The sequence below is a fragment of the Triturus cristatus genome, chromosome 11 (genome assembly GCF_964204655.1).
Source record: "Triturus cristatus chromosome 11, aTriCri1.1, whole genome shotgun sequence".
Lineage (NCBI taxonomy): Eukaryota > Metazoa > Chordata > Amphibia > Caudata > Salamandridae > Triturus > Triturus cristatus.
This window is the reverse complement of record NC_140594.1, coordinates 554,582,935-554,727,113: the sequence shown is the minus strand read 5'-3', so window position 1 is coordinate 554,727,113 and position 144,179 is coordinate 554,582,935. Positions and strand designations below refer to the sequence as shown.

Here is a 144,179-nt window from a genome sequence, read left to right as displayed (position 1 = left end):
TGTGTGTGGTTGTGTGTGGTTGTGTGTGTGGTTGTGGTTGTGTGTGTATGGTGTGTGTGTGGTTGTGTGTGTGGTTGTGTGTGTGGTTGTGTGTGGTTGGGTGTGTGTGGTTGTGTGTGTGTGCGTTTGTGTGTGTGTTGTGGTTGTGTGTGTGGTTGTGTGTGTGGTTGTGTGTGTGTGTGGTTGTGTGTGTGTGGTTGAGTGTGTGTGTGGTTGTATGTTTGGTTGTGTGTGTGGTTGTGGTTGTGTGTGTGGTTGTGTGTGTGGTTGTTTGTGTGGTTGTGTGTGTGGTTGTGGTGGTTATGTGTGTGGTTGTGGTGGTTGTGTGTGTGGTTGTGGTTGTGTGTGGTTGTGGTTGTATGTGTGGTTGTGGGTGTGTATGTGTTGTGTTTGTGGTTGTATGTGGGTGGTGTGTGTCGGTGGTTGTGTGTGTGGTTGTGCGTGTGTGTGGTTGTGTGTGTGGTTGTGTTTGTGTGTGTGGTTGTGTGGTTGGGTGTGGTTGTGTGATTACACATCACATAATTACACTGTATTCCATACAACATAAATACACTCCACATACCACTCAGTACTACATAATTGCACGTCACATGATTACTCTCTACTTAATGCAAGATAAATACACTCCACACAATACCACTCTGTGCCACATAATAACACAACACATAATTACACTGTACTCACTGTACTCAATGCAACATAAATACACACCTTTCACTCGTGCTATATAAAAAAAACAACAAAAAAAATGTGTGGTTGTGTGTGTGGTTGTGTGTGTGTGTGTGTGGTTGTGTGTGGTTGTGTGTGTGGTTGTGGTTGTGTGTGTATGGTGTGTGTGTGGTTGTGTGTGTGGTTGTGTGTGGTTGGGTGTGTGTGGTTGTGTGTGTGTGCGGTTGTGTGTGTGTTGTGGTTGTGTGTGTGGTTGTGTGTGTGGTTGTGTGTGTGTGTGGTTGTGTGTGTGTGGTTGAGTGTGTGTGTGGTTGTATGTTTGGTTGTGTGTGTGGTTGTGGTTGTGTGTGTGGTTGTGTGTGTGGTTGTTTGTGTGGTTGTGTGTGTGGTTGTGGTGGTTATGTGTGTGGTTGTGGTGGTTGTGTGTGTGGTTGTGGTTGTGTGTGGTTGTGGTTGTATGTGTGGTTGTGTGTGTGTTGTGTTTGTGGTTGTATGTGGGTGGTGTGTGTGGGTGGTTGTGTGTGTGGTTGTGCGTGTGTGTGGTTGTGTGTGTGGTTGTGTTTGTGTGTGTGGTTGTGTGGTTGGGTGTGGTTGTGTGATTACACATCACATAATTACACTGTATTCCATACAACATAAATACACTCCACATACCACTCAGTACTACATAATTGCACGTCACATGATTACTCTCTACTTAATGCAAGATAAATACACTCCACACAATACCACTCTGTGCCACATAATAACACAACACATAATTACACTGTACTCACTGTACTCAATGCAACATAAATACACACCTTTCACTCGTGCTATATAAAAAAAATAAAAAAAAACAATTGCAATGCAATAGGTCTCACATTACTGAATCTTTGAGCTGCCATTGGTGTTGAATTATTATTAGCAATGCCAACAGCTCAAACTTTAATAATGCGAGACCTATTGCATTAAAAATGCTTGTTTTTCAATGTGATGACCAAGATAAATTACCTCTTTTTTACAATACTGCATCTTTGTAGGTGACACCATGTGTTCTTTGTTAGCTAGATACTTCAAAAGTGGAATTGTATCTAGTTTGCAATCTTCTTTTGTCCTTGATATCACTAGGAGGGCATCAATGCATTGGACCAAGACTGAGTTACATGGAACTACACATTATCCAAATCTTCCTTTAGGATCTGAATAAAAATTGGGGGACTTTCACTACACCACTGTGGAATTCTACACCAAACAAGAACTTTATTTTGGAACCGAAATGTGAAAAGATATTGACTCTCCTCATGCATAAGAATTGAGAAGAACGCTTGGCATAAGTCAATACTTGTATGCCATCATGCATCTGCAGGTATCTGGGACAATATTACATTACAATCCAGTACCACCAGACAACATGGAATCACCATATGGTTTATTTTCCAAAGATCTTGAACTGTCCTCCACTTACCACCCAGTTTTTAATGCCTATCACAGAAGAGTTGCAAGGACTACCAAGCACTCCCGTAGAATACACTGTTCTATTATTTTGTCTATGACGGACTTCATTCCTTCTTCTGCTTCTTTTGAAAGTTTATATTGCCTAATTCTAGGATAAACAGCATTAGGCTTGACCTACATTTTAATTGGTTTTGTGATTGTTGGACTTGGCCCTTTTGGCGGGTTCACCCCTAAACTTTTTTGCAATTATCCTAGCCTTTTCCCCTATGTAGTGTTAGTGGTTATAGACCCCTAGGCACTTTAGCACTGTGTCCCAGTGTAAAGTGTGTGTGCTCTGTGTTACATTTAGTGAGACTAGCCTGCCCTCCTATAAGAATGCATGGGGGATATGTGTGTTCATGTTAATTCCTGGTGTGAGAGGAGTACAGGGTCAAGTTTAGTATGTGCGAACTCGTGAGAATAAATGCTGCGCAATGGTGTGCGCAGATTTATTGTGACTGGTGGAGAAGTGCCATTTTTAGAAGTTGGTATTTCTGTGTGCTGTGTGTCTGCCTGCCTGATGTGGATTGCATGTCTGGCTTGTGATTGACAGGCGCTGGATGGTGTGGGGAATTCCAGGAGCCAGGGTGAGTCAGCCCAATAGAGAGATCTTCATGTAGATGGGAGGGAGGAGTTGCACCTGGGACCTGAATAGGGCTGTGCCTTCCCTACACAATGCTGGCTCCACCCCATGTGGTGCGTCTGATGTCCCGAGCCTGTCCTGTGAATAGGGAGAGGGGCTGAGCAAAACAAAGTGCTTCAGAACCAGTTGCAACTGGTTCTCCCCTTGCCCTACAGTTTGTGACAAAGGAAATGTGTGTATAAGAAGGGGCTGTGACCCCATAAAAATGTTCTGCTGTGCTTGTTCTTACTTTGGGGGGGACACTCTGCCAGGAGGAACCACCGCGGGACCCAGCTGCTGTTTCCTGGGGGTCCCAGCGTGCTGGCCTGCCTGGTTGCGTGCTGCTGTGGTCCCCCCCACACCAAGGACTCCTTTTTCTGGCCATTTGGGGCGACTGCTGGAGCTTGTGCTGTTTCTAGCGCCTTGTGAGCGCTTCCTTGCAAATTGACCCAGAGGAACAGGAGCACGAGGGCTCCGCAGCGTGAAGCGGCAGGTTTCCCAGAGGAAATCCCAACGTGGGAATTCCCCCGAGGGAGGAGAGCGAAGCGGGTGCCCACCCCACAATTGTGGTAATTAGTGGGTGCCCACCCCGCGGTTTTTGAGAAATAGAGAGCGGATGCCCACCCCGCTCCCAGCCTACTCTCTGAAAAAGCGGGAGCCCACCCCACGTTATCGCCGCCTTTTGTGTTCTTCAAACTCGCGGGAGCCTACCCTGCGTCCTTGCTGCAATTTGAATTTAATTTGGCGGGAGCCCACCCCGCTACTGACTATTTGACTAACGGGAGCCTACCCCGTACTGGTGCCAGGAGAAGGAAGCACCGAAAGCCCTGAGGGCAGCCGCGCTGCCCGCGGCGACCCGGAAGTAGTCAGGGAAGCCCTGGTTGTGGGTGGGGCTTTGTAACATGACCCCGGAAGTAGCCGGGCCTCCCGTGAGCTGGGGGAGACCCGGGTCACTGCTAAAGACAGGCTGGAGCCCACCCCGCACTAGCGACCAAAGAAGAATCCAGGCGGGGCTCCTGTGAGGAAGTTGCAGCCTTTGGGTGGAGATAGCAACCAGTTTGTGCCCTCATCCTGTAGCTTCTCTACATAGTTTTTTGAAATCATGTTTCCCAAATTTGGACACCCAAAGGCTTTTATACATGTAATAATTGCAATATCTGTGCTCTTGGCCTTAATCAAACTAAATCATTCAAATATAATACAGATAAAACTTATAATATTAATGAATTTATGAATTGCAATAGCACAGGTGTTGTGTATGTGATCATTTGTAACTGCTCCAAGGTGTATTTTGGGAGTACTAAGAGGATGCTGAAACTACGAATACAAGAGCATAGACGGGCAATCATAAATGAGGATGTGAAGTCTCCCTTATACCAACATATTAAATCTGAGCACAGTGAAAATAAGTCATTTAAATTTCATGGTGTGCAGAAAATTGTATTAGGACCAAGAGGAGGAGACTTAGGGGCATATGTATGAAAGCAAAAATTAGTCGCAAACGCTGCGAATCGCAAAAAACAGCGTTTGCGACTGATTTTTCGCTATTTCATATGTATGACACACTTCCAAACTGAAAAATAAGAAATCGCTAAATTAGCGATTTCTTAGGCTGCGAAACAAGAAAACTGCGAATTTCCTAGCGAATACCTAATTTGCGATTCCTTAGCGTTGCGAATATCGCTAACAAGAAATCGCTAGCTAAGAAATCGCAAACACATGTATGAAAAAATCGCAAATTGCGATTTCACGAAATTCGCTAATTAAGAAATCGCTATTAACACCAATTGCTTGCAGGTGGTAAACTGGTGCAAGGTACAAAAACCAGCCCACAATGCAACAAACACACCCACAATGGCTGCAATGTACGTGATAGCCAGGAGGCTGCGTATTCGGGCCCTTGCACACAGGAGAATGAGACAGGAACGTATCTTCAGGCTGCGCATCACCCTGTTACAGAACACTGAAGAGGAGATCTATGACAAGTACAGACTGCACCCACAGACCATAATGGACCTGATTGAGGAGCTGAAACCCCACTTGGAGCACCCTACTCGCAGGACACAAACAATTCCCACACATGTGCAGGTCCTGTGCTCCCTGCACCTCCTCGCGTCAGGGAGTTTTCAACGGGTCATAGCGGAGGTTGGTGGTGTGTCACAGAGTGCACTTTCGCGCTTCTTCCATGCCTTCCTAGATGCAATGCTACTGAGGCTCCCACATCACATTTACTTCCCCACCACCCAACAGGCATTACAACAAACGATACTGGACTTCTACCAGATTGCACGTTTCCCCCACGTCATCGGCTGCATTGACGGGACCCATGTGGCCATCACACCCCCAGCAGAAACTGAATATGTCTACAGGAATCGGAAATGCTACCATTCCCTCAACATACAGATTGTGTGCAACGCTAAGTATCACATCACCGACATCGTAGCCAAATACCCCGGCAGTACACATGACTCCTTCATCTTCCGACACAGCGGAATACACAGACGTCTGAGTGCTGGAGAGTGTGGGGAGGGGTACCTGCTCGGTAAATACATTGCACACATCAATACATCCACTACATCAGTTGAGGGGGGGGACATTGACTCACCTATTGTGTTTTTTACCATGCAGGTGACAGTGCCTATGCAGTGCGCGACTTCATCCTGACCCCATACCTGGATCCTGCAAATGCAAATGAGAGGAGCTACAACAGGGCACACAGATCTACACGCTGTGTCATTGAGCGAACCTTCGGAATCCTGAAGAGCCGCTTCCGGTGCCTGCATAAGAGTGGAGGCGCACTGCAATACAGCCCTGAGACCTGCTGTAAAATCGTGGCAAGCTGTGCAATGCTACATAACATGGCAATGAGGAAAGGCACCACAATTGATGTGACCGATACAGACACATCGGATGACGAGCGCCCTGCTCCCCCTGCCAGACCAGCACCAGGAGTTGGGGCAGCTGCTGGACGCCAGAGACGGACTGAGATCACACAAAACTACTTTTAGGTGAGTATTGAGGAAATGAGACTACAAAGCCTGATGATGTGTCAAGTGTTTAATCACACTTAACATGAAAGAAATTGTAATTGTCCCCAGCACATGTTGTACACACAGTGCAGAGAAGGCACAAGAAATAGGGCAAACAGCCTTTTGCGGGTTAATGCACCCGTGTTGCAGTCAGTGTCCCCGCAGATGATCACCTCCATCGGTGCCGTCCAGGGTGGTTGACCCCCATGGTGCGCCCTTGGCCTGCTACCTGTCTGCCACTGCGGCGTCTTTCACCTGGCAAGGTTGGAGTGATGCTGCTGCGACTCGATGTGTCCTCACTCTCAGCAGAGGCCATTAGTGCGCTGCCACCTGCATTGGCTGTCTGCAGCTGTTCCACAGCAGTGGTCACCTGCGCCAGCCCTCGCGCTATGTCCTGGCAGCAATGTGCCATGTCCACCTGCATGGTTACGCTTCTGCGTGTGAGTGCGCTGGTGGTGGTGCAGAGGCGGTTGACTGCCTTGGTATAATTGTGTAGCCGTGCATTGGCACGTCGTCCAGCCCTGTCATTGGCAGCTTGGGTGTCCCTCAAAGTGGCACAGAGCTCTCGTATTGCCGCTACCATGTTGCGATTGTCCTGATGTAGGCGGCCTAGCTGGCGATTCATTGACCGCATTGCCTTGCTTTGCAGGCGCTGTTCCTGCAACATGCACTGTTCCAAGCCGGAGAACACGGTGCCTTCTCCTTCTGTTGCAGTGCTGCTCCTGGGCCTTGACCTGGAAATGGCCTGTTCCCTTTGCCTTGGTGTTGGTGCGTCATGACGGGGCATGTCTGTCACACCCTGACTCCCCTCTCTCCTGTCGGTGTCATCGCCTGTTGCTGGGACTTCATCCTCAAATGGAGGCAGTGGGGGCACATGTGCGCGCTTCCTGCGCTGAATTGGCTGCTGCTCTGTCTCATCGCTGGAGTCCGCAGGGTCTGCAGGCTCCTCTCCCTCAGCGCTGTCTTCTTGTGGCATGGCGTGTGCTGTGGATGTAAAGGGGACTATATGAGTTTGTGTTACTGTCTGCATGTGGCACTCAATAAAGTTACAAATCTTTGACGGCTAATCTCTGACACATTTCTATTCAATGATCCCCAAAACACATATGTTGCATTTACTTGTGATGGTGTCATGGACACACAGTCAGACACAGTACTACGAGTACCATGATGCATTGCTGGGTGTGCTGTAAGACCTGGGCTGGATTGGCATGTTGGGAGTTAACTATGCGCATTTGGGGGAGTGTGCAAGGGATGGGGAGGAGTGCAGGGTGATTTGGCATGCATCTTACCTTGTCTGCTGGATGAGGGGTCGGAGCTGTCGATTGCAGCCACACCACCAACGCTCTCAGGCAGGAGGGTTGACTCCACAAGCTCCTCATGGGGGGTTGGCTGCTCGGCAGTGGATGGTCCTCCTCCAGTCTGACTGGCATCCTTAAGTCTGGCTGCCACCCTCTCCTTGGACCTCTGGCGCATATCATACCACCGTTTGCGCAGCTCCTCGATGGTGCGTGTGGTGACTCCAACAGCATTCACCTTGCTCTGTATTTCCAGCCAGATTTTCCTCTTCCTGGCCTCTGGGACTTTGAGTGCCTTCTTCCCAAACAGGAGCTCATGGCTGCAGACCATCTCCTCAATGAGGACCTCCTGCTCCTTTTCTGAAAACTTGTGTTTTCTCTTTCTTTTTTCTGCATCTTTGCCCTGCTGGTTTTGTTTGGGATCCATTGCTGGTTGCTGTCTCCAGGAAAGCCTCCTCACACTCCACAAGCAGCCTCTGGGTGTGGCTCAGGTGAGCAGGTGCAGGCAATCACTACAGTTTCCTGTTTGTGATGTCATCAGCCTGCACCAGGCTTGCAGATTCCCGTTTTTGCGATTTCTTATTTAGCGAATTTCGCTATTAAGAAATCGCAATACGGGATTCTGCGAATTATTTGCGATATTTAAGGAATCGCAAATGATTAGCGATTTATTTTATACATCCCGTTTAGCGAATCTGATTTTGCGAATCGCAAATTCTCGCAATTTGAGATTCGCTAAAGGGGAGTTTGATACATATGCCCCCTTAGTGTTACGTCTGAGACAGCAAGAATCCAGATGGATTAGTAGATGTAGAGCAGTGCGTTTTGGTTTGAACATTGACTCTGAGTTGCACTATTTCCTCACATAGTTTTCACCTTTTAGAGTGTGTACAGAAAATGTGATGTTGTTGAACACTGGGACGAGTTCGGGCTTTATGTTACAGTGTCTTAGGCAACATTAATTAGACAAGATTTAAAGTCTGTATTCATATCGACTGGTATAATCTTGCCAGAGTAAAACATTGGGTCATCAGGGGTTTGTGTTTAACTTGAGATGCCAATAGTAATTATTTCCAGTGTGATATTTCAGTTGAAATATATATTTTATAAGTAATTCATGATAATAATGCAGTTAAGATATGTGTCAGATGTTATTTTTGAGAATTAGAAGCCTATGTGATATTAAAATCTGAATGGAATATTGTTGTCGGACATTTGTTATAATAGACTGTTTAGGAGCAGTCTTGGATCGTGTGGTGAGTGTTAGCTCCTTGAGATAATATGGTGTCAATACAAATTTGGGGGTCGCGAGTTCTAGACCGGCATAGTAATTGTGGCGCTACTGGGCAGTCGATATACAACACGAGATGCTAATAGTAATTATTTCTAGTGTGCTATTTCAGTTGCTATATATATTTTTTTTAAAGTAATTAATGATAAAAATGTAGTTAAGATATGTGTTAGATCTCATTCATGAGAATTAGAAGCCTATGTGATATCACATGCTGAATGGAATATTGTCATCAGGCATTTGTTATAATAGATTGTTTAAGAGCAGGCTTAGATCGTGTGGTGCGTGTTAGCGCCTTGAGATAATATGGTGTTAATACAAATTTGAAGGTCGTGAGTTCTAGACTGGTATAGTAATTAGGGCGCTACTGGGCAGTTGATATACATGTTTTAAATAATTGAGTACATAAGTTGAGTTTAGCTAATAGATTTAGCATGTTTTTGAGAATCAGATAAGTCGGACTAGTGGCGCAAATGGTAAGTGTGGAACACTTTGTTTTACACATTGTGAAAATTTGGAAATTCGTGAGTTCGAGACCGAGTTGGGGATAATTCCATCTTTGTGATTTTTGTTCAAGTAATGGAGATTTAACATTTTAGGTGTGTTTCAGTTTATATCATCATATATTAAAGGTTTTTTAATGTTGTAGATTGATATTAATGATGTAGTTTGTAAAAGGTATCTATTAGGCTGGTTCACGATGGCTGACCAGAATGGAAGCAGTAGTATGGTAATCAGTGGGATAGTATTTCTAGAGTGTGATTGGCTCAAATTTCATTGCTTTAATGTGATTGGTCAGTTAACAGGTTTAAATAGGGAGTAGCATCCAGAGACGATTACCGTTTGGGATTTATCGGGCCCGCGGCAGGAGAGAGGATCGCTGTGAAATAAGATAGATAGGTGAGTAAGATTATGGGAAGGTCGAATGCTAGTAGTTTTTTGAAATCATGTTCCCCAAATTTGGACACCCAAAGGCTTTTATACATGTAATAATTGCAATATCTGTGCTCTTGGCCTTAATCAAACTAAATCATTCAAATATAATACAGATAAAACTTATAATATTAATGAATTTATGAATTGCAATAGCACAGGTGTTGTGTATGTGATCATTTGTAACTGCTCCAAGGTGTATTTTGGGAGTACTAAGAGGATGCTGAAACTACGAATACAAGAGCATAGACGGGCAATCATAAATGAGGATGTGAAGTCTCCCTTATACCAACATATTAAATCTGAGCACAGTGAAAATAAGTCATTTAAATTTCATGGTGTGCAGAAAATTGTATTAGGACCAAGAGGAGGAGACTTAGGGGCATATGTATGAAAGCAAAAATTAGTCGCAAACGCTGCGAATCGCAAAAAACAGCGTTTGCGACTGATTTTTCGCTATTTCATATGTATGACACACTTCCAAACTGAAAAATAAGAAATCGCTAAATTAGCGATTTCTTAGGCTGCGAAACAAGAAAACTGCGAATTTCCTAGCGAATACCTAATTTGCGATTCCTTAGCGTTGCGAATATCGCTAACAAGAAATCGCTAGCTAAGAAATCGCAAACACATGTATGAAAAAATCGCAAATTGCGATTTCACGAAATTCGCTAATTAAGAAATCGCTATTAACACCAATTGCTTGCAGGTGGTAAACTGGTGCAAGGTACAAAAACCAGCCCACAATGCAACAAACACACCCACAATGGCTGCAATGTACGTGATAGCCAGGAGGCTGCGTATTCGGGCCCTTGCACACAGGAGAATGAGACAGGAACGTATCTTCAGGCTGCGCATCACCCTGTTACAGAACACTGAAGAGGAGATCTATGACAAGTACAGACTGCACCCACAGACCATAATGGACCTGATTGAGGAGCTGAAACCCCACTTGGAGCACCCTACTCGCAGGACACAAACAATTCCCACACATGTGCAGGTCCTGTGCTCCCTGCACCTCCTCGCGTCAGGGAGTTTTCAACGGGTCATAGCGGAGGTTGGTGGTGTGTCACAGAGTGCACTTTCGCGCTTCTTCCATGCCTTCCTAGATGCAATGCTACTGAGGCTCCCACATCACATTTACTTCCCCACCACCCAACAGGCATTACAACAAACAATACTGGACTTCTACCAGATTGCACGTTTCCCCCACGTCATCGGCTGCATTGACGGGACCCATGTGGCCATCACACCCCCAGCAGAAACTGAATATGTCTACAGGAATCGGAAATGCTACCATTCCCTCAACATACAGATTGTGTGCAACGCTAAGTATCACATCACCGACATCGTAGCCAAATACCCCGGCAGTACACATGACTCCTTCATCTTCCGACACAGCGGAATACACAGACGTCTGAGTGCTGGAGAGTGTGGGGAGGGGTACCTGCTCGGTAAATACATTGCACACATCAATACATCCACTACATCAGTTGAGGGGGGGGACATTGACTCACCTATTGTGTTTTTTACCATGCAGGTGACAGTGCCTATGCAGTGCGCGACTTCATCCTGACCCCATACCTGGATCCTGCAAATGCAAATGAGAGGAGCTACAACAGGGCACACAGATCTACACGCTGTGTCATTGAGCGAACCTTCGGAATCCTGAAGAGCCGCTTCCGGTGCCTGCATAAGAGTGGAGGCGCACTGCAATACAGCCCTGAGACCTGCTGTAAAATCGTGGCAAGCTGTGCAATGCTACATAACATGGCAATGAGGAAAGGCACCACAATTGATGTGACCGATACAGACACATCGGATGACGAGCGCCCTGCTCCCCCTGCCAGACCAGCACCAGGAGTTGGGGCAGCTGCTGGACGCCAGAGACGGACTGAGATCACACAAAACTACTTTTAGGTGAGTATTGAGGAAATGAGACTACAAAGCCTGATGATGTGTCAAGTGTTTAATCACACTTAACATGAAAGAAATTGTAATTGTCCCCAGCACATGTTGTACACACAGTGCAGAGAAGGCACAAGAAATAGGGCAAACAGCCTTTTGCGGGTTAATGCACCCGTGTTGCAGTCAGTGTCCCCGCAGATGATCACCTCCGTCGGTGCCGTCCAGGGTGGTTGACCCCCATGGTGCGCCCTTGGCCTGCTACCTGTCTGCCACTGCGGCGTCTTTCACCTGGCAAGGTTGGAGTGATGCTGCTGCGACTCGATGTGTCCTCACTCTCAGCAGAGGCCATTAGTGCGCTGCCACCTGCATTGGCTGTCTGCAGCTGTTCCACAGCAGTGGTCACCTGCGCCAGCCCTCGCGCTATGTCCTGGCAGCAATGTGCCATGTCCACCTGCATGGTTACGCTTCTGCGTGTGAGTGCGCTGGTGGTGGTGCAGAGGCGGTTGACTGCCTTGGTATAATTGTGTAGCCGTGCATTGGCACGTCGTCCAGCCCTGTCATTGGCAGCTTGGGTGTCCCTCAAAGTGGCACAGAGCTCTCGTATTGCCGCTACCATGTTGCGATTGTCCTGATGTAGGCGGCCTAGCTGGCGATTCATTGACCGCATTGCCTTGCTTTGCAGGCGCTGTTCCTGCATCATGCACTGTTCCAAGCCGGAGAACACGGTGCCTTCTCCTTCTGTTGCAGTGCTGCTCCTGGGCCTTGACCTGGAAATGGCCTGTTCCCTTTGCCTTGGTGTTGGTGCGTCATGACGGGGCATGTCTGTCACACCCTGACTCCCCTCTCTCCTGTCGGTGTCATCGCCTGTTGCTGGGACTTCATCCTCAAATGGAGGCAGTGGGGGCACATGTGCGCGCTTCCTGCGCTGAATTGGCTGCTGCTCTGTCTCATCGCTGGAGTCCGCAGGGTCTGCAGGCTCCTCTCCCTCAGCGCTGTCTTCTTGTGGCATGGCGTGTGCTGTGGATGTAAAGGGGACTATATGAGTTTGTGTTACTGTCTGCATGTGGCACTCAATAAAGTTACAAATCTTTGACGGCTAATCTCTGACACATTTCTATTCAATGATCCCCAAAACACATATGTTGCATTTACTTGTGATGGTGTCATGGACACACAGTCAGACACAGTACTACGAGTACCATGATGCATTGCTGGGTGTGCTGTAAGACCTGGGCTGGATTGGCATGTTGGGAGTTAACTATGCGCATTTGGGGGAGTGTGCAAGGGATGGGGAGGAGTGCAGGGTGATTTGGCATGCATCTTACCTTGTCTGCTGGATGAGGGGTCGGAGCTGTCGATTGCAGCCACACCACCAACGCTCTCAGGCAGGAGGGTTGACTCCACAAGCTCCTCATGGGGGGTTGGCTGCTCGGCAGTGGATGGTCCTCCTCCAGTCTGACTGGCATCCTTAAGTCTGGCTGCCACCCTCTCCTTGGACCTCTGGCGCATATCATACCACCGCTTGCGCAGCTCCTCGATGGTGCGTGTGGTGACTCCAACAGCATTCACCTTGCTCTGTATTTGCAGCCAGATTTTCCTCTTCCTGGCCTCTGGGACTTTGAGTGCCTTCTTCCCAAACAGGAGCTCATGGCTGCAGACCATCTCCTCAATGAGGACCTCCTGCTCCTTTTCTGAAAACTTGTGTTTTCTCTTTCTTTTTTCTGCATCTTTGCCCTGCTGGTTTTGTTTGGGATCCATTGCTGGTTGCTGTCTCCAGGAAAGCCTCCTCACACTCCACAAGCAGCCTCTGGGTGTGGCTCAGGTGAGCAGGTGCAGGCAATCACTACAGTTTCCTGTTTGTGATGTCATCAGCCTGCACCAGGCTTGCAGATTCCCGTTTTTGCGATTTCTTATTTAGCGAATTTCGCTATTAAGAAATCGCAATACGGGATTCTGCGAATTATTTGCGATATTTAAGGAATCGCAAATGATTAGCGATTTATTTTATACATCCCGTTTAGCGAATCTGATTTTGCGAATCGCAAATTCTCGCAATTTGAGATTCGCTAAAGGGGAGTTTGATACATATGCCCCCTTAGTGTTACGTCTGAGACAGCAAGAATCCAGATGGATTAGTAGATGTAGAGCAGTGCGTTTTGGTTTGAACATTGACTCTGAGTTGCACTATTTCCTCACATAGTTTTCACCTTTTAGAGTGTGTACAGAAAATGTGATGTTGTTGAACACTGGGACGAGTTCGGGCTTTATGTTACAGTGTCTTAGGCAACATTAATTAGACAAGATTTAAAGTCTGTATTCATATCGACTGGTATAATCTTGCCAGAGTAAAACATTGGGTCATCAGGGGTTTGTGTTTAACTTGAGATGCCAATAGTAATTATTTCCAGTGTGATATTTCAGTTGAAATATATATTTTATAAGTAATTCATGATAATAATGCAGTTAAGATATGTGTCAGATGTTATTTTTGAGAATTAGAAGCCTATGTGATATTAAAATCTGAATGGAATATTGTTGTCGGACATTTGTTATAATAGACTGTTTAGGAGCAGTCTTGGATCGTGTGGTGAGTGTTAGCTCCTTGAGATAATATGGTGTCAATACAAATTTGGGGGTCGCGAGTTCTAGACCGGCATAGTAATTGTGGCGCTACTGGGCAGTCGATATACAACGCGAGATGCTAATAGTAATTATTTCTAGTGTGCTATTTCAGTTGCTATATATATTTTTTTTAAAGTAATTAATGATAAAAATGTAGTTAAGATATGTGTTAGATCTCATTCATGAGAATTAGAAGCCTATGTGATATCACATGCTGAATGGAATATTGTCATCAGGCATTTGTTATAATAGATTGTTTAAGAGCAGGCTTAGATCGTGTGGTGCGTGTTAGCGCCTTGAGATAATATGGTGTTAATACAAATTTGGAGGTCGTGAGTTCTAGACTGGTATAGTAATTAGGGCGCTACTGGGCAGTTGATATACATGTTTTAAATAATTGAGTACATAAGTTGAGTTTAGCTAATAGATTTAGCATGTTTTTGAGAATCAGATAAGTCGGACTAGTGGCGCAAATGGTAAGTGTGGAACACTTTGTTTTACACATTGTGAAAATTTGGAAATTCGTGAGTTCGAGACCGAGTTGGGGATAATTCCATCTTTGTGATTTTTGTTCAAGTAATGGAGATTTAACATTTTAGGTGTGTTTCAGTTTATATCATCATATATTAAAGGTTTTTTAATGTTGTAGATTGATATTAATGATGTAGTTTGTAAAAGGTATCTATTAGGCTGGTTCACGATGGCTGACCAGAATGGAAGCAGTAGTATGGTAATCAGTGGGATAGTATTTCTAGAGTGTGATTGGCTCAAATTTCATTGCTTTAATGTGATTGGTCAGTTAACAGGTTTAAATAGGGAGTAGCATCCAGAGACGATTACCGTTTGGGATTTATCGGGCCCGCGGCAGGAGAGAGGATCGCTGTGAAATAAGATAGATAGGTGTGTAAGATTATGGGAAGGTCGAATGCTAGTAGTTTTTGTTAGGGGATATCTTGAACTCATAACAGTAAAATATAACATTATCTTTATTAAAAGTGGAGGGACTAATAGTCTTTCTTTGGTACTTTGTGCCTTTTTTTGTTGCAGAGTGAAAGATTTTGAAAGGAAGAGGATTGAAGGATTTCAGAAAAATAATAACTGATTACTTTCAAGGTATGTTTAGAACTCTTGACTGTCAGTTAACAGATTCAGTATGTTTTTGAGAATAAAATGTTGATGGGATATTTCAACCGTGAACTGACTAGTGGATAAGTCTGATCAGTGGCGTAATTGGTAGGTGTGGAAAAATGTTGTCTTACACCTTGTGAAAATTTGGAAGTTTGGGTGTTTGAGACCAAGTTGGGGATAATTCCATTCCAGAGAAATAATAATTGATTATTTTTAAGATATGTTTTGAAATCTCGAATGACAGTAGTTGAGGTAATGGATGACTTTAGCTAAAAACAGTCTAGTTAAATAATATTTTTGGGTGGCAGTATTGTGATTAATTATTTGGTTCTTGGATTTTGATTTTTTACACAGTGATTATCTTTTGAACATAGTGAATAGAGGAGTATTGAAGAAATTATGAGAAATAAGAATTGATGGAATTCAAGGTAGGTTTGAGCTTTCCCAGTGTTCCCCTCCCGATTTTAGTAAATACTGCTAGGTACTAATTCAATGGGGACCTTTTGTTTTCTTATTATTTTTTAGAGACTTAATAAGGAATTAGGTGTGAGACGTTTCTATATTAAAGATCAATTTAGGTTAGTGCGACCTTTGTTAATATAAAAGTAAGGAGTTCTTGAGTAGCCTTAATTGGAAACTATCTATGATATTAATGTTTAAGACAGGTATTATTCCTCATCCATCACAGAGATTTAGGGGCACGCTGTTAAATAGGGACCAGTAATATTTCATTTTCAGAGCAAGAAGAGGGATCTTTATTATAAGCAAAACCAAAGGAAATGATGGACGGAGTGTTGAACATTGCAAGCACTCACCCCCAGTCAACTGATCTGGGTTTAATCCATCACCGTTCTTTAGCCCACTCTGCCACCCCAGTTCAGACATGGCCATATGCAAATCAGTCTGACCCTGTGCCTCATGGGAACAGTCCAGCCCGAACTGCCAAGCCATGTCTTCCCTGGACCGGAAACAAGCTTCCTAGGAGCGGTTTCTGGCTTTTCAGCTGTCTTCAGCCAGGCTTGCTTGAATCCAGTGGCAAAGTGAGCAAGGGACTCACGTCTGAGCATACCCTAACAACTTGTGGCGAACAAAGAAAAACCAAAGGAAATGATGGACGGAGTGTTGAACATTGCAAGCACTCACCCCCAGTCAACTGATCTGGATTTAATCCATCACCGTTCTTTAGCCCACTCTGCCACCCCAGTTCAGACATGGCCATATGCAAATCAGTCTGACCCTGTGCCTCATGGGAACAGTCCAGCCTGAACTGCCAAGCCATGTCTTCCCTGGACCGGAAACAAGCTTCCTAGGACCGGTTTCTGGCATTTCAGCCGTCTTCAGCCAGGCTTGCTTGAATCCAGTGGCAAAGTGAGCAAGGGACTCATGTCTGAGCATACCCTGCCAACTTATGGCAAACAAAGCAAAACCAAAGGAAATGATGGACGGAGTGTTGAACATGCAAGCACTCACCCCCAGTCAACTGATCTGGGTTTAATCCATCACCGTTCTTTAGCCCACTCTGCCACCCCAGTTCAGACATGGCCATATGCAAATCAGTCTGACCCTGTCCCTCATGGGAACAGTCCAGCCCGAACTGCCAAGCCATGCCTTCCCTGGACCGGAAACAAGCTTCCTAGGACCGGTTTCCATCACCACCCCCTTTTGTACCACTTTGTTCACCATAAGTTGGCAGGGTATGCTCAGAAGTGAGTCCCTTGCTCACTTTGCCACTGGATTCAAGCAAGCCTGGTTGAAGACGGCTGACATGCCAGAAACCGGTCCTAGGAAGCTTGTTTCCGGTCCAGGGAAGGCATGGCTTGGCAGTTCCGGCAAGACTGTTCCCATGAGGCACAGGGTCAGACTGATTTGCATATGGCCATGTCTGAACTGGGGTGGCAGAGTGGGCTAAAGAACGGTGATGGATCAAACCCAGATCTGTTGACTGGGTGTGAGTGTTTGATTGGTTCTGATGCTCTGTCCATCACCACCCCCTTTTGTACCACTTTGTTCGCCATAAGTTGGCAGGGTATGCTCAGACGTGAGTCCCTTGCTCACTTTGCCACTGGATTCAAGCAAGCCTGGTTGAAGACAGCTGAAATGCCAGAAACCGGTCCTAGGAAGCTTGTTTCCGGTCCAGGGAAGGAATGGCTTGGCAGTTCGGGCTGGACTGTTCCCATGAGGCACAGGGTCAGACTGATTTGCATATGGCCATGTCTGAACTGGGGTGGCAGAGTGGGCTAAAGAACGGTGATGGATCAAACCCAGATCTGTTGACTGGGTGTGAGTGTTTGATTGGTTCTGATGCTCCGTACATCACCACCCCCTTTTGTACCGCTTTGTTCGCCATAAGTTGGCAGGGTATGCTCAGACATGAGTCCCTTGCTCACTTTGCCACTGGATTCAAGCAAGCCTGGTTGAAGACGGCTGAAATGCCAGAAACCGGTCCTAGGAAGCTTGTTTCCGGTCCAGGGAAGGCATGGCTTGGCAGTTCGGGCTGGACTGTTCCCATAAGGCACAGGGTCAGACTGATTTGCATATGGCCATGTCTGAACTGGGGTGGCAGAGTGGGCTAAAGAAGGGTGATGGATCAAACCCAGATCTGTTGCCTGGGTGTGAGTGTTTGATTGGTTCTGATGCTCCGTCCATCACCACCCCCTTTTGTACCGCTTTGTTCGCCATAAGTTGGCAGGGTATGCTCAGACGTGAGTCCCTTGCTCACTTTGCCACTGGATTCAAGCAAGCCTGGTTAAAGACGGCTGAAATGCCAGAAACCGGTCCTAGGAAGCTTGTTTCCGGTCCAGGGAAGGCATGGCTTGGCAGTTCTGGCCGGACTGTTCCCATGAGGCACAGGGTCAGACTGATTTGCATATGGCCATGTCTGAACTGGGGTGGCAGAGTGGGCTAAAGAACGGTGATGGATCAAACCCAGATCTGTTGACTGGGTGTGAGTGTTTGATTGGTTCTGATGCTCCGTCCTCACCACCCCCTTTTGTACATCTTTATTATAAGAACATAATAATTATGTATGTATTTATGTAGACATAAGTTCATATATCAGGTTACACTGGTTCAATTAGTAACGTTAGGGAATGTGATTTTCTAATATGTAAGAAAGGGAGATGGATGAATTCTTTTAAACTAAATGGAGAAGAGAATTTTCAATACATGTTTCATTTCCCATTTACTACAGATATCTGGTTGCGTGCCGCAAATTTATGACACAAAGTATTCGATGTTTAGAAAAAGAAGAGAATTCTTCTCTCTAAAATACAAGGTGTGTGAAGTTTAACAATCATTACTATAGTTTATTGGAAACTGTTAATTTATTACGTTTATAGAAGTCACTGTTGCCTTTTTCATTTGGTGAGGGGTGCTATATATCATTAGCATAGGAAGTGTCTGTATTACAATCAGGTCATTTAAACTCAGTGTTTTTTGTATCACATGGTTTTGGTATATTGTGAAAATTGGGTGTAAATTGTATGTTTATTTGTTTATTATTACAGCCCTGATGAAGTCCTAAGGGAAGGACGAAACACGTAGGCAGAAAGGCTGTTGATCTATAGAAAATGCAACTGTGATCTACATATCGATTTTGTATTGTTGATTGAAGCAACTCGTTGAAGAATCAGCAAATTTGAAAAAATAAAAAAATAAAAGGTTACTGAAACCTGAAGAAAAGATTTCATGGACTCTATTTTTTGATGTTCCTTCCTAACTGTACTCACAAACAGTAATCAAGTGACAACACTACAGATGGACACTACACAAGGTTTATAAAAAAAATAAGTATTCTTTATAAAAGACTTATCACAAGACCACAAACGACAAAAAATCCACAATACTGTTACTTTAAAATGGTAGAATTTAGCTTAGTTCTCTTTAGATGGTAAATGCGACACTCAGAGTTCAATGTACCTTAAGATGCGACCCGCAGGGCAACTAAAGTGTTGCAAGGACGGTGATGTGTTGAAGATCCGGTGCAAAGAGACAAAGATGGTGCTTTCTTCTTGATGTGACACGCTTCCCGGTGATGCAGCGGCGTCTGCTGCGACGCTGATCCTCATCTCTGGCAATGCGAGATGCTTTAACCGATGCGAGCCGCGACAGGCCTTGCGACAAGCTTCCCAGTGATGCTGCGGCATCTGCTGCGATGTCGATCCTCTCTCCTGGCGATGCGAGTTGCTTCCACAACGATGCGAGCCGTGACAAGCCCTGCAAACACTCTTCCTGATGATGTGGCGGCGTCTGCTGCGACGTCGATCCTTCTCTCCGGTGATGAGCCGCGACAGGCCCTGCGACACGCTTTTCGGAGATGCAACGGCATCTGATGCGACGTCGATCCTCTCTGCTGCGATGAGCCGCGACAGGCCCTGCGACATGCTTCCTAGGGATGCGGCGGCATCTGCTGCGACGTCGATCCTCTCTCCTGGCGATGCGAGGCGCTTCAGTGGACCTGCGATGACTCAACGATTCTTCTGCGACATGCTTCCCGGTGATGCGGCGGCACCTGCTGCAACGTCGATCCTCTTCTCCGGTGATGCGAGGCGCTTTGTGTTGAGAAGCGGCAGCGGAAGTTCAGCGACACGCTTCTTGCTCTTGAGTCGCGCTTCCAGCTCCCTGCGACGCGCAGTCCCTCAGAAGGCCGAATAAAGATGCAGGCACTTCCAAAAGAACTCTGGGGAGCTGGTGGTTGAACTCTGTTGTCCCTGAGACTTCAGCAGGAGGCAAGCTCTTTTCCAAGCCCTTGGAGATCCTTCCTAAGTTGATCAAAAGTACACACAAAGTTCCTTTCTCCTCTCTTTGGCAGTAAGGTAGCCACTGCAGGCCAATCCCCCAGTTTCAGGGATAGTTTCTCCTCAGCTTCTTCTGGTTCCTCTCCTCAGCAGAGGTTTCTTCTTGTTTCCCAAAGTGATCTAAAGTTCTTGGGTTTGGGTCCCAGTATTTATACTAAGTTTTCCTTTGTTCTCTGAAGGCAGAGAGGCCTTTGCCTAGTCCAAACCAGTTCTGGTCAGTCCTGGAGCACTTTGTTTACATGACTCCTTCTTTCCTTTCAGAGTGCAGGGCAGAGACATCACACGCACCACAGGAGGTGTAGCCAGCATTGTGGAGGGAAGGCACAGCCCTATTCAGGTCCCAGGTGCAACTCCTCCCTCCCATCTAGATGCAGATCTCTCTATTCACCACTGGGCTGCCTCACCCTGTCTCCTGGAATTCCCTAGCCCTGTCACTCAAACTCCAGACAAGGAATACACAGCCTAGTAGAGGCAGGTTTGAATGATTAGACAAGAAAATACCTACTTTCTAAAAGTGGTATTTTCAAACACAGAATGTTAAAACCAGCTTCATTAAAATATGTATTTTATCATTCTGAGTTCAGGCATACTAAATTAGAATTTCTACCATGTTCCCTGAGTCAGTTAGGATTATAAGATGCAATAATTAAACTGCCCATTCTGGCCTATGGAGAACAGGTAGCCTTGCAATAGTGAAAAACAAAAATGGCTGTAATTCACTATTAGAACATGCCACACACACCAGGGCATGTCCTACCTTATACTTACAATGCACCCTGCCCTTGGGCCTACCATAGGGGTGTCTGATATGAAGAAAAGGGAAGGTTTAGGGACTGGCAAGTGGGTGCAGGTGCCCAGTCAGCATGACAGTACCAGACTGCACGCAGGCTCTGCAATGGCAGGCCTTAGACACACTTTTACAGGCTGCTTCTGTGGGTGGCACAACCAGTGCTGCAAGCCAACCAGCAGTATTTGGATTACCAGCCCTGGAGACTCCTGGTGCACTGTACTAGGGTCTGACAGGTAAACCAAATCAGCCAATCATGGAATCACTAATTCATACATCAATTTACAGCAGGGACAGCATATGCACTTTAGCGCTGATCAGCAGTGGTAAAGTGCCCAGAGTCATAAAACAGCCAACAACAGGTCAGAAAAAATATAGGAGGAAGGCAAAAAGTTCAGGGATGACCCTGCAAAAAGGGCCAAGTCCAACACCCATGTACTGAGAAGCAAAGCGACAGCAACCTAAATTAGACACGCCAAACCGTGAAAAGGAAACTCGTTTATTCAGACAATTACATATCTGTGAAAACGGCACTGAATGTGGCATCTCACAAAACACACTGCCGTTTTGCAGACAAGTTCAACAACAATGTATTGAGATCTTGAATTACAACAAATCTTTTTACCTAATTAACCAAAAACAAACTGTCTTCAATGCAAATCACAAATATGACAAGTACATCAAAATCACAGTAATTAAACCATCAATTGAACCAAAAAATCAACATTACATAGCCAAAGACCTCAGACACAACATAATAATTTGTACAACACAAACTGCACTCTCAACCACTCAACTCACAATGCATTACTAGCACCAAACACTCAGTCTCAAGAATCACTCCACCCTATTAATACTTATAATCCTTTTTGCTCAGAAACAGCTACTGCAACCTCAGGAATATCCACAAGGAAAATACACTAGAAAATCCACCACTGAAGTTTTGTGAATGTAGACAGAAGCCAGACTAAGGAGAGGACAAAGGGAATCTCTAAAAGCAGACAGGATGTGCCTTATCTGACAACCATCCTCTGCTACCAAATCTTTGTGGGCACGGGGAACCCCTAAATTCCTATACCCCAAAAGGCACCTCAATGGCACGCTCACGGCTGGATGGATTGAGAGCACGTTAAACCTCACTTTTATAATGCAATGTGTCCCAAGATAAGTTGAAAAATAGTATATCAAAAATACAGTCCATTAAGTAAGGACAGATTCAATATGTGAGTTCTAGTGTGGAATGAGAAAATATATAAAGATTTATACAAAAATTCTAAAGGTTCAATACACAGATTTCATAATGCAGATGTATAAAATCATTGCCATAAAGGGTCTTGGCAATATGGCATTATACTCTTATAGTAAACTCAAGAATATTCTAAGTCCCAATGAGAAACAAAGTCAGTAAGAAATGGGACAGTATCCCTAACAGCATAGGAAAAGCATCTGGCTCACTCTCAAAATTGAGGGTTTATAGAGGAAATCTTCTCATAGCATACAATGAAAACTGCTAATTCATCATGATGTGAGCAACATAGTACAATTTCAGCAAATCAGAGAACAGAAGAAAAAAAGAGCGTCATACAACCTTACACTTAAGCACTAGTTAACTACATGAATACTGAGTCAGTCCCTTCTATGCTAATTTCATCGGGAGATGGCAGTACAGGCTAGTTACAAAACAACAGTAAACTATTGTGAATGAATACAATACAGCAAGCCAATCTAAGAAACAGTAAGAAAGATCCAATGCTCAGCTCATGTTATAAAAAATCTTTTCAAAGAACGACATCATTCAAAAATCAACAGTAATAATAAACAGTGATGGTCCAGAGTGAGACCTCATTTTGAACAAGATGACGTCAAGGCCTAGCTGAGGGCTTGTTAGCATAATCCAAGAACAGGCACTGTAACAGGTCACAGCAAAATTGTTTCAAAGGCATCAGATACATGTATACATGTACTTTCCTGTGTAGATCCATATTCTGCACGTTGTTAATGATGCACAATTTTATAAATGCACAAAAACTTCTAAGAAAATCCAAGAAATTGCACTTTAACAGGTCACAGTAAAATTGTTTCAAAGGCAATAACATCCGATACATGAATAAGTGTGAATTCCTGTGTAGATCTATATTCTCCACATTGTTAATAATGCACAATTTTATAAATGCCCAAAAACCTTTGCACCAGGAACTCACGCACCATGTGTCACCTGGAAGGGGAAGGAGAAACTGGCCCTTAAGACAAGAAGTGTGGTAAAAGGAGCTTATTAACTCTTGCGAGTGGGATGCTCTGCAGTAGCTACTGATGTCAAAGACTGCGTATGCCAGGAACTCACGCACCTTGTATCACTTGGAAAGAGAGAAGGAGGTGGGCCGTTCAGACAAAAAGTGCACTATAAGGCGCTTGGCTAACACCCGCTGAGTGGGATATGCTCAGGAAGTGCCCGAGCAAAGCTCAGGTCAATAGAGGGCCCATCTGTGCCAGTCAGCGACAGGAAATACAGGGCAGGGCCCTTCTCCATGGCCCTGTTTATCAACGTGTAACAAGAGGAACAGGTACATATTTAAAATGTATTTGTAAATGTATCTAACTATTTTTTAATACACAGGCTAGGTTGTCCCTTTGAGTTCCTGAGTAAAGTTTAGTGATTGAAATTAATTGTAATTTATTTTTTACATTACATAAAACAATGGTGGTGTGAATTTGTAAACACATTATTATTATTACATTAGTATGTGTTGTGTGTTTAGAGTCCTAAATTTAATTTGGTGTGTATTTTGAGATATATCTATGTATATGTATGATTTTCATGTGAAATGTAAAAATGTCACATCATGTGAAAATAGGAAACACATATCTTATTTACACCTGTATATATATATATATGTATATATATATATATATATTCACTTAAAAAAACATAGGTTTCACACATGTTATAGTTAGCTGGACATTTCACTCGTGAAAAACCATTGAAATTCCCCCGTTATAGTGAGTGCAGGCAACTATAACTCACGCGACCGCAATCCTCTGCTGATGACGTCAGATATTACATCACTGTATTTAGACACTTATTTACCCATGTCTTCTTCCATTAATTTTTAGCTATACATATATTACAAATATTTTTTTTTCAGAAAGACACATATGTCATCAGTGATGTAATATCTGACGTCATCAGCAGAGGATTGCGGTCGCGTGAGTTATGATTTTGATTGTTGAAGGTGGTGATAAATCTGATTTTATCAACTTCATTATCACTGTTCGTTTTGTCTAAGAGTAATAACTCTCTAGATCTTTTGGCCACTTCTACTTGAGCTGTATTAATCACGGAATTAGAGTATCCTCTTTCCTTGAATCTTTGGATCATTATTGATTCTTCTTTTTTGAAGCTTTCCGACGAGCTACAATACCCTAGGAATACAGGGATTTTTTACATGCAGGAAATCCTCGAACATTTACGCGCCATAAAAAACGGCGACAAACAGTACCCCATAGCACGTCACTTTACAAGTCATCATAATCAAAATAGTGACTTGCTTAGTTTTTGTGTTCTTGATTATGTAAAAACTAACGAAAGAGGAGGTAACAGAGTTCGGGAACTAAGACGCCTTGAATCGAAACTCATTATTCAGTACAGAACTCTTGCACCGATCGGACACAACTGTGATGAAGAATTAGCTGTCCATTTGGGATAATTACCAGATGTTAATAAGAATTTGAATGTTTTTGTAGTTCATGGAGTCCAACAGAGGACCAGCTGTTTCGTACATGTTTTAAACTTTGTAGCAAAAAAGTTTTTTTAAAGAATCATTTAAAGTGTACCCAGTCAGGTTTGTTCATATTTAGTGATTAAGTCTCAATGAATTTGGTACTAAAATTACTGTCTTTTTCTCAATTGTAGATGTGAAGAAATTATGATTATTCATGAAGAGAAGCAAAGAAACTAAAGTATTTAATTTAGCTCATTACGCAAATAGGTTGTTTTTGTAGTTTTTGGCCTTGATTTTTGACTCGTGCCCACTGGGGCAAGATGCTATCAGTGTTAATAAGAAATTTTTTACCTTTTGAGAAGGTCTTTTTTATCTACGGTGAATAGCGCCAACTGTCTATGTGAGTATTAGCTCATTCAGATATACTGTGTAAAATTGTCATTTTGGCCATTGCTTCATACTGTGTTTGATTTTCGCCCACTTGGGCGTTGAAACAGTCATGATATAAAATGGAACGGTTTGATTAATTATCATGAGCAAATTAAATCCTTCGAACAAAAAATAATTGTACATGTTAGGATACCATTGTCAGTAAGACGATTTAAAGTTTACATTGAAAGAAAAAAAGAGAAAAAAGAAAACAGACTGTGAGAAGGAATCATTGTAAAGTGTGTTTTCCCTTTCTATGATTGTTTGAAAACCATGTGATCTATTTATACTTCCTGGTTTTTTGTACACTTTACTCGTGAGCAAGGGATTGCTATCCCGAAACGCGTAGAGTCGGTCGTTTTGGCTTTTGTCCAAATAAAGAACTGGTTTTGAAAAGCTCAAGAGTTGTCCGTGGCTGTCTTGTTGTTCGAGTATCCAGGAATAACAGCGTCTGGTTTATATATATATATATATATATATATATATTCACTTAAAAAACCATAGGTTTCACACATGTTATAGTTAGGTGGATATTTCACTCGTAAAAAACCAATGATATTCCCCCGTTACAGTTAGTTCAGATAACTATAACTCGTGCGCCCGCAATCCTGCTCATGACGTCACATATTACATCACTCATGACATGGTCAGTGGCATCCCTCATGACATCACTGATGACATCATCCTTGTGATAGAGTGGTGGTCGCGCGAGTTATAGTTATCTGAACTAACTATAACGGGGGAATTTCATTATTTTTTTACGAGTGAAATATCCACCTAACTATAACATGTGTGAAACCTATGGTTTTTTAAGTGAATTTGTACGGTTTTTTAAATGCTACGTTATGTATGTATTATTATTTTTTTTATATATTTATTTTACAATAAACTACGTATTTAAAAAATTTTAATTTTTTTTATGGTTTTTTACCGTGCGCGCAGGACACCTCTCTGCCAAATTTCAATTCATTCTGTTCCTTCGACTAAAGGTCCTATGGGAAAATGCATGGGGAAAACGCGTTTTGGGACCCCCCTTTTTTCTCAGCCCCCGCTTGACGAATCCCCCCGAGATTTTCAGGGTAGGAGCTGAGCAGGGCGCCCCATTAGTTTTGAAAATTTCGTGAAGATTCGTCAACCGGCGCCAAAGTTATTCAAAATAGAATTTTGAGATTTCCTATGGAAACACGGTCCTAACTATAACTATCTACTGGCGACCGCCAGTAGATAATATATATATATGTATATATAAATAATTTTTTACATACCAAAATAAAATGATGTTTGCTATGTGTATAATTCCACATTTCAGTCAGCCTAGATCAAGTGTCTCCAAGCAGTCATTTGGGAACTACTATTAGCTCCCTGACACCTTCAGAGTAGCTCACTGTCTTGAGGTATTTTTCAAATAAGCACTAGTTGATATTTTTAAATCAAGGGTAAGGGGAGGCTGAGTTCAGATAACATCATGATCTTCAGGCTGCAGATACCAGGGCCTGACAATGAGCTGTGCTCAGTCAGGTTTGTGGGTCAGGGTGGGGCTGAGTCACAGAGGTGAACAATTGAAGAACTGAGGTACTGGACTCTTAGAAAAATATTCTTCTCAACCCAGATTGGAGTTGTGAACAGAATTATGCTTGTGAATGCTTTTCAATGGAAGAAAAATTAAATGGAGAGTTAGAACTTACACAAACAGTTAAAATTTCACAGGCTCTTAGTCACTCGTGCAAATATATTCCCTACATACGCATCCATGTTCATACATCCTTAAAGGGCAATCTCACTGACAGCCCTTTCATAGAGCCCTTAGTCATGGAATTTAGTTCAACCATAGTATCTGGCTCTCTGGAAATTAGGCTTCTATCAATCTAGCTGGCCATGGGGGTGTCTGGTTACAATGCGCAAGTGGTTTAGCCTTCAGTATTTCACAATGATATTCACTGATGAGGAGTAGCTCTCATTACAGAAAATGTTGGAGCCCCCTCACCTAGGGGATGTCACTGGCCTGGAATATTGAATTTAGGGAATGTTAAGGGATAAGGGCAGTCAATAGATTACTACAAAAAGTATTATTTATTGGCATATTTTGACAAAATGGCAGACAGAAATATATTGTGTAGTAACTCTTGAGGAATGCTTGTGATTGATGTGGTAAAATTGTGTTACATCAATACAGACAAACAACAAGTCACAAAACAAATCTTTTTCTTCCATTTTTTGTATTCATACAGGTCAACGCCCATCAGAAAAAGGAGCTATGGAAGGCCATCGCCAGAAGGTGTGTGCCCAGGGGATCTACAAGTGGTGCAACATTCACTGTCGGAAGAGGGGGACCTACAATGCTGGACCAAGAACTCATGAGAAGTCCAGCTCTGCAAGCCCTTCCAATGTGGGAAGTGCGTGCGCCACACCCTGACCCCTCTAATGGCCCACATACTTGCAGTGGCCTATCTGGACCTTGATGAGTAGTTGAGAGCTCAACAGAAGCATCAAGGGGGAAATTCTAGTGTGAGTTCTACATGTTAAATAACTAATCTTTGTTACAGCAACTAATTTTGCCATTAACATTAAGGTTGACACATGCCCAAAGCAGAAGAAGGGTTCTTAAAGGTGTATATTTTGCACAAGGTGTATGATGGTGTATTAAGATACCACCTGACTTCTGTTCACTAGCAGTACTGGTTTCAGCAGACACATGCCTGTCTAAACAACAAATATACATGAGTTTGTTTAATGTTATAAAGGACAGTTGTACCAAACAGGCCACTAGTCTTTATCGTGTCAGGTCTGAGGCTCCATCACTATTGGGTAGGATATAAGCTTAGCCCTATTACAGGTGACATAGCATAAAATGTGACATTCAGATAAAGATTTTGTCAGGACAAAAGCATAACAGTTACTCAAGATATTTAAAAAAGCAATTTAAATGGATAAAACATAGGGCAGGATATTACAGAGAAAAAGTGTTTGTTGTAATGCATTGACCTAAGGATAGAAAGTGCACCAGTTGAGCTTATGCTGCCAGTAAGCGTTAAAGCAAACAGAGTTCGCCAAAGGAGTGGGAACCATTACAAACTTATTGGCCATATCCTTGCTGTTTGACCAATTCAAGGCAACTAAGCAACTCCTGTATCTGTCCTTTATAGACTACAGGGCCGCTTGACTGAGTAGACAGAGGAAAGCTATGGAACAAACTGGCCATGTACAATATACCTGTTACATTGCTGAAAGCCTTGATTCTCCTTCATATGGGTACCTGGATGAAAATGAAGCTATGATGATGATGTTTTTGAGACGGTGGAATCTGTTGCAGTCCCCTCACTCTCTGTGCCACTGAGTCCCTCGGTCTTGGTGATCTAGGCACCTGAACCACAATGGACAGCTGCTTCCCTGCAATTGAGTCCACCAGCTCAACATCTTCTTCGGAGGGCTCCACAAGAGAACAACCTAATGGTGGTGGAACTTATAGGCACTCTAGCAACCTCATCCATGTCTGCCATCCAGAGAACCATCTCTACCCTCCCTCTTGCACCCCCAGTTGGTCAAAACCGCCCCTTTAAAAGGGGTGGCATCTCCTTCTCTGCATGCACCTTGCACCCTGCCACTGTGCCTTCCAGTTGAGCTGAGTGAGGAGGCTATTGGCATCCTATGAAACATCTCTGTCGGTCAGACTGCACTCCTGAATGCCATCCAGGGGCTTAGTTGCACATGCAACAAATGGTAGCATAGCTGGAAGGAATTCATAGTGCTAAGTCTGGACTGCAGAGCGCATTTACTGGTCTAGCCTCCTCACTGACCGCAGCCTTACAACTAGCTCAATCTTGTGCTACAACTCAGGCCCCTTCCCCAACTCAATTCCCAATTCCCAGCCCTGTCCCAAGCAGGCTCACTCCTTTCCACGCCGCCACTACAACAACCCCAAGCAGCACAGGCACACATAAACACAAACACACCAAGAAACACAAGCACACACCTAGACAACATACAGACACCATACTCAAACACACAACCACCACCACACCACAACCTACACCACACCCATCACTACCACACCCGCCATCACACACACAACCATCACCACCACAACAACCACCACCACACCCACACCCACAAGCAGCTCATCACCCACAACCACCACACCCACAACCACCATCAACACATCACCCACAGGCACCACACCCACAACCACCACCAGCAAACCGACAAGCACCACACCACCACCACCACCCCCACATTCACAAGCACACCCACAACTACTACACCCACAACCACCACACCCACAACCACCACCACACCCACAACCACACCTACCACCTCAACAGCATACTCATCCAAACACACACCTAAATGCACAAAAACACCCACCAAACACAAACTCACACAAGCCCCGGTCAACATACACCTGTCAAGAAACATACACCTTCATGTACAAAACATACACCAGACCCACATGCAACTGCACAGACAGACACATGCACAACACACTCCAGTTCAAGCTCCCTCTACCGCCAAACCCCAGTCCTTCCCCACCCCTTCTACCCTTTAACCTAGTCCTGCTTTTATGTCAGCTCTTACCTTCACTCCTTACAATCGCAAAACCACCCCTCACAAACACAAATCCACACCTCCAGAACTCAAAGGCACCCATCCGGAATCCAAACCTAGCTGCCCCACCCCTCCAAAACCACCCCTCCCAGGAAACATAATTGAGGTGCCTGCTCTGTGCCTGCTAAATGCACATTTCTGAGGTGGTTCTCCTTGGCAGATTCCTAGGTGGAAGGTGTGGTGCTACAGCACAACAGTGCAGCTGATTAACTTTTTTGCTCTCCTGATTTCTTATATTAAAGTTCTAGCATGAGAGAAGTGTCTCATTTCGGTGAATAAACCAATATTTTAATTTCACTGACATTAATTTTCATTTGCAATTGTTTGATTGCTAGAAATGTTGATTACTAAAACTTGAAGTACATATTTTTATTTACAATTGTGGCAAGAAATACAACAAATTATTTTAATGTTACTCTGTTAAGTGAATAGACTGGTTAAAATTGTATGTGATGGTGATTTCAATTTAGGTGTGAAGTTTCATCATGATAATGGACACTTGCACCAACAAATAGATGTTGTAATTGTTTTAAAGTGTTAATACAGGTGTGTTTATTTCAACTTGATAAGTGATAAGAATAAACAAATCTGCATTACACCTTAAAAAATGATGCAACAATTGAAATTGGATTAAATACAGTAATTGCACTAGACAAGGGGAAATGTTACATGGATTAATATGTTAACTGATTCAGGTTTGGGACTGACATTGATCTTACAGGTATTTAAAAAGTAAACGTTACACTTTGTCTAGTGCAATTTCAACATTATGTTACATTTCATTTATCCCAATGATATGTAATGCATATGTTTTGAATTTGGCAATTTACGGTATTTGTTTCAACCCACCTGTATGGCCCCTTTTAGATTTTTGGATTGATGTCCTTTATTGTGTAAGTGTCCATTTGTTTGAAGGCAGCTTGCATGAATTTTGGGAATACAATGTAATCATATAGGTGTGTTTCTTTAAATTTCTTAAACATCAACATTACACACATGTGCATTCACATTGGTATGCTATTACTTGTAAGAGAGATTTAAAAATGCGCGAGTCCAGTGCAAATGTTAACAGGCAAGCCAAAAGGTAAAAGTGACACTTACTGTCGATTCCGACCACGATGGAGCTGAATTTGTTCGTCATCAAGCAGCAGCAGTGTCAGTACTTAGAAGATCGGGACTATGGCTGAAAAGGAAGTGTGAAAGTGAGAAAATTTGAGTTTCTCCCTCATATTCCTTCCAAACCGCCAACTCAGGTGTGGAGGTTTTACCATCACAGTCATGTCGGTGGGAAGGCACATTGTAATTGGCCCGATGGACAAACTGCCTGTCCCTCCGACAGTTGCTTTTGCCAATGTCGCTGTCGACTGAGCTGCACATGCCTGGCGGAGTCAACGGCACTCTGATGGTCTTCCGTCTGTCGATACGTCAGCATCGAAATAGAGCGGGCAGCAGTGACTTAGCTGTATTTATGGCCTCCCGCGGCCGTGTGTAAGAGGGGGGTGCTGTCGATTTCCACATTGGCCGCCCCCGCAATGACTGCAGGTAAGAGCTGGGGTAAAGGAATGCGTGGTAAAGACGTATTTGTTGTAATGGCTGTGTTGTACCTGCAGCACATGGTATGGCCGTCCTGGTAAACAATGTTTCCCGCCTGAAACCATTGGTCAACTTCTTTAATATGTACGAGTGCTCTTGCAGATTGTTTGAATGCATGCTTGTATATCTCAATGTTAGCACCTTGAAATAGGTTGATGTAATTTAGTTATCAAGGGCCCCATGAATGTAGCTTTTTCTCAGTCTTATACACCCCGAATCACAGAATCAGGATGTTTGCAACCAGTAAAAAGCCTTCTTCTATGTACCAAACCCTATTTTGCGATTCGGTAAACTATTACCGAATCGCTAAATAGTTTAGCGATTCAGTATTAGGACTCTTCCTAAAACTGAATGGCTAACCTATTTTGCGATAGTCTTTATTACTAACATACTGAAACATATGGAGAACTGAAGGGAGGACATGAACTCACTTATCAATAAGGTGATCTACTGGATAAGGAACCAACAACATTGTTTTTCTCTTATCCGATCAGACATTCCCACACCTCCCAACTCTTTAAGTCCATTAAGTTGATTTTTTTCAATCCTAAACATGTTGCCGGTCTGGTGTTTCCAGATGCACACACAATCCCCCAAAATAGCTCTAGTATCCAATTTAGGCAAAATCCTAATATTCCCTATAATGTGTGGACTCTTTTTGATTACCCTGCTAGTCCCTACATAGTTTCTGGCTGTTATCTGGATTGGGAGTTGTACTCTGAACATGGCAGATACCCATCCCTGGCAAACGCTGGCAAAGCGTCATCCAATGTGGACCTGGGTGTAGGATTCTCAGTTGAGTCGTCTTGCTAATTATTTGCAGTGGATTCTGAACAGTTCCCGCTTGGTGGGGTATCCTTTGTGGCGGTTCGAAGTCTTTTGAAGTGCGAGATATTGCGGCTAATGGATTCTGAACCTTGACTTTCTGTGATCATGGCACCTTTAATATCTGTTACTACCCATGGTTCGGGTTTAAATGGGAGACAGAACTCTCCTACTGGATGAGGGTCCTTCACTAATACCTGTTCTCCACGTTGAATGTTATGATGTTTTGATCACCTCCGTAGTTTCGGGTGTCTGGGTGTTCCACCCACAACAGTTTGTGGGTAATCATGTCTGTTATGGCTCGTCTTAGGCATAACTGTATGGGGAGACCCCAGTATGTCTTATGAGGTGCGTCATTTTGGACTCTCTCTTACAAACGCATAGATAGCACCTTCTACTTTCGTTTTCTCCACTTCAGCAATGAGGATGACTTTGGTTATTGTCCGTATAAATCTCTCAACTGCCCTGTTCACTTAGGACCAGCACTGTGTGATGCGGCGATGCTTGCTGCTTCGGTTGTGAGAGGTACTCTTTTCACTGATGCCCACTGAACAGAAGCCCACTGTCTGCCTGTATCTCATTCATAAGGCCATGTGTGGTCATAATTTGTTTGAGCTTGGGTATGATCTGTGCAGCCAATGTGAGCACAACTATCTCAATCTCAGGCAATTTTGAGAAGTCATCAATGACTTTCACCATGTGCTTGCCATCAGGGAGACTACGAAAGTCGGCACTGGCCCGTTGCCATAAAGTGTTGGTCCTATTTTGGTGATGACGGGAGCTGGGGGATCACGGTCTCCAGTCACTTTGCATGCAATGCATTCATGCACAGTGGCGGTTTCTGTCCAAGGGCTTGGGGCTCCGCCCCCTTTACATTTACAGTGAAAACATCACAATTATAGCAATGCTAAAAATCTGTTTTATGCAGTCTAGTTAGAACTTGGGGCACTGTCTGCCCCTCTCACTGTGTTGTTGCATGGAACGTCATGGAAGTGGAGGAAGATGACTCACAGCGTTGGTCCCCCTGGGCAGGGCCAAGTCTTTTGCCAGGCTGACAAACTCACAGCCCTGAGGTCTCTGAGGTCATCAGCTCGGCAAAGGCTGAGCATCCAGGCCTAGTCTCCACCCCCTAATGACGTTCAGGTAAAGTTAGCCACGGGCGTTTCAGATTGAAGCCCGGTTTCGCCAAGCTTCCCCATCAATCATGGAGTGGAGAGCATTGTCACCCCACCCTTTTCCAACTCGTCACAGGGTGGGGTGGGATCCACCCTGTGACGGGTTGGAAAAGGGTGGGGTACTGGACTGGCTCCAGTCGTGTCTAAAAGAATCGAGTCTGCGCAGACTCGTGTTGACTGTGGTGTGACTGCGACACTCTGCGCGTGATTTGAAGCTCAACACAATTTTTAGCACCTTTGTGCTAAAGCGTCGTTCACGTCATCGTTGATTTGATTTCATTTATAGCAGCAGTAGTGCCGGCAGTGTCCTTGCACAGGCACAACACTGTAGGTTTGTGTGGTGACTTCACTCTGACTCGTCGACTTCGTGTCTGTAAGTGCGAAGGAGTCAACAGACCAGAATCAGAATCAGAATCAGAATAAATTTTTATTGTTTAGTTAATAAAAACCATAACAATATAACATTTATTAACAGTGCATAATACCAATAAAATCAGTTAAAAAGTATTATAAAACAAGTGCTTTATCATTAACTTTTAAGCCGTTTCCTTGTACGAATAGTCGATATATCAGTGAATTTAGGCTGTTACCTGAAATTAGTTCTGAAGTGCCATCGTGCTAATAACTTAATGTTAAAACATACACGTTTGCAATTTGATTATGAGTAATGTAAATTATGTGCAAAAAAAAATTTACGTTTAAAAGCATTTCTGAACAACAGCAGCAGGGTGAACGAACGCGTACATTGTTTGTTCAATGAGGCTTTCTTGTGGCTGAAAATAAGTCCTTAAGGTCTGATTAAGACGGATCAGTATCTCCTTCATGGTGTGGTGAAACGTTGATGCTTTTTTGGACAGTTACCAAGTTTTTTAGACGTTTATGTTCAGCAATCGTTAAAAATTTTGCTAGGCGGCAATTTAACTGAGTATTTTCTGAATTAAAACATGCTAGTACCGCTTGTCTCCTTGTTCGGATACCCATAGTGTTAAATACGTTTTTTAGGAGTTTCTGCCGGTCTTGGGCCATATTTTTGCATAGGCAGATTAAGTGTAAAATGTCACCTTGCTTGGCTTTGCACAGGCTACAGGAGTCTTGACCTATCCGCCGTTGCCATGGCGGAAGATGTTGGGCACAAGGCAGAACTCCCAGTCTGAACCTCATAAAGCTCAGTTTTGCTGCTTTAGAGTACCCCTGATTGAAATATGACTGTGGGGTCAGAGACTTATATGTGTTCAGAGTCATCCAGGCATGGGCTCTTTTAGAGAAGGTTGCCTTGTCTTCAATCAATGACGCTTGTTTAATGACCTTCCAGGCTAGTTTTTTAAAAGCGTAGTATCCAATTTGGGCGTCCCAGAGTTCCTGTAGTTTAGTGTATTCCAGGGCTGCCTGGAGATAAGCTCTTGCTTGGGACGTGTCTCTGTTTTGCAGTTCTTGCCACAGCAAATTGTTGAGCATGTGGGACCGAGAGCTTTTGATCTTAAACCAACAGATGATGTATGCTCCTTGTCTGGCAAGATCTTGTCGCAAAAGCCCGAACTCCAACCTAACCTGGGCTGGAGAGGTGTAGTTCGGAAGACAAAACATTTGTTTGTAGGCTTGAACCTGAAGGTTGTCTAATTGCTTAGCGTCTCTGCCCCGCATTGCTTCACTGCCATATGCAGTTGTGGGAAGAAGTTTCGCCTGGGCTACCCTTAGTAAGGGGGTCAGGAGCGGCCCCGTAAGTTTGTGCGCAAGATTTTTCAGAGTTATGGCCATTAGCAAGCCCTTTCTTTTTTCCTCCTTCATCTGGGATTTAAACAGGCCTCCTTTATCGATTATTACTCCTAAGTATCTATATTCGTCTGCCGCATCAATTTTTTTATTACCGAAGAACCAATTCCTCTGGCGTGTCATTTTGTTTTTTTGGATTGTCATCGTCCGTGTTTTTTGAAGTTTTATCTTTAGATTATTTTCTACAGCGTAGTTCTGCATTACCGTCAGGAGGTTCTGTAGACCGACGTGCGTGTGACTAAGCAAGACTACGTCGTCTGCGTACATAAGGTTGGACAGTACAGTCCCACCTAACCGCGGGGAATGAGAGTTACAGGCGTTAAGTACTTTTGGCAGATCAGCCAGATATAGATTAAACAGGGTTGGTGCTAGCACACAACCCTGTTTCAGGCCTTTTGAGGTGTAAATTTTCTTGGAGATGTGACTACCATCGCCTAGTTTCACCTGCACCCAGGTATTTGTATGTAAAAGTTTCAGCATGTTTACCGTAGGTGCTGGTGCACCCCATTGCTCCAGTTTCCTCCACAGTCTGACTCGGTCCACGCTGTCGAATGCAGCACTAAAATCAATGTAGCACAGGTGTAATGGTTGCTTGGAGGTTTTGGCTGCGTCGATTATTAGAGATATTGTAAGGATTTTGGTGGTGGTGCTTGTTGATTTACGGAACCCAGTCTGATTCCACGGTATAATAGAACTAGCCTCTGCCCAGTTTGTTAGTTCTTCAAGTATTGTGCCTGAAAAGTATTTTGCCTCATTGTCAATCAGAGCTATTAGACGATAATTATTGGGATCAGCCTTGTCCCCTTTTTTATGGATTGGTGCTATGATTGACCCTTTCCAAAGTTCTGGTATTTTTTCCAGTTTCCTGATGTCCGTGAATAAAGATTGAAAAATAACCACCCAGGCGTCAGGGTTGGCTTTGTAAAGTGCCGGAGGAATGCCATTCGGGCCTGGTGCTCCTTCTCTTCTTCCTTTTGCGATTTGTTTCCTTATTGTTTCCAGGGGATGATGGCTAGTGACACCTGATTGGCTGTTTTCGTTGTCTGCGAGATCTAGGTTACTTGGGTAGGTTGAGGTCTGGCTGATATGTGCTTGTGGCAAAAAAGAGCTTATTTGATAATTGCCAGGTGTTTCAGCAGGGATGTTAAAATGGCTTGACAGGTAGTTTGTCCATGTTGATTCTGTTATGTTTGACCAAATTCCGGTGTGATATGGACGGATGATTCCGTTAACTGTTTTCCAGAAGCGACTACTATTGTTGCATTTTAAATCATATAGTAATTTTGCCCAGTGGTCATTCTCAGAATCTCTTATGATGTGCCATTTGAGTTTCTTCAATTTTGCCCTTTGCTCTTTTAGGTTTGTTCGAAGAAAAGTGTTCCACGGTGAATATCTTAAATTGCGCAGGGCTGCATTAATTGTTTTTTTAAGAGACTTTATCTCTAGTCTGTTTTTTTTCGAAATGTTGAACTTATTACGTGTGGACTGTAGCTCCCGATTATTGTTGTTGTTTATTGCTAATTGACTTGTGAGTGAATCGGTGAATGTTTCCCAGGTTTCTATTTGATTGCCTTGACTTTCAGCTAGTTTATTAAAAAGTCAACAGACCAGGCGGGCACCTCGGCAGAGTAAGAGAAGGACTCTTCCGCCAGGGGGAAAGTTTTTCGGACTAATGTTGAGTTCCTGTTTGTTTCAAGTATACTGCGATCAAGCAAAGAAAGAGGACGTGGGTTCCTATGTTGAGTACTTATATGATGCACTCTATGGTTGTTTTTTGTGCACTTAGTATTCATGGGATTTGTAGTTTTTACGAATACAGTGTTTTGATTGCTGTGAATAAAAGCAAGGAACCTTTGTGAACTGACCTCGCCTGGTGGTTGTTTTTCCTGGACCCTTCTGCAGCTCTGCACGCCACGCCGCGCCTCGCCGGACCCGCTGCGCGGGTCCCGCTTCATTGGGGAGGCCTACAGGAGGGGGTCCCGGACTTTGTGCTGTCCTCTGGAGGTCTGCTGGGGCTTGCTGAGGGACAGTAGCAGGGCTGCGAGTGGAGCTGCAGGGACTCCGTTTCCCAGGAGTCCCTGCCTGGCCAACCTGCTACACCTGGCCCACTCTCCCTGCTTGCCACGCCCCCCGCGCACTCAGTGGGATTTAAGCTCCTCTTTTCCTCTGCCCGGCGGGAACCTTTGTGAACTGACCTCGCCTGGTGGTTGTTTTTCCTGGACCCTTCTGCAGCTCTGCATGCCACGCCACACCGCGCCGGACCCGCTGCGCGGGTCCCGCTTCGTTGGGGAGGCCTACAGGTGGGGGTCGCGGACTTTGTGCTGTCATCTGGAGGTCTGCTGGGGCTTGCTGAGGGACAGTAGCAGGGCTGCGAGCGGAGCTGCAGGGACTCCGTTTCCCAGGAGTCCCTGCCTGGCCAACCTGCTACACCTGGCCCACTCTCCCTACTTGCCACGCCCCCGCGCACTCAGTGGGATTTAAGCTCCTCTTTTCCTCTGCCCGGCGGGAACCTTTGTGAACTGACCTCGCCTGGTGGTTGTTTTTCCTGGACCCTTCTGCAGCTCTGCACGCCACGCCGCGCCTCGCCGGACCCACTGCGCGGGTCCCGCTTCGTTGTGGAGGCCTGCAGGTGGGGGTCCCGGACTTTGTGCTGTCATCTGGAGGTCTGCTGGGGATTGCTGAGGGACAGTAGCAGGGCTGCAAGAGGAGCTGCAGGGACTCCGTTTCCCAGGAGTCCCTGCCTGGCCAACCTGCTACACCTGGCCCACTCTCCCTGCTTGCCACGCCCCCCACGTGTGTTTAGCAGTACCAGTCAGCCGCTGCGCGGGAGCGCGCGGGAGCGTCCCGGGAGAAGCCCAGGACAAGGGCGGGACCGTCTGTGGCCGTCCGGGGCTGACCAAGGCTGGGCTGGGCCTCCCCCCTGACATCATTGTTTGCTTTCGTAGGTACAGAGGGGCATATTATTATTGTTAACATCTGGCCTCTTGTGTAGCTCGTGTTGATGTCTACCCGTTCAGGGAGGAGCCTGAGAGGGGGGGGGGGCGGGGGAACCAGTCGTATCATAGGCACTATGGACCAGTTCAGAACACGGGTAGCCACTGTCATAGAGAAGGATATTGAAATGACAGAGCGGCGCCTTTCCCATGAACACCCTCCGTCCATAAGATCCTCACTGGGCTCCTTGGTGCTTGTTCCCTCGCCTGTATGCAACCCCGGCCCCCTGTTAACTATCTCCCCCGCACTAGAGCATTCACGGGTTGCATCTCTGAGGGCTAGTGTAGATAGGCTGGAGAGCCTGGCTGCCATATCCATATCTACTCCTACTGATGGTATCAGTTCCGACTTACGGTCCTGCGAGTTTATTGTCCCTACACCCTGCCCTATTACTCCTATTTCTCGAAACAGTATCTCCGAGCCACCTGACTTGCCTCCGTCGGCCTCTAAGAGTTCAGCTCATACCAAAAGGAAAAGGATTGCTAGCCCGAGGAAAGGCAGCTTTCCAAAACTCTATAAGAGACCAAGGAAGCATGGTATCAGGGCAGGTGGAACTAAAGCGGTGCGGGTGAGGGGCTGGGCACGAAAAACCCCGGGAGGGGTAAGGGGGGAGAGCATTCTGGCAATATAGTGGAGAAAATATGTGTAGATCTAACATCAGACTGTCTTGTAGCTCCATCTAATGATCCTCTTACAATTGTACAAATAGAGGAACTAATGATACCACTGCTGTCCCCGGTTGTAGAGAGAGTTAAAGGGTTGGGAGAGAGGCTGGATAGGTTTGAGCAGGCAACTCTGGACAATTTTTTTTCTCTAAAATCCCTCATTAAATTGCATTCCAGAATCAGGGAGGATGGACAGGGAGGGGAAACTGGTGCTCGGGTGATTCCCGCATCCCCACAGGCCACTCCTACTGCTTCTAATACGGCACGTACTGCAAATGTGATGGCAGAGGCAAATGCCCCTGCTGTCCATGTTGCGGTTCCTTTAGGCAGTGCTAGTCAAGCAGGGCTGGCTGCTCCAGTTGCCTTAGCACAACTGAATGTACCCAAGCCTCGTACTGCCCCGGTCAAGAAGCCTACTCGGGCTGAGTTACCCGGTAGGAAGGGTCCTGTAAAACCGAAGGGAACTGCGAATGGCAATGGCGCTGAACAAGCCCATCAAAGTAGAAATAGTATTAATCTCCCAAAAGCGTCCCAGCTAGAAGCACCGCCCCCCAAAGCGGCCCTAAAAATTCCACCTGTGAATTTGCCCCCAGAGTGCCACCCGTCTGTCGTCATACTCACAAACGCACCCTGTCTGAAGGATGATCACTATGAATCCCATCAGGCACTAAAAAACAAAACCCTGCACTGGTTAAATATTAACAGACCTCTACCTAGGGATCTAGATGGGCTGATCCTAGGAGTGAGAAGGGTAGGGTGGGTAGGTTATGGACATAAGCACCTAGATGGAGACTGTGTGGTGGTAAATTTCAAAGACAGTAGGGTCGCCCAAACGATCTGCAACCAGAAGCATGGTACTGGGGGAGCTGGCATCGGTGTAATCGATTTAACCTATTTCTACCCAAGGCCTGTAGCAAACTATAATGGTACTCATTTAAGTGGGGGCTGGAGCAACAATTTTTCTTACTTTGAGAACCCTTTCTCCCCCCCATTCAACCAACCAGTAGCCTGGCCTGGATATCATGGGAGGTTGCTTGGATATTGAACGGATACCTGTCCTGGGGTGGCCACCGGGTTCCTAAGTCTAGGTTACGCCCCTGAGTCATACGAGTTGGGTAAAAGTAATACCATCCCTCCTTCACCACCAGATGAAGCCACCCACCTAGCGCAGGTTATTGACCTGCCTGTAGGGGGCCAATGTGGGGGCAGTGAACTAGGGCTAATAGATCAGACGGAGGGGACACCTAGCCCCGAGACCCGCAGGGAGCCGGCTGTGGCGGACCCAGACCTTAGGATTTTGAGCTGGAACGTTGCGGGCATCTCGAGGAAGCTGGGCCTACCTGATTGGAATGCCCTTGTGGAGGGTTACTCTATTTGCATTTTACAAGAAACATGGTGTAGGGAGCCCTGCCACAAGGTAGGTTATTCATCTTATTTTGTTCCCGCTGTAGCCCCCTCTTCAGGGAAGGGACGCCCCTCGGGAGGTCTTCTCATATGGGTTGCTGTCTCACTTGATTGTCGGGTGGTTCAGCATCGCATCAACTCACCCGATCTTCTTAACATCTCAATAAAGGGTGCACGGGGTGGCCTGATTTTGGACATCTTTAATATCTATGCTAGAGGCACGAAGGGAGGTTTACAATCTCCCATAATAGCTCTATTAGAAGGCTCGCTTAGGCAGCGTCCCAACAAATCTCGCGTCCTGGTGGCGGGAGACCTGAATTGTAGGTTTGAGCCCTTGGGCCTGGACGATATATTGGGTATTGATGAGGAGGACTCCAGGAGAGGGATTCCTGCCCTAGCCTTGCCCCCCATTAGGAGGTGGACCCAAGTGGCGGTACAGATTAATTCCCTAAACTTGGAACTTGACCTTAGGGCTGTCAATGGGAGGACAAAGTCTGACCCAGCAGGAGCCCATACCTATAACAGGCCGAACCACACGTCAAGAATAGATTATATTCTTCTTGACACCAGTTCATGGAGTATCCTGAGGGATATGGAGGTTGTACCGACAACTGAGAGTGATCACAATCTCCTCTCACTTGCCCTCTCTCCCCAGTGGCTTAATAATCAGGGGGGAACTCTATCCCGCATAGCACCAAACACCCACGAAGTTTACCCATCTAACTGAGGCAGACGATTGAAGTGGGCTAAGCTCACTACGGCAGAAGAGAAAGTGGCAGCTATAGGGGTGCTCTTAGCTGCAGCACAGTGTAAGCTGGACTCGCTGACCCATTTGCCTGAGGAAGTCACTATGACTTTTTGCAACTTAACCAGGGCCCTGAGCAATCTCTTCATTGTCCCAAGCATGGCTCCCCGCGCTGGTAATAGGAAGAAGCCGCCTAAAGTGCAGGGATGGTTTACCAAAAAATACAGGGAAAAGAAAAAAGTATTGGTAGGTGCTGTTAAAGCTAAATCTCAAGCTGCAATTAGGCTCGCAAGGAAAGACTACTCCCAGACTATAAAAGTAGCAAAAAGAGAGTGGGAGGAAAAGTTCTGGGCGGACCTTTTGGAGGCAAGTTTGGACAGGGATGCTAGGGGATTTTGGAGTTTGGTAAGATCTAGGGACAGGCCTGTCGGCACTTTGCTGACGTGCAACATCCCAGCCCAGAACTGGTTCAACCATTTCCTGTCCCTCTATACTCCTCCTGAGGGGATTCTTATTGACTCCTTTCGTCTGGCCGACTACACAAGGGTCAGTGAGGGTGATGCTTTTACCGCCAGAGAAGCGGAGGTCGTAATCAAGTCCCTGGTACCCCTAAAAGCTGCTGGCCCTGATGGGATACCCGGTGATTTGCTACGTGCCAAGCCTAAGGAATGGGGGAAGCTGGTTTCCACCCTACTTAACGCTATTTTGGGGGGGGGGCCCTGTACCTGAATCATGGAAGGAGGCGGAGGTTGTCCCTATATTTAAGAAGGGATGTCGAGACAACCCCGCCAACTATCGGCCCATAAGCCTTATTGACTCATCCCAAAAGGTGGTAGGGAAGTTGATTCTGGGGAGGGTGCTCCAATGTCTGGATGACAACAACATTCTGTCAGATCTCCAGGCTGGATTCCGCTCTGGAACTGGGACCACTGAGCAGGCCTTCAGATTGGCCCTCCTGTACTGGAAGGTGGTCGTGCTGGGCAAGGGCAGTCTTTACTTGGCCTTTATTGACCTTAAGACTGCCTTTGACCTGGTACCTAGGGAGGAACTGTGGATGGTCTTGCAGGGCCTGGGGTTGGCCCCTTATATCCTATCGCTCCTGGTGAAATTACATGCAGGCAACTATGCGCAGGTGCAATGGGGTATGAATGGGGAGAAAACTGACAGGATTCCAGTGAGGAGGGGTGTCCGCCAGGGATGTGTGCTAGCTCCCACCCTATTCTCCCTTTATGTGAATGGGGTGGTTGAGTATCTGCTAAAAGAACCCGCAGACGCACCTTCCCTGGCGGGCAAACGGATTCCAACACTGCTCTTTGCAGATGATACCCTCCTCATTTCAAAGACCCCCCAGGGCCTTCAAAAACTTTTAAACCGCTTCCAGGAGTTTTGTTCCCTTAGGGGGTTGGTGATCAATGTCGACAAGACCAAATTCTTGATCATGAATCCTCCTAAGAAACTAGGGCGTCCCCCGGCCTTGAACTCTGTTCCTTTAGAAAGGGTATCAGAGTTTGACTACCTGGGAATCCGCCTTAGCGATTCACTGAACTGGACCCCGCACATCCATAAGATGCTCCTCAACCACAAAAGGGTGGGTGGTGTTTTGCTTAGGAAACAACGTTCTTCCACAATTAAACCTATCGCCCCTGTTGTGGAGATTTATAAAGCCAGAGGGGCTAACGCTGCTTTGTACGGGGCGGAGTTGTGGGGTACATGTAACCTGGAAGTACTAGAAAAATCTGAGAGCAAATTTCTGAAAGACCTGATGGCTCTCCCTTTGAGCACGCCCACAGTTCCTGTGCTGTTGGATCTAGGCTGCAGATCGCTTGCAGACCAAGCACGACTTCGTCCCTTGCTCCTGTGGGCCCGGTTGTGGAGGGTGCCCGAATTATCCTCTTACTCTGAGGCACTGTCCGAGGTTATGGCAATGGGGGGCTGGCATAGGATCAAATGGTTAAGGGACGTAAAATGCCTCTTAGGGGAGCTGGGTCTTGGTGAAGCTTGGGTCACTCGATCTGCCCCACCTAAAGCCACGATAAAGAAATTGTATTGGGAATGGGTCTCCTATAAGCTCACTGTCGATCCACGTCATTGCAATTCCACCGCAGCCTTTTCGAGGATTAAAGACGTGGTGGCCTATGAACCATATCTCGACATGATTCGCATTCCCTTTGACCGGGCCTTGCACTTCAAGTTTAGAGTGGGGACTTTACCTGTAGGCGACCTAACAGCCCGGTGGAAATCATCCCTCCAGTCCTCCCCCTTCTGTGCCCTTTGTCCCACGCGGGTCGAGACTGTGGCACATATTCTTTTTGAATGCCCAGATTATTGTACACCTAGGAGGCGCTGGCTCAAACCACTGTGTAGACTTTTAGGTACTCGCCAGCACATCGTGGCCCTACGCATCTTATTGTCCGACACATCCACCTTGGTGGTTTGTGGGGTGTCAAAATTTCTAAAGTGGTCTTGGTTGATTCGTGTAAAAAGGCTGTCAGTCTCAATTTAATTCTATTTTTAACTGTATTTTATTGGATCATGTCACTGTTTTTATTTCTCTTTTGTATATATTGTAATAACTGTGACTCTTTTTACTTGTTGTAAAGCTTTTATGATATTCATATATCGAAATAAAGCCTATCAATCAATCAAAAGCAGGGAAATGAGAAGCATAATCCTCGCCTCCGTTGTCCTTAATAGAATTGAAAATTCTTGTCACGTATGTTCGCAACTTTTTAATTTTAAGATCTTTACAGTGGAACTTGCATTATGCTAAAACAACTGCAGATCACATTGGGTGCAGTTCCTACTAAAGACATAAACTGGAGAGCTTTTAACTTCAATTCTAGTGGTCGTCCAACAGAGCAGAATCGGAATTCATTACAGACGCACAAGAACCATCAAGAACAGATAACAGAACGGTATCTTGGCACCAGTTCCGCCCACCCTTATTAAAAACGAAATTATCGTCATAGTCTGTAGTGTCGCGGTCTAGTTGACGCACGCACTACGTAAGGACGGCGAAGCGCGTAGCGGCCATGTTGGACGCTACTGCGCATGCGCAAGCAGTAGCGGGTTGCGAGAGACGGCGATCGGAGCGTGTTGCCCGGCGCTCTCTCGGAGAAGAGATCTAAATGATAATAAAGGCATCTACTTACCTCACAGAGCCTCCTGCAAGTTATTGGGGAACAGCAGCTAGCAGACAGAGCACCTAGCATCATTACAGTGGCGACGAGACTGGGCTGGCGAGAACCCTGCGTGGAACAGAAGGAAGGTGCCCCCCAACTTGCTTCAGGAAGGAGGGTCCACAAGGAGGGACGTCACCCCACGCGGTAAGAGGACCGAGGGGCTCGAGGACAGACGCCTGCGCACTGGGAGAGCGCGGCAGAGGCAGATAGACGCCAGAGAGTGGCACGTGGGCAGTAAAGGAGCCGGCCACGAGGTAGAGGAACATTGCAGGCGGACCGCGGAACGGCAGAGGAGACCCTGGCGGAATCGGGCGACGACGGCGCAAGCAGCTCGAACGCAGTCCCAGGTACCCGAAGAAGGGGAGCGGGGACAGACGCGCCAGGTAGCCCAAGGAAACAGGCGGAAGCCAAAATGAGTGCACAGTCATCAACTTTAACGCCGATCCCGTTCCTTCCACGCCCGGGAGAACCCCTAATGAAGTGGGAAGATTGGAGGGAGTACTTCAAAAACTACCTAGAAGCGCTGGAAGATGAGAACGAGGAGGCGTTCTCCAGTGCCAGGAGGAAGAGGATACTCCTACACAACCTGGGACCAGAAGGAATACGGGTGTTTCAAAACCTCACACCGGGCGCCAGACAGGTAGGGGACACAGATGTGTTCTCACACGCCATAGAAGACTTGGACAACCACTATCGGCCTGCAGTGTGCACCTCTATTGACCGCTATAACTTCCAGCAGAGGAAGCAAGAAGCGGGGGAATCCATAGATGACTACGTGGCGGCGCTGCGTAAACTTGCGATGACGTGCAAGTATGGAGGGTTACAGGACGAATTCATCAAGGACCAGATCGTAATGCATACGACAAGCAAGACGGTGCAAGATAAACTGTGGGCGAGTGGGGATGCGACGCTGAAAGATGTGATCGCCATAGTGAAACGGGCGGAACTGACCAAGCGCTGCGCGGAGGCGGCAAAGAGAGACCCGGCCCCCAGACTCACGGTCAATAAGGTGGATGATGCGGACCAGCATGGACGGGGTAAAACAGCGACGGGGGAGTACAGAGGAGCGCCCAAAGGGAAGGCCAAACCTGGACAGACATGGAAGCAAGAAAAGAGTGAAGCGATGAGGTGCTACAGATGCGGAAGCTCGAGCCACGCAGCGCACGACAAACGGTGCCCCGCCTTCAGAGCCAAGTGTGCGTTCTGCGGCCTAGTAGGTCATTACGAGAAAGTATGCCGAAGGAAAGGGAGACAGCATGCGGTGAAATTTGTGGCGCAAGACGCAGGGGAAGAAGCAGAAGGCCTGGAAGAAGACGATGAAGTCCTGTGTGTAGAGGACCAGGTGCTGGGCATCGAGGGGAGAAGAACGCGCAAGCCCCAGTGCGATATGATCATTGGAGGAGTAAGCATCACCATCGTGGCGGATTCAGGGTCTCCCTACACGATTGTTCAAAGATCGGTATGGAACGAGAGGTTCAGACCCACATGGGGCGCACAGCTAGAACCCCCCGACATTCGACCGGTCACCTACACAGGGGATCCCATCCCAATGGTGGGGTTCAAGAAGCTGTTGTTCCAGTTCAAAGAGCGGAGCGCCCTCTGCAAACTGTACGTCGCGGAGAAGGGACCGTCAGTCCTGGGCTGGATGGACCAAGGAGAGTTGGGCGTACAGCTGAACCCAGGAGGGGACATGCAGGTGATGGTGACCCTGGACGGAGAGGAGTCGACGGCGGAGAAATGGCGGAGTGGACACCCGAAGGTTTTTGGCGGGAAGATCGGGAAACTAGAGAAGTTCTCCCACAAGATCGTCCTTAAAGAAAACGCCCGTCCGGTAGCGCACAAAGTAAGGAACATACCAATTGCGGTGAGAGAGGCGGTACAACAGGAACTCCACCAACTGGAAGACGGGGGAATCATCGAACCCATCGACAGCACGGAGTGGTTGGCGCCTCTGGTAGTGGCCATGAAACCGTCAGGCAAGGTGCGTCTATGTGTGGACCTCAGAGAGTTAAACAAGTGCATTGTGGTAGAAAAATTCCCCTTACCACGCATAGAGGAAATGTTGGCCCATACGAAAGGCGTGAAATGGTTCTCCACCATCGACCTGCAATCGGCATACCACCAGGTAGTGCTGCATTCGACAAGCAAAAAACTGACATCGTTCATCACGCCGTTTGGCTGCTACCAATTCTGCCGCATGCCCTTCGGTCTTGCCTCGGCAGCGGCGGTGTTCCAGAAGCCGATGGCCCGCCTATTCAAGGACATCGAGGGAGTGCAGTACTTCCAGGATGACATCCTAGTGATGGGGACCGAGCTGGAAGACCATGATAAGAAGCTGTCGGCGGTATTGAAGATCCTGGAGGAGAACGGCCTGACGGCAGAGTGGGAGAAATGTCACTTCGGGATGACATCAGTCACATACCTGGGGCATGAGATAGGAGCGCAGGGGATAACACCGAAGAAAGGGAACGTGAAGGCCATATGCGACGCACCTCCGCCCACCTCCAAGGAAGAAGTACGGTCATTTCTAGGGATGGCGGAGTACTATAGCAAGTTCGTCCACCACTTCGCCACAAAAACTCACCACATGAGGCAACTCACGAGGGACAAGACGGCGTTTGTATGGACTGAAGAGATGCAGGAGGAGTTTGACAAAGTGAAACAGGAAATCAGTGGAGCGATCCCGCTGCAGGGGTACGATCCCCAGGGGCGGTCCATATTGATGACGGACGCGAGTGACAAAGGGCTAGGAGCGGTGCTCATGCAAGAACGACCAGAAGGAGGGACGGAGACGATCAGCTTCGCGTCCAGGACGTTGACGGCGTCGGAACAAAAGTTCAGTGTGATCGAGAAAGAGATGCTGGCGGTGGTATGGGCCATGGCGAAGTACCGTCAGTTCCTGTGGGGCACTAGATTTCAAGTGAAGACGGATCACAAGCCCCTAGTGAAGGTTTTGACATCGGATGGTCATGCCAGCGCCACACCCCGGATTGCGAATTTTGACGCTGAAACTCCTGGAGTATCGGTACGACGTGGAGTACATCCCGGGCTCAAGAAATAGGATAACGGACTACCTCAGCAGGGCGTCCGCGATGGACAGTGCCTCCAATGGCATGGAAGACGAAGACGAGATGGTAGCCCTGACAGACGACCCGGAAAAATCCATCAGCAGGCAGGAGTGGAAAAACGCGTATGAGGCGGATGACGATATGGACGACATCAAGTTGTACATTGTACGAGGGTGGCCAGAACGGAGAAGACAAAGACCCAAAGTCCGGCAGTTCTACGAGGTCAGAGAAGAGCTGTCGGTGGGGAACGACGGGGTGTTCGTCTACAGGGGCAACAGAGTGGTACCACCGGAGAACATAGTACCGGCCCTGCTATCCATACTACATGAAGGTCACCTGGGAATCGTGAAGACAAAGGCCAGGACTAAACAAACGTACTGGTGGCCAGAAATGGACATGCATGTAGAGAGGCACGTGAGAGACTGCGTGCAGTGCCAAGGTGCGGACAAGATACTGAAGCCAATGAGACCACCCTTAGGGAAGTTCACGAACCCCAGTAACCCATGGGAAGAGGTCGCAGTGGACATATTAGAGCCTATACTAGACGATCAGGGGATCCCCAAATACCTCTGTGCGTTAGTAGACAAGTACTCGAAATGGCCAGAAGTGCACATCAACGAGATCATGGACACGGACGAGATTCTGCGCTTCCTCAAGGCGGTGTTCCTCAGGGAAGGCATACCCAGGATCATAATCAGCGACAATGGCCCCCAGTTCACCTCGGACAAGTGGGTCACGTTTGCAAACAGGAACGGCATACTACTTAGACACACCTCGATATATCACCCGGCCAGCAACGGACAAGTAGAAAGGTTCAACAGGGTGCTTATGGGCTCCATACAGGCGGCCATCACGAGGGGCAAAGACTGGGAGAAAGAAGTGCAAAGCACGATATGGGCGTACCGTATCACCCCCACCGGTACGGGGTACAGTCCCTTCCAGATCTTACGAGGACGACAACCCTTCACCAGAGACAATGTTGCGTGGCAGGAGAAGACCATCACCAGCAAATGGTCTCCGGCGGTGGTGCAACACAACCTGGAGAAGGCACAACGCATTTATACGGAACACTACAACCGCAACAAGAGGGTGAAGGAGACGGCGTTGGAAAAAGGGGAGTGGGTCAGAGTGAAGCTGGCAGTCCTGAAGCGGAAGGGAGAAAGCAAGTACTCCCCACCCCTCAGAGTAGAAGAGGTGTACGACCGGGCAGCGTTGCTCAGTGACGGAAACGTGTGGTCTCACGATCGCATGGCCAAGTGCAACAAAATCATACAATAGCCCCGAGAGGACGCGGAGGGGGAAACCCCGACGGAAGGGCCGACAAGGGACGCAGGTACGTCCGAAAGAGAGCGCGGAGAGAACATGAGCGAAGAGCTGGAGAGAGAGAGAGACACACCAGGCGGATGGTCCCTGGGGGAAACAACCCGGGAAGATGGTGAGAAAGAAGAGAGAGAGAGGGCACTCCGAAAGGAACCGACGGAGGCCCGGTCGCAGAGGGAGGCCGAGAAGGACATTCCACACCGGTAAGACACACCCGGGTGGGGAGAGCAGTGGTGAGACCATCCAGGTTTAGAGACTATGAAATGGACTGACCACATGGTCGGGGAAATTGTGTTGGGTGGTATGAAAAGGGGGAGATATGTAGTGTCGCGGTCTAGTTGACGCGCGCACTACGTAAGGACGGCAAAGCGCGTAGCGGCCATGTTGGACGCTACTGCGCATGCGCAAGCAGTAGCGGGTTGCGAGAGACGGCGATCGGAGCGTGTTGCCCGGCGCTCTCTCGGAGAAGAGATCTAAATGATAATAAAGGCATCTACTTACCTCACAGAGCCTCCTGCAAGTTATTGGGGAACAGCAGCTAGCAGACAGAGCACCTAGCATCATTACATAGTCAAATTAATCTTAAATGCATAAACAGTTTTATGAATAGTGCTATGTATTCTTTATAAAGGAAATATTATAAGTAAACCCCTTCAATTTGCCTGCTTTAAAAAGTTAAGATTTGTCTGTGTGCCTCTGGAGTTGTACTGAAGAAGTTCCCTTCGATTTTCAATCAACATTATTACACAACAGAAACGACGTTAAATAGTGATGCTGTCAGTGGCTCTTGTTCGTTTAGGGCTGCCATGGAAACAAGCAGCTGATCAACACAATGAAGGCTCCAGAAGTCCCTTCTTTCACAAAGTGATCATGTTGCAGTTGTTCAAGTGTTTCTGCATAGTACATCTTTCTATTTAGTATTCCGTACCCTATTTTGCAGGTGTTCACATAATAGTCTGCAGCTACCAAGCCCGCACTGTTTATTTTTCCTAAAAAACAGCGTGTACTGATCTCGGAGCCGATTAACATTAGAAGTCGCGTCAATACGCCTATCTACAATCAACAAATTGTTCCGAATAATCACGCCTATTTCCTGAATCCTCTCTCGTGGGAGGAGTCCCGGGCGATCCTTGCCGAAGCCATGCCGCGTCCATGTTGAGTAAGGATACCTCGCCTAGAGTTCTGTACAACAGAAAACAAGGTGCCCCTGGAAACAAAAGAAATCCTTGGAATGAGATCTTGAGACTGAAATGCACCCACACAGCTTACTATACAGGAAATGATACGATGATGGAATATGCATACGCATCTGAAAGGTGCCCCTTAAAGCATTGTTCTCTAATCTCACTGTTCTTATCTGATAGTCTATGCTAGGTTGCGGGTGGCATATTGATTGATTGAGGACAAGACATACTTCAATATGACCCCTTTTCTTATATTTAGAGAATGGTAGCAATGCTCAACGGAGGCGCCTGAAATTGAAGTGCTCTATTATTATTTACAGTGCCCTCGCCCTTTAAACCGGGCACTATTTTCAAGTCACTCCTCAGCGGTATTTCACCTGTAACATGATAACGAGTACTAACATTACTTAACGAAGTGTTATACTTGTAATAAGACAACCCCGGTGCATCTTGACACTGTGTTCTACTGTAAAGTCATTATTATGGCTCGCGCTGCAGCTTATGACCAGAATGTTGCGGTTTCTGTTTACCTTAGCCACGGGCTCTGAAGGCTATACAGGGCCTGCCCACAAAGAGCGACACCGAGGTCGTCCTTTAGAAGCGTGGGTTGGCTTTCTGTGAAAGGCCCGCCCCTCGATATTTCAAACACTAGAGAGCGCAGAAATATTTTTTCACGTCACGTGGCGTGTGGCCATTTTAAATGTACGAACGTCTACCAGTTGTCCAATGACACATAGCTGAGATCTGAAATGCGAGCCCGTCATCTTTATCCTATTGGCAGCTAAAGAGTTTGTGCACACGCCACAAAACGGGCTATTTTATACCAGTCTTCCCTGAGCAGTCTAGTGTTCAATAGCTTATTAGACCCGCCTCGCACTGGAGACGTTTAGAGAAGAGTTACATCCCACACGACCCTCCCACCATCTGCGTCTGTTTTACCACTGGTGGGAGGATCCGGGAGGGCCGCCCTCGGGCGCGCTCCCGTCGCCCCAGAGTGGAAGTTGGATTTCCTGGCAGCAGTGGTGCTGGTGCTCGGACAGTGAGAGAGGTGAGGCACCGAGGCTGCTGCACAGAGCCTCGGAGGGGAGGCTGGCCGCCCAGCGGGAGCCCGCAGCATGCTGCGGCCGCTCCCAGTGAAGCTGGGCCGGCTGTGCCGGCTACTGAAGCTGGCGCTGCTGGCGGCTGTGCTACTCGTCATGTTACTCAACACGCACTCGCTCCTAGCCTCTTTTCAGCGGAATGAGCTGACCGACCGTCGCTTCCTGGCGCTCAACAAGTGCCCTGCGTGCTTCGGCACCAGTTGGTGCCGTAAGTTCCTCAACGGACAGCTTACATTCGAGTCCTGGGGCCGGCTACGCGCCCTCGACCTCTTTAACGTCAAGAACGTGTACTTTGCGCGCTACGGCGAGCCACGAGAGGGCAGCCGGCGCGTGGTGCTCAAGCGACTGGGCTCTGCGCGCGAGCTGGCCGAACTGGATCGCGACATCTGCCGGCGCGCCACCGGCGGCCGAACGCGATGCGATCTGATCCAGGCCATGCCCCGGACCGAGTTCGCACGGCTTAACGGCGACGTGCGACTGTTGACCCCGCAGGCCGTGGAAGGTTGGTCTGACCTGGTGCATTGCCCCTCTCAGCGTCTGCTCGACCGCCTGGTGCGCAGGTACGCCGAAACCAAGGACTCGGGCAGCTTCTTGCTCCGCAACCTCAAGGACAGCGAGCGCATGCAGTTGCTCCTCACCCTGGCATTCAACCCCGAGCCGCTCGTTTTGCAGGTACGTGAGCAGTTTAAAGTGCGAGCCTACTCTACCTTTATCCAAATAACCAACCTTTTGTTTCAGCATTGGGTACGTGTCAGCCGGTGGGAGAATCCCGTAACTGCTGGCGTACTTTCAACCCAACCTCACTTGAACTTTCTGCCCATGGAATTTAATCTCTTTCAGCTAAGGTTATTTTTATACGTCTGATTTTCCAGCATCCATCTATATAGGTTTATCCGTACATTTTGGTGCAGCCACTTCTAATAAATGACTCTGTATATGGATGATCTCGTGGTTAGAAGCCACATTAGTCGCTATGCCCACGCCGTGCTAAAATTCGGGCCTCACACTTCACTTAAAATTGGATCACCTCACCCGCTCCTCTGATTTTAGTCTATCAACCATCATGCTTATCACTGTGTGACTAGTACTTTTAAATCCCAGAGCCTTTACTTTATGCCACGCACTAGCTGCAGCCCCTTATAACCTCAACTACCCTGTATGAAGGCACGTATCCAGCAGCTAGTAATCCCCAAGTCACAGTAGTCCCGGAAACCCCGCTTTGTCCTCACTTTGAACACACTAGCTTTTAACTTCGACCCCCACTGCTACTAAGAATCGCACCCCTACCATCACAACTCATTTCAGTCCATAGTTCCTCTTGTCTTTCATCCTTTGACTATCTATAGTTCCGTTATTCCAGGTAACTTGCCCAGCCTCGTTTTTTCGTTCTGATTACGCCTCCTTTATGGAATGCACTCGCGGCAGCCGCTTGTAATAACTACCCGGCAAGTAGAAACGTGTTCCGCGGTGTGAACCCGTAGGAGTTACAATCCACTGCTCAGTGTCAGTGTTCTGTCCATACTGACCGCAGCACTAGTTAATCACCGCTTCTAACGCTGTGCCCTTGCCGTGCTCACCGCAGGGACACCCACACGCATTCAGAACCTGCCCTCTTAAACCACAGTGACTTGGCGGACATTTTTGTACTGCAACTTATTTTCGTACTTCTGTCTGCCATTGCACCAGCAGAATGTAATTTAGCAGTGTTTATTCAGAGGTGTTTGTGTGCTTGTTACATTGCGCAGGTTATCGCATTTAAACATCTCATCATCAACTGTTTACAAACTCACTTACTGTTCGAGAGAGGCCCAGGAAACTAGCCATTGCAGATTGACTTTTTCAATGATTCTTGATACGAGTGCTTAACATTAGTGAGGTCTTTGGGCGTTTCTGTGGTGTTCTCGAGTTACCCAGGGGGGTCCTTCTGCAGATCTACGTTCGATTGTAATCTTGGATCATGAAGCACTCTTGTTATGCGTTAATGCATATACCGTGTCTCCGCACCTGTTGGCCTGCATGCAAGGCACCCTGGCATACCCCTTTAACCCATTAAACGTGAATCTTTTAAAGACGCAGTATTGTTATTCATGTGCCAAATTACCCTTCAAAGAATGGACTTGGGAGTTTTATGTGCTGTAGCCTAAAGTCTAGCGGGTAGCCACGAGTGTTTTAAAATAGCGAGAGACTCGTGAATCTAACATTTATATCGTGCAGTATCGGGATGCTGGTGGTCTTCACGTTCAGCGCGTGTTGTTTCCGTCTGTGTAATGTTTCAGCTCTCGGCAGAGTATAACGATGGGGCTATACAGGCATCTATATGCTACTGCACTTTTTACTCTTTGTATATCAAGCATACAGAAGAACTCAAACCTGCATTTGGCCCTGATGTATTTTTCCCAAGTCTATTTGATGTTAACATGTTTAGCAATGTGGATGTATAGAATACTAATATAGAGAAAGTTGCATTGATCAGTCACTGCAGATGCAACTTTTCGATGAAGCTCAACTGGTACACTTCAGGAAAATGGTGTTCCGTGTTGACGGAAGGGGTACGTGATAAACGGAAATAGAAAAAAAAGTGCCTGTTGAGAACACGGGAGGAAAAGCACTCCCCACTAGCAGCATGACGCGGGCACTTCCTGAAGTAATCCGAGCCAGACTTGGGAGGGAAATGCGGAGCATGGAGCACTCCAATTTTTTTCTTTTTTTGGGATTAGATCGCACCCCACAGAAGGCAAACATTCAGTGACGATTTAATGTTACACCCACAGCGACGGGAGAGATTCAGGATGAAAATAGTTTAAAGCCTGTCCGTGATGCTAGAAAAAGGCCTTTAACAGATACGATTACTTGGAACCACTTAACTTTGGCACAAGTAGGTTGTTTTTCCATCAATATTAAATGGCACGACCGACGCTAGCTATTACAATAGACTATAGATCTGAGGTCTCCACTATCCGTCTAAACTAATTCACTTATTATTTACTAGGGATTGGGAACACATCAATTGTAACTATTTTCTAACGGTGTGTGTGTTAACTTTTTACTCAAAGATAATTGTATACCTTTAGCCAGTTAACGTTTGAAATTCTATTATCTTTCACTCTTATTCTCGACATACAGTATTTGGGAACACATCAGCCTCAAAACCTTTGGCGTTCCTAATGTGTCGTTCAGCATAGGCTTAGTCTTGATTAGTCAAACGTCATCTCTTGTTAATTGTATAAGAAAAAGTCCTCACACTCGGGCAGATCATGCTGATCTTTTTCAGTTGTGTTAACTGAGAATTATTCTTTTGAGAATCGAACTACGTACATGCAGTGACGCTTATTATTCATAATGGTAAGCTTTGATGTCTCTCCATAGAAACCTAAAAAGGCAATATTTATTTTTAATCTTACAACTCCTCTTTTTCTCTCATGTCACGTAGCATGTTTACGCCTTACCTTGCAAGGAGGACCAGCTAGACAAGCTAGTAATGTAGAATCGGGGTGCTGGTATATGCCGCCCCACACTTTTTAGGGCAGAACCAAACAGATCAGTGCTATTACTGGGTGCCTTCAACCTTGGTTTAGTATTCTGCGGATAGAAGATAGATTAGCTACATTCCTCTTTATCCAGTCCTTGTTATCCTGTTGACATGGACAGACCTGTACAGAATTTTAGTCTTTTGGGATACTGTAATTCGGGAGGGTTTCTCTTATTTGTGAAACAGGGTAGTTGTTTGCTAGTGTACATTCTGTGGTTGAAGCCTGCATCTTGGTTCACCCAAGGTTTTATAGAGCCTAATTGTAATCCTTTGCCTAGGGTCACACTACAGGAAAGCAGTGATTGTAGCTCTGTACTTACTTGGCCAACAGCTTTCCCTTCATCACTAAAGTCCTTTCTATTCTGCAGAGACCTGTTTAAACTGTTAGACTGTAGGTAGGCATCAGAGATACTACCATACCTTCTAGCTAAAGCTAGCTTTTATCCTTGATTTCAGTCAAATTTGGGCACCCTCTGTCTGTGTTTACTGTTCGAACCGTGTGGTACACAAAGTTGATAAACACTGGCTTTACCGCTGCAATAAACTTAACTTTTTGGCATTTGATAGAACCTTTGTTAGTAGCAGAGCTCGGCAGTACCCAAGCATCTCGAAAATCGTGGCACGTATAATGCGCATTTTAATTACACGTGCTGTTGTACTACAGTACACTGACATGTAGACTGCCTTATTTGGTACCATTTTTTTCTTACAGTGGCATATCTCAATGTTTAAGTGAAACTATGTAGGCATATGTAATTAATATAACATCATTAATTCAGCCTTGGTATAACGGAGCTGTAAACGTTCTGAAATTAATTTCTTAACATTTTTCAGAATTTGAATTACCTGATGTTTTCAGTAGAAATTTGAGGGCACCTTGTAAGACTGTTAGCCTAAGCACTTTGGGTTCAGATTATTTCATTCTAACTGCTCTTGCGCCTCAGGTTTAACATATTGCTCAAATCCTGGTTGTTCTTACCCTCCCCTATTTTGAAATCTTCATTAGCTCGCATGAGTTTAAGGTTCACTTATTGCTCGATTTGAAGGTGTTGAAGTTAAGGGTAGTTGTCATAATCCTATTCGTTTTTCCTTACGTGACTGGTTATTTCACGAAGACGGATGTAAAAGTGTCTATCAGATAAATTTGTACAAGTGGAAATTTGTCCCTTTTCATACATTCTGCATAGCTATGGCTAAAATGGGTGCCCGATTCTGGCTTCCATTCACACTTTGGTCTAAACTGTAACGGACGTTACTACTGAGCAACCCTCCATCCACATAACTCAGTAATTCGGGAACTTTCTGCACCTGTCATCTTATCCCTTTTATCTCGTATTCATCATAATACACCATGTTCCTTCGGTCTATTAATTCCCAGCCAACTCTTCTCTTGGCGAGTGGTACCTTCTCACTTCTGTCCCTGAATACTTCAATTTGAAAGTTGACACCGCGGCATTTTATGGTCATACCAGTGTGCTCGATGGTAATTTTGTTTACCTGTAGTTAACTGTTACTTTTATCCCGAAGGTAAACATCAGTCTAAAGCAGTACTCCTGGTTTTGTATTTTTACAGTCTTAAGTATACATGAATGTTGAAGTCGCTTTGTGTTAAGCGGTGCCCGTGTTTTCAGCATTTGCAAAACTTCTTGCACGGTAATTTGACGTTCCTGAAATTATAGTATCTTGCTGTAAGCGGCAGGGTACAAAGCACTCCCACCGCTACTGATCGGTTAGAGTACTGTCACTCCACACAATGAATACCTAACTAAATGCAGACAGTAACCAGGTGCGTAATTGTGCAGAAAAATGTTTTGTCTGACGGGTGGCCTATTTATCAGACATGGATGCAAGTTAACCAACACAGGTATGCAATAGTGTTTGTTCAACTGTCGGATCGTAACAGTGAGTTTACTGTCATTTTTGTACTGCCGATTCGCAACAAGATGTACGAAGGAGTTGTCTTTAAGTTTTTTAACTTGTGCAACTTCAAATAATTGTGGTTGTTTTAAGAAATCAATTTATTTCAGATTAAAGCCACACTATAACGCAATTATAAAATATATATTTATACTAAAAATAGCATTTTCGGTTCAACAATGTTAGCACAAGGAACCTTACTGTTGTCAAGTTGGATACTTGAGGTTCATCTTGTCAACTTCTACGCATATGAAATATAGGAAGCAACAGGATGGTTGCTCTTTTAGTATGGGACTTTGACCTCTTAACATGTTCTTACATTGTAAGCCCTAAATATGGGACGGAGTAGTTGTTTCGTATGTATTTTCGTAATTGAGCATAGCAGCAAGAAGTGTGTTAAAGTTTCTCGCCTTTGAATGTGTACTTACAGAAGTCAGAGGTAGACTTGGAGGGAAACCACTTATCAGTAAAATTCAAAACCTTGGAGAATCCTTAATCTAAATTTTACTTGAACATTTCTCTTCAGGCCAGGTGTCACATGATCGAAGTACATTTCAAAAGTACTTGTATGTTTTCAGTTCAGTTAGATCTGTGATCACTTCCCTTTGCAAACTGAAGTGAGCTGGTTTTTACAAGTGACTGTACAACAGATTTTGTAGGTCTCACCTAGGCAGCCCTTGAGCTATCTCTGTAAGACATGCTGTCTTTCAGGATATGGGCTTTAAAAGCTCCGCCCATCCTCAAGGACTTCCCTGTTACATGTGTTACTCAGAGCTTGTGAGCACTTTCTTTAAGTTGGAGCACTGGAGACGAGTGCTTGTGGTTTACAGAGCTCTGTTCTAAACCGAGCTGTAAATCGTGCTCTTATCTTGCCACATTTGCTATGCATTCAAAGACAGTTTTGTTTTGGCTGCAGCAGGGGCAAGGCAGATTTGCATTTGGCTGGGTCCAAACTGAGGTGGCATGTTGAGCAAACGAACAATGGGTTGGAATGCTACCCTGAGCGATTGCTTGCAGTTGGACAAGTTACAGACATTGCTTCCATCACATTTTGTGTATCTTTGGATGTCATTATGACTTTGCTAAGTCACTTATAAATAGTGAGTGACCTTGTGCCCTATCAATCCCACCCCCCTCCCCAAACCCTTTTTATTTTCCCTTGCCCTGTCATTGTTTAATTTCTCTGTTCACATTAATTCCCAGTCCGTTCCAGTCCTACACAATTTACATGTTCCAGTTTAGAAACATTTTCTTTTCAAACATACAAATAGGGCTAGGATTTCTGTCGAAGCCAGTCACCATGCTCCTGAAAACTGCTTCGATAAACGTGTACTACATAAAAAATAATTACTGTGCATTCTGCGCAACAGTTTCGTACAGACCAAAAATAAGTTACACTACATCCCCTATTACATTGGCATTTGTCAAAATTACAAGAACCTAAAATATGATTCCACAGCAGGTTTCAGTGTAGCTAACTGTTTAAGAGGTGGCAAAAGTGTTAACCCTGATTAATGTGACGAAATTAAAAGTAACCATGAACACCAACCAATGTCTGTCAGATTTTCTTTGCTGATATTAATCCATTTAAACTCTTTTGCATGTTAAATTGACCTTAAGGATAGGTTTTAATTTCAAATATTAACATTACTGTAAGAACAGCTGTTGACCATTTGTCTCTTTGTTCTCACTAGAAATGTTTGGCTTGCTCGCATACGTTTTTTACCGCATTTTTTGTGGCATCAGTATTTGTATACACTAATTATTTGAATCCTATCAAGCACCAGTATTGTACTTTGCCTGCAACCTTTAGCAGTTTAACAATTTGGGAGGGACCATGGTTTGAGCGGGGCTTCGGGCAGGTGTCTTGATTACTTTTTGTCATGAATGATGGCATAAAGATGTCAATAATTGTTGCTCAGCTGGTCTGATCCACAAATCACGTCGGTGGGGCGAGCTGGATATTAGCAAATTGTGTGTTGCATTAACAGTGTTGAGGCATTAGCATTTCTAAGTGAGAAACTGCTCATACGCTTATAACAAATAGACTGTCATAAAAAAATACAAACTAATCGTTTATTGCAGTTTCGATTTAATTTGTTATAGTGGCACTCGTTTTGGGTGTAGTTCAGTTTGCTTTTGAAACAAACAGGTCAAATGAAACTCAGCCAGCTGACACATGTTTCATTCTGTCTGATAAGCTAATGAGCTTCATAAGTGCTTGATTCTTAATGTGCTTGCGTACTTGTAATTCACGTTTGACTTGTAATAGACATTGTCATCGGTCACCATTTCGGTCATTTATTTGTCACTTCGAGGGTTAAGAACGCACATAATGGAAGCATTTAGCTTCTGTTGAAGAGGCCTCTCGTTTTTCGCATGGCAACCTGTCATATAATCTTAACTATGCTTCACTGTGATACTCTGCTAGTGGCAAGATATCTGTGGGTGAAATGGCTTGTTCAAGTGGTGACCTCCTTAAAGAATGAATGCAAGTGGAACCACCCTATCTAAGTTTTTTATCGCACACCTCTGGTCTTATAGGTGGGGATGATATCTGTTACCTAGGGTGCTGTTGTCTAGAAGGATCGATCGACTAGTCCCCATGGCTCAGTGGCTTGCAGGACCACTCATACCACAAGGCAGAGACCAACTACATATGCAAGTGAAGGTTCCCTCTATGAGGACAGTCAGTTCCTCTATACGTAATGGCTTAATCTTTGATCCAGTCATTGGAAAATGTTGGATTTGAGTGCAGTGAGGTAGTCTACTTGTGTGCAGATTACTGCATTCCTAGGCTATTAGCACACAATGCGTTTAGCCAATCGAAAGGACAACCTAATTCACTTGTGTGCTGACTGAAGAGCATCTGTCCTGTGCCCAGTTTCCAAGCTCCCATAAGTTTCCCTAAAACGAAATAAATGGTCTTCTAACAATTGGGTGAAGAATCTCCATGTACACCCGTTCATGTCCTGATGGTTGCATACAAAGCCCAAGGGTGCAACAATCAATTGCGTTTGCTTCTAGAGAAGGTTGGCATCCGAAAGCAAGTCAGCTGCAACATACCTTTTTGTTCCTTTGACCGTGTATTCATTGGGTCATAGCATGCTTCAAGTGAAGGAGAAACCCGCAAGTAAACTTTCTGTTTTTTTGAAGTTGAGCTTTATTATCCTTTTCCTGTAACTGCATGCTGGGTACACCTCCTGCCATCCAGTCCTTTTGACTTCATTTGTATTGGTTCTGAAGAGATGGTGAGTGGTTTAGAAGAGGTGTATTATTGCACAGTGTACTTTATTTGCAAGAGGGTGACCCCTGTGACATATATCTGTTGATCTTGAAGTAAAAAGATTTGCTATGATACCAGCTATGGAAATCTAATAAACTGGAGTCCCTACATCTGATATTGCAACCCCCAAAAGCAACATAGTCTAGTGACCACATTATTAACTTGTAGCACCTACGCTATTGGCACCCACTATCCTCCTGCATATTTTTTTAATGCAGAAACGTCACATTTGTGTTCGTTTTTGCACATTTAGATTCTCCTTTGCTTATGTTACCCCTGGCCTAATTTACAAAGCGGATGATCTTTAAAGGAACAGTATGCCTTTTTTCTGAATGTGTATAAAACCTTACTGGTGTTGGGAGTACAATGGCCATCCCTGGACAAAGCAATCCTTAGTTCACTTGTCTCTTTGGGACGGAGACATTATAACAATAGAGGCCCCTCCAACAGTCTTGAGTGCTTTGGGTTGACGAATTGACCCTTGCCATTGATTTTTACTTTGCTAAATCATACATATAAGACTTTCATTTGCTCATGATTTCTGGTCCAGTGAAATAAAACACTCTTAAGGAAGTTGTACAACACCATATATTGTTGAATGGTACACAACTTGTGCAAAGCTTCCTTACATAGAATGAGGTCCAACGTTTTCTAAGGTTATTGCCACAAGGATCGCAATCTAGCACGGAAAAACTTATTTTCTCGCTGTATTAAATCGAAAATGAAAAGATACTTGTATCCTCCCACCCCAGCTGATTTAAAATGCCACTCCATTGCTACCCAATATGTCCAATCATATGGTTGAAAATACATTTAGTTCATACTATATAGTTTGGGAAAACAGTGTTGGGGAGTGAAAATGGGAATGGCAGATGGGTGGCAAAGGGTTGTATATGTGGTCTAAATGGAGACTAAGGCCAGCTTCCTCCTAGCTGTTAAAAGAAAAAGCATTTGGAGGGCGACAATAAGCAAGTAAGACAAAGGGTTTAGAGGTAAAGCAGTATTTGGAAATGGGGGGGATAGAGGGTATCCTCGTTTGCACCCCCCTCCCCCCACAACAAAATGGTCCAATATAGATCATATGCGAGCTCTTCCATAAAATGAACTGCTTCCTTGTTGGGTAAGATCTTTGATTGGTGGTGGGTTATATACACGTTAATGATTTAACCACAAAAAGAGCAAACATGTCAAGTTAGCGTTTTCTAAAGATGTCTTTAATAAAATCGTACAAACCATGAAGAGTCGAGAACAAACCCAACCTGTTGGTGTTCTCATGTTTCGTGCTCCACGTTCGAGCTCTCCAGTCTCCGTTTGAGTAATGTTTCTTATTAAAGTGTAAGTTTGTGTAGCCTACCTAGTTGTAGAGTGTTATAACTCGATACACTCCTTTCATTTAAACATTGTTTCTTTTTTTGCTGTGATTTTCATTCTCAAGTATTTGCTGAAATAGCATAGATTGTATCATTTATCGGCAACATAAAAACATTGACCTGTAGAATTAGCTTAAGTTGTTGAGTATTGTGATGTGAAGAGTCTGTGTAGGTGACATGAAGATGAGCTGGTTTCTAGTTTTTGGCGCGAATCTGTTAACGGAATGATGTACGGTTCCGTCTTCAGGTGGTGGTGTTGAGACACTTGGAGTTCTTGTAGGTACTTTTCACATGTTCCCATGGAGACTAAGTAGATCTTGGCAGACGTGTTTGGAGATACAGTCCTTTATTTTCAGTCAAGTGGCGGTAGTAGATGACTGTAAATCTGTGAAAGGATGATGCGGTTGGTAAAATTCTTTTGAAAATGTTGTATTTGTTTTCTCCTATTTTTATCTAAAATGGATGCATGACAATCAATGGCTTCAGCCTAATGGTAAGGTAGCTAACAGTAGCGCCCGCATTACTGAAATAAATACAAAGCAGGTCAGTTCCGCGTCGTTTCGCTTTCAACGTTGTATTGAGAACCTGTCAATCCGCCGCGGACGCTCTTAAATGTGGCACTTGAAACACCATGCTACATAATGCTAAGAAAACGTTTTCCGTGTTGCTGCACTTGCCCGCAAAACATTAACAATTGATGCCTTTGTTATCTAACGTCCAAGTAGCTGGTTGAATAGCAATTGTTTACCCCCACCCCCACTCCCTTAATGAAATGTAGCCCTGGCTCATCTCTGCCAGTTGGAAACGAGCCACATGCAGAGAGAAGTTGTTTGCACATGTGGATATTTTGGCTCGCCTCCAATTTCCCTTGCTACCAAGGAGCTTTTTATTGCCACAAAGACTTGCTTGTGTCGGAAGGCCTTACAATGGTTAGCGTGCGCATCATATCACAACAGTGTGTGTATTGGCTGTTTCCCTCTGATGTTGCTGCGAACGAGTTTCATGGCTTAACATGGTTGGACCAAGTGGTAGGTGCAGTTTTAAATCGCCTGTCTGCAGTGTAATAGTCTAAAGTGACTTGACATCCTGGAAGTTGCTTTCACGATGCTCTGTTTTTTCTTTTCCGGTATTCAGGTGATATGTGAATATTATATTGGGAATAAATGGAAATTGTGTTGACAGTTTAAAAACAATGTTTCAATACATAAATAAGACCTTGGTGGCTTTCAAGTTTAATTGTGAATTTTAGTGGCGGATGCCATCGAGTAGCACGGGTAGGGTTGGGGAAAATAAATAAATAAAATTACCTTGCTCCTGGACTGCCGCCTTGCCTAACTTCATCCGCTTCTGTTCATGCTTGAAGCAGGAAACACGCCCAGGCTCCCCAAAGCCAATTACAACGCTGCGTTTTGATTAGTCTGAGCGCCATGGTTCGGCACTCAGACAGGCAGTGGGAGCCTCACCAGGCTGTGCATTACAGCCTGGTGGCTAAACATTCATGCGCACTGAAGTGGCCACCACTCTTCACCCCCCCACCCCCTGCTGACTGTGACACAGCCAAGCCCCGCCCGGTAAACCTACCTGACAACAGAAAAATAAACATAGTTATCATTTTATTTTTCCTATTTCTGCTGCTCAAAATGCAGAGGAGTGCCACCCAACCGCCTTAGCCGAGGAGTCTCCGCTGCTTTTAGGATTTGCAGTGCACTCGCTAAAGTCTGTAGTGTTCTGTCCCCTTATTTCTGACCACAGGGGCTGTGCATGCAGTTTTCACTTATGCATATGAGATTATTTGCAATACCTATTTCTGTTCCATTTAATTAATGTTTGCTTATATAAGCGGTTTCCACAGTGATAGTCAATTACTTTGCATTAAACTCATTTAAAGAATATTTCCGGTATAAAACCAAGAAGAGCTGGTGGGCAACACATTCGTGTTTTATATTTATTGTATGTTGAGCAGCCTTTAATTTGGCCTTTTGGTGTCCTTTGGACTACCGTAGATCCATGAGTTTTCTACTTGCACCCAGGTATAATGTGCAGGTCAGCACTTGAGCAACTATTTTGTGTTTCCTTTCACAACTTTCCTCATAAATCCGTGGCCTTCAGGACGATCATCTTCAAAGCCTGGTTCCATTCAAAATAAACTTTGCATCAGTGTACGAGAGTAGGATCTGCACTTATGTTGCCCCCACTTTTTTCTGATGTATACACTGGTTTATGGCCATAGTCTGGCTGGGTCCCTGCTAATCAGGGCCCCAGCCTCTCTGTTCTCTCTAAACTACTTGGAGTGCATATTAGGTGCACTAGTGATTGGATACTGTGGTACCTTATGAGCCCCTAGTATATGGTACCTTGGGTACCTAGGGCATAGGTGCTTCACAGGCCTACCAGGGGCTGAAGCATGTATTATGCCACCCCTGGGAAGCAGACTAAATCTGACACCACAGGTCTGCTACTGCAGCCTGGGTGAGGTAGTGTTAGCACTCCTCACAGAGGTATAGGCTTCTATATCTCACCATACACACACATAGAAACCACCCCTATGGCAGGCCCTATCAATCCTGAGGGCAGGGTGCTTGGTTTTCATGTGAGGGGGTGCCTCTGCCTGAGCAGGGCCCCTCTGCAGCTACCAGAGTCTATTCTCTATGGCTGTTTGTGGATGCGGTTAAACCATATACTCTTAAGTGCATCATAATGCTAACTTTGGAATGACTACATCAAAACATGTTGTGTTTGGTGTCAAACAACTTGGAATCATACCCCACATCAGTCCAGGATGTGGGAGCATGATCTCCCCCCCCCCCCCCCCCCCCCCTCCCTGTCTAGAGGGGACGACATGTACCCACTGTAGTAAAACGACAGAAATCTGAAAGGGCCCTGGCATCACAAAATGGATGCCACCAGCACACACTGGGCTGCCCTCCTGCTGCTGACTGAAACTCGCAGTGGAGGAAGCCCAACAAAAGGCATCCTGTCACAGGGAGGTGTCACCACCTTCCAAACAGGATTTAGTGAATTGGAGCTGGGTGGGTGCACTCATCGAGTGCTTTGAAGTCCAGCACTGGGGGAGCAGTAGGCTCCTCTGTGCATATGCCAACTCAAACCGGTTCTGAGGATACCTGTCCCTGCTCTGGCGCGAGACTGGACAAAGGGAAGTGGGTGTATCCACCCCTAACCTCACCCTCCCAGAGGAGTGGTCACAGAGCTAGTCCCTCCCCTATCTTCAGTATAAGATAGCAAACCTTGCCATTGCAAAACAGATAACACTGGACGACGCTCTACAAAGAAGAATCCTGGCCCTTCGATGTTCCACTACCTTTGGAAGACTGAAGAATCTCCCTTGGAGTCAAGGAGTGGCTCCCCTGCTTGGCAGGCACCAGAAACTCTAATCAACGGTCGCAAACTTTCCCGCTCCCGCCGGAGTTCGAAGTCCCTACAGCCCCGGAAGTAGATTTCCTGACTTCTCGACGGCCATTGTGAGTCCCCAGCAGAGCTGAGGCGAGTGGACCCCACGAGTGACGAGGAACAGCAATACCTGGGTACCGTGCACTATTGTCGAGTGCAACCCCTTCACGACGTTCTAAGAGCTTGTGCTTTGGACCATTTGTGGCCCAAGCCTCCAGGTTTTGCAGCGAAAATCGGAGGCCTACCCAGTCCCGAGTGACCATGGACTCCTGTGAAGCATTTCCTCCAGAGGCGTCTTTGCGATCCCTTGCCCGTTGGCTTGTGGGTCCCCTGAAGACTTTATCGACTCAAAGGGCTCCCCTGGTTTCTCCAGGCCTGCCCTCACTCTCGCTGGGTGAGTCCATCAGACCTTGCTGGTCTGCACCATCGACTTTCTTCACTCTACACGAGACTTGCTGTTGCCAAGGCTTGTTGGCTCCAATCTGGTTGCCGACACCGCAGACCGCTGCAGACGTCGTGGGACACTCCGAATCCAGCTGCTGGTCATCGTCGATCCTTCCTGGACCTCGTGAGCGAAGAGTCAAAACACCCTTGATCACCTGAAATCACCTGACATCCGTGGGCAACCAGCTTCCTGGCCCCCGGTCACTGGCAAGTGACTGTGAACACTGTCCCTTCAATTTTCAGGTCATCTCCATCTCGAATCCACCCTTGGATTCCACCGGACACTTCCTCAGTCGACGCAAGCAGCAAATCTTCTTTGGTCTCCATAGAAAACAGCGACACGACCAGACACCAAAAGACACCTATGCACCCAGCTTCCCTGGGTGAGGTAACTCGTGCACTCAGGTGCCCTAGTGTGTGTTGGCCCTCGAATTACTTACCCTGTAAGTGGCTTGCTTGTAGACTTCTTCGAAGTACCCTAAAACTTTAAAAATCAAACCGCGACTTGCCGCATTATAATCAATAGGGAACCCGCGTTTGTGTTCACACACTGCATGCGTCTCCCGTGCGTCTGTTACTCACCTGCTTTCACTGCAGTAGTGAAGCCCCAGCAATTCTACAGGCCCTAGGCCTTGTCATTTTTCAAGTCGACTTTCCTAACCCATTTTTTTAGTATATGGTCTGGTACTCCCCTAGGGCCCCAGCCATATTTGTGCTTAACTTATTGTGAAACGTTGATATTCGAATGTGTTCCTGGCTTTTAATCTCAGAGATTAGTAGAGTGTGTCTAGAAATAAATACATATATATTTGATATATATACCTGTGTGGTGTCCTTTCATTTGGTAATTCAAGAGATTATAAGGTAAAACAAGCTGATTTACGTTCCTCTGAGACTTAGCCTGAAGGCTGCTCTCCACAGCTACCACTAGGATAGCTTTCTTTAAAAGGTTGTCTTAAACCTATCTACCATAAGAGTCGAATTGGACTGGTGCAGGGTGGCCACTATAACTAGTGACCAGCATATGCCAGGCCAACTTCTCACAAGAAGTGTCAATTAAATTGACATTGACATCCACTAGCAGCAGCGTCCAGCATGTCCTTGGTTTCTAACTTGGTGGCCTCGTTTTTGACTGGTGTGATTTTTGGTTTCTCACTTCTGTTAAGACCTGATAAAGCTTATTGCTGTAAATGGGTGGTAATCGTGACAGGGAGGATTGCTTTAGCTAAGAAATTGTTAAATAGGCTGTGGCTGTAAGTAGCTCAGATGTGTCCCCTGGCCTATTGTCCGTCTGTGACTAAATGTTTCACAGTGCCAGACGTGTGCTCCATTGCTTTCATTAGTCATGTACATCCTCTTTATCTTTACAAACTTAAAATAAAAAAAGCTGTCACCAGATACACTTAAGACCAATAGTTTTTTATTTATGTGAATTTCTGAAATACAAAATCCATTCTTTAACGTAATTGTGTGTGTCATGATCTTGTGTTAAAAAGATCAACACTAGCAGTGAATCTTGATCCCAGAGGGGAGGGCAGCATATTGAAGAGTACTCTGCCTTTTACCAGCCCTTCACTCTCTCATATTGCTTTGTTGCTACAATCCCATGTGTCCTGCACAGTACTATTTTGTTTCTCACTCACCAAGGATGCAATGTGGGATTCTGTATGTGAGCATATGCTGACAGTGTCATGCATGAGGGTGCTGTAAATGGGATCCAAGTAGGATAGCTGCATACCATGATCTTTTTCCATGTTCTCCCAACACATGCATTCATATTTCTGACATTTATTTTTAACAACTTCATTAATTTTCTGTGATTTACTAGGTTTTATGCTTTGCAGCCATGTGTAATTGTTGCCAGTCACCTCCCTTCTGACTTTAATTTACAGTCTCTTACCTTTTCTTCCTCACCTAATTGTCATCTTCACACCCCTTCTCACTGGGAAAGTATTTGAGGAACTTTAAATAGCAGTAGGCAGTGCTTTAAGTGGGGAAAAAAAACTGAGGGTGCTCTAAAAGGGGCGTGGTTAATGTCTTGAAGGGGCGTGGCCTATCCGAGTAGGGGCGTGTTCTAAATCAAAATAACTAGCACTGTGTGCTTAAGAAAATCATGAAGTCGCATCCAGCAAAGGATAATAAATTAGGCAAAAAGGTATATTAAGTATCACCCATAAAAATACCAAACACTTTAAAAAACATGTAAAGAATATTTATATTACTTAGAAATCTATTGCAAGATTCCCCAAAACCTTTGAAGATATTCAGTGTGTTTGTTTTGCTGGGGTTTCTCACAACAATTTTCTTCAGCAGACCTTCTACCTTTTGCAAGCCAACTCTTTACATACAGCTTTGGGTCAAATGTTTCAAATGGAGGACCATTGAGTTTTATCCATAGGCATGAAGAAATGGTCTCTACAAGAAGAGAGGCCCTTGTTGGACAAGCAATTAAGTTCATTGCGCTGAAACCTCTCTCGCAATCCGCATTACTTGCTGGCAGGGTTTCCATGCAAACTACTAACTTTTTTAATGCTTCAGGGGTTTTCTTTCCACCAAAATCTTTGAAAAGTCTAAAAGCTTGTATAGTATCTCTTGCTGGCAGCTGAAATTCTGAACACAGTTTCTGGATATCTGTTTCCCCATAAAGAATGCATTCATCACCAGAAGGCAAGTTGCCTGCATCTAGCACACTGAAGCTGGCTATAAGTTCTTTCTCAGAATCAGGGGCACATCGTTTATTGATATTTACTGAAAGACTTTGGTAAAACTGATTTTGATTAAGGGCAACAGAGTTACTTCTACCATGGGAAAGAGGAACATCCTTGAATTTGCTCTCGTCCACCGCTTTCTGAGCCGCAGAAGCAAACTCCCCTGGTGAGTTCTTCATTGCTAGAAATATGCGTACTTGACTAACCAAAAGTCTGTGGGCATTAACAATTGTAATATCCCTCCTCTGTAAGGACAGTGATAAGTCTTTGAGCTCTTGAAGTGCATCACACATTACCCCCAAATCTCTGATAAAAGAATAGGATATAAGCTTCTTCAAGAGACCTTCATACTTACTCCGGTCTCTTATGGGTCTGGATTGGTCTTTAGAAGCATTCTCAATGTTTGCACAAGGCAGGGAAGCAGTTCCAAACAGCTTTCACAGATCTGTAACTGGATGCTACCCATCTAGTATCAAGCATTTTCTCTATCTTCTGAAGCTGTACACATACCTCGCTGGCGGCCCGATTTAGCTCTCTCTGGTTTTTTGGTGACATGCTGTATGTGGCATACAATGAGTCCATGAAAATCTTAAAGTGATTGACCCCTGCAACCTCATCAACTGTATCTGCCACAGCAAGTTCTAGTCTGTGAGCCAAACAGTGCCATGTCAGTACAAGATTTGGAAATTCTGATTTCAACAATGCTACTACTCCTCCTTTTTTACCAAACATTACTGCTGCTCCATCAGTACATACCGCAATCAAGATATCATGAAGTAGATTTTTTGTGAGTCCAACTTTTTCAAAGTAGCTTAGGAGAGCTGTCTTTACGCCAATAGCATTAGTTTCTGCCAGCTCCAGAAGGCCGAAATAGATGGTCACTGGGGTACTTTCATTTCCAAAAATGCCACGGAGATAGATGATCAAGGTAGAAGCATTGCTAATAGAAGTGCTCTCATCAATTAATACTGTGATCTTTGGTTTGTGTTGTCTGATATAACAGACCAATCTTTGTTGCATTTCCAATGCAATGTGTTTTATTATTTCTGTTGCAGTCACATTGCTGTGCAAAACACGGCCCATTGCACTGCCACTCTTTGCCTGAAGGAGAATTAGATCAGGGTGGTCAGTGAAAGGGCGATCTTTTTTTGCCAAGTAGTAGGCAGTGTCAAATACCCTGCATGTGCTTTCCATATGTTTTGCATTACATTCGTGTGCTGTTACCACAAATGTATTTTTCTGCTGAGCTGTAAGAATGTCCTCAGCTGCCAAGTGACCAGCGCTCGCCTTATGCTTTTTGACTGTAAACACTGGTTAAAAAAATATCCATGTTAACCTTTGTTCCCTAATAGTATAGAAAGGCTGTATTATTTTGTTTTTTAGAGTTTTATATAGCGCGAACTTGAACCCAATAGGTTATCAAAGCGCTTTACATAGCACCAGTTACGTTACATAAGGACACACATTCATTTTTGTTAGGCACGGGGAGATTAAGTGATTTGCCCAGAATCACAGGATGTTTTAGCGACATTACCGAGACTCGAACCCAGTTCCCCAGGTCCGAGGTCGAGCGCCCTAGCCGTTAGGCCAACACCTCTCCCCTTAAATCCTCCATCTGCATATCTCACATCATCCAACTATTCCCATAGGCATATATGAGACTGTCACTCCGTGTGGCCTACAAAGAGGCCACGGATTGGATGTGCATGCAGTCTGCACGCCTCTATGACCTACTGAGAATCTCACACTGCATTCTGCCTCGGCTTCAACCATCTCAACCTTGCCACATCATAAACACAGATCCCTAATTTAAACTCCGACGCCCACAGATCACTCAGTTCAAAGTATGCAGTACACAACAGTTGTGGGTTGCACGAAACAAAAACTACTTCCTGGTGGGGGGGGGGGGGGGGGGCGACGACGACGACAATTCCTCTTAGGGAATGCAAGATGAAGTAACACGTGACTGCATGCATAAAGCACTCTCAACGGATACCATCTGTGGGTGTGGGTGATGAAGAGGGCTTGGAGTCAACAAATACTTGGACAGACTGTCAGAGGACTATAATTAGCATTTATATAGTGCACAACCTGCCATAAACTGCACTTACCGAGAAGGGATGGGGCTCCACAGGTGAAAATGCTGAAGGTCTGGTTTTCGTGCTGGAGCAGGCTGCCTGGGGTCCTCTGCCTCTTCAGTTTTTCAGCATCCCACGCTGCCACCACCTCGACGTTGCTCCTGGATTTGTCTCGCGCTGCCACCACCTCGACGTTGCTCCTGGATTTGTCCCGCGCTGGCACCACCACGACGTTGCTCCTGGTCCTGGATTTGTCCCGCGCTGGCACCACCACGACGTTGCTCTCCCGCCGGAAAAAGAGAAGAGAAGGGAAATCCCGAGAGAAAATGGCTCTCTTAAAGGATTTCCCTTCTTCCAACAAAGCTCACCTGGCATGACGTCGTGCCGTGGACGTCAGGCCGTGACCACTGAGCTGATAGGTTCCCAACAAGCTCAGCAAAGTGGAGGATGGCGAAGGGAGACTGGGTCAGGTTACCTAACAGTGCAGCAACAGTGGGCAGAGTCTGAGCACCGGCAGTTTTTTTTTGGGCCCTCAAAACTGGTCCGAAAAAAAAAAAAAAAAAAAAGAACGGACTACCTTTAGTAGCCACGAAAATAGAGCCCGATAGAGACCCGTTTCGAGGGCCCCAAAAAAAAACTGCCGGTGCTCAGACCCGGCCCACTTAAAGCCCTGGCAGTAGGTACCATTATGCTCACTAATTCATATAGGAAGCTTGAATTTTTGCCTTTTCCCCCAACCAATCCTTTTGCCCTCTTCCAAATTATTAAGCATTTTCCCCACTTATTCCATTCAGTTAGGAGATTTCGCAGCACCTCTCACCGGTTGTTCCTAGCGTGCCTTCAGTGAAACATGAGTGATCTCACTTTTCCTCTTCCAAATCCAGTATTTGCCCTTCCTGTTCCACTCCTATAGGAGGCGCTTAAGCCTTCATTGACACAGTAGGGATCTAGCTTTCCTCACAGAGCCTATGGCTTACCACGAGAGACGAATCTCCAACAGGTTCACATGCCCTCTTTCTTGGCACACTACAAACACTGGTCCACCCATCTCCATTTCTAAAACTATTTATCTCGGTACATTATGTAACTGATTCTTTCTTCCCGAGTCAATAATTAAAAGGCGCCTGAATGGTTTGGTGCCTACTTCAGAGGCTGGTCATCTACCCGTATTTTGTTTACTGATAAGTCATAGTCCTCTCAATCTCTGTGCCCTCCCCCACCCCACGTTTTTTTTATTTTTATCCCCCACGTTGAACCAAGTTTGTATAATTGAGGTAAAGGTGATTAATAAAAGCAAAAATAATAGTTGAGCAACAAGTTACCTAGCCTCTTCCAAATGATTGTATCATCCTTGTTGTGGAAGAGCCAGGTAAACTGGTTCCTCGGTTAGGGAAAATAATTGAATGAAAGCTCAGTGCAGTGGATGGCTTTAGAGAATCGGGGGTTGGGATGATTTGATCTAATGCTCAGAGGCTAAAGATCTTGTGTTTTTTTTTTTTTTCTTTTTAAGATATGGCTGAACCATAGCTAATTTGCCAATTTCTTCGACCATATGCAGCATCTTAATCAAATAAACGATTTGCCAAGATACTTCAAAAATAATTTAAGTTTGCCTGTTCAGATCAGGTGCTTCTTCACTGGAATCCTTTTTCAAGAAATTGTTAGTGAGTATGAAACGTAATTTTTTTAAGTGTCTACTCTACTCCAGTGCTCAAAGGACATTTTAAAATTCTATGCTATTATTTAAATCCAGAAATTATGTTCTTTAACAAGATGTGAATTTCAAGACCCAGACAGAATTGCCCCCCATTTGAATTACTGTAGGCATCCTATCTGGAAGGCATACCAGTGGAATTAGACTTGGGTTGCAAACGCTGTCTTTGGTGTAAACACTTTCCCCAGGAGGAAAATAATCTTAAGTTTGATGGCAGTTTGACTAACTAGTGCTGGGTGCTATCTGCCCCACTGTTGCTGGTGACCCCAATGGAAACAGATTGGATCATTGTGCAGCTCTTTAGCAGACTAACGTTCCTACTGATTTTCCTTTGAGACTAACCTATTGGAGAGGCTCATTGGCGTGGAAAATAAACATTATATTTTGATCTCCTCTTGCACGTTTGCTCTTTGCCCATTAACCTGGTGTTAAGGATAGTGTGACCACTGCACGTACTTCGCAGCACATGCAGAGCGGGGGAACAAATGCATCTTTGCCAAGAACTGATGTTCACTTTTAGGACCCTGGTTAGCATGACCACCGACGCTCCAATTGGGGCTAATGGAGCTTGTTTCAATAGCAACAATACCCAGAACCTGATGTACCCTGGCAGAGTAGAATTATTCCACCCAGTGTATTTTGACCAGGGCCTACAACATAATGCAACTCCTCAACTCTCCCATGAATGCACTTCCTGTGTTATTGTTAGATTCAGGCCCCCCCACTGTTTCCCTCAGACCGAGAGTTGGAGGGATTTGAAAGCATTAAGTTGTACACTGGCTTAATCTAATTAAGGATGCAAAGGCAATTCGTTTGTGGGAAGTATTTTCGGTGAGAGATCGGATAGGTAGGGTATGGCTAAAAACAGTCAAACAGGAATTGCATGATTACGTTTAGGAACCTCGTAATGGGGACCACATATCTGGAGATAATTTACGCAAAGCTGCTGGCTTATTTTAACCAACTCAACTTTTTTCCCCAGGCACTATTTCTACAGTGAACCAGAGCTTTTTTTACATATATGTTTAAAAACTGAATCTTTGTTCCGCTACAGATATCAATTGACTTGCTAATTGTTACACTGAGTGCTCAGTGTCTGATTCAACTGTTCAAAGGAATAATCAAATTCGCTCCCTCCCTTGTGAACCCTGTATCTTTTTCCTTCTCTTTAAGAGAGCAACCTGGAGTTCAAGCTAAGTTATGCAGCACTGATTGTTTGAATATAATTTGTGATTATTACTTAGTTTGCTGCCAGGAAATATGAATGTTTGAAGACTTTGTGGATGATAATGGTATTAAATCTTTTGTACTCCTGAAATTGTCCCAGGCAGGGCAAAGGAAAGGAGGTTTGCAGTTCTTATGTCGGTGAAAGTAATTCCCGTCAAGGTAGAAGTTATTGGTTTTGCTCGTTGGTATCAAATTTTGCACTTTGTGTTTTAGCAAACATGATTTTGTTTTAATTATCATAATTATGATAGAATTGCGCAAGGGTTTAAACAACTCAATGACTTTGACTAAGTACATGGATCACTCTAGGTCTCTACCGCATATTATTTGGGTAGATGACTTTAAAACGACATTATGTGCATTTAGAGATCAATGGTGATGTGGTTTGTTCAATTTGAGTCATGAGGACTTCCTACATTTTAACAATTCACCTTATGTGGATACTTTTAAATAAGCTAATTTTAAGAATTAACCTGGTATTTGTGCTGAATGTTTTCTCTTATACCCTGGAAATACCTGCATTTAATTATCACTGCTTGTCTAGAATAATTGATTTTTTTTTAAATATCTAGAGAATTGATTCCATTGTTTTGTTAAGTTCTTAGAAATTGCACACTGCATTTGTGACCACAATCGTTTAATTTTGTCCGTAAGGACCGCAAGTTAACAGGTGATAGTCCGATTCAGTTAAGCAAAAACAGTTGGGATCAATTGGATTGCAATATCTTCTTGCATGAAATGATTATAGCCAATGCATCCGCTATTAGAGCTGGTTTGTCTCTAGATTGGGATACACATGGCATCTTGGAGGGCTTTAGTTCATTGTATCGGAGAATTGCGGGTAAGCTAGTATTGAAGAAGCCAGGTGTATTTCACCAATGCAGATGGTTTGAGACCTGTTCAGTAGCACACAAAGCCTTGAAATTGGAATTTAAACAGCTCCCAGGTATAATGCTGAAGTAAAGAAAGTCCGATATCGCTATAAAATCATATTAGAATTCTGTAAAGAGGAAATCGGATGGAAAGCTTGGAAAGACCTGGAAGAGGCAAACAGCAAGAGATGATAGGGGTTTTGGGAAAGTTGTAAATAGGTTAATTTTCATAAATGAAGTGCCAGATCTTGTGTGCCATATTGGGACTGATTGCTGGGAGGAGCATTTTAGGAAGGTCTTCGAAGTAGGTAAGCAACATATTATGTAGCAGTTGAGGATGGGACATTATATGGATATCAAAGCAGCGACTGCCAGTCTATTAACCTCAAGGAGGGGATTTCAGCTATCCACAAATGCGCCATTTGGAAATTCCTGGGGCCTTATGGCACCCCAGTTGCAATTTTTTGAGTCATTGAGATTTTGGGGGCCTTATGTGACTACTGTACTTTGAGTGATTATTGTGGGCCCATTGCCCGAGCCTTGGAATGAGGCAATCGTGGTATAGTCCCATTTCCTCGCTCAGTTCTACTTCTAAAGTCCAGAGTCAAGTCTAGGTTGGAGAAATGGGCTGACGATGACCATATATCCGATATTCAGGTTGGTTTCCAGTGGGGTATGGGTACTGGACACCAGTGCCTTAGTTTTTCACTTATTTTGGGGAAGTACGTGAAGGCCGGTTGGGGGCAGGAGATTGGTGCTGTCATGCATATGGCTTTTATGGACCTCTTCTGTGCTGTAAACACTGTCGACCGTGCAAAATTCTAGGTTATGTTCAGGTCAATGGGGGTTGAGCAAGCACTGGTCGATCTTTGTTGTTTACATTGGAAGCGGGTTATCCTTGCAGATGAGTGAACAGCTTTTTATATAAGTTGTTATCGGTACTCAAGAGTACAGCAAGCATAATATGTCATGCTGAAACAGGGGTGACTGATTTAAAGGACATGATGGGTATGGCCCCTGTCTTCTTGTGGCACAAAATTTGGCATTTACCTGAATCTGGGTTCTCAAGATTACGCCTTACTGATTGTTTCGCGCTCAACAGCTTGCTTCAACTTCCCTGGTTTACCTGTTGAAATGTACTTTTACTGCAATGGGTGTTCCTGATTATTAGATGTTTTCTGATGTATTCGATTTAGTTTCCAAGGATGATATGAAAAGAATATACTTGTGTTATATAGACTGGCTGGGTAAATTAAAAGCATGTTCTATTCAAACGGTCTCCCTTTCAGCCCTCTGTACCACTTTGCGGAGAGAACCTTATTTAATTTTTATCCAAAATGCCCAGATTTTATCTTGCTCATCTTATATTAAACACTGTCCTTCCCCCACCACGTTAAAGTAGATGACCAGCCATCCAACAAGCCAGTTACTTTCGCAAGTCCGTTTTTTGTTGTGACTGAGCAAGTTGATGATCTTGTTGGAGAATTCTAGCCCGAGGTATCTAATGGGATGTGGTTGCCATGCAAGATCTGAGTCACCCCAACTCTTTGGAGTCCATAATAATAATATCTCAGACTTGTTTTTGTTGAGGGTGTATCCTGAGATTTTAGCAACTTCAGCGGTGGAAGATTTTATTTGTGGGATTGACTGGTCAGCTTCCTCAGTGACTATCAAAATATCCTCTGCATATGCAGCTACTTTAACTGTATTCCCCACCCCCAATCTGATTCCTGTAATATTTTCATTGTTTCTAATGTTGTGCAGAAGGGGTTTAAATACCAGGAGAAAGAGGGAAGGGTAAAGCGGGCATCCTTGATCAGTGCCTAGTCGTAGCGAAAAGGCTTGAGAGGAATCAGACTCTGGCACTGGGATTAGTTTGGAGCTATTGCCATTCGGATAAAAGAGGTGCCAATGTTAAATTTCATCAACACTGTGTTAAGGTATCTGCAGTCTACATTATCAATCTTTTTCAGTGTCTATAATGTGATTCCGACCATTGGCGTTCTTCTAGTTTGAGCTTTGTTGATCACATGGCAAAGTAGCCTAGTGTTGGCCGTAGAAGGATACATCTTTTTAAAAGCCCACTTGGGAAGAGTGTAGCAGTTTATGCATATATTATTGGATTCTGCTTACAAGGATTTTATTGTAGATTTTAGTCAATGTTGATCAGGGATCTGTAATTCTTAGTCAGTAGAGGGTCTTCTTCTTTGGGAATAAAAGCAATTATGACCACAGAAGGAGTACCAGAGATCGTTCCCGAGATAGCGAATTGGGTGTGTAGTTGGAGAAGGGGGCCACAGCCCTATTCTACAAGACATTTAGAGAATCACTTTGAGAAGCAGTCTGTGCCCGGGGCGTTACCAGTTTCTAATCACCTCTGCAATTGCTTGGGTAGAGATAGGGTAGTTCAGACCCTGCTCCTCTTTGAGGCAGGGGATAGGTTGTTGAAGTATTTTTAGCAGTCATACTCCTCCATTTCCTCATTTGGGGAATACAGGGTCTCGTAGTACTCTTTGGTGTCTGAAATAATTTCCATGTTTTTTTAGTATATTGTTAATTTTGCCTTTGAGAACTGTGATACAATTGTTCTGTTTATATTTTAGATAAGCTGCCAGCGTCTTCCCTGCCCTGTCTGCTTCACATAGTTTTATGCTCTTTTGATTGTTTATCCAAGTCCCAGCTCGCTTACTTAAGATTTGATTATATTCTTACTTTTTTGTAGTTAAGGATGCAAAATAGGACTAGTCTTTGGAGTGTTTGTGAAGATGTTCGAGTTTTTGATCTTTACTTATGGCTAGGCATTTTGATTAGCCTCTTTGTTTATTATAGGCCTTATTTGTATCATTGTACCACTTATCGTGGCTTTTAGAGCTTCCCATCTAGGTAGAGGGGAGCAGTCTAGTTTGTCAGTGATAATTTCTAATCGCAGCTCTTATTTCTTCGTATGGTCTAGGAACGTTAGGGTTTTGTCATTTAACCTCCAGAGGGAGTTTTTGTTTCTAGTTTCAAAACACGATAGCGTTTGGTTTATGCATGAGCAGTGGTGTGGAAATCTATAAAAAAAAAATCCACTTGTCCATGGGGCAGGTTGCTTCATAAATCTGCTTGTCCTGCAAACAAATCCACTTGTCCCTTTGGTGCCACCTAGTGCAGTGACAAATTATGGCAGCAATTTTATTGTATAAGAGCTTTGATAATATCCTTTCTGATTATGCCAGAACTCCTACTATAAAATGGTTTGAATACTAGCTGTTCACTTTTTTTGTCACCTTTTCACACACACCTACATACCGAGGCTGGAAGTAGCGGTAAGCAATAGTTTCAGTCTTGGAATGTCCATTTGAGTCTGTGCAAACCTACTAATTTGCATGTTTTAGGGTTTTTCACCAACTCTTCTCTAATCCTTTTTCCATACTGATGAAGGTTGGAAATTTACGCCTAACAAGGGCAGAAGTAAAACTTCTTACAGGGTTGAAAAGAAACGGATTAAAGGAAAACTTGTAAATACTCAGATTTTCGAATTAGCAAATCTACACGTGCATATTTGCTTGTTAAAATGCAGTTCACCAATATTTTTTAGGAGTAACATTTCCTTGCTTACTTTTGTAAATTCATGAAAGCCATAAGTATGTACTAATGCTAAGGTATTTACTATTGGATGTACTTTTGTGATTATCTTTCAGAATAGGACCTCTAATTAGGTCTGGGTTTTAACCAAGTGATGTTTCAAAGTGGTACCTAAAATTTCACGGTAGTTTAGCAAAAAGTTTTTCCTTAGTTGCTTATTTCTGTGAACATTTATTTTTTAAATTAAAGAATCGTCAATCTGTCTTTCACGCGTCTGCAAATATTTGCATCTAATCTGAGTATTCTGGGAGCATTATGCACAGCCTCAGTGTTACATTTTTCAAACGTGTACACATTTGTATACTAGAACCACTGTCGGTAGTGCAGTTCATGCTTACAACACTTCCATACAGCACTCACTCTGATAATAAAGGTTTTGCATGAAGGAACCATAAAAACTAGTTGGAACAGCATTAACATTTGGACACAAATATTACCTTTACTCCCTACATTGCCCTTCATTGATTCCTAATCTGCTACTGTGATCTGGTAGGTAAAGGTTTTGTGCTGCTGGGGGTAGGGCCTACGCACCCCTAGGACAAAATAAACATGAAAACTGGTTGTCCTTGAACCCAAACAATATGTCCTGTGTGTTGGACTATGGGAATTCCACACCCCTGCATGAGTGATCAGAGACCAGTCTGTATAATTGTTGCTTAGCCAATGTTGTGGGAGTGTGCTGAAGCCTCCAGGAATCTTACATTAAACTTGTTGCCGAGTTATTTTAGGAGTTTGTGTGATTTTGAGGTACAGTATCTGCGTGCTGAGTCCCTATCAATGATGGGCTCTAGAGGGGAGGTTAAAGTCCCCAGCAAATAGAATGAGTGACTCACTGGGAATGGCTAGAATGCTTTGTGAAATTGTGGCCCAGAATTCTTGTTCTTCTGCATTCACCGCATTTTGGATATGATCCATCTGTGTCCACAGTGGATGAGAGCGTATCTATATTAGATACGTGAGATCAAGGTTATCACCCTGTCCTCCTTTATTTTTATTTTTTTCTCTTTCTCTCTCTCTCCTTACAGCTGGTGTGCAAGCTACATCCACATATCTATTGTGTCTAAGCGAGAGCTCGTTTTTGATTAGGTTTGCATTCCTGTAGGATAATGATATCGCAGTTTAGTTTACAAGTACAGTCTAAAATTTTCTAGATCTTGATTGGGTGGTTTAGGCTCTTGGTGTTTAGTGAGATTACGTTTAGTGATGTGGGTTTATTTGCCATGGTTTAACATCGATATTCGTGCAGTGTCCTGAGATCTAAGTGTATTGAGTAGCATGGCTGTACATTTCGAATTGCAATCGGCACATTTTACCTTATCTGGTTTGAGAGCTGGAATAGGTGTCTTTTATTCTTTCTGTGTGTAAACACTTGTTTGTTGTGATGTCTTCTGATGCAAACTCCATCTGGTATGTTTAAAACTTCTGTAGATGCTGTCGCAAAATAATCAACAAAATAATTCTGAGACCGTAAAAGAATAAGCACTTAAATAACCAAAAAGTGAACACTGTCAAAATCCACTGTTTGATCTCACTCACCCCCACTTATTTGTCATTTGAGAATGTGGCGATCAGGGGAATTTGTAGCTCACGCAGAGAGTAATATCTGTGGAATAGACCGATTGTATAAGATGCTACATGTGAAGTAGCATTTATTGGTAAGGAGAGTTAGCCGTTAGTGAGGTATTGCAAAAAGAACAATTGATGGACAGAATGCAGAACAATGTCATACATTAACCCCAGTTCAGAGATCTGGGCCTAAATCCATTGTGTTTTTTTGGCTCACCATGCCATTCTAGTTTGGACCCAGCCATATGCAAACCAGTCTTGACCCTGTGCCCAATGGGAACAGTCCAGTCCGAACTGCCAGGCCAGGTCCTCCCTGGACTGGAAACAAGCATCTTAGGACCGGTTTTGGGCTTTCAGCCCTCATCAGCCAGGATAGCTTAACTCCAGAGGCATGGAGAGCATAGGACCCACATCTGGGCATACCCGTCCCACTCGGGGTGACCAATTCAAACAGAACAATTGATGGACAGAAGACATGGTGAGTAAAAGAACAATGGTTTTAACCCAGATCTCTTGACTGGGGGTGAATGTATGATTTATTCAGCATTCTGTCCATTTCTTTGCGTAGCACTTTTTACCCTAAGTCGGATGGGTATGTCCAGACTTGGGTCCCTTGCTCCCTGTGCCACTGGATTCATGCGGATTTGAGCGTTTGGAAGAAGCGTCGGAGTTATTGACGGGACACCGCAACTACAATTATTGGAAGACGTTGCTGAGATTTGAAGGATGAACATTAGGCGCCCCTTAACTTCAGCAAGTACACAGAGGGTGCCGATATGGAAGAATTGACTTAGAGCTGCTCTTAGAGCTGCTCTTGAAGAGGGACCTGCTCGGATTACTTACTGTAATCCCCGTCCTGAGAGAGCCAAATAATTGGAGGCTGAAACGCGAACGTGTCGACATACTGATCTATGAGGAGTCCACAGATTGGGTTGACTAAAAAAATTAGTTATCTGGCGCATATAATAAATCCAGATAGAGGATTAATACCTCTTGACGCCAAGAGGATTACCTCTGAATGTATTACTGTGAATAAGAAGTGTACATATTAGTATTAATAGTTAGGGGAATTTATATGTGATATATAGTGTTGTGTGTGTGTGTGTGTATATATAAGATGTATATATGTTGTATGAAGTTGTATATATGGGTCGTTGTGTAATGAATTTTTTTGTGATTGTTTTGGATATATTATCTGTAAAGTAATCTGATGTTCACCAAGAGATATACGCTTCTGAAAAATAATTATTGAAGTTTTGATAAAAGAAAAAAAAGATTGCCAAGATAATTTACTGTTTCTTGTGCTTAAACAAGAGATTGATCCCTCTATTCCGATTTTCTTTATATATATATATATATTAGCAAAGTGTCCTTGCGGGGGGGGGCGCTTGAAGCTGGTGCCGGCTGTGAGGTAGGACGGCCTCACAATTATTTCACGAAGCAAAGGAACGAAGCCGCACTCTTCCTGGATATGAAATTAGTAATTTTTTTTTTTTTTTTTGAAAAACCTTTATTTTAGATCAGTGACACAGCTATTCAGCCGACAACCCGGAGGTACGGCAGCTTTAGAGATTCAACACATGCTTGCGTCCACATATCACTGACAGGAGAGCCAAAGGTTCTATTTTGCATAAACATAAATGCAACCCTAAACACAAGCAAGGCGAAAGGTACTGTAAACACCAAGAGAGGTTCCCATCAGGGGGAAGAGCCCCATCACGTCCAACAGGCACAGATCTATAGTAAGGGAAAGGAGGGAAAGGCAGAGACTCTAGAAACAATCACATATCAGCGGGAAAGTCAAAGCCGGAAAAAGACTAAGGGGAAAGTTGCTCCTCAGGCGGATCCGGGTCGGGGGCAGGCATATGTCCCCTCTGTACTGGTTCCATGGCCCCCACACAGCATGCCATTTCCGAGGGCGCCCCCGAGCACAATACACTGTCTTCTCCCTAAACATACTCCAGTCCATGTTTTCCATCCACGCTGTCAATGTGGGCGGCCTATTGGAGCCCCACAGCCGAGCGATATCGCGCTTGGCTACCATGTTCCCCAGGGTCACCCACTGAGTCTGTGCCGCGTTGTGGTCAGTAGGACTCCAGACATTCAGGAGACAACATCGCGCCTCAGGCTGCATAACAATTCCTGTTACCTCCCCCATCACCTCGTGGACTCTCCTCCAGAACTCCATAATCGCACCGCATTCCCAAATAATATGGAGGAAGGTACCCACCATACCACAGCCTCTCTTACATAGGCCCTCCTCAGAGAAACCCATGTGGACCAACCTGGGCCCCGTCACGTAGACCCTATGGAGTATTTTAAGCTGCACCAGCCGCGCGGGGATAGCGACCTCTTTGGGAGAAGAAACTGCGGACTGCCAATCCTCCTCCTCTAGTTCAAGGCCGTCCCTTATCCATTGGGCGCGTAACCCTAGGAGAAGATCCGCCCGAACATTGATAAACTTCTTATAAATGAGCGAAATCGTGCTCTCTGGCATGTGACCATCCAGGATCCGATCCTCCAACGGAGAGGACTCTGGCACCTTCTCCCCCTCCACAAGGACTGACTGCAAGGCGTGGCGCACTTGTGCATATCGGAAGAACTCCGTGCTCCCCAGCTCGTATTCCTTCTGCAGCTCCTCGAACGACTTTATCCTACCCTTAACCAAAAGGTCTCCAACCCTGGATATGCCGATCAAATCCCATTTCTCGAACCCTTTTGTGCGCCAAAGCTTCCCCAGAATCTCGGAGTCAAACAGAGGGGTGGCAAGGGTAAGCTTACCCCTCCAGCCCAGCGAGTCCGTCGCCACCTTCCACACGTGGACGGCCACTCTGGTGGGCCCCGTGAGGGTGAGGTCCGACGATTTCGAATACAACGCTCTGTGGTAATTACCCCCACGGAGCAACCAGCGGTCCATGGCGAAGCCAGGGCTAAGCGCCGGACCATAGACACCATGGTTAATCGCGCTCAACTGGGTGGCCCAGTAATAACGTCGAATGTCTGGAAGCGCGATACCACCGTCGTACCACGGAAGCGTCAACTTAGCGACTGCGATACGCGGTAGCCCGTCCCATAAGAGCGCGCGCTGGTGGCTTTCGATCTCACGGAAATAGCTGGCCGGGACCAGGTCAAGAGTGTTCTGCAGGGCATAGAGGAAACGGGGAAGGGACATCATTTTAAACAGTGCAGCGCGGCCAAGGAGGGAGAGCGGCAATCGCCGCCAGCCCGCCACATCCCGCCGCAGGCGCGCCAAGGGAGGGAGCAAGTTCTTCTCATAGCGCAAGATGGGGTCGATGGAAATATAGATCCCCAAATACAAAAAGCCCTGCTGGGCTATCTGGATCGAACAGTTACGCGGAACAGGCGGGACATCCCCACACAGGACATACAAGTGTGACTTCCCCCAATTAATGACTAGGCCCGAGTTTCTACCGAAAGATGTCAAGACGTCACAAACCACTATCAGAGATTTCTTAGGCGAGGCAAGATATAACAGAATGTCGTCAGCGTAGAGTGAAATACGGTCTTCGTGGTCAGGCGACCAGCGAAGCCCACGTATATCCGGGTGCCACCGTATCCACGCCGCCAACGGCTCAAGAGCAAGGGCAAACGGCGACAGGGGGCAACCCTGCCGGGTGCCTCTCCCGAGCTCGAAAGGTGCCGACGCCCGCCCGTTCACCACGGCGCTTGCAAGAGGCCCCTCATAGAGCAGCCTCACCCACCCCACGAATCCAGGCCCGAAGCCGAATTTGGCCAGCACCGCCCACAAGTATGCCCACTCTACCGTGTCAAAGGCCATCGTGGCGTCGAGGGACGCCACAATAGCCGGCTCTCGTATCGTACCCGTCCTGGCAATCACTCCGTGGAGGCGTCTAAGGTTTAGTGCAGTGTTACGGTGCGGGATAAAGCCCGACTGATCCGGGTGGATCAAGTCGCCAAGTACCCGGACCAGGCGGTTCGCGAGAATCTTGGCAAGGATTTTCGGCTCGGCGTTAAGAAGCGAGATCGGCCGATAGGAACCACACCTATCCCGGGGCTTTCCGTCTTTATGTATTACCACGATCGTCGCCAGCCGTTGATCGAGCAGAAGAAACCCGTTCCTCCGCGCCTCCACGAACATGGCGGTCAAGTGAGGAGCAAACTTATCCGGACAAAGCTTGTATAGCTCTATCGGCAGACCATTTGGGCCCGAAGCCTTGCCGGAGCGCAACGCACGGATAGCACCTGCCACTTCGTCTACAGTGATATCACCATCGAGGTCCTCCCTATCCATGGCGGAAAGGCAGGGCAGAGCGATGTCACGCAGAAGATCACACGAGTCCTCAGTCTGTCTATCCGAGACAGAGGCGTATACCGTACGAAAATAGTCTGAGAAACACCGGACTATACCGTCGGGATCAGTGACAACCTCTCCCCCATCCGTCAACAACTCCGGCACCACACGATTAACACGCTCCTTTTTGTCCAGCCATGCCAGCAATTTCCCGGCCTTATCACCAACATCATACAACCGCCCCTGCTGCTCCCTGTGAAGGGTCTTGGCGGCATTTGTCACCAGATCCCTATACTCCAATTGCTTCAGGCTCAAATTGTGCAGCGTGGACGTCTCAACATCCCCCTCCAAGGCCAACTCTAAAGCCGCTATCTCGTCCTCCACTTGTATCACCTCGGCGTCTCTCCGCCGCTTGGCGGCCACTACCAGGGACAAGGCTTCTCCTCTCAGTACAGCCTTAGAAGCTTCCCACAAGGACACCGCGGAGTCAACTGAGCCCTGGTTTTCTCGAAAATAGTGGTCAACTGTCTTCAGCAACGCGCTGCGCATCTTGGGGTCCCGAAAGTACCAGGGGTTAATGGGAGCCACCCTGCCCCCCGCCACCCGGCCTATGTCCAGACGTGCCCACACCGGTGAATGATCTGATATGCCCCGTGCCATGTGCCTAACCTCAGTTACCAAAGAGGCATGTGCCGCCAGAGTGAGCAGATAATCAATCCGGGAGAGACTCCCGTGGGCCCCGGAGTGGAAGGTGTATTGTCGCTGAGTGGGGTGCCGCAGCCTCCAACAATCTACCAGGCCAAAAGTATCAGTCGGGAAGCCACTTCTGAGCCCCCCCCGGTGTCTCTGGGCGGGTACCTATCTAGCATTCCAGAACCAACCGCATTGAAGTCCCCTCCCACCACTAGCATCCCTTCGGGGAGTTCAACAAGGCCTTGCCCAGATCAGCAAACGTGGAGGCCTGCAAGGCAGGAGGGACATAAACACAAACCAAAACCAACGTTCTGCCCTCCCACCTCCCTGACACGGCCACAAAGCGCCCCTATCATCAGCAATGGTGGAGCCCACCTCAAATGGTAGGGAAGCTCTGACAAGTATGCCCGCACCCCTGGATCCCGAGGAAAACCCCGAGTGAGCAATGAATTTGTAGCCCTTTCTGTTAAGTGCATAACACATATTCCCTGTAAGGTAAGCTAATTTCAACCTTGTATCTTAAAAATTGCACTAATTGCTTCAAAAAAAAAAAAATTCAATATGCAGACAGAGCTGTTAGCAGACATCTTTCAATTTATTTTATTCATAGCTGGTTCCACTCCTCATACTTTCTAGATGTGTGGTAAATTAGAAAACGGGCACTCAGCCCGCACAAACACTTCACAAGTCCACACCATCATATAGGTTTAGACACATTAACGCCATAAGGAATTTGTATGGTTAGTAATGAGCAAACTAATTTGTATTCATGAATTCCTTGACAAACCTATTTCATACAGGGCACTTAGCCCCATTGAAACATGAGACAGGATTTGTTCGCCAAATAGCTTTGTGATCCTAATTACCACCCTTGGCACTTAGCCGCACACACGCATAATTGGCAGCGTGGATCAATAGACGTAATTTGTAGTCACGGAACACAGACTTTCTGTGTCCAGCTTACAATACATTCAAAGTTACAGACATAAAAGTATGACAAGTGGAATCAGTATGATACACATGATTAAGTGTTTCTTTGATTTAAACCACAACTCCCAAAATGCTTCATTGTGGGCAGGACGGATAAGTTGGTATAAAAATGTAAAAATAAATGATGGACTCTTGTAAATACCGTGATCAGGAACCAGTGGAGTTCGAAATGCGTTGGTAACAGAGAAGGTCATTAAAATTTACTAATTTCATATCCAGGAAGAGTGCGGCTTCGTGATATATATGTATGTATGTATGTATATGATGTGTCTATGCCCAGGTATGGGAGGGTCATTTGGGTATGCCCCATAGTGTTCTATTGACTGGATTCAAGCTAGCCTGGCTCATGAACTGTAATACCCAGAAACCGGTCCCAGGATGCTTGTTTCCAGTCCAGGGAGGACCTGGCTTGGCAGTTCGGTCTGGACTTTTCCCATGAGGCACAGGGTCAAAACTGATTTGCATATGGCTGGGTCGAAACTGGGGTGGCATGGTGAGCAAAAGAACAATGGATTTAACCCAGATCTCTTGACTTAGGGTGAATGTGATTTATTCAGCATTCTGTCCATTTGTTTGCATAGCGTTAGTGAGGTATTGGGCATGTCAGCCTCCAGTTTGAATGCTTCTTGTAAAATGTTGTCTAGTAGAATGTCATGTGAGACAGCAGCTCAGTCGGTCATATAATTTAGCTCATGATCCACATGTCTAGGAATCACTGCCTCTTAAGTCCGGTAGATGTTTAATAGATTATTGAAAGTATTTGATAGAGATCTTGATCTTGCCATTGATCTCAGTGTAAGTGGGTTGTGTGCCTGAGGTTGTCTTGCAGATCTCTCTGGTTGCGGTGAAGTGGTGATCTAGTGGAGTGTAATAAGGAATATTTCTCTATCGTGATGTATGGTTAGGCCAAGTATTTGCAGATTGGGTTTGTGCACTTTTAGACCATGCACATTGGTGGGGCCATAGTCTGTTGCTACCGATGAGAGAGCCTAAGAGGACACTACTTTAACCATACAACAATCGTAAGCTTTTTGAGAATATTAGCCTTCCGTTAAAACATTCAATAGGTTTAAAAGTGGGACTCCACTATCCCTACTGGTTGTTGTTTCATGGACTTAGTTCCTTGTATGTTACAACGTGAAATTAATTGTAGAGAAAAGAACATACGTAGGTTAAAATGTTTCATCCTTGTTAATGTCCATATCCCGAGGACTGTAAAAGTTATATTTTCAATTTCGGGCCAGTCGACCTACCAGCATTTAAAAGCTTTTTTTAAACCAACTAGATATTTTAACCTTCCATGAACTGTCAGAGTTTGGAAAAATCTAGGCACAAGTTTCATGGTTTAGGAAAAGTTAGAACATTGCCTTATTGGCTACGGCATTTTGTCATTACAGTTTTTATTCTTTAGGAATTAGTAGACTTTAATATCTTCTTCTCTAAATAGTCTTAAAACATCACATCGTTTGTGCTGTTGACATCTAGAAATACTACTTTCTAAGTGTACTTTCCAAACCTGTGCAGTTCAACAATTGGGTAATTTTCTGGTTAACTTATGGTTGTGTGGCGTCCATCTCCGCTTCTTTTTCGTGTAGGAATTTTAGCAAATCTCTATGGTTGTTGAAAATGTGTTGCGCTGTCTAGGTTGATCCCGAACTTCGCAGGGCCAGCGAAAGAACATATTTTTTTTGCACTGTATGGCAAGAAATCCCTTCCTAGTTTTAGCAGTAATCTTTGAGTAGTCCTGTGAGATGTAGATTCTTTTGTTGCCATTACAGTTGATGTATTTATTCTTCCTCATGTAGTCTACAATCCATTCTAAATGTTGATTTCTTAATGGTTTACCAACAACGAGTCTAGGTTTTTCAGCGCGTGAGTTTTTAAAAGTAGGAAATCTGTTCTTTCCATCTCCAGTTATTTCCTCATACGAATTCCTGTTGTTGTAGGGAGCTATGTTTCTGCGGTGTCTTCTGCCCCTTCTGGAGCGCTAAATATGTGGAGGTTCTCGCCCCTATTGCGATCTTCCAATTCAGACATTTGCCTTTGTAGGTTCTCTGAGTTAGACTAAAGCAGAGTTTATTTTTTTTTGCGTTAATTTGGAAGTCTTTGACATTACTGATCCTTTCTTCACCTCTGCGCCTCTAGTTATCGCTTTTATGTGCGATCTGACTGTTTCAATGTAATTTTGTATAGCATGAGTGTTCGTTTTTATTGACTTTGCTAAGTTATGTACTTCCAGTTTTTTTCAATATGTCCAATTTTGCATTAATATCGGTTTTCCATTTGACTGCGTATTCTAGATTAGGCGGATCTGCTTTGTGTTGGTTTGGGTTCTTTCAGTGTGTGACGACTTGTTCTGATCAGTGCAGGGATGCTGGGAAATGGCAGAGTGCTGCACCAAGTTCTGGTGTTCAAAGTGCGATTCTCCAATATTAATAATCGCTCTAATCCTGCTTGGTTGCTGTTTGGTTAGATGTTGGGCTGTAGGGGATAGAGCACCATCGCGAGAGATTGCTCGGGGTCAACTCTATTTGTCTGCTTTGCACTGTAATTTGCTGTTTTTATTGGTATGTACTACAATTAGAATGCGCTCTACTATTTTCTGGTGATTGCTGAATGGTTGTATTACTGGCATGTGCACTGTAGATTAGTGGTAAATGCTGGTATTTACTGCTGCAGTGCTTTTTAAAAAAAAAAAATTATTTAAGATTTCTTTATAGGCAACTTCGACTTCACTTTGACTGCATTATAGTGATTTAGTGTATGTTATTGCTGTTTCTGCTCTACGGTAAAGAATCGCACATGCGTCTCATGTGATTGCGTCTCGGTACGCAGTTAGGGTACTAGCGTTGCTTAGAGTATTAGCGGCATTCTATTCACACTGCAGCTGCTCTTGGTTGTCACTGCTTTTAGAGGTCTAATATCTAGTGCAGTTGTGCTTTCAAAGCATTGTTTGGGCTCGAGACATCTCACACGCTGGCTGTATCTCCCCATAACTTTGTCACCTCCAAGCAATTTAGTATCTGCACGCACCATGCCGCCAAATCCGTGGCTGGGAAAGCATTATATTGTCTTTGTGCCTGCTCTGTAGCATTTAATAGGCTCTGAGTGGTCTTTTTATGATTGTTGTTGCAGCCCTTACACCCTTTGTGCAGCTTGTGGCACCATTTTCACCGTGCAGTCCTCCTGCCCCTTTAATTGCTTTGCGGTGATTTAACGCATAGTTAAGGCAGGGACGATTGATGCGGGGTTCTACCCAGTGTGTCTGTGTCAGACTGGCACAGGCCGACCTGTGTATTGCTCTGAGCCTCTCCTCCAGAGATTGATGAAGTGCGGGCATTCTTTAAGTGCTCACTTAAATGCGCTCAGTATCCGCTTGCACTACATGAAATTAAAAAAACTTAAGCTCCTTTTGGAAAGACTGTCTGACTGTGGGCACTATATTGTTTGTGTATTGACAAATATAATTGTATCATGTAAGTTTTTGTTTTGTAGTATGGATTATGCACAGTCCTGGTCATGCCAGTTGTTTCTGTATATGTACAAATATGAGAAATGTATTTCACATGAACCATAATAAAATCCAGAATTAACACATTTTGTTCTCCAAATAAATGGTTATTACAGTGGTTCAGTATGTGATCACGGAGTTAAGTGATTTGATGAATGTGTCCATATTGGCAATTGTGGTGGTGCTTGAGACTTTTGGCATTTTTCTGCCCTAATCTTTCCAGGCAGCAGGACCTGTTAATTGCTCCACCATCAGGAATGTGCATCAGGCCCAGACAGTGAAAAATAGGGTATAGGTGTGGGCATGATGGGCCATTCTGCCCACACGTTGGTGGCAGAGCTGTTACCTTTTTTTTAATTTTCAAAGGATTTTCCTCCAAAGCTTACACAAACTTGACACCAGTCTATTGTCACCCTAAAACCCTTAGAGGCTGGGCAGGAGAAGAAAGGGGAAGGAAGTAAATTTCCAGAACCTGGTGGTGGGTGGACTAGAAGCTCCCCCACTTCAGTGCGTGGCTCCAGGTTAAAATATTTGACCTCCTTACTCACTCATCAGTTCACTATTGGACGTGTGGAGGACCCCCAGAAGGTCTGTCCTGTTCCTTGAATCCTGCCTTCTACCCTCAGATCCTGCCCTGCTGCTTGCGCTTTGCCTTGCTGATTCATCCGAGGACTTCCAAAGTGAATCAAAAGGTCAGTTGTCTGAGTTAGTGACACAGCAAGCTCCAGAGGACTCTCTGCAGCTGACCTGCCTGAGCTCTAGTGGCATCTGTTAGAATGTCTTCCTGAACCGCAAGAGATGCCTTCCCATGTCCTGGACCCATTTATGAGCTCCTCCTGTAAATTCCTGAAGTTTTGAAATTTGTGTGCCATTCTTTGAAAAGGTAACTTTCAGCAGAACAGCCTGTTCCTGTCTCTGGCTTGCGCTCCAGTCTACCTGAACTTGTGACTTTGTCCCGGTCCAGCGCGGCCAGATATTCAGTTAGTGCTTACTGCTTCTTGGCACTATTTTTACTTAAACCTTTATATTTGCATATCTCCTTTTCTACTAGTTATATTAACTTTTGGTCTCATTTTATTTATTAAATTGCTTTATTTTTCTAAATTGGTTTGGGGTTTTTATTGTGTTTATTCACTTTATTACCGGACCTGTGCTGCATAAATACTTAAAACCGTGCCACTAAGTTAAGCCAGACTGCTTTTATGTCAAGCTACCAGAGTTAAGCGCAGCTTAATTTAGTGACTTTTGTGGTTCGTCTGGACAAGGATTGTGGTTGTTCGTTTGGTACGGGTAACCATGCCCACCCACTTGTCAGTAACTCACATTTCTTACACCACTCAAGAAGGGCCGTCTATGTATGCAGAGTCTGTGAATATTCTAAGGTTTGATACAACTAGAGCACTGGTATGTAGCGAGTCCTGTTATAATCTGAAAGGTGGCATAATTCGAACCTTGCTAGCATCCAAGCCCACATTTGATAGTGCCTTTACACAATCTGTGAAGCTATTATCTCCACTCTTTTTTAATGAGTACGTAGTCAAACAAAATGTTTTGCCTCCGTGCATGGCACTAAAATTGGTAAGTGGATTCTTTTAACTGCACTATTCGATTCTGGACCATCTTGTTTCGACAAGTAGGCATTTTTCAAAAATACACGCCCTGTAGTTCCCATAAACATTTTTGGAATACATGCACCATGTGTGGGGGTTGGCATGGCATTTTGGAAAGTATTATTCTAGATGTTAGTAAGGATTTGAGGAATCTCCTAGAGCCTTATGTTTTTATGAAGGTTTTTATTTGTCAAGTGTGACAGTCTTGCATTGTTGAAACCTCAGGTGAAGGGGAGAATGACTTTGAAGGGGTGGAAGTCGAAATTGGAAGTCTAAACCTGACTGACTTCCATAAAGCTTTCACCATGAAAAGTTTTAGATTTTCAAATGAAGAGTAGAGCAAACTAATGTGTGGAAATGTGGAATTTGAGATTTTATAACATATTTTCCTGGGTATGTTGAAGGTCCTTATCCTGTTAACAAATCAGATAATTGGCTACCAGCTTGCTCACCTTTTGTATGCCGATTGAGTTTGTATTTCTTAATTATTTAAATGTAAGCTTTATTTAGAAGTTTGTGTGGAAGTAAGTTTGTTTAATGCGTTATGTATATGTTTACAGTTGTGAATGCTTCCTTTTGTGTTTCTCTTAATCTTCATATTTGAAAAATTGTTTGCTTTTCCATTTGTTCATGAGTTAACCATGTAAAGCCAAACTATAAACGTTTAAATTATGCCTTCCAATTTATCCCACTCTTAAAGGGCATGTTAAAGGAGAGTATTTGTCTAAAGTATGAATTGAAATAAATATTTGTCCTGTTGTGATGGGGAATGGACCTGTAATATCGGTTTAGTCTTGTGCATGTTTTGTTTTTTATATGACATTTATTTTTACTCTTCTGTTACAGAGTTTTCCATCAGATGAAGGATGGCCTTTTGCAAAGTACTTGGGTGCATGTGGAAGAATGGTTGCTGTAAACTACGTTGGAGAGGAGTTATGGAGTTTTTACAATGCACCATGGGAGAAAAGAGTGGACCTTGCCTGGCAACTAATGGAGATAGCTGAACAGCTAACAAACAATGACTTTGAATTTGCACTCTATCTCCTAGATGTCAGCTTTGACAACTTTGCAGTCGGTCCAAGAGATGGGAAAGTCATAATTGTAGATGCTGAAAATGTGTTGGTGGCAGATAAAAGGTTAATTAAGCAAAGTAAGTTGATTTTGCTACTTACGCTTTGTATTTTGTTGCGTGAGCGCCTAAACTAGCTCCAGTGGCTCTAATCCTGGCCCTCTGATATACCTCCGTTAAAAAAAAAAGTCCAGAGATTTTTATTTTTGATTTGTGTTTGGATCATTAGTGAAGCAGTTTAGCTTGAATAGACATTGCTGATCTGGGCCAAATTATTCTGGACGACATTTTTCAAAATGGCAGATGTGTTGTAGTGATGTAATATTTTAGGAACCATGAGACCTATATACTTCGATTTGGTGTCAAAACAGAGGTTTTGGGGGTCAAGTAGTATTATAGACACAGAAAATAACTCCTCGGAGCAACCCTTCCACAATTTTCCAAAATGTCCAGCTATAGTAGTTGAAGAAGAGGCATATGAAAAAAAGTTTATCACTCCTGTTTAAGATACATTTTCATAGTTCACTTTATTTCTTTCTCCCATCACTTGTGATACATTTGCAGAATGTTGAACATGTGAGGAGAGCATATTGACAGGGACATCTTTTTATACCACCGGTTTTGCATGCACATGTAAGTTCTGTGGGTAAAGGCTTTAGAAATGTCATGGGTTTTAGCACCCCGTCAAGATCTTCCCAACCAAATTCACACTACTCTACATGTGTATGATCCAAAACATTTACACATCTTCTGACTAAGTAGAACGCTCTTTTGTGTCACTGCTTCAAATGACTTCGGTGGAAGGTCACTCTTTTTCTATACACTCACAATATATTTTTCTACCTCTTTAAAGTCCAATTTTTCTTCTGTTTCAGCAAATCTTTTTAGAAACTTAACAGGTTCAACAGTAGCGCCAAGCTTTGTTCCAGTTTGCTCACTGTCATCACCCTTAAGAATATGCGCCTTGATAAGAACACTGGGCATCTGTGGGTCAAGTTTCTTGCACAGAATATGAAGAGGGATTAAGTGTCTTTTCTTGCATGTTCCAGAAGGTATCCATAACAATCCTGGACTCAAAAACATTGCAACAAATCTAAGTTAGCACAATAATACATCTGTCAATTGACAGTACAATGACTTGATTGGAACCATTTCAAACAGCCCACTCAACATGTGGCACAACACAAAGGTCCGCTTCCTCCAATTTGCTGTTAAGTTATTTTATAATATGGCTCGTACCTTTTGAATAAATCTCTGTAGGCAGCAGTCCCTAATTGACAATCCTTCCACTTGAAATAATTGGAAATTCAGTGTTCACAGAAGTATTAGCAATGTTTTGGCAAGTTAACATCTCCAAGTTAATCTTGTTCGATGTTGACCAGAATATATTAGGTTACACAGGTATAGGTTTTGAATTTTTGATGTAGGCAAGGTCAATCAATTCTTTATTTTGCATTTAAAGATAAAATGCATAAAAGTACATGGAATAAAATTCACTTCATACATAGCAATAAAAGTATTACAGTACAGGCCAGGCTAGTTTAATCGGACTAGAATGATTGAAATATTTAAAACAAGATCATTTGATTTAAATAAATGATGGGTTGTTTTTAGAGAACAATACCACTAATTTCATAACAGCGGATTGCCAATGCTGCCTTGTATCAACCACCTTAAATAAAAAGTTTGATTAAAAAATATCATAAAAACAGATTTTATCAAAGATCCCGTACTCTGCGATACACAAAATGCGACGTCCGGTGGAAAATTAGTCAGATTCACGCTCGTGATATTGGGACATATCGGGATCCCTGGATATAGAATAACGGTTGTTTGGGAAGTCGCGAGATACTGAAACCCTTTGTGGGTTGGAATTATCACCACAAATAAAAGGTTTCCATTAAGAAGACATAGCCTTGAAAAAGTCGCAGGACTATTTGCCCTTGTATTCGACGAAACACGTGTCTGCTGTCTGAAGACCAACAAAATTAATTTATGCTGATATTGTGCACTGTTGAAAAAAAAAATTGAGACACCTTCGGCGTGTGCTGGAAATTGTCATTTTATTCAGTTGGCCTAGGCCTCAATTTTGGGGAGGTTGGTGGTTCTCCTCACCTTGCAGCACCATCACTGAGATAAGGAAATTCTAAGATTGTGACATGTGCTATTCTCCTAAGTGGCGCCATTAAACCTAAATAGCATACCACTGTTCGGTTTTCTCGCATATAAAGATGAAATGCATAAAAGTATGTGGAATAAAATTCACTTCATACATAGCAATAAAAGTATTACAGTACAGTCCAGGCTAGTTTAATCTGAGTAGAATGATTGAAATATTTAAAACAAGATCATTTGTTTTAAATAAATGATGGGTTGTGTTTAGAGAACAATACCACTAATTTCATAACAGCGGATTGCCAATGCTGCCTTGTATCCACCACCTTAAATAAAAAGTTTCAGATTAAAAAAATATAAACAGATTTTATCAAAGATTCATTGTAAGGTTCAGCAGCACAATCATTCTACATAAGCCAGAATTCTAAAATAGCCGTCTTGTTTGGAATTGGTTAAGAATCTTGCATATACCATAGATATAGTGCATAAACTCTTTATGGTTAGACCATATACTACAGTCATCAAACTGATCCCCGTATTAAATTAATGTATTTGCTACCCCCACAAGTTATTGTAGCTACCAATAAATGAGAGGCAGTTACGAAGCATACATAAACGTGGTTTCAAGTTGTTGGAGGATAAATAATGCCTCCTAAGTGTGAGGCAGATTAAATTTTCGTACCAATGGGATAATGTACTTGTACCTTTCTGTGGCATAAAAGGAGCAGAAAAATATGTGCAGAGTAGATTGTTTTGATTTTTCATCACAGGAACAGAGGGAGAGATGACTCAATGAAAATACATTTCAAGGGTGTCCCACAGTGGTATGTAATTGAGACATTCTCGTCAGAATAAAACGATGCCTGGAGTACTCTACAAAGCATAGATGTGAGAGGGAGCCATGTTGTACTACCGGTAAATCCCGATATGTCAATACTGAGCTTTTTCCTTTATATCTTTCACATTTATCCTTATGCTTTTTGCCATGAAGATTTCTTTTTCAGCTTTTAGGGAAGCTTTCGCACAGTATTGTTGTAACCTACAGGTCCTCGAAACCCAATGAGATTAAAGATTCTCTGCTGTAAGATAACCAAGGAATTTTAAGGGCATGGTCTAATTTCATAAAATCTTTTAATCATTTGGTTTAGTGGTGCCGTTTTGCATTTCCAAATTGGTAACTACAATAAAAGCGGAGCCATTTTGATCGTATCACAAATAAAAGGGAAATCTAATTCGTTATGAGATATAAAATGTGAGCAAGCTCCTGGTACAGACAATCTTTTGACACATTTGTCTTCCAACACTTGAAGTCCCTCCACATCTACTGACCCCCAAATTCCTGTCCCGTCTGTAGCTGTCGCTCTTGCTTTTGCGCGGTAGATGTTAGCCATTTCTTGAATGGGTTTGCCTCCCAGTCTTTATGAAAATCTAAAATTTGCCTCTATACTCATGCTCAGGTGATTTATTCTATTTTAGATCATCTCTTTCCATTTTAGTTTAAAGTCAAACAATCCACCAACATAGGTAAATTGTTCTACTTCCTCGTTTTTTATTTCCATCTAACTAAAATCTTAAACTACTTTGAGTTTCCACCTATGGTCATATTAAAAGATTTCTTTTTATTTACCTTAAGGGCTAGGTCGGCCATGAAGGCCGCATATTCTATTAGTATTTGTAGGGCTGGGGAGTTTAAGCCAGTAGAACAGTGTCATTGACATATAACAGGATCAGAATCAGAATCGGGAATTAACTCTACACTTGGGGCGCCTTTATTTTTTTCAATCGGGGGCTCATTCAGTTTGTTCGTGTAGAGAGTAAATAAAAAGGGGGCAAGTACACCGCCCTGTATAACTCCCTTCTCTCCTTCGAAAGGTCTGGTGCACTCCTTTGAAAGGTCTGGTGCACTCCCCTTCGATCCCGTAGTGGACTGAGGCTGTTTCACCTGTATAAAGTTGTCTCATGAAATCAATTATTAGTTGGTCTACTTCCATGTCCTCAAAAATGACCCACAGTTTGCCATGTGCTACGCAAGCCAATGCCACAGACAGATCCATGAATTCCATATGAAGATGCCCTGTCTTTGCAATTGTATATTTTGCAGCCATTAAAGCCTGGTTCAGGTATTGATAGAGGGTACCCCTACCCTTCCTGAACCCATACTGCACTTAAGGCCAAGATCCTCTTCTCTTCAACCGAGTTCTCGAGCCTGTTAAGTAGAACCTGGGCCATGAGTTTTGCCGTGCAATCTATCAGTGATATGGGACGATAATCAACAGGATTAGTTGGTTCCCCTTTTTTAATAGACTGTTATTATTGATTGTTTCCATGAGGGTAGTGGCCCTTCTTTCGCTACCGAATTAAACAGTCAATAGGGGAGATCATAATGAAATATTACCAAGGAGAACATCCACTGGGATCCTATCTGGCCCTGCAGCTTTCAGAGGGAGAGGGAGAGGGGGGGGGGGGGGGAGAGATATCTGAGAGCAAGTTGAATTTCTTCTAGATTAAATGACATGTATATTTTCTCCTTAGAAGGGCAAATTGCCTTGTTTGCAAGGAGATTATCTGCCTTTTGGAATATAGCTTGAAATGGGTGACCCGATTTTCCTCACTTATATGTACATCTAGGGATGGGTCCTCCTTGTCCGACCATAAGGGGGAAATTAATCACAACCAAAAGTTTTTACTTTCATTGTGAAGCTTGCTTTAAGGTATTCCATACCTCAGCCTTTAATTGCTTCAGCTTGTTTGCTCTGGCCAATTTATAGTTTAGCCTTAAGGTTCAAATCAGATCTTTTTCCCTAGGTTGGCTTTTTAAGGCTTTACGTAGGTTTGCTGAGGCTTATGAGCAGGTTTTATCAAACTAACGGTGCCGAGGAACCATATGGGTGGGTCTAGGGCAGCTTAGTTGTAACTTTAATTCTGCTAGGATCTTTTCAAATGCTTCAGCCTCCTCCGTAACTTCCGCCATGGGGTCTAAGCAGTGCAGGACATCATTATAATTAGTTATGGTCTTGGTGATTAGAGTGACCTCATCAACTTTATCCCACTTTAGTGAAAACCCATTGTTTTTTAGGTCTCGGGACCATCCGGTCGGCAGACCGGAAGTCCGGAGATTTAATGACTTGGGAGAAGAGGGGCTTGAACCCGCCCCTCTTCTGCCCTGTTCTCCATTGGCTGGCCTCGTAAATGCTGGCCAGCCATTGGAGAAGAGGTCCCGTCACTCCAATCATGCCCCGTCCTTTTCGGATCGGGGGGCGTGTTTTTTGCGAAAAGTCTCAGGGAGGAGACAACAGCAAAACACGCCCCCGAATCCGAAAAGGAGGCTGCCTTTCTCCGAGGCATGCTCTGCCTCGGAGAAAGGCAGTGGCGTGCCTTTTGCTCTGCCCCAACAGAGCCGGTGTCCTGACCTTACGAAGGGACAGCTGCTTCGCCAGGGAGCAGGTCTGCGCTGCAATTCGGCCCATAGCGCCATGAAGCCCCGTGAGGTGTGTGCGCGTGGCAGAGATGGACACGTGCAGAGTTGGCCCTGTGGGAGCACTCATTTACAGTTACTGGCGGGTGGGCAAAAAGATGGATGGATGAATGAATAGACTATGTAGAGCAGATGATATCCCTTGTGTAAACTAGAAAACACAAGCATTGACAATCGACAACACATTTGTCTTTAGAGCGCGAGAGAACGCAAATTGCATTTAAGCATCAGTATTTCGGGTTTCACCACAGTCCTCGTGGAGCGCGGCAGGCTCCCGGGCACCCCCGGCTGGGCTGTGGGCTGTGCAGCCAGTGCGGGGGCGCCTCTGACCATAGCAGGGCACACTTGTAATTTGTACCTCATGTATCAGTACTGTTCCTATTGTGAAGCGCTCTGACACCTTCGGGTAAAGTCCGCGCTATACAAAAACGCATAAAATAATTTTTAAAAAAGATGAAAAAAAACCGCCCCAGAGTGCGGGAAGAGCACGCCCTGATGACGGGCAGTGTCCCTGGGGCAGCACCGAGCCAGCCCCCGGCCCAGTTCACACCGGGGTTTGTGCAACACGGTGCCGTGGTGAGTGAGCCACCTGGGAACACAACCCCCCTCCCCCCCACCCCCCGGGCACAGCTCACACCGGGGTTTCCTGAATTTAAACTCCATTTGTGCAATATTGTGCCATTGGCAGGTAGCCACACGGGGAACGCCCCGCCCCAGAGGCGGGCAGACCGGTTCCTGGGCCCTCGGCGTGACCCAGCTTCCTTCAGAATACCCATCATTACATCACCGGTGGAATAAACAACCCGGAAGGAGCTGCAGATTCATAGTGCCCTCAGTGAATGGGAGGGGCGGGGGCTTACCCTGACCCTGTGGGCACACACTGCCAGTCTGGCCTCGCCCCGCACCCATCCGTAGCAGGAAGTGCAAGGCTCACCCTGACCCTCTGGAGTCTGGGCACACTCTGCCAGCCAGGCCTCGCCCCTCACGGCCTCCCCTATCACTGGCAGGAGGGGCAGGGCTCCCCGTCCTGGACGGAGGGGCGTCGGGCTGAACCTGACCCTCTGGGCTCACTGCCAGTTAGGTCTCGCTACGCGCCCATCACTAGCAGGACGGGGACAGGAGGGGCAGAGCTTGCCCTGATCCTCTGGGTATTCACTGCCAGTCTGGCCTCGCCCCGCACCCATCACTAGCAGGAGGGGAAGGGCTCCCGGTCCTGGACTGAGGGACGCCGGGCTCACCCTGACCCTCTGAGCACACACTGCCAGTCTGGCCTCACCCCGCACCCATCCGTAGCAGGAGGGGCAAGGCTCACCCTGATCCTCTGGGCACACACTGCCAGCCTGGCCTCGCCCCGCACCCATCACCAGCCGAAACGGGGTAGGAGGGGCACTCTGCACTCCAGAGTTTCCCGGAAGTAGTGTGCAGCCGAAATCCAGCCGGAAGAATTTATACTCTGCTGAGCCCCAAGACTTGGAGAGTGCTGAGGAACCCTTCGAATATTTATTTATGTGTATATATGAGGCAGATCTTACCATACATGCCAGCATGTTGGAAGAGGAAAGGGGGATATTTAAAAAACATCATCCTGAGAATGTCTTTCTCCCATTGACTTCTATTGTGGCTGCACGGGGTCTATAGGCGTGTATGGGATTTGCAAGTCTGCTGCTGCGGGATGGAATAGCAGAGATTGAAACAGAAGTTTTTTCCACACCTGTCAAGAGCGCATAGAAATCGCTATGCCAGGCAGAGGGCGCGTGGCATAAGTGTTGTGCACTGGCCTGCAGGATCAGGTTCCTGGCAGTGCATACTCCGAGTAACACGAGGCCAGCCCCTCCCATCTGAAGCAACCCGAGCAGTCGGGTTTGGGCCTGTAGGAATCGGAGGCGGGAGGCTAGCCTTGACATCGGTACTTTTCCGCCGGAACCGGGAGGGTTCGATGTATGCATTACCCAAAGAGCTCTACAGTAGACATGTTTGTTACATGGAAGTTACAATATTACAAAGGAATCATTACAGAAAACAGTACAAGAGGTGTGTCCAGGAGTGACCAGGGTGAGCCGAGTATGTCTGCACCAGCATTTGGTAACAAATAATGTCTTAGCTAAAATCTTGTTGTAGTGGGCCTTCAAGTCCGTTTTGAAAGTCCAGACACCCAAGATGCAACGGGTCTGATGTGGCCAAACCCCTACAGGGTCATAAGAGTCCTCTGTATACTCTGGGAGTAAAGAAACCGACAAAACCTACACAAACTCTGCTTTAAGGCCGGAAAGCGCGGACCCGCCATGTGGTGGCATGCATCGTCATCGGGTTCCTCCGGGCATCACTCACGACGGGTTACAACTCTCTCAAAACTGCAGATGAGCGCTGCCAGTGTGCCCATGCGGCTGTGCCTACGCCAGCTGTGTGTGGGGGTGAAGGAGAGCAGGGAGTAATAATGAAAAGTAAAAGTGATTTAGACGTTGGCCACGTTCGTCACGCCACTATTATTGGGGCAGCGTTTGTACTCCGTTTTACATCTGTATTTAGCTTTCTTGCAAGGCTCAGTTAAGGTCCGGAGGACTGGCACACCTGTTAGTAGGGTTAGTAGGACTGGCATACACCTGTTAGTAGGGTTGGTTAGGACTGGCATACACCTCTTAGTGGGGTTAGGAATGGCATACACCTTTTTTGGTAGGGTTGGTAGGAATGGAATACAGCTGTTTGTACGAATGACATATTCCTTTTATTAGGGTTAGTAGGACTGGCATACAGCTGTTAGTAGGACTGGCATACAGCTGTTAGTAGGACTGGCATGGTATACAGCGGTTAGTAGGAATGGCATACATCTTTTCAGGGTCAGTAGGGCTGGCATACAGCTGTTTGTAGGACTGGCATACAGCTGTTTGTAGGACTGGCATACAGCTGTTTGTAGGACTGGCATACAGCTGTTTGTAGGACTGGCATACAGCTGTTTGTAGGACTGGCATACAGCTGTTTGTAGGACTGGCATACAGCTGTTTGTAGGACTGGCATACAGCTGTTTGTAGGACTGGCATACAGCTGTTTGTAGGACTGGCATACAGCTGTTTGTAGGACTGGCATACAGCTGTTTGTAGGACTGCCATAATACACCTAAGTAGGGTTAGTAGGAACGGCAGAATCATGTTGGCCCGTTATCACTGTGAGGATGAAGCTGTATTCTCTTTTCTTTTTAATGTGTGCCTTGCAGACATTCATTAAAGCTACGTTTTTTTTTCACCAAGAGGCATTTTTAAATCCCTTTTCTTACTTTACTGAGGAGAGCACTAACTTTCAGACAGATGTTCAATAAAGGGGCAAGTGTCAATTTACACGATAACCGAAGAAAAGAAGCTGAAAAGATACCCTGCACCACTTCGCTGCAGTGGTTTGGAAATGTCGCCACGTGTCTTTGGATTCGCACACCAAGGGAGGGGTAGTATGGACGTCATGATGTAAAGAGGAAGGACTGTACACACTCCTCCGTTCTTGTTGGTGCGTCTTCAAATGTTAAGGACGTGGAGGGGCAGTTGGGGTTTTGACCAGATGGAAGAGTTGCTTCGGTCGGTTCTTGGCTAAGTCCAGGTGGGATGTGAGGTGGTTGGATTCCTCCCAGAAGATGTGTCTTGTACAGGAGCCTGGTATTTCTGAGACGGGTGAGGTTATTGGTGGAGTCCAACCATCTCCATGTTTCTCAGAGTTTTAAGGCTTTCCTTGCACAGTGCTTTGTTGAACGTTGGTGCTGATGGTTTCGGTCGGTCCTTTTTGCCTTGGAGTGGACCTACTTTATCGAGCAGATCAGAAAGGCATTCAAAGCTGCGGGAAGTCGAGTCATTCCCGTCCGTGGTGGGGGCGATGGGGAGCAGTGTCTTCGGAGCAGTGTTGCTAAGTATACCGATGGCCATGTTTTTGGAGTTTCGAAACCAGGTAGCTACACTTTTCGGTTTGCCCGATATCTTTCACTCGGAGGGTGTTTTCTTTGGAGATTAGTAGGTCCAGTATGGAGCCTTTTGTGTGTGTAGGTCTTGGGTTGTGTTGGATTAGACCAGTTGACGAGAGTGGAGGCGAGGTTGTCCACTGCAGAGACTTCTGTGGTGCCCCCTTGTAGATTGAAGTCTCCCAGAAAGATCACTTTCTTGCTTTGTGTTGTCTAGTCAATTATGAGGTACATGTGCTCCTCGACAAAGGCTGTTACCACCTGGAGAGCGGTAACTTGCATTTATTCTAAAATGAGGATTGGTTTGAAAGTGTAAGGTATCGCAATGTGGAGAAGGGGCCATTTGGTATCTCCTTTCATTGCTGTGAACCTTCGTAAATGACCGCGATACCACCCGACGCTGCCTCCCTGGTACTTTCTGATGATGGAGAAATTAGATCAAAGTTCAAAAGTTCACGAGATCGCCCGCGAACAAGTGTCACCGTCGCCCCCATCCACCCGGCAGTCCCCACCCCTTCTTCCAAGCTGTGCCCCCCCCAGTCGTCCAAGCAACAAGCATTTACAATGCAATGGTCTCGTTCGAACTACGTTTGCACTTTATAGTCAACAACATTATCTTTACAATACATTCTGAGTATGAGTTACATTAAAAACAAGGATGAACAAGGATGAAGACCATGCTTTTCGAAAAACTGTGACCGGAGAAGTATGATTTTTCAGGTTTCAACCCTGCTTAATGATGACATAACAGGAAATAACGTAACATCACCTTTAGCCTGACCTTAAAATCGAAGGAAATGATATAACATGACACAAGAGAAGGCCATAAGGTCTAGATATAGATGACATCGTCACTGGGTGGTGGGCCAAATTAATTAGATGAGAGCCATGTTATTGTGCTGCCATGGAACAAAGAGGCAGATGAGGGCTGCTGGTCCTGTCCAGCCCAGCTATTCGCCACCCATCCCTTATTCACCGAAAACAAGTGACGGCCGGTTTCATCCTTGCCTTTGTTTCAGTCACAGTGCTCCTGTGTATCTTATGGCCAGTGAGTGTGAACCTTACGACGTGCATGGTTTCCAGCATCACCCTTCCTCACTGAAGTGCAGCAGCGCTCTCCTTGTTTGTTTGTGTAAGAGAAAGAAGGAACTGGAGAGAGGAGGCAGGAAGAGAAAGAGAGTGGAGGGAGACTTGGGGAGGAAAGTGAGAAAGAAGATCAAATGGAATGAGTGGGAAAAGGAGGGAGCAAAGATGAAAGAAAAAGAGAAGGGAGGACGGAGACAGGATAACATGAGAGAGGAAAGCGAAGGGGAGGGAGTAAGGAGGAAAAGAGGGAGACAGAAATAACAAGCATTTACAATGCAACGGTCTCTGCATTGTTAAAGCTAGAGCTATTGGCATTGCTCATGACAATGCCGTTTCTTTAAATGTTTTAAAACACAAACATAAACAAAAATAATGTCATGAGCAATGCCAATAGCTAACTTTACCAATGCCGAGACCATTGCATTGTAAATGCTTGTTAATTTCTTTGCAAGGATCCGTTTGGGGGCCGATTTTACTATTTTTACCACCAACCTCCAAACCATCGAGCAAGCGAGCATAGCATGGTCACTGAACTGTCATTCTAACCTTAACAATACTGTTACTGAACTTATCACAAGTAACTACATCATCAATCGTAGACCTATGATCCAATCTTTGATAGGTAGAAGCAAATTATAAAGTGGGGACCATTAAGGTGGTATCTAAAATTCTCATTCCTAGGTTCAAATAATCAATATAACGTTTAAGGCGTTTCACTATGGTGAGTGCATAAAATGGGTTATTTGGTCTCCATTTTGGTCCACTATTTCACAGAATCTTGGTTTGTCTCTTGGACACTTTATGTTAAAATAGCCAACCCAAATAAATTGCACTTGTTTTGGGTGACTACGAGTTAGATTGTTGATAGTCCTATCTAGGCACTCCATCACTGATTTGGGATTCTCAAAATTGTTGTAGTAATTTTAGCATTAGATCCCAATTTTTATACCCTTTTTATTATTAAAACATAAAAATACGGAGAATTAGTCCAAAAAGTCGGACAGGATTGTGTTTACTAGCATGGTAAGAAAGCCCCCCTTAGCTGTGCCCCCTTTTGGTGGAAGAGCTGGGGTGTGAAAAGACCAGAAGCCATTTAAATAAATGGCCAGGTTTCATGGACGCATACGATCTGGAAATTTGATAGCTCATTCAGCCACTCGTTATGCTTTTTTATTATAACCTGCAATATTCCATCAGAGGAAGGTATAATTCTGACCAATGTCCTCTGTTACAGCTATCTCTAGCCCATTTCTAAGTGCATCCATTGGTACGGATCTAAAGCTCACAGCCTCTGAATCCTTACTAGTTTTCCTGGTTTTGACACTCTCAAAGTCCCTCCTGGAACACCCCGTGAGGCTAGCTGGAGTGACTAACTGGGTGGCAGTTGGTAGTCAATCACAGGAGTCCAGGTTTTCTAGTGGAAGAAATCTATTTGAGATGGAAATTGGCGTATTTACTCTCGAGATATGACAATTCCTGACAGACACTGAGAGTCCATACATTTCCTATATAGCTGTGGTCTTCGGTTATAACTAGGTCGATAAAAATATTCAAGAGGCACCGGGTATATCGGAAACTCTGGTGAAGGAGCTGGGGGAAGTTGTGCTAATATATCTCCCACAATCGCAGGCTTATCGAAGTTAAGGACAATACAATCCCCATTACTAGTTTTAGGTGATTGGTCTACCCATGGTTTTCTCCTAGCCGTAATCTGATGGTGTTGGTGCCCTATCCTAGCGTGCTTGGTTAGCCAGTGCAGCGCTGTACTCATGAGTTGCGCAGTGGATTCCTGTTGAGTTTAGGGCTGGGGCATTTACCAATATTAAGACAAAAGGGCAAGCAGCTGGTGGAAGATGTAGAGCCTGATCAATAGCACCCCCCGTGCTGAGAAGTAGGGCTCGGGAATTGATCACTAACCAGGGAAGTCCTTTTCCTCTGGGCAGGTCTGGCATATGTCCCCCTCTGAGATTTTTTGACTGATAAGGAAATTAGCCTAAGATGATACTCGAGCCCCTTCACATTTGTTACTTTCAATTACAGCCCCAGCCGAGGCAACTGTGCTCTGTACTGTGGGCAATGCCACAAAGGTAGGATGACTCTTGGTGGTATTTGTCTTTTGTTTTCCCTGGTTACTCATATTTGGTTCAGACGCAGTCACTGGTACATTTGAGATGGAATTATGTTGTGGATACTTTAGTTTTGCTTTAACCTCTAAATTTCTCAAAACAAGTGAGCCATTTTTAATCATCTTTTGAATCTTTGACTCAATAGTCTAGCTGCCGCCTTATGGGTTTTACGATTAAAATAAGTTTGTCCAATATAATGTCTAAATTTGTGGCAGGGGGTGGGGGAGGGACTGGTCCCTGGGTTTCAATCTGCGGTTTTGGGGTGGTCTGAATGGACAAGATATTTCTTGGTCTCTTAGATTTCTTATGTAGGGGTTATTTTGGAGGGCCTCTTTTCCTTTTGCCAAGTGTATCTTGATGCGAGGGGTTTAAATCTCTACCTAAGGGGTGTATAGGGGGAGCTGAGTCTCCATGAGATACACTAGGACCTTCCCCAAGCCCTTTACTGCCTTGTCTTTCCTGCGGGATGCTGTCAAGAGTCACTCGATATATTGCCACTGGACAAAGTTCCTCTACCACGAAGGGATAGCAGTCTTTCAGTCACAGCAATCTCTTCGGAGATTGCAGTAGTAGTTTTGGCCAAAAAGAGTCAAGTGTAGTCATAGGTACCCCTTCAGAGTCCATCACGTTGACCTTTTTCCCCATTCAGGAGCCTTTCCCACAGCTAAACTCCCTTGAAAACCAAGCGTTAGAGTGGGGAAGCAGCCTCCTCCGGGCTCCAACTGGCGCGTTGTTCAATTTAAGCGCCTCTTGGCGTGAGGCTGGCGTCACTGGGGACCAGGGAGACTGGGAGATGTTCTCCCCAGGCTCGGTCCCGGTCTCTCGTGCTGCAAGGGCTGTCTGCGGTAGGTGCTGTGGCATCATTGGCCACAGCTCAGGTCAGTTGTTCCACTTGTAGACCGTAGTTTGATTCTTTGACAGATAGTTCAAGATAACTGTAAAAGAAAATGTGCAGTTCTTGCAAGGTGCACACTGTGGGCTGTCGAACAGTCTCTGAAGTTTTGCATGGATAACATCTTGACCATTCACAATTGTGACATAGTCCACAACAACAGTTTTCAATGAGGACACCTTTTTGAATTGAAATTCTACAGGTGTAAGTTTTTTTTTTTGTGGTTTTTTCTTCAAGCTCTTGTACATGTTTGTGCTCCAATCAATCTGGGGTTTGTAAAGTGCGGCTACTATGCCTTGAGGGTGTCAAGGTGCTGTTGGGTGTGGGGGAGGCGGTGTGCAGATCTGTCTGGGTGCTGGGTTAATTCGAAGAGCTAGGTCTTTAGGTCCTTCCTGAGTTGGAGGGGCATGGCGTCCCAGGTCTTGGTGGTGAGGTAGGAGAAGGATCTTCCTCTGGTTCTGCAGCTCCATGGGATGATGCCCAGGGACATTGTGCAGAGTGGAGGAGTCTGTTGGGTGCATGAAATGAGGCAGTGGTTCAGGTATGCTGGTCTGGTGTGATGGGCATTGTATGCGTGGGTGAGGAGTTTGAAGGTTATTCTTTTGTCGACTTGGGGCCAGTGGTGTTCACCCAGGTGTTGAGTGATGTGGCTGCGCGGGGGATGTTTAGGACCGGGCTGGCTGTAGCGTTTTAACGTTCTGGTGCTTCTGTAGGAGTTTCTGGGTGACACCGGTGTAGCGTGCGTTGCCGTAGTTTAGTCTGCTGCTGCTGAGGGCCTGCGTAACAGTCTTCCTGTATTCAGCAGGGATTCACCTGAAGGCTTTTTGGAGCAGGCATAGCGTGTTGAAATGTGACAAGGAGACCGCGTTGATCTGGCTGTTCATCAAGAGCGTGGAGGTTGTGTGCATGGTCTGTGGGTGGTGGTGGAGGGGGGGGGTGTTCCACGTGCAGTGGGCCACCAGGAGTTGTTCCAGGATGAGGAATGCTGTCTTGTCGGAGTTGAGCTTGATGAAGCGGTCTCTCATCCAGGTTGCGACTGGTTTTCTTCCTTTGTGGAAGTTGTGCTTCACTGGTTTGATTGCAGCATCTCCATCAAATAATGTATTTGTTGGCAGATCATCATGCAACAGAATGCCCTTGATAAATTCACCCCTTTATTTTGCTACATTCCTCTCTGTGCTTGCGAAAGTATTAATTTATTTTTTTAATAACCTGTTTTGTAGTGGCTGGTTGGACGAAACTCTTGCTATGGCAATTAAAGCATGAAGTTTAGCTTTAGTGATTGTCAAACAGCTTGTTCTTTCAATGCTAATCTCTTGCTTCAGTTCTGTATAAAGTTTTGATCTATGTTGCAGGACACCTAGTAGATGTGTCTTTAGATCTTTATCCACATTGTTTGGTCTTGAAGTTGTGTAGTCGCACATGCTTGGTCATTTCAAAGGGGGTTTCTTGCTGCTGTGTGAAATGAAGACTCAACATGTTTATTATAATCTTCCCCTCAAGATTGTGTTGAACAGTTTTACGACGGTCCATTAATTTTGAATTTGTCATCTCTCTGAAAACATTTAAAATAGAAAGGGCTTCATGGTAAACAAGCTGCAATTGAGTAACATATTCACTTTTACATGTCTGACCAACAGTTCCCTTAGAGTTTTTCTGTGATCTCTGGATCGTCTATTCCGGTTTCCTATCTGGAGCCATTACTTTGAACCTTCCCTCCCTCTCTGTCTTTACCAACAAAATGTCTTTGCATTAATTTTCTGTAGAGTGATGGTTTTTCCACCTCTAACTTCATTCTTTCCAAATACCAGGACCCATATCTCGGGTAGTTTATGCAGTCGAATTTGCAAAACCCCGTAATCTGTGGCTCCACAGTCTTCACGTTCAGCCCGCAATCAGCATGTAGCAAGTTCTTTTTTTTCACTAGAGCGATCTTGTGTAAAACATTTTCCCAATACTTTCAAAGCTCTAACTTTTCTTCTCATTGTTTTACAAACTCCACAAACTTTGTTTTCAGGCTTTCTGGTTTTGAACGGAGTATATTGAATATTGCCTGGCTTTGCATCATGTCTTTTGAATGAAGTGCACCCTGTGCCTTGCTCACTTTTCAGATGAGATATGCGAAACCTAATTTGTCATTCTTGTTCCAGAAAGCATTCCAACTACAATGTTTGTATAGCCTTAGATATGGGCATCCCTTGTAAAAAACTAACATAACGAGTTCTGCTCTATACTGACCGGACAGGTTTTCTTCCAGAGATTTCAGCCTCAATATGTTGATCATCTATGCCACATCCAGTGAACTTCCGGCACACCGCAACACAATATTTTCATGTGAAAAATGCTCAACATTGGATAAAGATCATCAAATTCTCCTAGATTTTTCATAATGTCAACTACAATACATTAATCATCTTCATTGCAGAAAATTGGCAGGATAGGCTGGTCTTCAAGCTGATAACGCATATTTTGAAAATTCTTTACAATTGTGTATACTGTTTGGTAGTTAGACTGTAGATGGTATTACTGATAAAAACCCAACCTCCTTCTGTGGGCCTGTATTCTGGGAGATCAGAGCATGAATTCCAGCCCACGGAGGAACTGTTTTTACTTTATCCTATCTGATAAATTCAGTTAAATCAGCTTTGCGGGCTGCAGCATCTGGTAGAAGATCCATGTCCTCAGTCGCTTTGAAACTTACTGGTTGTCTGGGATGTGTTGATGGCTTGTAGTGATTTTGCATGCATTGGCAAGGCAGTCTGGTTATAAATTTGCAGCTTCCTTTGTTTATGCCTACAGCTGACACAGCTTGTTTCCCGGTAGCTACTTCATTAGTACAGTCTTGAAAAAACACCATGGCAGTATTGTGAGTCCTGGAGGACCAGACAAAGGCGCGGTCTTCAAAATCAAAATTAAAAAGAGCAGCAATTGTAAATACTTTCCTGGTAAAGTGAATTGGAAGTGGTGTGCTGTCGGATTAACAAGATTTTAATGCATGAGCTGCTAACAAGATCCTGCTCAATACTATGTCATAACTTGTTAATACACCAGTCCTATTCATTGAAGTGATTAGTGCTCTACGTTTTGCATTTGTTATAGATTGCGTGGGCAGTCTTGTAGCTGCGTTTTATTTTTGCTGTGATGTAATTCATAAAACATGATTTGGAAAAGACAGTACATTTGCACAGCCTCAGTTCATGGGATGGTCTTTCACTTCTTCGCTTATATCTTCAAAGCCATAATCGATGTCCGCTTCTGTTCCGAACTCAGGAACTTTAGTTTGTCATAGTTGCTTTGCTGATATTAAACCATTATCTAAAACTTTAAGACCACATCAGGCATTCTTGTCGATTCCCATGATTTGGGGAGCTCTGAGGCATCACAACATTTGTCATTCAGTCCAAAATCTAAATCTTTCAGGATGTTTCTTAAAATGGTTCCTGCTGAACTGACTAAATCCTCTGATCTTATTTTGCCAGCAAGAACTTCGGAAAATAATTCTGTATTGTACATTCTCACTAGAAAAATCTTGGTTTCATTATTACGGATCAATACAGTTTCATCGATGTTGACCATTATTTCTCTGATTTCACTGTGTGAACCTGTAGCCAGCAGTTTTCAAAGACTGCAAACTTCACTGAAGGCTGTTACCTTGCTGCTGGGAGCTCACTGTATTTTCATGTTTTTGAATGTATGCACGCATGCAGTTTGAGTGGGCATACAAATACGCTGCAGATTAATTTGCCTTGCTGTTTAGATCAAATGCTCGGCTGAAAATGTCATCTTGGAAGAAACTAGCTGCCGATACAAACATGTTTGCCCTTTGAGACTCTCATGCTCAGTACTTTGTTCTTTCATCAATCCCTTTGGCCCTTGTTCTGGATTAACCACAGATAACACATTGAAGAGCCTTTGCTGTTTGATCAGAGGTGGACAAGGGGAAGCCATTGATCTAATTAGATGGAAATTGGGTTTGGTTGTCGTCAATTTCTCAGAAGGCTCGGATTCTTGTGATTCACTGGTTTTTGCTATTTTTTGTTGAATTTTTCCCAGGCTTTTTACCATTATATTGGACTTGTTTCGCTTGTTGTTACAATGATAAAATATTTGATCTTCTTCACACACATCAGTTTAAGTCTTTTGTGATTTTTTTTTGTTTTGTTCTATTTCTGCAGAATCTTAAACTTCTGTCCAGCTGCAGTTGATGTTTGCCTTGCTTTTGGATTAGATTGCCGTATTAAAGATTTTTCTTTGTTGAGGACTCCTTCAGCTTATGTAGTTAGCCACCATGTCAGGAGGTAAACACATTATAAAGCCTCCTTTTTGGAAAATGGCTAAGGGATACCCAGAAGATTTATTTTCTCTCTCGAAGACTACTTGACCCCCAAAACCTATATTTTGACACCACATTGAAGTATATAGGTATCCTGTTTCCTGAAATATTACATAATCACTGCAACACATCCACCATTTAAAAAATGTTGTCCATAAAAAATTCGGCAGGATTAGCAATGGTTACCCAAGCGAAATTACTTCTCGAACGATACAAAAACACAAATTAAAATCTCTTTGACAACATTTGTATTTTTACACAGTATATCAAGGGACCAGGACTACTCCCAGAAAGTATAATTATGAATGGATCAGACTAGCTGTTTAGTAAATTTTTGAGTCCTAAATTCACATTTTTCCATTAAAGGTGTGCGATTCGGCTATGAGCTGTGGAGTGTACTGTGGCTGGACCTAAATAGTGAAATAAAGTGAAAAGGCATTCTTTTGCTGGCACTGATTTAACCTCCAAATTGCAATACTTAATTCTGTCTTTTTACCCTCTTAGCATATTGACCCTTTTTTCTGCTTCCTTTACAGATAAGCCTGAAAATTGGGATGTCTGGTATGAAAGCAAGTTTGATGACTGTGATAAAGAAGCTTGCCTGTCATTCTCAAAAGAAATTCTCTGTTCTCGTACTAATGTGGACCACAATTACTATGCTATCTGTCAGAACCTTTTGTCCAGACATGCAACTTGGCGTGGCACGTCTGGAGGACTTCTTCATGATCCTCCGGCAGAAATCACCAAAGATGGTCGTCTTGAGGCCTTACTGGATGAGTGTGCCAATCCAAAGAAGCGATATGGTCGATTTCAAGCGGCAAAAGAGTTGCGTGAATACCTTTCACAGTTCACCAATAATGTGAGATAGTCGAGAGGCACCATAGTGAAACTGTCAGGATTCACTTTAAAGATGGGAACTGTGAAAATACTGCTTATTATAAGTCACTAACTTCGATATTTGGAGAGAATATGTTCTTTACTAAAAAGATGTGCATTTCTCACCTGATCTGTTCACTGTGCTCCTCGATCGAACAGATGTGCGAGCCTGTTCGACTTCAGCATCCTGGAGTCTTTACTTCTTGCTTGGACTTCTGTATCACATGATACTTGACGTAACACTGCATTGGTATCCATTTTGTGAAGCTGATGCCTTTACTTGGATTGTCAAGTTAGACAAATGGCCTGTTTTAAAGGCCCTTATTTTCTTTTCAGTTTTTTTTAAACACCATTTGCGTCCATGAAAAGTAGCTTGTGTTCTCCTCAAATGTTAACTGTTTTTCTTTTTGCTAAACCTAAGAGCATGACTTTTTTTTACGGTAATTGTAAGGGTGAAATGCTGCAACACCAGAATGTCTGTGTAAACTGGATACAGCCAGTTGCAGAAAAGAAAACTCTGTTCATTTGTCCAAACAAATCTGGCTGAAAAGTGGCTCCTAATTTTTCAAGTCTAACGCTATGCTTATCTGAACAGAAGTATATAGTTCTCTCAAATGCCTTTGGCTATCATCTTTCTTGAGGAAGTCGCTTTCAAAACTAAGTTCTTTAAACTTTAAGCTTTGACTATTAGACAGTTTTTCTGTGCTACAGTCTGAATTTTATGAAAGTTGTCTACAGTCCCACTCAAGCAGAGCACGTTTTGTAAGAGTAATGACTATTCAGCACAAGATTGTAATCTTGGTAATTTGCCCTCCTTAAAATGCACTGTTAGTGTATTTTATACTTGTGTAGATTAATATTACCAATTTACATGCAGAACAGTTTATAAAACGTAATGTTTTACTAAAAGATGCATTTACATGCAATTCTCCTTGGTGGTTCACTTTAGCACCTACACAAGTATTCTTTTTTTGAATGGAAGACAGTGAGCATGTGAAGCTTTTGGGAGGGGGGGGGGGGGGATCCAACCTAAGCCAGAGAGAGCAAGCTGTGCAGCCTGAGTCTTGTAGTCCAATGATCTGCTTAGGACACTACAGTAGTTGGTCTTAAAGATTACTCCAATATGTTCTGGAAGAAAGGAAGAATAAGTGGTGGGTTTTAAATCTAGCCGTGCTTCATACCTTTCCCTGCCTCTCATGAGGTATGGTCCAAAACTTTAAAATTAGAAACAGATTTTAGTCTGCTGTCTCACTTGTTACAGGGTAGTTGCTGCTCCAGTATCTTTTGGTAAAATGTTAATCCCACCTAAATCGTTTAAGTAGGAAAAGCATGGCAGGTATTCAGGTTTTTTGTTTTTTTTATGTGCTCGATAAACTAGATGGCTGCTTTGCTATCGTGACTTCAGCCCAAGGAAACATCCCAATAAGGGACTCTGAAATTTGGTGATCTTGTGTGCACCAACTGTGTGCAGTCCCTCCATTGTAATTCATCATTTCTGGCAGCGTTGAGATGGAACCTAAATAAAAAAATATACCTGTGACATATGTTTTAATGCTGTTGTCTGCACTATTTGCTTTAATTGGCAAAACCCATATTCTTTGACCACAAATCACCAGATTAAATCTCACCTCTAGGAAAACAGTGCTTATGCACCTTTGGCAATAACCAAAGGATAGGCAGAAGCCACACCACAGAAGTCTAAGACATTGAAAGTCATGCTAGGTCGCTCCAGTCAGCTTTTGTTTAAGCCTTCCTGCCAGGTTGTCCTTCAATATTGAACTAGCTGTTCAGATAGTGCTTGCACAAACATGCATGTGCATCATAGGACAGATTAATGGCTACATTCACACATTTTATAATTGTATTTACTTGCATCTGTCAGACGTCAATGGTAGACTTTCAACATTGTGTAAGAGCAGTAAAGCAAAGCCTTCTGCACTGAAGGGGGCACAGCCAGATAAAATTAATTTAAAACGACTAGACCTAATTTTGAAGGTTTTTCCAATCTGTTTCCCTTTTTCTTCAGGTGACAGTTGCGAGTCAGTTGCGCAGTATGTCGGAATCTAATTGGGCAGGTTGTAAAGGTGCATGTGGTCCCCACAATTTTTTTAATCTGCAAATTATGCCGAGGATGATGAATTATGTAGCAGACTATGTGGTTACAGAACTGCAATTTCAATGGCTCTGCTAATACTGCTGTTACCCACTATTAAGCGGTTGTGTTTCCCTGTGTTTCAATAAGTTCTGGCATCAGAATGAGGCAAATACCATGCAGACTTGTGGGGGCAATTAAACTGGAAACATTTCAGTACTGAGAGCTCAAACCATTTGAATTCCACTCAAAAATAGAGGAAAGCAGCCCTAAACTCGTACAATAATTATTTGCTGGGATAGGTATGGGAAGAAATTAACTTAAAAAAACACGTGTATAGTGTGTAATTAAAGGTTTGTGGTAATGTGGCTGTGAAAACCTTGCACAAGAGGTTTTTTTATTTATTTAAACTCATTTTTGTTTTTTGATTCCCCAGAAACTACTTCGATGCAAAAAATTGAGTTAATCAGATTTCCATCATTCAATAATACTTTTTAAATGGAGTTGAAAACAGACTTCCAAAACAGAGTAAAATTGTTAATGGAATTTGAGTTTTGCTAACATTAATTATACTGTGCTCACTTGCTCCTCTATAGTTAATAAGAGCCAGATTTAGTGTGTATAAGTTTATGGCAGGAATTTATTTAGCTATTGAGTCCATAGGTAAAGACTGGTTAAAGAGGGAAGTGAAGATCTGGAATAAAAATCGTGATAAAAAATGCATCAGAATTCCTTTACTAATCATCTCTGCAGATAAGTGTATTTCATTGCAAATTTCTTGAGGCTTGGATAATTGACCTAGGAGGAAAAAGTCAAAGCACAACTCTCCCCAATTTAGATAACTGGCTTATAGCCAGTCTGAATCTGCTCGGATGCATAATTACTTGAGAATTAAACAAGTGCCAGACTTGACAGACAAGTTCCTCTCTATCTGTTGGATTGAACAGTGTTAAGTTTGGGGCAACATTTTTTATGGTTACATTTGTTTTATTATTATTAGTACTTTGCGTTCTTATCTCTGTAATTCTAAGCATCAACATGATGTGCAAATTTGGCATCAACATTTGGCCATAGATACTACGCAGTGTGTAAAACAAAGAAAAACCCAACTCCTCCATCCCCCGCCATCTCACCTCCCCCAGGTACCTAACCCAGGTACCTAACCAGAATGTGTTTCTAATCTTCGGGCTCCTGAAATCTGTGTCGTTTACTAGATAATTCTATTGGGCCGTAAGGTCGGTTAATCTCAATATTCGTAAATACCTGGGGCAAGTCAATTCGGTGAACTCCTGGGATAGTATGCCTATAGATGGACTTGCAGCCGCCCTGAACATGTCTACTTGCTGTTTTAGCGTGGCTGAGAGCCTCTCTATACCTAGAATGTGCCATAGCCGATGGATCCACTGCCTATGCTTCTGAACCTTGTCCGTTCCCCCAGAGTGCCGAGAACATTTGTTTGACTACCTTTACATCTTAAAATCTTTAATAGAAAAGTTCAGTAATGCCCTTCGACAAGAGTGGTCTAGATGGATTTAGGAGGTGGATTGTCATCCTTCATGTCTATTAACCCACCATGAATGCCATGCTACATGTCTCGTGTGTGTACACAGCCATACATCCACCTAGCTAATGCATTGCAAGTCACTGAAAACAAGGACTCTATAAAAGACAAAATAGAACTAACATTGGTAAATCTAATGTCACACTTTGTTATAGGTAATGCTGGTATCTGCACCTTTACAAATAAAACTCATTCCCCTACCAAAAAGAGTGGTTCTAGGACCTTTCCAGAGCATCTACAGCCATTCTGACCTTTTGTGGAAACCCCTAAAAATGTCCTTGATTAAATAGAAACTCCTGTGTAATCCTATCTGATCCACGGAAGAACTTTGGCCTAAGAGGTTGTAAAACCAGGTGATGCCACCAAATACAGGTAGACTGTTCCTTATTACACCTCATTGGACATTTCAAATGTCTCATTGAATATTGACATCCTATTCAGGTCATAACCCCACCATTGCAGATTTTCTAACCCTATAATCTAATGTGAGCAAAGACATTTGTGCATTGCTGAAGTTTCCTTCCCAGATTTCAATCACAGTTAGTACTGAACTGAGGATGATTCTGCTTCCTTTGATATAGTGCTACTCCAATTTGCCACTATAGGGCACCTAAACACCTCACAAGATTTAAAATTTGTTGAAGCGCTGTGAGCTTCTGGCCTATTATTGATACTATTTATTTGACAGAACACCTTTAATCATCAAATATTCCAAACGTGGACAGCGGTGTTCTTTCCTCATTGCCAATTTCCCAGCTTTATCAGATAGGTGGTAATTTAAGTGCCCTATCCATTTGGCTATCCGAATGAACTACATCTAGACGACACCTATAAAGATATGACTATTTTCTTTAAAATGTTTTCACCACTTCTCCCTCAAAGAGCTAGACTAGTGTAACTTGAAGGCCAAATTCACATTAGAGGGTCTGAGAAAGTTGCGTTTGGGATTTAAATGCAAAGTTCTCTTCTTGTAATCAGTTGCTTCTTTGCTCTAGTTTACTAAGCTTAACAAATAGTATTTTTGTGATCGGTTCAGTGGTGGTTGTCAGTAAAAAGTTTGAACTACAGTGACTGCCAATTTTGTAAAAAAATCGCCAAACTGAAGCTGCATCAATCAGTAGCAGTCAAATGGCCTTCTGTCTTGAGCGACCATTAGGCCAGCTTTTTTTCTTTCTGAAGCCAACAGCACCAAGCATACTTTAGCTCAAATTACAGTGCGGAGTTGTATGACATTTGACAAAGCTCAGCAACTGAGCTTGTTGGCTGGAAAGTGAGTGAGCAGTCCCATATTTACTAGGCAATGATTCATTTTTACTCTGCTGTGATGATGCTCTTTCTCCCACTGGCGAACTTTAGGCAGGCATAAATCATGAAAACACCCTTGCACCTTAGTGCTTCGGTGTGTGCTTGAAGTCTAATATAAGTTTTGTAATGGAAGGGTATCCTTCAGTGCGAAATACTATTGTTATACAGTTTAAACCATGTGCAAATTTTTATATGTTCTATGCATTAGATCACACTTGAGTGAATTTGGTAAAGTTTAGAGAAGAGAAATCTTTCGGCAATGTTACTCGTGCCTCAAAGAGGCTTATGTTTTTTTAGTGCAATGCTGTGGCGTTTTCTTAAATTAAACAGGGCTGTTCTAAATGTGATATAAGGGAGTTCCCATGAAAACACCCACTCTTCAAATTATTTTAGTGCTATTTTTCAGTGCAAAAGTTTTTTTGCGGGATTGCAAACCCCAAAACAACACTGTGCCATTTTGTGATTCACTTTTGGGATGCAACCTGGTACAAACGGTTAGTAAATCTGGACCTATTAGTCGTGATGGTGATGGCTAAAAAATTGGGAGTGGTTGAATGTCACTTAGGAGGTTACATTGCTCTAGGATTCAATCATACTGTGACCATAGTTGCTGTCTGGTAACCTTTTCATCAAGAAATTGGTTTGCATGACTCTGAACTTGTTCTGCAGTACTTGGGTTATGGGTGCTTTGCTAGGCTATCTAACCAGAAAGGTGATCACTGCCTTTCATTCTTGAAAGACTGACTTTGTGTAGCATTAGTAGTAAGCGTCATTTCAGTCCTGCAAAGATTTGTCCATAATCCTTTTTGCCTTCAAATCCCCCATAGTTTTGGGCCTATGCGAAGGATGTCAGCAAACCGTTGCCATGGATATATATATATTTTTTGTGTTCTGCATGCATCACATCGGTTTCTGACTCATTCAGAGTATGGCTTGTCTTGTATACATTTTTTCCATACATTCCATCCAAGGAGAGCATTACATAGCTGTCTTCAAAATGTCCTTTAATTTGAAAAGGGATCACCGTCGCATTCGTTTTATGCATTGTGACTTGCAAATATTGTATTTACTGCGTGTGCACAATTAGATTAGCATGTTGCGAGTGAAGTAAATTGCCAGCTGGTTCACTAATCTGTTCAAGATGCAGCAGTGTTTTATTGCATAGGCTAAAGAATGCATAACCAATATGCTGATTTTAGTTTCTCAAAAGAAAGTTTGCTTGAATATTTTTGTACTTCAAGAATTGTAAAGCACTTAAGTCAATTTGCATTCCCACTACATAAATGTCTGGAGTTTTTAGTTATTTACAGGTAAACAGCAGCTTGTTTTTACAATCCGTTGCATATTTTTTAAATTTGTATAGTGTATAATTTGTTATTTCTTTCCTTGCTCTTAAGTTTTGAACACAGCCATTGTTCTGAACGTGTTTGGTAACTCTTGCCAGCCGTGAGAGGCCTGTCTTCATCAATGAACTTCATACAATTGTAGTTTGGATAATGTCTGATTCTTAAGGGGTAAATTTAAAAAGAAATGACTACTGGCAAAGGTTCCATTCCTAAATGCTGATGTTTTGTTCCTTTTACGAATGCAATCAAAACAGAGTTTATGTACAGAGCAATAAATCTAGTTTGATTTGCACCAATCATGGCTTAGTCAATAGTGATTATATTTTGTTGTGAACCTGCCAGTATGTTGAGAATGGTTTGACTATTGGAGGTTTTTATGTGCATTATATGTCTTAAAAGTTATTTAATTTCAGAATCTCAGACAGTCTTCTGTGCCTTTATATTAAAAGAAAGTTGATTGTTCAGCTTTTAATGACATTGATTAATAAACAATACTTAAACTAGTCTCATATTTCTTAATTGTCTATTAATGTTCTTTTTGGCATTGTAAATGTGTTTATAAAGTTTGATTAAGGACTTTTTTTTTTTTGCCTAGATGTGATGTTATGGACTGCTCATGAGGACAAACACTCATTCATAAATGCCTCAGTGTAAAGAGAGGCCATTTCACACGATCCATCTTGCAAATTAATGCATAGTATCAGGTGAATGCAAGGAATTTGCAGCATAGAATATGATCAATAATTGAAAAGTTTACCCATACCAGCAAACTTGGTGAAAATCCTATCCGACTGCAGGTATGCAACTTAAAGCATATCCTCTTGAAACAGGAAACATCCTAGACAAAGTGAGAGACTAACTTCTACGGGTATGCTCCTACCAACTGGAAAAAGAACAAAGCACATGTTTTGGTTGCAATTTAGAATTCAACTTTACCTTTAATAAAATGGTAAACACTACTATATTTCTTTATAGCTGTGTTTAGTGTTGCCAAAATCATGATTAGGTTTTATCTTGATAGCAAGATTTGTTTCACGTGTTTTATTTCACACTTGACCCTTTATCACAGCTTGAATACCTTTTCAACTTTCCTTGTTTTGTAGTACTTCTCTTGTGACTTAGTGTTATAAATGGTATCAAAGGAAAGATCTATTTAACAGTGTTAGTCCTTATAGTCCTCATTGGATTTAAAAATCTTAATATGACCTGTTGCAATGCCGAACATTTGTGCTGGTGGGGCTCTGTGGGAGGATCTTGGAGAGCAAAAAATTGCATAAAGGCAAGGTATGCCTATAAAACAAAATTGTGAAACTGACCGTTTGGATAGGAGTTCCAGCTCAGTTCACAGAGCATCAAAACAGTCAGGTTCTTATTCATTAATTTAGTTTCGGTGAAAAATTCCCCTGCTTAACCTTCGTAGCTTGTCGAAAGTTGCAAGACCTTCCTCAAAGAAAATTGTTCTTTATCAGCAAGAGCAATACATTACAATTGAACTTTAAAAACTTTTATGAATCCATTTAGTTAAGACCCAATTTAAATTAAACTAGTACAAACAAAATAAGTGTAATCTATGAATAGGCAGTTATTTTAAGTTAACAATTTTGGGTGTTTTTTTTATATCGGGCTTCATAGCACAGCTGTCAACTGAATTAATGTGATCCGCCTCAAAGAGCGAGGAATGCTACAGATGGATATTGGGTCAGCCCACATGTTGGTAACCAGGAGCATGTTTCTAATGTGTGCTACCCACGTGCAGCTGTCATTTTTTTTTCTTGTTTTTTTATTTATTTCTTAATGCAGCTGCATTAGGAGCATGATATGGCTTCCTGGACGTAAACGTTCATGAGCATAAATTCAAAGTAATACTTTAGTTGAAGTGCTGTTGGAGGGCTGTCATGAGGAATGTACTGCAGTACCAGCATCCTCCTCATCTGTCATTAACTTTAGTTTAGACTTTGGAGTGCAGACTTGTGTTTCAGGGTGATGTGGGATGTCCAGAGCAATACTTGCATGGATTTGTTTGGTCTGGCGTGACCTTGTGTGATGATCCAAAAAGAACTTGGGGCCGATTATGATGCAGTCTGTAAAGGCTCCTGCCTTTAGGGCCGCATCATAATGGCCCGCTCCGTTTCCATTCCGACTGCCTCATTATGATTAGGGCTTCCAGTTTAATGGTATTTATTTTTTCAACATTTATTTATCCATATTTATTTTTGTGCCATTTTGTATGAATTTATCCATATTTATTTTGTTTTGCGGATAGATGAAGTTGAAAAACTGTACATTTCCATATTTATATAACTGATGCGCACACAATTTGATGTCTGTGTTATTTTAACTATTTGAGCTGTCAATTATTACATACCAATACATCCACTGGTAAATACTAGCATTATACCATAAATGTATGTTGACATATCCCACTATTTATAGAAATGTCATCATGTTTTTTTAATTTCCCATGCTAGCCATATTCTCAGCTGCTGGCCTGTAATTCATCAAAGTCAGCACGGAGAGTCACTTGAAAAGAGCACAATTTTCTGTATCCACTTTTGAAAATAAATGCAGACAGAAAACACATTGTTTTCTATCTGTATTTATCTGTAAGACTCAGTAAAAACAGAAAACATGGAGCCTTAATTATGATGGAGGCGGTCAGAAAGAAAACCGGCCTGTCATTCCGGCTGGCTTCTGCCAGTCGGAAGCCGGCTAGTAATCTCAGGGCGGGGCCTTTCTGCCCTTGAGATTACAATGCACTGTTTCCGACATGGTTTCCATGCCTGCCTGTCACGGAAACTATGCTGGAAAGCGTGTTTGGGGGGCAACCAGCAGGGCCCCTATGGTGCCCGGCCTCCGGTTGATTACTGCACCATGTGACAGGCACTTTGAGGTGCCTGTCATAGGGTGCAGGTATGAACCATACTTCCCATTTCACTATGGGAGCATGCTGTTTGTCCGTAGTGCATGTTCCCATGGTGAAATCTAGGAATGTGACCAAACTGTTTTCAGTTGCATCGTAATGTGGAAGTCTGGACTGCCAACCGGGTGGCGGTCGGTCCCAGGACGGAGTGTGTTGGGCGGATGGAATTCTGCATGACACCGAAATCACGCCCTTGGAGTACTAATGAGAGAGGGGCTTTGGTACCTCCCACATATTGGTTACCCTGAATATAGTATTTCTGAATGTGTGCTTCCACTAAAGACTGCTTTTATCACACCTTTTGGATGTGACTTGATACAGTAGGACTTAGTTAGTCATGGTGGCAAGCCATTGGTTATGGCTATAGGCCTGATCTGTTTATTATGAAATGTTACGATACAGACAGTAGACCAGGCTTATTTATTGTGAAAAGCAACGTTTTTGGTGTTGGTGACCCCCCCCCCCCCAAACTAACCATGGGAATAGACTGTTCGAGGCATATGAGCTGCAGATTACACAATTTGCATAGATCGCCATCTGGTGTTGGGCCCGGATGTTTGCAGTTTGTTTTTCCTCTTGGAAAGTCTTTGGAAGTCACGAGGTTGGTGCCTCCTCCTTTGGATCGTATTGCGCATGGGCTTCGGCTCCATCCTCAGATTGTTTTTTTTTCCGCCATCGGGCTCTGATGTAATCTTCGCGCTCCGGTTCCGAACAGCTTCCAGTTCGACTATCGACGCGCAATCCTCGGTATTGTTTCCATCGCGATCTCTTCAATCAACGCGCCTTCTCATCGGCACAAACCTTCGGTTCCAGTCGCCGACGGCAGCCTTCGGGCCTACCCAAGCTCCGGTCCCGGCTCATGGAAAGAACTCCATTTAAAAAGTGCCCTCGATGTGGGTCCAAATTTCCCCACACCGATCTTCATGTGGTATGCAACCTCTGCCTCTCCCCTGAACACGAGGTTCGAGACTGTCCGGCCTGTAAGTCTTTGCAATCCAAAAAGACTATCCGGGACTGAAGTGCCAGAAGGAACATGGCACACTCCTCGACGTCCATTCCAGTCGACATCTTCGGAGACGACATCGATCCGGAACAGCATCGCACCGAAGAGGACCTCGTCCGCGCTTCCGAGGCAGACGAGTCAGATGTGGAAGACATCACTCCGGCACAGAGGGTCGTGAGTACCAACCTACCCCGCCCCCACACCCGTGCCGACACCCAAAAAGGCTTTGGTCACGCCTTCGCCTCCGGGCCTAAGCCAGACCAGAGACACTGCTTCACACACCCCACCTTCGGGCCCGGTGAAGAAGCCAAGTAAGCCTTCCGGCGGCTCGGGCTCGAGCCAGCCTACCAGCGGTGCCGAGAAACACACTTCGGCACCGAAAAAAAAACCGGCCTCTACCTAGACACCGAGCTCCACACCCAAGCCTCGGGGTCGAAACCCAGCTCTTCGGTACCGACGCCATCTTCGGTACCGACCAAACCACACAAGGCCACCGACACCTCCAAGCCGAAGCCCATCTCGGCGCCGACCAAGAGACCGGAGGTTTCCAAGCTGGGTTCTAAGCAACAAACCGGCACAGATAAACCAAAAGACATCGCTCAGACGCCTTCGGCGCCGAAGGAACAAATAACCTCACCAGAACTATTTACACCGGATCCCTTGCAAAAAACTCACCAAGGATTCAAAAACTGGACATTTGACACACACACTACCAAAAAGAGACATTTGGAGAAGCCTGCTCCGCCTCCACCTCCAAAGAGGAAGGACTCTGCTATCTCTTCGTTCAGAATACCTTCCCCTCCACCTACTCCTGCTTCCCCACCTCCACCCCCTCCGCCCTCTCCACCCCCACCTCATTGTTCTCCGACCCCCGTCTCCAGACGATGATGATCAGGGGGACCCATTTCATGATATAGGGGATGTGCCACAGGACCCCACCCCTACAGGATCCCCAGACCCATGGGACAATTACAATACTCCAGATATCCCCAACGTCCCACAAGACGATCTTTACCCTTCTAGGCTATCTCCCACAGAAGATTCATTAGGGTTCAACCATCTTCTGCAAAGGGCGGCACATTATCACGGGGTGGACTTGCATACCGACCCTGTGGAGGAAGATTTCCTCCTAGACACATTTGATACCGCACATAGGTCCACCTCCATACTGCCCATGCTCAAAGGAGTGGTAAAGCATGCACTAGAGGTTTTTAAGGACCCAGTTAGAGCCAGGGTCATTAACCCATGTATTGAAAAAAAAAATACAAACCTGCTCCCTCAGATCCCTCCTACATCAGAGGACCAGCGCCACTAGATTCTTTAGTAGTATCTACTGCACGTAAAAGGGCAAATTCACAAACGTCAGGTCATGCACCACCACCTGACAAAGAATCCAAACTACTAGATGCATCAGGCAAACTCACAGCATCCCAGGCGGCCAACATATAGCGTAAAGCATACACTCAGGCACTACTGGCCAGATATGACAGGGCTCATTATGACGAGTTAGAAAGCATAATGCACCATCTCCCTGAAATATAAAGCTAGGGCCAACGAGTTATTTCAAGAGGGTAAAATAATCACAAATACCTCCATACGTTGTGCCCTAGATGCAGCAGACGCAGCCTCCAGGGCCATCAACACCAGCGTCCTTCTCCGTCGCCATGCTTAGCTGAGGGTATCTGGTTTTCAACCAGAAGTACAAGCCTCCATCCTTAACCATCCCTTTGACCAGGAACATCTATTTGGGCCAAAAGTGGATGAGGCCTCAGAAAAAATAAAATAAAGATACGGACACTGCAAAATCCATGGGGGCCTTACAGTCACACCCGCCCAGACGCTCCTTTTGCCGTTCCTCCTTTCGGAGTACATCCAGAGGCTACTCCTCAGACACAGCGTCCACATCATATAAATCCCCTACTCAGACCACCTTTACGAAAGGTTACCAAAGAGGCGGCTACAGGGGTAACAACAACAAGGGCAGAGGCAAAACAAACCACGCCCTGTTCTGCCACACTTCCTACCCAACGACTTCCCCCCCCCCCCCGCTCCCCCCAGACCATTCCACCCCGGTCGGGGCAGACTCCAAAATTTCCTTCATGTCTGGGAGACCATCACCTCAGACAAATGGGTGACCCAAATAATTTGGTCAGGCTACTGCCTAGAACTAACGTCTACCCCCCCCCCCCCCTCCCAAACATTCCACCCAGGCAACGCCCAATGTCACAAGAACATTCAAAATTACTAAAGCAGGAGGTAATCTCCCTCTTACAAAAACAGGCAATAGAACACGTTCCTGTCAATCAACAAAATATGGGGGTCTACTCCCTATATTTTCTCATACCAAAATGGGACGAGACTCGACGACCTATTCTAGATCTCCGGCCCCTAAACACATACATACACTCAGACCATTTTCATATGGTAACTCTTCAGCAGGTACTTCCGCTCCTCTCCCAAAACGACTTCCTCACCACTCTGGACTTGAAAGACGCATACTTCCACATTCCAGTGCACCATGCTCACAGAAAGTACCTCAGATTTGTAGTGGACGGACAACACTACCAATTCAAAGTGCTCCCGTTCGGAGTCACAACAGCACCACGGGTATTCATCAAGTGCCTGGCAGTGGTGGCGGCACACTTGAAGACAGCACATTCACGTCTTCCCATACCTAGACGATTGGCTGATAAAAGCCACTTCATACAATCGGTGTGTACAACACACCGCCACCACAATCGAACTACTTCACCTAGGCTTCACGGTGAACCACCAAAAGTCCCAGCTACAACCATCCCACATAAAACAATACCTCGGTGCCACCATAGACACCTCAAAAGCGATTGCTTGCAATCCTGGCCGGATTGGGGTAGGCTTTCAGGCTTTACGACAAATTCATACATCAACACTCCCTTCCAGCACGAGTGTTCATGCAACTAATAGGGATGATGGCCTCTTGCATTTTCATAGTGCCCCACGCAAGACTCCAGATGCGTCCCCTCCAAGAGTGCTTAGCGCACCAGTGCAACCAGGCCCAAGGTCAACTGACAGATATGGTGTTGGTAGACGGTCACACCCATCGCTCTCTGCAGTGGTGGAACACCACAAACCTTTCCAAAGGTCAACCGTTCCTAGACCCGGTTCCCCAGATAATACGAACCACAGACGCATCGCTCTCCGGCTGGGGAGCTCACCTATTACATCTCAACGTGCAGGGCACATGGACGCCTCAACAAAAGTTACTCCATATCAACCATCTGGAGTTACTAGCAATCTTTTTAGCCCTAAAATCTTTTCAAACAGATTTCAGGCAAGGCAGTCCTCATTCGCACAGACAACATGACGGCCATGTATTCTATACAAAAACAAGGCGGCACACTCTCCACAGCTCTCTCAATTAGCACATAGCATATGGAGATGGGCAATTCCCCACAAAATCTTTCTCCTAGCTCAACATGTCCCAGGAGTCCAAAACACCGTGGCAGATCTGCTCAGCAGACAGACACAACAAATCCATGAGTATGAACTTCACCCACAGGTTCTTCATCCGTTCTTTCAAATGTGGGGGCATCCACAGATAGACCTCTTTGCCACCCACGAAAACACAAAATGCCCAAGCTTCGCCGCCAGATACCCACACCCATTGTCCAAAGGAAATGCGATATGGATGAACTGGTCAGGCAAATTTGCGTACACTTTTCCGCCTCTCCCACTCATTCCATTAGTGGTGCGCAAACCACAACAGCACTCCCTCACACTAATCCTAGTAGCTCCAACGTAGGCCAGACAACCGTGGTACACCACGCTGCTGGAAATCTCTGTAGTACCACACAAACTACACCTCTCACCATGCCTCCTAACCCAGAACCATGGAGAGATCAGACACCCGGACCCAGCTCAGCTCAACCTTGCGATCTGGTTCCTGAAATCCTAGAATTTGGGTACCTAAATCTTCCCCCTGACTGTATAAACGTCATCGGAGAACTTAGACGACCTACCATTCGAGCGTGCTACGCTGCCAAGTGGAAACTATTTGTTGTTTATTGCCATAACAACACCATCAACCCCTGGACGTGTCAATTCAACACATCATAGGCTACTTACTCCACCTACAAAGGTGTAATCTAGCCTATGCGTCCATTCGACTACACCTTGCAGCTTACTTACAAAACAGGCAACGTCTATCACTCTTTAGAGTACCTGCCATTAAAGCCTTCATGGAAGGCCTGAAAAGAATAATTCCCCCCAGAGTACCACCCTCAACTGTGTGGAACTTAAATATCGTTCTCACAAGGCTAATGGGGCCTCCATTCGAACCTTTGCACAAATGCGAACTACAATTCCTAACCTGGAAAACAGCTTTCCTTGTAGCCATCACTTCCCTTAGAAGGGTCAGTGAGATACAAGCACTTACCATACAAGAACCTTTTCTTCAAATGCACCATAACAAGGTTGTTCTCCGTACCAACCCAAAATTCCTACCTAAAGTCATTTCCCCTTTTCACCTAAACCAATCTGTAGAACTACAAGTATTTTTCTCGCAACCACAGACCGTTGCAGAAAGGGCTCTGCACACACTAGATGTCAAACGAGCCTTACTCTACTACTTCGAGAGAACACAACCTTTCCGCAAGACCAAACAACTGTTTGTCTTTCTCTCCACCACACAAGGGCAACCCCATCTCAAAATCAGGGATAGCTAGGTGGATTGTAAAATGCATCCAGATTTGCTACCACAAAGCAAAACGAACGCTATCCGTTCCCCCCCCCCCCCCCCCCCCCCCAAAGCACATTCTACACGAAAGATAGGGGCTTCCATGGCATTTTTAGGGAACATCCCATTAGATATCTGCAAAGCAGCTACATGGTCAACACCGCACACTTTCACCAAAACACTATTGTGTAGATGTGCAAACTAAGCAACAAGCTAGTGTGGGCCAGGCTGTACTCAAAATATTATTTCAAACCACTGCAACAGATACCTTTGGTCGCCGCTAAGGTTGGGAACTGCTATATAGTCTATGCAAAAGTGTGTAATCTGCAGCTCATATGCCTCGAACGGAGTATGCTACTTACCAGTATGCATCTGTTCTTGGCATGTAGAGCTGCAGATCTACACTCGCCCACCCGCCTCCCCGGCTACCGGTATCTGTTCCAGTTTATCTTATTTAGATACACACACATGGGTTTCTTCACTGTTATTTCTACGCTCCATCTTTCCCTGCTGGCGAAAAAAATCTGAGGATGGAGCCGAAGCCCATGCGCAATATGATCCAAAGGAGGAGTCACCAACCTCGTGACTTCCAAAGACTTTCCAAGAGGAAAAGCAAACTGCAAACATCCGGGCCCAACACCAGATGGCGATCCATGCAAAAGTGTGTAGATCTGCAGCTCTACATGCCAAGAACAGATGCATACTGGTAAGTAGCATATTTCATTTGCAACATGAGAATCCTTATTAGCCTCTATTAATGGGGCTTTTATAAGGGCATTGTGTGATTTTGTTATACCGGATAGTTGACTTGTGGATAGGTGTATGGCCAACACAGGTCTAAGTTGGTTATGGTGACAAACCACTGATATTCTAGGCTTGATTTGTTTCTAATGATAAATTGTGATAGAAGGCATAAAGCATGACTGATTGTGAAAAGCATATTTCTTACAGATACTTCTAACCGCAGATTCCTCACCTTTTGAGTATTTTGCAGGCATCCGACTGGATCTGAAAAATCTTTAGCGGCACCCTTCGGCACCAGTAGATGGTGTGCCGCTCCCCACCAGCATCCTTTTTCCTCTGTGACATGCGAAGCCGCATATGGACTGCACCCATGTGTATTGATGACAGTTACTTTCTTTCTCTTCCAGGGGATACTCATCAATAGTAATAAGCACTGAATAATCCCTGCCCCCCTGTGGGATTCCGGAGCATATATAAAAATACATATATATATGTGTATGTTTAGACAAACAAGTACAGAGTACTTCTAACACCTACATATATGCATGTATACATACATAAATATGCAGCTTAATGTACTTCCAATAGACTAATATGCCAAAATTACATACTTTTTTAAAGAAAAGATAGTAATCCCATATACACACTGCAACAGAGTACATATACTGTAATAGTGTTCCAACACCCCTTTATTTTCAGAAAAAAGGCAAGTAATAGCAGGCAATTAGCCCATAGGCTGCATAACAGAGAAAATGTCACAGTAATAAAAACATTGGCACCCTGCCTTTAAGGATTCCAAAAACTTGGACACCGTTCCTTTAAGACCTCCAGGAGTCCCCTGCTCCCATGATGCACCACAGTTGACAGTTGGGTCCGATCTTTTTTCCGGATCCTGGAGCTTGAACTAGTCTCTTTTTGACTTTTTCTAGTCTGAAATTGTTTTTTTTTCTTACATTCGACAATTTTAACTGCTGGTAGCTGTTTACAGTGTTTTTCTAACAACTTTTTTCTGTCAAATGCCAGCTTTATTCAATAAATGTCCTTCCTGTGGGAAGATGGCAAAATCGGATCCACACTCAGTGAGCATCGTGTGTTTACCAGCTTCTCACAACCCTGAGAAATATTATTGGCAACATTTCTCCAAGAGGACTCTCTGTGACCGGGAGAAAATTAAACTTTATGCCTTGCTGGAGAGAGGGAAGAGTCATTCCTGAAGTGGCCTTGGGAGCACTCCTGCTCACAAAGACCCCTCCTCTCATGAAGAACGCAGAAAATTGCGACGATCTGCCTCTCCAGCGTCAAAAAAGCAGATCCCTGAATGTTCGCTGTCCGTGTCGAGATCAACGTCGAGAAAGCAGGCAAAGCATTCGTCACTCTTGAGGGACAGATCGCCGTCCAGACTGCAAGAGCCTCCATCGCCGAGAAGTCTACGTCGAGGCAAGCTACTTTGTGCTCGAAGTATGCTGGTCATGAACGACTTCCGTTGACTGCGAAGCACCAGTCAAGGTCGAGTCACTTGTCATAGTCTAGATCTCCGCCTCCCTCGCAAAGGACGGCGTAGAGAGGTTCGGCGGCGTAGACTCTGCCGCGAGCCTATAGACTGACGGCGTCAAAATCACCATCGCCGTTGAGGTGCTCGCTGGCGGAGAAGCCGACGTCTAAGAAAGACCATAGACGGTAGACGTGCAAGACTCATTCCCGGTCCCGAGGTCGGTCGACGTCAAAGACTGACGTTGAGGACTCCATCGCGGAGGTGAGTCCTCAAGCGGAGACAAAGAACCTGTTGTGGCTTCAGAAGAAGTTACAGAAGGACCACGATCGACGTCGAGGATGCATTCGCCGTCTGTAAGCTTCATCATCCCCTGGCATTCATATAATCCAGGTTACACCGGAAGGATCTCCGGGTCAAGGTGAAAAGACCCCTCCTGTCAATCTTTCTCCAAGATGGTTGCAAAGCGTATAACACTGGATGGGTCCTGGTGCTGAAACCGGTCGCAGAAGTCCGGGCTCGGATTTTTTTTAGGACATACTCTCCCTCCAGAGTCTCTGGCGGACCTCCTCCTACTGCATCCACAAGAAGCAGGACCCCGAGAAGGGCTAGGTCTCCATCAGTCTGTCACTCACGTTCTCTGGAGCGATCACGTTCTAGTCCCTCTCCTACCCCGAAAAGGAAGAGACAAAGGTCACCATCTTGGTCCACTTCTACAAGGTTGTCTATAAGACTATTCTCCAACTCTTTCTGCGATGCCACCATCCAGTTTCTCTGATCGACGACAGGGACTTTTAATGAAGTCCTATGCAGAGGTGCCACCAAGCTGAAAATTAATATGTCTGCTCCGACAGTCTCTACATCTGTCATCTTTGAAACATTGCATCATAGATCATCTGTGAGGCCTTTGTTACCCTTAGTCCTAGGTCTTTTAGAACCGGCAATGCATACTTTTCTCACTCCTGCAACAGTGGGTTCAGTGCCTTCTCGTATTTCCAAGAGATAGAACGCACCAGATCAAGATCCACATTTCCTACGATCAGACCCTCCTCCGGAATACTCGACATGAGATTATTGAACAGATTCATCCGCAAAGAAGTTTCTAATGCTAACCCTGCACCAAATCTTCCCTCACCTACATCAAGGAGATTGGATGTGTGCTATAGACTTGCAGGACGCCTACTTCCATGTTCCAGTGTCCAAGAAAGATAGAAAGTTTCTGTGTTTTCAAGTTGCTCACCAGCATTTCCAATTCAGGGTTCTCCTGTTTGGGCTCAAATCAGCCCTCTGGACTTTTTCAAAATGCATGGCAGTGGTGGCAGCATTTCTTTGTAAACGAAGGATCTTCATTTACCCTTATCTGGACGACTGGCTCCTGAAGTACTAGTCACCCTCTCTGCTTCAGAGTCATCCATCATACTGTCCATCTACTGGACAAATTGGGCCTACACGTCAATATCAAAAAGTCTATCTTCAATCCGACCCAGAAAATCAACTACCTGGGTGCGTCATTGGATACTGTAAAGGCAAGCGTGTGTCCTTCAGAGGAGAGGTTATCCTCAATCAAAGAAAAGTTGCAATCTCATCTCTCAATACCCCACAGCCAGACAAGTTTCATCGCTTCTGGGGGCAATGGTGTCATGCATCTTCAATGTACCTAGGGCCAGATTGAACATGCGTCCCCTGCAACAATCTCTGGAGGACCAGTGGATGCAGACATCGGGTCTCTGGGAAGACCGTGTCTCTCTCCCAATCGACCAAGGATTTCATCAGATGGTGGATGAAGTGTTTTCACCTCATGGGATGACTTCCATTTCACCAGGACCCTCCGACTCAGACAATCGTCACAGATGCTTCCTTTCAGGGCTGGGTAGCTCATATGGGTCCTCTTCAAGTGCAAGGCCTTTGTTCAGAGGCAGAGCGAGGATACCACATCAATCTGTTGGAGCGTCGAGACGTTCATCTAGCTCTCAAGTCACCGTTTCCTTCGCTCCAGTCCAGCTCCCTGTTGGTTCAAACGGACACCACCACCACAATGTATTTGAACAAACAGGGGGGCACCAGGTCGAGACAGATCTCTCTGAAGCGCAGACCAATTGGAGATAGCTTCTAGCAAGAAATCTAAGCATAGTGGCCATTCACATTGCAGGAACTCCAAACTTTCAGGTAGATGTCCTAAGCCGGAATTTCGTCAAAGCTCACTACTGGCTGCTCAATGACGAGGTCATGCAGAACATCTTCTAACAATGGGGAGTGCCAGACATCGATCTGTTTGCAGACGCCGCAAATGCCCCGCCTTCTCATCCAGGTTTCACCAACCAGGTTCACGGTGCAATGCCCTTTTGATAAAATGGTCTCTAGACATTACTGTACGCCTTTCCACCAATTCCGTTGATTCCTGCAGTGATCAACAAATTCTACAGGACCAACACCAGAATGATCCTGATAGCTCCAGAGTGGCCTCGTCAGTGGTGGTACCTGGACCTTCTTCAGCTCTCAGAGGTTACTATGCCGCCCAGACTTGCTGTCCAAAAACAAGGGGAAAGTGTTTAATCCCAATCTCTCATCCCTGAGATTAACGGCATGGCTCCTGATGTCCTTCATTATGGACATTTAGACTTGCCTTCGGAATGTATGAACATTCTCAAGGAAGCCAAGAGATCTTCCACTAGGAAATCCTACACTTTCAAGTGGAAGCGTTTTTATTTATGGTGCATGAACAATTGTCAAGATCCAGTCCGGGGGCAAGAGCAGGTGATCTTGCTGTATTTGCTACATTTGGCCGAATCTGGTCTGCAGTTCTCCTCCATAAAGGTTAATTTAACGGCTATTACTGCTTACAGAAAGTCTCCGACACAGGTTTCCTTCTTTCCAAATCCCTGTAGTTAAAAGATTTTCTTGAGGGGATAAAGGTTTACCCACCGATTAGGTCTCCAGCTCCACCTTGGGAGCTTAACATGGTTCTGGCTAAATTGATGGGTTCTCCTTTTGAACCTATTCACAAGGCTTCTATACAGCACTTGTCATGGAAAGCTGCTTTCCTAGTCGCCATCACCTCTGCACGCAGCGTCAGCGAGATCCAGGCCTTGTGTTGTTAAGAACCTTAATCTGTTTTTCATGCAAACAGAGTGGTGTTAAGAACCCATCCGAGTTTTCTGCCTAAGGTGGTTTTGGATTTCCAGATCACTCTACCCACCTTTTCCCCCCAATCTCTCAACTCCTCCTGAGAGGTCCCTTCATTCTCTGGACCTTAAGAGGGTTCTGAAGTTCTATCTTGACAAAACAAAGGGCTTGAGAAAATCAGACCGGCTGGTTGTAAACTATGGTTCCATAAATGCTGGCTTTGCGGCTTCCAAAAGATCTATTTGTAGGTGGATTATGCCTTGTATATCCTTCTGCTACCAACTGGCCAACAAAACCCTTCCGGGCAAACCGAAGGCCCATTCTACCAGAGGAAAAACCTCTACCACGGTTCTCCTCAGGAATGTACCTGTTGCAGAAATTGGTAATTTGCCTATGTTCAACATTCTGTCCATCATCTTGTGTGTTTTCCAGAAATTTGTAAAGCAGCCACGTGGCGAACTGTACACACTTTCACTCCCCATTACTGTTTAGACTCTGACACTCAGGCGGATGCTCAGTTTGGGCAAGCCGCTTTGAGAAATCTGTTTGGGTGATCTCATACGTAAAATGTTGAAGTTTGATGTACTTCTGCTGCCACTCGTCTGCAGGGAAGTGGGTATGGGCTTGCTATTCTCTTCAGTGCTTATGACTATTGATGAGTATCCCCTGGAAGAGAAAGATAAGTTACTTACAGGTTACTTACCTGTAATCCTAGTTCTCTTCCAGGGGTATACCCATTAAAGTCATAAGCAACCCTCCTGCCTTTCTGGACGAGTATTGACAGTATGGTATTGGTTTCAATTTTCCTGCCACGGTTCCTCTGTTTGTACACCGTAAAAAAAAGAACTGACCTAACTGTCACCTGTGGTGCATCATGGGAGCAGGGGGCTCCTGGAGGTCTTAAAGGCACGGTGTCCAAGTTTTTGGAATCCTCAAAGGCAGGGTGCCAATGTTTTTATTACTGTGACATTTTCTCTGTTATGCAGGCTAAGGGCTAATTGCCTGCTATTACTTGGCTTTTTTCTGAAAATAAAGGGCTGTATTGGTACACTATTACAGTATATGTACTCTATTGCAGTGTTTATATTAGAGATTACTTTCTTTTCTAAAAAATCCATGTAATTTTGGCATATTAGCCTATTGGAAGTATATTAGGCTGCATATTTATCTATGTATATATGTATGTTTTCGAAGTACTCTGTACTTGTTTAGACAAACATACACATATATGTATTTTTAAATATGCTCCTGGATCTCGCATGTGGGCGGGGATTATTCAGTGCTTATGACTTTGAGTATACCCCCTGGAAGAGAACTATGATTTACAGGTAAGTAACTTATCCGTCTGCTCCACCAGGCGCTGATGTGGAGTTACCCCCCATTACTTCACAAGACTACTCTTCCAAAAATGTAGACCTAAAATACTAGTGTGGAAGGGATATCTGAAGGAAACACGTTTGTTATAGATTCCTTACCTTAGAATTAGCCCCCAGGCGACAGACTGGATCCAAAAGTTTTTTCATCTGCAGTACCTCTGCGTGTCGGAAGGTGGCGACGGTCTGCTCCGCGTCCATCGTCTGCGTCGTGGTTGCCGGTATGACCTCGCAGTAGCTACTTAGATGCTGCCCTCGCTTGCTGACGTTGGTTCTTTCTTTCTCCGCGCCAGCCAGCGCAGATGCGGGAAGAGTGGTACCTCCAGTCACTTTTTGACTGACTTTTTCTCGACTTCTTTTTCGAGTCTTCAACTCTGAAGGTGCATGAGGAATGCCCGGCTTCAAGCCATGCTGTTCCTGTCATTGGATGATGTTGGTGACTGATCCGCACTGCTGGTGTCTTTTTTGACTGGAGCGCGACCACGACCCCAAGTCGTGCACTGACTGCCGGTCGATGGCGCCGAAGGCTTTACAGGAGCGTTCCTGAAAGCTGCTGCTTAGTTCCCTGTCGCAAGGGAGGTTGAGGGACTGGTCGCGGAGCCACCACAATTTGTCCAAGTCTTGGAAGTCTTGGCACTCTGGGTCGGGTAAGTCTAAGCATAAGAAGTCGTCTAAGTAGCATCGTCGCTCTTCGACTTCTTTCTCGTAAGTCGGCCAACCCGACCAGGGACGTGGGTGGTGCCCCTCCCTGTCGACCCGGAGGGACTCCTGCCCAGCTTCGCACATTCTACAAGGCGATGCTTGCCATCTTTGGGGGCGGCCCGAACCCGCCGGCGTGCCTTCTGGCCCTGTGGACTCGGTTGGGGAGGGCGGCCTGGGCCTTCTCTGCCGGCGGCTCTGCCCCCAGTGCCGCAGGGCCCCCTTGGATCCAGGCCTCGATCCGGATCGGTGCCAGTTGACCTGATTATGCCTCCCCCGGCGCTGCTTCCTCCGGCACCACTACCACGTTCAATGCCGGTCAGACACCCGGCCAGCGTCGACGCCCCCAACCCCCTGGCCTCCATCCCGACTAGCTGGACCGGAATCGTCCTGAGCAGAGGGATTTTTATGCCCCTGTTCACTCCTGGGGCCCCTTTTCTACCAGAATGGCACCCAGAAGATGAGGACGACGACTGTGAGGGGTCATGTGACCCTCTAACTGACCAGTTGGACAGTGAACAGGACTGGAGAGAGGAACTGGGGGATGCCAGTGGTTTGGACACCTCCCCTGACCTTGGCATGTTGTCTCCTACCGTGGCTACGGAGGAGGAAGCGTCGTACGCAGTGGTGGTGCGTAGGGCAGCCGAGGCTCTCAACCTCTATCTTCCTACGGTGGGAGTCAGGAATAACCTGACAGAGGTGCTTCAACCGGCTGCGAGCTCTTTGGAGTACTTGCTACCGGTTAATGTGGCCCTCACCGACGTCCTTTGGGGCACATGGTCCAGGCCCAACACAGGGGCTCCCGTGGACAGGATGATTGCCAGATGCCACCGCCCAGCTCCAGGCGACCCCACCCAGCTTGGTGATCCAAGCCTCCATTCCAAAAGCGCCGTCCCTACCGGAAAGGGAATCCAAGAAGCTGGACCACCTTTGAAAGAAAATTTCTCTTTAGCCAGCTTAGGACTGTGGTCCGTAAGCACTGCATGCCTCTTGCGCCGTTATTCCCACTCGGTGTAGGATATGGTGGCACAGTTGCTGCCTCAGTGTCCGGAGGAGGCCTGGACAGTGCTCTCCCAGGCTGTTGCCACCGGGAAGGATGCAGCGAAGTTTGCGATACGTTGTGAGCTGGACACTGCCGACTCTCTGTGCAGAACCCTTTCAACGTCCGTAGAGCTCAGTCGCTACGCTTGGATGAGGTCGATTGGTTTTTCAGGGGATGTCCAGAACACCTTGATGGACATGCCCTTTGATGGCTGTCGCCTTTTTGGCGACAAAGCAGTCAATGCTCTAGAGCGTTTCAAGGACTCATGGGTTATAGCCAAGTGTTTGGGCCTCTCCACCCGCCCTGCGCAGTCTGCTTTTCGCCCCTTTCGTTGCTACGGAAGGGGTGTCCCTTTATGTCCCGCCCAGAGCCACAGGCCGCAGCGAGTTACCCAACCTTCGCCCGGTCGGGGACGTGGGAAGAACCATCATGGTTCTGGGGTCCCGCGGGCAGGCCAGTCTACCAAACCTCCCCCTGCAGCAGCCTCCAAACCCTCCTAGTCTGACCTTTCAGGCCCATCATATGCTAGTGTGCGGCAGGATTCGCCATCACCTCCCCCACTGGCACACCATCACGGACGGGTGGGTGGGTTTTGCAAATAGTCCGAAGGGGCTACTCCCTCCCCTTTGAGATTACCCCACCAGCCATGCCACCAAGATACCACTGCATGTCAGAGGATCATCTGGCCCTTCTCCAGCAGGACGTTACGGCTCTGTTGGCCTAGGGAGCCATCTAGCGCGTTCCTGTCCCAGAAGTAGATTGTGGTTGTTACTCCCACTACTTTCTGGTCACCTAGAAGTAAGAGGGCCTGCGTCCTATCTTGGATCTCAGGGACGTCAACCTCTTCCTCCTGAAGGAGAAGTTCAAAATGTTGACGCTTGCTCTGCCCTCGACCCGGAAGACTGGATGGTAGCGTTGGACTTGCAGGACGCTTATTTTCAAATCCCTGTCCTGTCGGCCCACCGGTGTTACCTACGGTTCACGGTATGCCACGTGCATTTTCAATTTACCGTGCTCCCCTTTGGCCTTACCAGCACCCCTTGGGTGTTCCTGAAACTGATGGAGGTGGTCTCAGCTCATCTGCGCAGATCAGGGGTTTCAGTCTTCCCCCTACTTTGACTGGCTGTTGAAGTTGGGCTCATCCCAGGCAGTCGTCTAACACCTCCAGACTATGGCCGACCTCCTGCATTCGCTGTGGTTCTCCATCAATGTGCCGAAGTCACACCCGATTCCCTCTAAGAAGCTCCTCTTCATCGGAGCGGTTCTGGACACGACGCGGTTTCGTGTCCATCCTCCTGAACGACGAGTCCAGGATATTCAGGCTATGATTCAGATCTTTCAGCCTCTATCCCGGGTTGTGGTCAGAATGACTCAGGCTGCTGGGCCTCATGGCCTCATGGCCACCTGCATCCTGCTAGTCGATCATGCCAGGTGGCATATGCAGGCTCTGCAGTGGGACCTGGAGTTCCAGTGGGCGCACCATATGGGGAATCTGTCCGATTGCGTCCAGATCTTGGCGGGCACTGCTTGACAACTGCAGTGGTGGCTCACGAACCAGGATTGGGTCAGTGGCTGATCCCTCTCCCTTCCCCAACCAGACCACACTGTGGTGACGGATGCATCCCTTCTGGGGAGGAGGGGTGCCCACATGAGAGAGGTGGAGATCAGAGGCCCCTGGGCTCCGGCGGAGTCCGCCCCCACATCAACCTTCTGGAGCTCCGGGCGGCACGAATGGCATCTTCACTCCGTGGTGCTGCAAGGTCTCTTTCAACATTGGGGAGATCTATTCACCACTGAAGAGAATGCGCAATGTCAGCAATTCTGCGCGTTGGAATTTCCAAGGCGACACTCGCTAGGCAACGCTTTTCATCTCGAGTGGAGTTGCGATCTGTTGTGCGCCTTTCTGCCTATACCACTTCTGCCCAGAGTGCTGAAGAAGATCGGGGCGACAGGGCCCAAATCATTCTTGTGGCTCCGGATTGGGCAAATTGTCTGGTATCTTGAGCTGCTCAACATGGCCCTCGATCCTCCAATCAGACTGCCTCCTATGGAGGATATTCTGTCGTAGCAGCAGGGGACGGTCCTCCATCCGAACCTGTCCAGTCTCCACCTTCTTGTGTGGAGCTTGAGTGGTGGCAGTTGACATCTTTCGGCCTGCGTTCTGAAGTCTGTGATGTAACTTTGGCAGCCAGGCGTCCTTCCACTAAGATGGTATAGGCCTGCTGGTGAAACAGGTTTGTGGCATGGTGCACAGCAAAGGCTGTGGATCCCCTTTCTGAGGATCTCTTGTTTCTTCTTTCTCTCGCCCTGTAGGGCTCTACTCTGGGCACTATCAAGGGCTATCTTTCGGCCATCTCTGCCTTCCTTCGGCTTCCAGATCAGCCTTCCCTTTTCAAGTCCCTGGTTGTAAGTCACTTCTTGACAGGCATACTGATCTTTCCTCCTGTTCCCTTCGGTATGCCTCAGAGGGACTTGAACCTAGTTTTAATGTTTTTAATGTGCGCTCCCTTTGAGCCGCTTCACAACTGTCCTTTAAGGTTCTTGACTCTCAAAACTGCGTTCCTGGTGGTCATCTCATCTGCCAGACGAGTGAGTGAGCTCCAGGCGCTTTCTTCTAAGCTTCCTTTTCTCTCTATACATCCGGACAAAGTTGTCCTTGGGATTCGTCCATCCTTCCTGCCCAAGGTTGTCACTGCCTTCCACATCGGCCAGACTATCACTTTGCCCACCTTCTTTCCGCATCCTTCGAAAGAGGAAGAGTGGCTCCACCGTCTGGACCCAAAAAGTGCACTTTCTATCTGGATCGCACAAAACCGTTACGGGTGGATGACCAACTCTTTGTTGGCTACGTGGGTGCCAAGAGAGGTCGGGCCGTACACAAGCGAACCATTTCTCGATGGGTCGTTTTGTGTATAAAAGCATGCTATTTATTCTCTAGCTAAAAAGGAGCCTCCAGTGGGGCTGTGCGCCCATTCCACCAGGGCGACGGCAGGCACTACTGCCTTGGGAAGAGGGGTTCCTCTGAATGACATCTGTCAGGCAGCTACTTGGGCATTGCTGCACACGTTTACCAATCATTACTACCTGGACAGTCAAGTCCGGAGGGAAAGCTTCTTTGGCCATTCTGTTCTCCTGGACTTTCTGGTGTGATCTTGGTTCGCAGACCCTCCACCAGGGTTGATCTTGCTGGGGTATCTATTCTAAGGTAAGGAATCTATAACTAACGTTTCTTTCAGATGAACAAGTTACTTGCCTACGGTTGTGATATATCTGTAAGAAACATTAGTTATAGATTTCTTACCGCCCCACCCATCCTCCCTGTTCAGCGAGCTGATTTCTAGGGTTAAGGACATCCTTTCAGGGCCCTAGTTTTGTGCACCAGTGGTCAGTACCTTCCATGGCTCTGTGTTTCTGATGTGGAAAGTAGTGTAGAGAACTGACGTCAGCGTGTGAGGGCGGTGTCTAAGTAGCTACCGTGATGTCATCCCGGTGACCACGACACCAACGACAGACGTGGAACTGACCGGCTTCCACCTTCCAACGTGCAGAGGTACTACCGACGGAAAAACTTTCCGGATCCAGTCTAATGCCTGGGGGTGATTCTAAGGTAAGGAATCTATAACTGTTTCTTACAGATATATAGTTACCGAAGGTAAGTAACTTGTTAGTTTTCCTTACTGCAGGGTTCAAGCCTTGTAGGGACTGTTGCTAGCAACTGTCTGACAGGTTCCCACAAGATTTGTCATTGTGCTTGCGGTTGGACCACAACTCCAAGGCCTGTAGCGACTTGATGAATCTGAGGGGCATCTACAACTGTGAGGCAAACCTGTATGCTGCCAAACACTGAAAAAACTCCACATTGTGACTGGTTGAAGGAAAAGTCATGCTCCCACTGCAGATCTTTGTTGTGGTCGGATTCCAAAAAGAAGCACAGGTACAAGCAGGACTTTCCCAGTTCCTGCCACACTCAAATCCTGAGAGTGAGGGTGTTAATGTGCTTCTAATGGATACTTCTAACTGCAGATTACTCACCTGTAGAACAACCCAAGGCATCAGACTGGATTCAGAAAATTCTAATCTCATGGCCCCTGTAAGCGGTCGCTGACTTCCATCCATACCAAAGTTACATCAGATTACCCCGAAGCCATACAGCTCCCACCATGGTGCAACAACTTTGGTTTCCTTAAACCAACAGCCCCCCCCCACTTCGATCTGGAGCACATTCTCTTCTGAGTTGAGTTTTACCTCACTCAAAATCTTTGTTGCAGCACCATGTTTTCACTCAAGCGTTCAATCTTCAAGCTCTGTATGGACCTTGAGCATGAACCCGAAGTACACCAAGGAGCTTGAGGCTATGCTCTTCATGGCCAGAACTTGCGATGCCTTGAAACATTGTCCTCTATCTTGACCCCCCACTCGATCACCTTCCTCATTCAGGTGGCACTGACTCCCACAGGATCTTCTACTGCAGGGCTGTAGTTAGCCCCCTTGGAGACTGACAAAGGCAGCTCCATATCTATTCCTCAGCCAGACCTGATCTTACTGGCATCTGTTGTGCCGAATCCAGCAGCGCAGACCCCGATCCTTCCAGATCCTTTGGCACCAGTGCCTCACTTACGAAATGCCCTGATTCCTCCATAGATCCTACCCTGCACTAATCCAGCAGTCTTCCTTAGTGCCATGTTCAGTATAATTGCAAGGAATCATCCGGGTCCTAGGTTAATGGCTGTGACAACCTACATAGTTGACTTAGTCTCTCCGACTCTGGACTTCACCTTCGTGGCTAACTAAAAACTTTGTGCTGTCCCAGAAGCTACAGGTACCACCTCCACTGGAGCTGCAAGTAGAGTTGAGAGCAACACCTACTCCTCCTCCTGCAGACCCCCACCAACAAAAATCCCGGAGGAAGGCTCAGAGGTTGTTCAAGGAAGCATTGCAGAGAGGTTACAGCATTTATTTGGTTCAGACTGTGGTTTTACCCCTACCTTTATGAGGCATAAGCAGTTGAGCACCCCTTTCATATGCCTGGATTGTCTTCTGTCAGTGGCCTGGACACATCACCACCCTGCCCTGGAGGTTTTCACTTCATTCAATCATCAAAAAGCAACAAAAGTTCTTGATCTCCAGTTCAACAGTTACAGTCTAGTCAAAAGTCTTAACTTGTCCTGCTTCACACTTCCAAATAATAGAAATACTGCACCCCCATACGGAGGCACACACAGGGAGAAGCAAGAAAAACACCTGGAAATGGGTTTCACTTATTTTTCATACATGCTACAAACCGCATTCAAAAGAGAACAACCTTTTGTCTCTGAAATACCAAGCTGTTTTCCGTCTTCAAAGGAAGCCTTTTGCAAACATTTAAGTATCTGTGCTTGCGCCTTACCTGTTAAACATACATTAGAGGCAACTTCCCATCTCAATAGCTCAGTTAGCATCTGGGAATATGCAACTGAAAACATGACTTTTTAGAAAATGTTTTCCGCTTGTCCTTTTGAAATCCACCCCACTCCTGGTACCAATTGTCCTCCTTCGCACTCCCAAATAATAGAAATACCGCGCCCCCACATGGAGGCACAAAAACAGCGAAGCAAGAAAAACTCTTGGAAAAGGAGATTCACTCTCGTAAAATGAGGCACATCAAAAGACAGTTGTAATATTTCAAGAAGAGACGATCCAGTCATATGATGATTTGTAAATTAAGTTTAATCTTCAAGAAAAGATCCCATCCATACAAGTTACACCAATACAGCATCAGCTCCAAGTCAACTGTCTCTTCATCCCTTATGACCTATATGCATTCCATTTCTGACTAAGGCAAACCATAGAAACATTAGATATGACAGATAGTCCTAACCATAGAGAACATGTATAAACAATAAGTACAACAGGACACTACACCATCTCCCTTCCCCAACAAATTAATTACAACAGTATTTGTAACTACACACTACACATAATCTTCAAGATAACTTGGTCTCTTCACCAATCTTGAAGACTGACGTGTAGAACTATCACTTGTTTGAGCATTTTTTTTAATAGTCTTACTGACCCCTTTTCTCCTTACAACAACCACTCTATTAAGATTCCACACCCGGTGGTCATCTGTTTTAACCGCATTCTTAAATACCTTAATGACCACCATTGGATCAAAATATTTTGAGCTACCACTCCTCACGTGAACAGGACGTTTAACTACAACCACATCACCAACATTCACTTCCAACTTCTTGACTGAATTCTTTTTGTCAAAATAATTTTTTCTTAACAATGCTTTTTCATTTTCCCTTTTAACAACTTGTTTTTCATCACAGACTCGCTCTTTTCCTTTATTAAAACAATCATTCACCCAAAACGGTTCCAAATGTGTATTCGGAACCCTGCCACGAAATAAGAGAAATGGAGATTTCCCAGTAGTAGAATGAGGAGTCAATCTATAATCCTCTAATTTTTTAAGTCCCTCATCCTTCCATCCAAGAGATAGAGACTTAGCTAAAGTAATAGTTTCTTTCAAAACTCTGTTGAGCCTCTCTACCATCCCATTTGCCTTGGGATGATAGAGAGAACAAGTTTTATTTATGATTCCACTAGATGACAAATATTGTTCCATTTCCTTAGAAACTAGTTGGACGCCATTGTCCGTCAAAATACTCTTAGGAAATCCTTCCTTTGCAAACAACTGTTTCAGACATTTGATGACACTAACAGAATCCACAGTGGACAAAAAAAACCTCAGGCCAGCGAGAATACATGTCAATAACGACCAATAAATATATGTGAGAACCATGACTATATACAGGACCCAACATATCTAAAGCGATATCTTCCCAAGGGTGTTTGGGCCTTCTTCTCAAAATCATAGGTTGTACTCTAGTAGTTTTAGATTTATCACTCAAATTACAAGCAAAACATTCACGAATTTCTCGCTCCACCGACTTATCCATTCCTGGCCACCAATAAGCTAATCGCAATCTCTCTTTTGTCTTAGAGATACCAGAATGAGTAGCATGAGCTAAATCTACCAAATCTTTTCTGAGACTCACTGGAGGGACTAATTTAGTACCACGAAACAGAATATCCTTATCCACAGAAAGTTCATCTTTCACATACCAAAAAGGTCTTGTGCCTTCAGATCCATTTTTAATACTTGACCAGTTCCCCAACAAAAGAGACGCAACCTCTTTAAGAGTTGCATCTTGATCCATTTCCTTACGCCACTTTTCTTTACATATGTGATCCGCATCCAACGCACATACCCACTCATAACCTAGATCACTACTATCCACATCAAGAGTGTCGCTTGACACCAAACGTGAAAAAACATCAGCTATTCTATTGTTAACTCCCGGAATATACTTGATAGAAAAAGAATATTCTTGCAAACTTATGATCCATTTTGTTATGCGACTTGAAATAGCATCCAAACCTTTCTTCTCAAAGATTTCTATTAAAGGCTTATGATCAGTCCTCACTTCAAAATCTACTCCCCACAAAAATTTCTTCAGTTTTTTAATCTCCCAAAAAACTGCAAGGGATTCTCGTTCAACAACAGAATACCTTGTTTCAGGGTCTTTGAGACCTCTAAAAAGAAACATGATGGTTTTGATTCCTTGTGGACTCTCCTGTTGTAAAACTGCACCTAACCCCTTTTCGCTAGCATCAGTTGTAAGAATTGACTTAAGCTTGGTATCAAAACTTTGTAAAAATGTAGCATCACATAATTTCTTCTTAATATCAGAAAATTCTCTTTCACAAAGATCTGTCCACAGAAAACTAACACCCTTCTTTAATAAACTTCTCATATTGACAGTTAACCCTGAAAAATTTCTGATGAACTTCTCATAGTATTCTATCAGACCAAAAAAACTAATTAATTCTTCTTTTGAAGAAGGGGACTGCATACTACGTATGGTAGACAACAAATCATCTTTGGGTTTAACACCACTACCAGAAATATTGTGCCCAAGATAATCAATAGCATTTGATCGAAACCTACACTTCTCAATTTTAATAGTGAGATTAGCCTCGGACAACCTAGACAGAAAAGATCTGAGGCGGTCATCATGTTCATTATCATTGTCACCAAAAATAAGTATGTCATCTTGATAGATGCACACACCAGGTAAACCTTTCAAAACTTTTTCCATTGCCCGCTGGAAAACAGAAGAAGCTGATACCAAACCAAATGGCATTCTTTTGAATCTAAATGTACCAAACTACACTTTTGTTTGATTGGCGCAAGTCTATGCAAAGACGTAAATCGCCGTTAGGTTTGCGCGCAGCAACGACCGGAGCATCCACTCAGTTCCCTCAACCTCTTCAATGATACCACCATTTTTAAGCTTGATGATTTCTTTTTCCATGTCACACCTAACAGCTAACGGGACATTCCTAACTTTACAGGCAACTGGTACAGAGTTTTCCTTTAAAATTATGTTATGCTGACAACCTTTCATGCAACCCAAATCCTTTTTAAACACTCTTGGAAAATCACACATCAATTTGTTGACCAATTTCTCATCTTCTACAGATTTTACTGTATATACATCATCTCTTAACAAAATAGGTGGATTAGAATTTGGATCAAGATAAACCCCTAAATCTCCCTGATGAATCCAACTAATTATACTGTCTCCCTTTTTTGAAACATAAATCTTTCCAGATACTAATCTCCCCTTATATTCGATCAATCCAAGAAAGTACCCATGCAATTTAATGGGTTCTCCCCCATAGGCCAATGGAATTATGTCCGCTTTAAACAAGACAATTTTATGCTTTAATTTCTTATTGAAAAAGTCATTTGAAATTATAGTAATTTTCGCTCCTGAATCAAATAAAACACGAGTCATTTCTCCATCAACCAAAATTTCATCAGTAGGACACAATGTTTTGTTATTGTGACTTCCTGTCTCTAAAATAATTTGGCCACATTCAAAATCTTTGTGTATCGTTTGAATATTCTTCTTCATAAACTTCTACCGTCTTAACTTTTGAATCAAGCTTACTCTTGCACACAAATTCAAAATGACCCTTCTTTTTACACCTTAAAAACTTATGACTAAGAGCAGGACACCTTTTATCATTAGCAAGATGCCCTATTTTGTCACATCTGTAACATTTAAAAGACTTGGACATATCTGATGAAGGATTAGTTATCTTGCTTCTATCTACTTGACTTCTGTCTTTTGTTTTAGACTTGACATCCTCACTTTGTTCTTTAACTACTTGTACCTTGACTTCCTTAACGTTATCCTTTTTTATGATGGCATCACACTTTAAAGAATGTTCTATTTTTTTTCAGCCACAATGATGACCTCATCAAGAGTAGGATCATCTCGTAACCATAATTCCTCTTACTTTGTCCATGTTACACCCCAACATGAATTGATCACGCACATGTTCATCTGTCAAATTTACAAGATGAAGCAAGCTTCCTTAAACTTGTTAGATAGTTTTCAGTAGTCTCACCCTCATTTTGAACTCTCTTAACAAAATGATACCTCTCCAATATCGTGCTTACTTTTGGAAGATAATGTTTGTCTAACTTAGAAATGCATACTTCATAATCATTTAAACCATCTGATTCAGAGCTTGACAATTCAGGGAGATGATCGAAAACATCTTGCCCTTCTGAACCCAAGCAATGAAGCAAAAGAGATGTTTTTCTTTCAGCACTCAACGAAGCACCACAGACCCTAGCATATCTTTCGAAAACACTCTTCCATTTTTTCCATTTGATAGGAGGTTCACCAGGTTGAGAAAGAAAGAAAGGTGCTGCCGTCACATTCTGCATTGCACCAAACATAAAGTGAACTTCTTAATTAAGTAATAAATTATAAGAAATCTTAATAGGTTCAACGAGTATAAATCAGAAGCGTTATAACCTAGAGAATACTCTTGCTAAATTCTCAATAACAATACAAATTCTTTGGAAATCACTTTTAGCATCTATATAATGACATTACATGTCATAAAGTTAAAATGCACATACACAAAAAAATGTCAACAAGACTTAAATAAGAAATGGAGTTCAAACCATAATACACACATCCATCAGCGTGTAAATCGCTGTTGAAAATAGTCTGTAATTGATTTCTTGGAGACCGGAATCCTTAAGATACACATTTATCAGCGTGTGTATCGCTGTCGAAAGCAGACCCTGACTGAACTGAGGAAATGATTTACCGGTGTGTCACACACAGCTGGAATAGAGACGTAATAACTCACTTTGCGTATATGGTGTGCGAGCCACCGAAGAGGAGCTCACACACTTGAAATAGAAAAAGGTGCAATATATTGAATCAGTCTAAAAAAATATCCACCCAATCCAAAATGGCTGCCAGAACGTGTGACGAAATGACGCCAACCCAGGATGCAGCACGGCAGTCAGTGCGTGATGGAAGCCTCGAAGTGAAGAGGTCGACGATGAGGGAATGCTTGAAGATTCGGTTGAGGAACGATCACAACATAGAACCAAATGAAATGAAGAATCGAAGACGGAGCGCGAAGGTAAGGGAATTCTCCAGTTGTAGATGTTATCATTTAAAGCAAAGCACGAGGCTTCTTCAAAATGCACTCCGGTATAACGTAAAGTTCAAGTTACGATACAATGTCGTTTTCACCAACACTCCATCAAATACGAAAGATTAAAACCCTGAAGTATATTCTTTACTTCTGAACTCAGTATTGTTTGGGATTACATCGAACTTGGCATTACTTCGAACTTCTTTGTCAAAATAAGTTCAAACTATAACTTCAAGCTCACAACGATTAAAACTAGTCTTTAGTTCATAAGAGAAGAAGCGCTCCCAAACCAAAGTCGAACAGTACAGACTCAAATACTCCAGTCAATCCAACGGAAGAGTCGAAATTGAGAGCCTCAGATGCTTACGAATAGATTATTTCTCCATTAGTCACAACCAATGTTCCCTCTAATTTCTTTCCTCTGTGTGCGGCAGTGGAGGGTCTCTGTGCGCTGCAACCATGGCTATGTGCGCCAAGAACCAGACTGCGCGTGTGCGCTGCGCCAAATGTCACTCAGAACGTTTAAGTGAAAAGATGGTGCATTTTCACACATACAGTGCCACAATAAGTGTCTTAAGGGCAGTTTCCAAATTGGATAACCACGCCATGACATGAATTGGTTACACAGGCAAGTACACTTCAAGTTTAGAAAAGCACAAGACTTAAACGGTGGTACCATCATAAGATTTTAATAAATATTCTTAACTTGAGCACTGTTAATTGGGTGGGGAAATGTTGGGAGCCTATACAATATCACATATAAACAATAAGGGAGACATGTCAAGTGGCATCACTAGAGGGGTGACAGGGTTGCTTCTCATGGCGATCTTTGGCATTTTTCCAGTGGTGATAAACTCGATCTAGGTCAACTTTCCCGTTCAGGAGGTAGGCCTTTGTCCTCATCAGCATATCCAAATGCTTCTGCTCTAGTCTATTCCTCAATTTACTCTTGATAGTATTCATGAGGCTGAATCCTCGTTCACAATCTGCACTAGATGCTTGAAACGTTGCGCAGACATCAACAAGCTGAGACACCATACTATACTGAGCAGCATTGCGTACAGTGAAATTCACCATGTCTAGAAAGGTGGTAAATAACCCACCCTTTACATGTTCTGCCACCACATATTTATAGTCTCTGTATTGTCGAACAACATCTTCTGATGTTTCGCAATCACCCG

At 44.7% G+C, this 144,179-nt stretch overlaps 1 protein-coding gene across 1 annotated transcript; it reads left to right on the top strand.

The window, feature by feature from the left end:
• Window positions 1-50,153: 50,153 nt before the first annotated feature.
• Window positions 50,154-115,871, top strand: DIPK2A (divergent protein kinase domain 2A). The gene is made up of 3 exons (XM_085633546.1): window positions 50,154-51,006; window positions 90,004-90,307; window positions 108,724-115,871. The coding sequence occupies exons 1-3, from the start codon at window positions 50,350-50,352 to the stop codon at window positions 109,053-109,055; spliced, it is 1,293 nt and encodes a 430-aa protein (XP_085489672.1). The 5' UTR covers window positions 50,154-50,349; the 3' UTR covers window positions 109,056-115,871.
• Window positions 115,872-144,179: the final 28,308 nt, after the last annotated feature.

Coding starts and splice junctions, on each gene's coding strand:
- DIPK2A (XM_085633546.1), top strand. CDS start 50,350: ATGCTGCGGCCGCTCCCAGTGAAGCTGGGCCGGCTGTGCCGGCTACTG. Junction 51,007..90,003: donor CCGAGCCGCTCGTTTTGCAG/GTACGTGAGCAG, acceptor CTTCTGTTACAG/AGTTTTCCATCAGATGAAGG. Junction 90,308..108,723: donor TAAAAGGTTAATTAAGCAAA/GTAAGTTGATTT, acceptor CTTCCTTTACAG/ATAAGCCTGAAAATTGGGAT.